The 144,179-nt window shown below is 39.2% G+C and overlaps 2 protein-coding genes across 7 annotated transcripts; one reads left to right on the forward strand and one right to left on the reverse strand.

Annotated features, from left to right (window-relative positions):
- The first annotated feature begins 453 nt into the window (after positions 1 to 453).
- NCAPG (non-SMC condensin I complex subunit G) lies at positions 454 to 28,899 on the forward strand. 2 transcript variants are annotated; one of them, XM_088131571.1, is made up of 22 exons: positions 454 to 492; positions 1,772 to 1,881; positions 2,629 to 2,832; positions 3,690 to 3,918; positions 4,984 to 5,129; positions 7,757 to 7,841; positions 9,188 to 9,380; positions 10,468 to 10,608; positions 11,092 to 11,229; positions 12,512 to 12,635; positions 13,471 to 13,560; positions 15,322 to 15,501; positions 16,062 to 16,172; positions 16,851 to 16,970; positions 18,690 to 18,914; positions 20,176 to 20,357; positions 21,108 to 21,273; positions 21,417 to 21,578; positions 24,024 to 24,192; positions 25,698 to 25,778; positions 27,297 to 27,369; positions 28,646 to 28,899. In XM_088131571.1, the coding sequence occupies exons 2-22, from the start codon at positions 1,774 to 1,776 to the stop codon at positions 28,761 to 28,763; spliced, it is 3,045 nt and encodes a 1,014-aa protein (XP_087987697.1). In that variant the 5' UTR covers positions 454 to 492; positions 1,772 to 1,773; the 3' UTR covers positions 28,764 to 28,899. The 2 variants fall into 2 exon arrangements, with proteins under 2 accessions (XP_087987697.1, XP_087987696.1); XM_088131570.1 differs by having other exon boundaries at positions 454 to 476.
- LCORL (ligand dependent nuclear receptor corepressor like) lies at positions 28,724 to 109,704 on the reverse strand. 5 transcript variants are annotated; one of them, XM_088131565.1, is made up of 9 exons: positions 109,558 to 109,704; positions 108,464 to 108,562; positions 76,098 to 76,163; positions 65,683 to 65,762; positions 65,368 to 65,497; positions 63,388 to 63,642; positions 58,976 to 59,063; positions 45,012 to 49,705; positions 28,724 to 34,862 (listed from the first exon to the last, which is right to left on the reverse strand). In XM_088131565.1, the coding sequence occupies exons 1-9, from the start codon at positions 109,676 to 109,678 to the stop codon at positions 34,738 to 34,740; spliced, it is 5,658 nt and encodes a 1,885-aa protein (XP_087987691.1). In that variant the 5' UTR covers positions 109,679 to 109,704; the 3' UTR covers positions 28,724 to 34,737. The 5 variants fall into 5 exon arrangements, with proteins under 5 accessions (XP_087987691.1, XP_087987692.1, XP_025021657.1 ...); XM_088131566.1 differs by lacking the exon at positions 108,464 to 108,562; XM_088131568.1 differs by lacking the exons at positions 28,724 to 34,862; positions 45,012 to 49,705 and adding an exon at positions 53,170 to 57,756.
- Between the last annotated feature and the right edge of the window lie 34,475 nt (positions 109,705 to 144,179).

Consider the following 144,179-nt stretch of genomic DNA (forward strand, 5'->3'; position numbering starts at 1 on the left):
GGCATTTTCTTCCATTAAGAAAAAAGAAAAAAAAGCATATTTGCGGCTGAAGCCTCGCTCGACGAAGCCTTGCAAATTCTTCTTAGAAAACGGCAGCCGGGTGCGCGCATCGTGGCAAGTCCACCTATGTATGGCTGGTTCGGCTCAGTGGTCCCGCTCCCAGCCCGGCCAGTAGTTCGCTCGGGCGGATGTTTCCAGCCCAGACCCGCTGGCCTTGCCGTAATAGCAGAAGAAGGAGAAGGAATTTTAGCGGTGCTATAAGAATAAAACATTTTTAGCCACGCATTCCTGCCGTGGGCGGGCGGGCGAGCACGCGGGCGCTCCCTTGCAAAAGCCGCGGAACCGCTGGCCGCAGCTTCGCCGCCCGGCCCCCTCCAGCCTCTCGCGAGACTCTCCGCCCGGTCGGGAGCGCGCAAAATTTGAAGGCGGCCGCGAGAGCGCGAGGAGGAAGCGCAGCTGCCGCGGGAGCGCAAACGGTGCGCGTTGGGGCAGGTGAGGCGGGCGGCATTCGGGGCTTGCAGGCACTGCTGCTTGGCGGAGCGGAGGGGCGGCCGCTGCAGGAGCCGGGCGGACTCCGGGCAAGGCGCCTGCCCCTTTCGGCCACCGCTGGCCGGGGGGAAGCGTTGGCGGGCTGCGTCCTCCTCCCCGGGGACTGGCTCGGTTTCGCGCTAGTCAGGAGGGGGGCCTCCGCGTGGCCTCCTTTCCTGCTTCCCCTTCCGGTCGGGTCTGCCCGCTTTGGTGTGCGCTGAGCAGCCCGAGGTCTGCCTGAGCGATCCGGAGGGAGGGGGCGTTGGGAAGAGCCGGCGGCAGCATTTCCAGCCGCTGCCCAAACGCCCCTCCCTTTAGGATGTTGGGGGAAGCGCTCTGCTGCCCCTGGTAGGATCGGGACCGCGTTTAGACCCAAACTTTGCTGCTTTTTCGGCCCACCCGCCCCGACTAAATACGAGCCAGTTCTGTTCAGTTTCACTGTACTGCATATCTTGGCAGAAATGGGGTCGTCTTGCCTGTTTTCTTGGGGATCCCTCATTCATGCAGTCACTTCCCCCTTTACAGCTTTCAGTGCCGAGATGCAGGGAAAACAGTGCATTCAATCCCTGTAATTAATACATGCCTGGAATAGAAAAGGGCCCCCCCAGTGAAGGAAGTCAAGTGGGGCGGGAGAGACCATCTAAGAGACAAGGCTGTGCATTGCTTTGGGTTTGGTTCCAAGAAGGTCCTTTAAAGCAGCAGCATCTTTTCCTGGGGTCATGTGGCCACCCTCGGAAAGCAGTTCTGTGGTCCTGGGAGGAGATGCCAACACCCACACCCTCTAAAACACCTCCTTGGAATTAAATCTGATGTGCTTTATAGCCTCTAAGTCCTTAGTAAAGGTATTTTCCTACCTGGGTGACCACAGATGTGGTCTTTGTTTTGAATGAAGGGAAGCTGACGAGGGGTGTGGACTGTCTGAGATGGTTTTCTGAAGGCTGCAACCTCCCTAGTTATGGGTTAATCTGGCTACTGGTAATTTAGCTGTCATGATGAACCATGGCTTATCAGAGAAATCAGCGACAGTGGGCTGAGAAGGCAAGACTTGGAAATAATGTTTTCCACATTTGAGTCACCTCAGGTCATAGTGTCTTCCAAGGGTTCACATTAAGGAATACACTGAACAAAGAAAACTTGCAAAAAATGAAACACCAAGTTCAGCTGGGCACGGCAGAAGCAAGAAACTAGTTGATTGAATATGACAACCATTCCTTGTTTTCTGCATTTTTCCTTCTCGTTGCAGCTATGAAAGAGGAAAAGTTATTTGGTATTAGGAAGGCCTTTGAGGAAGCTCAGAAACCTCACCAAAATCATGCAAAATTGGTGACATCTTTAAAGCATACATATAATGAGGTAAGTATTATTTGTTCTTTATCATTCCTTTTTACGGGACTTCCCACACTGGTTTGCAAAAGTCATCGTATAACCATTCTTTTACCTGTTAGACTTCAGATGTGAAAAGCAAGAAGGCTTTAAGAAAGCATGGAAAAACAGGGGGACAAAAATGGAAAAGAGGAGGAGAATGTAGAGATTGAAAACAAAGAGGTTAAGACCCTCTGGGACTTCCATTTAGCCCATAATAAGCCAGACTTAACTGTAGTTCCAAAGAAACAAATATGGATATTTGACATTGCAGTAGCTAGAGAGGTCCATCAATGAGAAAAAACTAGAAAAAAAATAGAGAAATATAAAAGCCTCCAAACTGAGATTGAGCAAATGTGGAAAAAGAAAGTGCCAGTAGTAGATGGTCTCCTTCTAAAGTTGTGTGAGTACTCTGTGGTCCTCCAGTACGTGTTGAACTAACTTCCAACGTTCCTCATAATGATCTATGTTCCCTGGGATTAGCAGAGTTGTGTTCAGCAGTGTTGGCAAGGCTGCACGTTCCCTGTTGATATTCGGTAACTCCTTGGCAGTACATGTAGGAGTGGCTGGTATAAAAGCCAGTTTAAGGAGAGATGGTGGTGAGAAAAGCATTTTGAATGGGAAGAGTCAGCAAGAATGTCTGCAAATGTCTTGACTGAATTCTTTGGAGTTTTACCTTTTGTTCAATGTATATTGTGCCTTTTCTCCAAGAGCTTATGGTGTAACTTTTACTTCTAGTTGCAGGATAAGAACAGCTTTCATGAAGAGTTTGTCCATTATCTTAAGTATGCCCTGGTAATCTACAAACGAGAACCTGCAGTAGAACAAGTGATAAATTTTGTGGCCAAGTTTCTGGCTTCATTTTATAATTCAGAGAAAGAGGATGCTGAAGAAGAAATGGAGGATCCCTTTCTGAATTATCTGATCACCTTTCTCCTCGAGGTACCGTAACTGTAAAGTAATAATAAATAATTGGTGCTACATAGATAAAACCTTTCATTAAAATATGTATCCGACCCCATCTGAAACTGCAGAAATAAGCTATTCATGGCCCAAGACATATTAGTCTAGTTCAACTTCATTGGTTTAGTCTATTGACCATATCAAGTATAAAGGAAATAAGATAAAATAAAATAAATGCCATTGTAATCATACAAGTAAGAATTAATAAAAATATAAATATAACTAAAACTATGATACAAGTTCATGTCAAGCCATCACCCCTGCAGTCAACCCCAATCTGATCTAAATAATCTGCTCTCTCTATAACTGCCTTTGATATATTTTATTTTATTAATTCTTACTTGTATGATTACAATGGCATTTATTTTATTTTATCTTATTTCCTTTATATTTGATATGGTCAATAGACTAAATCAATAAAGTTGAACTGAACAATGCAAAGAAGTTGATTCATTTCTCTCAGAGATAATGGTCTTTTCTTAAGCTAGAGTTTCTGAAATACATTTGTATAGGAGATTCATTTGTATAGGATGTTTGTGTGTGGTGCTTAAATCTGTGGCTTCCACAGATTCATGCCACAAATGAAAATTGCTGTCAGAAGTCACCGTGCGCAGTATTTCTGGGCTGGGCTGGATTTTCTGGGTTTCAGAAAGGGGGAAATGAATGAATATAGTGGTTCAGGATCTTTTGTCACTGTAAACAAAATAGTAAATTCTGTACTTCAGGTGATTTTGTGTGGGTCAGAGCTTTTATATAGATCCTTGATACCTATAACTTCATGTGTATAACCACAATAATGGTGAATGCTGAAGAATCTCTCTTTGTCTTTCTTTAAGTCCCACCATGCTAACAGCAACGCAGTTAGATTTCGGGTGTGCCAACTTATTAATAAACTTTTGGGAAGTCTGCCAGAGGACGCGCAGATCGGAGATGAACAGTTTGATCAGATTAACAGTGCAATGCAGCTCAGAGCAACAGATAAAGTACCAAATGTGAGAATCCAAGCCGTGTTGGCGTTGTCCAGGCTTCAGGATCCCAAGGATGACCAGTGTCCGGTTGTTAATGGTACATTCTTGGCTAATTCATGTGGTTTGTGCAACTTTTCTTATTTCTGCTGCTCTTCAAAAAATGAGCTGCACTATTTTAACTTTATTTGGTATTTAATATGGCAGGAACTCATGAAACTCATGTTTTTAATTTTTGGCTGTCAGGCTTCAGTGTTAACATATAGAACTTACACTGGAGAAATGTAAACAGAAGGAAGGGTAGAAACTGTCTGATGTCAAAAAGGCACTGTAATTTACTTTTCATGTAGTTATCTCTTTCGAGTGAAAACTAGCTTTGAAGATGGGAACCAGAACCAGCTTGGCAAGGTTTGGATTGCATGGTTTAGCAGCTGATATTATTAGTCATAGTTAACTCGGGAGATGAAGGCTTGGGAGCTTGGTGGACTGGCACTGTGAATTCATCATCTATAAGAACTAAGTGTTGCAATAGTGTCCTTAAATTTTCTTTTTTTCTTCTTTTCATGTTGAAAGAGATGCCCACTTGGGCAGGGTTTCTCAGCCTTGGCAACTTTACGATGTGTGGACTTCAACTCCCAGAATTCCCCAGCCAGCATATTGAAGTCCACACGTCTTAAAGTTGCCAAGGTTGAGAAGCCCTGCCCTAGAGCAAATTTATGTTAAAAAATATCCAACAGATTTTGTGGACAAGGTCTTAAGTTTTAAAAAAACTGAGGATAAAATGTATATTCAGTTCCTCTTACTTTTGGTATGACTTTCCTATGAAAGGTTTTTGGCTTGTAATGAAAGAGCTTAGCTAATAACAAATCAAGTTCCAACAGTAGTTCATAGTGAGCTTTTCCTGTGAGGTTCATCCAATTTTACACAACAGTCATGAGCAAAGTGCAAAGTGTTTATTCATAGCAATCCTGTAAAGTGTAGAGCACAGGGCTTTCCTCCCGAGATGCTTAGATAGCTCCTGGTGAGCTTCAGCTGGCTGGGTCTCTCAGCTCGTGAGCCTGAATATTTTGGAGAAATTCTGCATCTAAGCTTCTCTGCATTCTATTTTATTTATGTTGATATTCCGATCACTAACAAACTTGCTATAAAACTTTTTTCTTCCCAGTTTACAACAGTTTAATTGAGACTGACTCCAGCTCAGAAGTAAGGCGTGCTGTCTTGTCCTGCATTGGTCCATCAGTTAAAACTCTGTCCAAAATTATTGGTCGTACCATGGATGTAAAGGATACAGTCAGGAAATTAGCATACCAGGTAAATGAATATCTGGTAATGTCACTTGCTATTCATTCTCCGTGTTAAAATTACACAGTCTGTTGGAGAATTTAGCTGGTAGAGGCACATGTCTTCATGGATGGATTACACTCTAAAAGAAAATATTTTAAATTTGACAGATATGTTGTTTTTATCTGTCAGTATCTGTGGAAATACAGTGGGGCAAAAAAGTATTTAGTCAGCCACCAATTGTGCAAGTTCTCCCACTTAAAAAGATGAGAGAGGCCTGTAATTTTCATCATAGGTATACCTCAACTATGAGAGACAAAATGAGAAAAAAAAAATCCAGAAAATCACATTGTCTGATTTTGAAAGAATTTATTTGCAAATCATGGTGGAAAATAAGTATTTGGTCACCTACAAACAAGCAAGATGTCTGGCTCTCACAGACCTGTAACTACTTCTTTAAGAGGCTCCTCTGTCCTCCACTCGTTACCTGTAGTAATGGCACCTGTTTGACCTTGTTATCAGTATAAAAAACACCTGTCCACAACCTCAAACAGTCACACTCCAAACTCTACTATGGTCAAGACCAAAGAGCTGTCGAAGGACACAAGAAACAAAATTGTAGACCTGCACCAGGCTGGGAAGACTGAATCTGCAATAGGCAAGCAGCTTGGTGTGAAGAAATCAACTGTGGGAGCAATAATTAGAAAATGGAAGACATATAAGACCACTGATAATCTCCCTCGATCTGGGGCTCCATGCAAGATCTCACCCCGTGGGGTCAAAATGATCACAAGAACGGTGAGCAAAAATCCCAGAACCACACGGGGGGACCTAGTGAATGACCTGCAGAGAGCTGGGACCAAAGTAACAAAGGCTACCAGCGTACCACACTACGCTGCCAGGGACTCAAATCCTGGAGTGCCAGATGTGTCCCCCTGCTTAAGCCAGTACATGTCTGGGCCTGTCTGAAGTTTGCTAGAGAGCATTTGGATGATCCAGAAGAGGATTGGGAGAATGTCATATGGTCAGATGAAACCAAAGTAGAATGTTTTGGTCTAAATTCAACTCGTTGTGTTTGGAGGAGAGAGAATGCTGAGTTGCATCCAAAGAACACCATACCTACTGTGAAGCATGGGGGTGGAAACATCATGCTTTGGGGCTGTTTTTCTGCAAAGGGACCAGGACGACTGATCCGTGTAAAGGAAAGAATGAATGGGGCCATGTATCGTGAGATTTTGAGTGAACACCTCCTTCCATCAGCAAGGGCATTGAAGATGAAATGTGGCTGGGTCTTTCAGCATGACAATGATCCCAAACACACCGCCCGGGCAACGAAGGAGTGGCTTCGTAAGAAGCATTTCAAGGTCCTGGAGTGGCCTAGCCAGTCTCCAGATCTCAACCCCATGGAAAACCTTTGGAGGGAATTGAAAGTCCGTGTTGCCCAGTGACAGCCCCAAAACATCACTGCTCTAGAGGAGATCTGCATGGAGGAATGGGCCAAAATACCAGCAACAGTGTGTGAAAACCTTGTGAAGACTTACAGAAAACGTTTGACCTCTGTCATTGCCAACAAAGGATATATAACAAAGTATTGAGATGAACTTTTGATATTGACCAAATACTTATTTTCCACCATGATTTGCAAATAAATTCTTTAAAAATCAGACAATGTGATTTTCTGGATTTTTTCCCCCATTTTGTCTCTCATAGTTGAGGTATACCTATGATGAAAATTACAGGCCTCTCTCATCTTTTTAAGTGGGAGAACTTGCACAGTTGGTGGCTGACTAAATACTTTTTTGCCCCACTGTAGCTGATCAGGCCAGCTGCAGTGAAGTGCTGAAAATCTTTGGTTCTGCTTGGAGATCTTTCTTTGAAATGGCCCCAAAATAGATGGGCAGGCGACACCATTTTTGTACTGTTTCTATGGATGTGAATGCATTAGTATTATCTTTGGCTAGTAAGTTAATTTCAAATTGTTGAGAATTTAGAGGAGAAGTTGAATATTGGCTATGTCAGATACTATGTTTCATCCATTATGGTTTTGTTTGGCATTCTGGGTTCTAGGTTCATCAAAAACAGAAATATTAGAGTGTCCTTTTTTATTGTTTAATATGATTGTCAACTGCCAGACAGTTATTGTAGGAACTAACAAAACATCTGCATCAAAATATCTATTCAAAGGAACAGTCCCATCAGCCAAGTAGGCTGAAATTGGGACTGCTCACAAATCTTCATCCCTGGACTTGGATTTATGCACTGGTTAAAAAGATTCTCGGTGGACAGAAAGTGAGTGTCCCCTTTTGAAATTCTTAAGGGTTTACTTTTAGGGCACCATAAGATTTCATGATTTCCTTTTTTTTAATGGCAGGATACGATCAAGCAGATATCGTCTTAAGTTGCATCTAGTAGTTTTCAGCCACTGTACTGGGATGTCAGATTCTTTTTCTGAAGGAACTTAAACCTCTTATTCTGCAGCTCACTGCTGATTATTGCAGAATGTCTAATTCTGTAGTTGTGTTAGCTTTGCGATTTGTTGCTTTACAGTTTCAGAGGCGCATTGCAAATTGTGTTGATTGCCCTTCCATGTATTTTGCTTTATATGCTATTAATACATGTTATTCAAATGCTAAACTACGTGAAAACATTTTTTAAAGGTGCTGGCAGAAAAAGTTCATGTCAAAGCTTTGACAATAGCCCAGAGAGTAAAACTTTTGCAGCAAGGACTTAATGACAGATCAGGTAAAGTGTTTTTATTTTAATTTAAATGTTTTAAAACAGTTTCTTTTTCTTTTTTCCGGTACTAATGACATACCTGATGTGCATCTAGGTAGTGGTGGGAGGCAGAGTGGAATCGAACTTAGAGTAAGTGCCGCTGAAACCAATGGGATGTTCTTAGGATTAATAATAATCAAATCAAGTAATTTTATTACAGCCAGAAGGCCAGAAAAGGATTAATAGAAGTTCCTGATGATAAATTATATACAGCTGTCATATTGATGACAGGGTAATCTCTTCTGTGAGAATCTTAATTCCCACCTAGGCTTAATTTTACTCTCTCATCTGAGAAGGTGAAGAAAGAATGTAGATCAGTGTTTCTCAACCTTGGCAACTTTAAGCTATGTGGACTTCAACTCCCAGAATTCCACAGTCAGCACAGTGGCTGGGGAATTCTGGGAGTTGAAGTCTACACAGCTTAAAGTTGCCAAGGTTGAGAAACACCAGTGTAGGTGAATGTAGGAGCCTTTAAGGCAGGAGAAACGTGAACTTAGCCTTGGGCAACAGGAAAGCATAAGAGTCAACATAACCCCACCTTGATTCTGTTGGGTATAAGGAGGCAAAGAGAAACATCCTCAGGCTTTAAAGATTCTGTTATTTGCCCTGCAACAATAAAGTAGAATTCCTTATAGTATCTGTTTCCTGACTGGCAGGCAGTTACCCAGATAGATTTACCAGCTATTTGCCAAGGTGGAAACTTTGCTTGGGCCAAGGGCAGCCTTGGTCTTTGAGAAGCAAGACTGGGAGATACATTCCTCCTCCCCAGAGTGTGATTCCATGACAAGCATCCATCTGTCGGCCATCCGCCTCCTGCTCTTTGACCCCACCATGCTGGTGCAGAAAAGGCCACAAAGGAAGAGAAGGCAGATGGGCAGGATGGGAAGAAGGTGAGGTGGGTGGCGGTGGGGTGGCATGGACTGGGCAGGAGGTGAGCTGAAAGGGACCAGGAGAGATTGAAAGGAGGTTCAGAAGAGCCCATTTCACATTGGGGGGGGGGGATTTGCATTTGAAAGCCAGACCCTTGGTGAAATTTTGCTGTAGTTGACTCCAAATGTCTTGCACTTGGCTATTAAATGTTATATTACGTATTTCATTTGATCAGGCGGCCTTTAATGATAGATAGCATAGGTAGGATTCTGGACCCTGCATTACAAAGTACTTGAACAGAATATTTTAGGGAGGGATGGGTGCGTGGGTGGGTGGGTAGGTAGATTACACACACACACACACACGTATACATGCATATATATTTACATGTACAGTCTGTCTGTCTATCTGATTTGGAATTCCTCTCTCTCTCTCTTTAATAGAATGTGTGAAGGAAGTGGTACGGAAACAGCTTCTACAAGCTTGGTTACATCTGACTGAAGGAAACGTCTTAGAACTGCTTCATCACCTGGATGTGGAGAGTTGCCCAGAAGTGGGCGGTCCAGCCCTTGATGCCATGTTCTCGCTGTCTCCACTCCATAACCTGATTAAAAACTTTTCAGAACTTGATGACAGGTAAGTGTAATACAACTCTGTCTGTTTTCACCTGGGACAGAGAAATCCGCATTCTCTAGCAGGAACTTAAGCTAAAGAGTTCTCTGCATCTAAAATTTAATTTCATGATAATTCAGTTGGGTTTGGTGGCTGTTTGTTTTTAATGCACACATCGTTTCCTGCTCATGTTCTTCCTGGAACTTGTGCAGCTGCTGCGTTTTGAGTCTTTCTGTGCTGATTCTTGTCTTTTAAAAATTGTAAACAAAATTCTCCCAGAACATTACCAAAATGCTATAAGGCCTTCTCCTTGTAGTGGCATGTTCAGACAACATTCTAACAAACATAAGTTAAGGTTTAAGCATGTTGTATGAATCAACCAATTGTGGCATGGTTATTAAAAAAAAAAAAAGTTAAGCTCATGACACCTGTATATCAAGGACTGGGGAAATTGGAGAACATTCTTCTAAATTTATACACTGTGTCATCTTTTACTCTTATTTTTTCTATTTTATTGATTGTTAGTGCAATTCTTGTACTGGGAAGGCATTCATTCATTCATTCATTTAGAAATCAAGTTTATGGGCCAACATCTCACACAATTTTTAGTTGTTTCATTTTAAACATCCTGTGGATGTTTTAACTTTTTTGCTATGTAATCATATCATATATATGTATATTACATATATATGTTACATATATATATATTACATGTATATTACATATACATATATATATGAATACACACATACACACAGATATATATAATATACACATATATATTAATTATATAAACCATCAAAGTTTGCTAGATTATGGTGGGATATAAAAACAAACACAATAAATAAAATAGGCAAATATTAAAGAACAGAAACTTACTTTCTTCAGTTTTTCATCAACAGTATACTCACATGACATTTTTTAAAGGTAAAAAGCAAAGCATACAGTGGTATGTTTCAGTGACTCATTTTCATGCAGAGTGTTTGGTTTTCATAGGAATATTAGCTTGCAGTGATTGCTTTCTGAAATTTCCCTGGTTTGTAAGTAACACAAGAAAAGGGTTTGTTTTTATGATGGAAACTTGATGGGTGCCCATGTTCTTCTTTTGAAGGAAAACCATTCCAATAGAAAAATTGACTGCAGAGGGTGCCTTATATTGGAAAACTCTTTGCGAGCACTTGAAGTCCAAAGAAGAAGAATTCTTAGAACGTGTCTTGCCGGAGCCTGCTATTTATGCAGATTATCTGTTGAGGTAAATTAATGCAATTAATTTAAAAAAATTACAGTATTGGTTCAATACACCCTCTGCTTTATCTCTTGCAGTTATCATTCTTATTAGTGTTGATTTTAAGGTTCTCTGATATCATTTCGGAATCAACAGTTAAACTGGTTTTTAGAAGATCCGTTAGTAATGAATGGGCAGGGGGGATACTGCAGAATAATGAAGGGGGTTAAAGCAGATTGGATGAGTTGCATAGTCAGGTTCACAGTACCATGCTGGGTAGAGGAGAAGCTCTTTCAGATGTCTCGTGATTTTGGACAGTTTATCTAGAATTTTCTAAATGTCCAGCCATTGACAAAGGTCAGGAGAAGATCAGCCTGGCATTGCTGTCTGTAGGCGGTGTGTTCAGTTGTAATTTGTAAGGGCTTGGAATTACTACAGCAGCCTGGGGTTGGCAGGGAGATAAGGCTGAGAATAATCTTTTGACAGAATAATCATTTTCTTATCCTTAAGCTACTTTCAAAGCATTCAGTTTTGCACCGAGGAAGAGGAAGATCTGGCCTGCATTGAACAATTGATGACCAAGGAATTTATAGGTCAGCAGCTGATTCTAATGATTGGCTGCATGGATGTCACTGAAGAAGGAGGAAGGTGAGGCTCAGTGTGTGGGGGGGAAAGTGATTTGTTTTTTGCTGTACTGTCACTCTTTCATGCAATTAGTTGTGAGGGGTAAGGTTTTATTTATTTATTTATTTATTTTGCAAGATACATTTTATATTTAAAATGCTTATATAAAGGATCAGGTTCACTTGGAGGGTTGTTATCTGATGATATCCCTTTGAGCAAACCAAATTAACATATTAATGTTGATTCAAATGTCTTCCCCTCATAGTTTTATTGAGCCAAAGGGGAATAGTCCTTCATACAGTCACGTGATGTAAATATTTTAGAGTAGAAAAGAACTTAGTGGTTGTGTTACTTTCAAGAATGGAGCAGAATCAGTGGGAAAGAGCAGGAATGAATCTGGCTTGTGAGATATCCATAGCTGGTCTGAAGACAGAGTCTCACTCCACCAGAGGATGAGGAGAGATCCCGGATTCCCTGCCTCATCCATAATGGAGCGCCTGTCTCCGTGCATGAAGAGTTGTTGCTTTCTTCACGTAAGGAGAAAGTGCTTTAGGTCATCACAATGCAAGCCGCGTCCCTGACTTCCCTACTTGTGTTCATTGTCAGGACGCAAGTATGAAAGGGTGGGGTTCATGTGATGGCATCACAGCTCATACATTGTCATTTTTTTCATTGGGTTTGTTATTATTGAAGCCCATTCCCTGTCCTTGGGAGGGGAAACAGGCAGAATCCAGCCTTGTTCAGTTCAGTTCCTCCCCTCAGAGAATCATCAGATGATGAGGGAAGGGATCACCCAGAGAAAAAGGGTTCAAAAATATAAATGGGGTATTGGATAAGAGATCATCAAGAGAAGCAGCTGAGATTTAAGACTGTCCAGTTGAACACCTAGGCTGGGCTTTTGTAGCCCAGCTACAGAACATGTTTTAGACACTTTCTCTCTTCACCCTAAAATGTTTCCCCTTTCCCAGAATTACAGGGAGTGGGAGGTGGGGCAGGGAGTGGAGGTAGAGATCACTCTGTAGCCAAATGAGTTTTCTTTGATTCAGTCTGAGCTTGCCTCTTACATCTTAAAGGGAGAAAAGTTTTCTTGGGTGCAGCTCTTGTTTTGCTACATTCCTAGCAGAGAAGAAACTCCGATCTCCAATTTGGGATGTGAAGGTGTGTTGATTGGGAGGGGAGACAGTGATGCCCATATATCAAAAATACAGGCACCATCCCCACCCCCAAATAATGAATCCTTAGACTTTAAGCTCAAATAATGTGAGTATTGTTGTTTCATAAATGTTTTTCATTTTTCTTGATGAAGGAAGAGAATGCTGAGTGTCCTACAAGAAATCCTTATGATTCCAACCATGTCAGCGTCCCTTGTACCCTATCTTATGGAAAAGTTGCTCTGTCTTCTCAAGGATGATGACAGAAGAATCCAGATGGTATGTCCTTCCAATTGCAACTTCAAAAGTTTCACTTTAAGAAAGTTATGAAACGCTTTATGGAGGCATTCCGAGCAATTGCGTTAGCCAAATGTGACTGTTTTGAATCCACTTCTCCTTTGTAAACAACTTGCATTTTTTCAGATATTAAAAAGAAACAGTTGAATAGAGTTGTCCTTGATATTAATATATTTGGGAAGGTTCATTTAGTTATATTTAATAAAGCACTTTTCAAGAGCTTGGCCAGTGTGCAACTGTCAACTTGATCTTTCTACAACTTTGGCAAACATCTTCACCACAACGTATTTGGTCGTCCCCCCAACAGATGAGAGACACAACTGCTGCCTTTCCAACACCGTGGGAAGATGTTTGGATTATTTGATAGCTGAAAGGGGCTTCGAGACCCATTTCCAGGCAGTCAGAAACCAGCAGGCTGATATTCCTGATTTGGAAGTCAAGCCGGATGGACTTGACCACCCTGCTTGTTCTTCCTCATTGGAAAGTCAGAATGGGAGAGGATTTGGGGGCACTGCCATCTAAAGAGGTCCAGCAAGGCCTTAGGATGCTCAACATAACTTTTATTAAAGCAGGCTCCTTGCAAGTAACAGGGATGCTGTTTTCCCCAAAGCACCAGTGATGAGATGGCTTCACCTGAAGTTTTGTGGCTGCGTAAAGTTTGGGGGAGATTTTTTTTTTAAAAAAAATTCTGATGTGAGTGTCTCCAAAAGGAGCTCCAGAAATGTGTGGTGTTGTTGGTGATTTAGCTTTACAACAAGGATAGAATGGGTTTGCCAGACTTGTTTCAATTTCAGGTTGATGCTTTTTGCATTCTCAGGTTGCTGAAATAATTTCAGAGGTACGGGAAGCCATTGTGACGGAAGACAAGCAGCGAGATGCGAGTGAGATAAGAAAACAAGAGCTTAAGGTATGGAGAGATTCTGCCCCTTCTTTTAGCAGTTCATTTTTTTTTTAAAAAATGAAATGACTGTAACTGGATTATTGTCTTAATCAGTTTTTCCTGCAGCTCCTAAAGAGTCTGAATGCTATCATTTCCCAAGAATGCAGAGAATTAAATTAATAGGAACAGGGAGGAGGTGAATTTTCAGTTTCTTGGTTTATGACGTTTTTATAAATCTTGATATAGATAGCAATTGATTTTGTTTTCCTTTGGTGTACGCAAGTTCAAGTAGGAAACAGAAGGAAAAAAAAGCAGAATGATGGACAGGTATGCCCAAGAGACCTCCTTGGTTGGGAGCACCTTCTAGCTTGTTTGGTTGGTCCCCCAGCTGTCCTTCCTTGGGCAAGAAGAGCCTTGGCTACTGTTGTGCACACCCTGGTAACCTCACGCTTGGGCCAATGCGACCAATCCCTCGCTGAGCTACCCTTGCACTTGGTCTGAAAAGGGCAGCCAGTCCAGAACATGGGGGCCAGGTTGCAGGGTGGGTCACCTGGCTGTGGATGTGGTCCCCTCCATTGAAGTAATACATGGCTGCCCATTAACTGAGCCAAATCCAAGGTTGGAGGGGCTTTTGCATAGGGACCCTTATATTGAATAAGATGTCACTATCTGTCTTTCAGTAAGGGGGACGCGGTGGCGCAGCGGCTTAATGACGCTGAAAGTTGCTGGCCAGAAATGGTCGACGCTTCAGCGGTTCGGGTCCAGCCTTCGCGTTAGCAGGGTGAGCTCCTGTTTCCTCCCCAGTTCCTGTAAACCCAACAGTTTGAAAACTCACATGAGTAGATAAATGGGAACTCTCACTCCGGTGGGAGGAAAAATGCTGGCAGCGCCTTGCAAAAAAGGAGTCGGGAGCAGTTGCCGGTAAGTGTGAAAAACCACGCTCGCCCGAAAAGGGTGCGAAGCAATGGAAACCCCGCCTCCTGCGCTCGCCAGCTGGGCTCTGCTCTAGGAAGGAGGCTCTGGCAAACCACTTCTGAAACAATTGCCTTGAAAACTGCAAGGACTCGTCCAAGCAGTCACTGCAGAGTTGGTAACAACTGAGCGCAGATTAAAAAAAAAAAAACCTGTCTTTCATGGTTTTAGAAATGGTGTGCTCAACTGTTGTGTTCTTGTCCCCTGAAGTGATTACTCTCAGTGCCTTTTTTGTATTACATGAGGACCTGTCTCTTTACCCAGGTCTTTGCTCAGAGACTGTATGATGAATAGTTTTCATGTCTGCTTTAGTTTCTTTTTTCTCCCTTTTTATATTCTTTTAAAACACCTTTATTATATGTTTTATTATGTTTTACTTTATTTTTATTGTGTACTTTATATCACAAACTATTTCAAGATGCTGTTTTCATTGAGAGAAGCATAAAGATAGATGAAACAATTATACCAGTCATGGTATTTTTAATGTTTGTGTTGCATAGGCTTCGCACCAGTGGAGGTTACTGATTCCAAATTCTGATGAGGTGGCAGAACTTATCCTACTTGGTTGATCTCAGAAACGGACAAGGGTCTTGCCCTTTTAATATGGGAATGGGAGACCAGAAAATCCCAGGGTTATGGACGAGATTGGGGAGACAAGATTGAGTAGACTGAGGAGACAAAAAATATCTTTTGCAAACAGGCAATGATGAAATCCCTTGCTGCTGTCAAAGCTCAACCTGAGGTGCTTGCTTTTTTTTAGAGACCCATAATATAATACCCAATATCACTGTGCCATAATATCTGTTTTCTTTCAAGCTGGCGGAAATAAAAGTGAAACTCATGGAAGCAAAGGATGCTCTGGAGAAGTGTGTGGCTGTGCAAGACTTCAGCCATGCCTCTGTGTTGAAGGAGAGGATCATAGAGCTGGAAGGTGTAAAAAGCAGCCTGTTGAAAGAGGCGGAGGAATCTGAAACCAAGGAGATATGCGTGGAAAAGGTTTTATGTTTTACACCTGCTCTGTTCTTTTCAGTGATTTTATATTTACATGTGAGGAACTGTGTATGTGATTTGTTTGAAATGGCTTTTTACAACAGGAAGAGAAACTTGAAGATCTTGCTATGACCTCATCCAGAGGTGCTAGTGTTCCCTGTTAAAAAAAAGAAAATGATCCACAATATCTACCTACCTACCAACCATTGTTCAGGCCTTCTACACATGGGTTGTTTCTCATGTAGAAGGGCTAGAAAAAAATCCAACTGCTGCGTCATTGCAGGATAAAACTAGGCATGAAATATGGGAACTAGAGTGATTGTTGCTAGAGGGAGAGGTTGGTGTTTTGGAACAATGTGCAACCAGAAAAGGTCTCAAGATGGCCCACTGATTGAAGAGAGCATCTTTCTTCAGCTGGATTCTCTGATAAATGAAGGGTCAATTTTTGCTTGATTTCATGTAGACTGAATGTTGCTCACTGCTTTGTTCTCGGTTACTGGAAAGCAGCTTGGGTGTTTTTGGGGGCAGAAATCCTGAACTAAGCTATGATGTTTTTGTTTTAAAAGAGTGATCCAGAAACACTTCTGAAGTGCTTGATGATGTGCAATGAACTTCTGAAGAAGATCTCGCTTTCCAAAGGATTAGGACCCACATTGGATGGAATAATTGAATCCCTGGTATGTGGCATTATAAGGTTGATACGTATCACAATATAGAAGATGTATACTGAGTAGGAGTGTGTGTGTGGTCCCAAATATTATTTTCTATTTTGGGTAGCTATCCTTGTTTCTGCATTCTGTTTCTGAACTTATATCCATGCAAGGCAGCTAAAAATGGCTTCGTGTGAACTGAAGAGGATTTGTAGACACCTCACTCAGCTTTTCTACTTCAGTCCTCCAATGGATTGCTAGGCACCCATTTACTGAGGACAGAATCAGTTTTAGTTATATGGCAGTTCCTGGCAACTTGACTTGGAATCTCCCATCCTTGTTTCTACCGAAGGAGGAGATCAGATTTTATATCTGTTACAAATTTACTATTTTTACATTTATGAAGTTAGAACTTGTTCTTTTCTTATAGGCCATCCAAGCAGATCTGAACAAGTCATCCATCTACTCAACTACCTGCTTGAGCCTTTGTTAAAATCAGTTCAAACTTTCTTGTTTGCAGGAGCATCCTTGGGGGATGTCAAAGAAGTCAAGATGGCAGTTGGCCCTTCATCCTGACTTTTTAAACACCCCCTGTGGAAACCCTTGTTTGTTTGGCTACCAAGATGAGCTTCTTATCTCAGCAAGCAGCTATGAATTTCTCTGCTGATAAATATGTCTTACTATGTTTGTTCTTTGTTCTTCTAGATAATTCCAGGAATTACTAATATCCATCCCGCTGTACGAAACATGGCGGTGCTGTGCTTGGGTTGCTGTGGCCTGCAGAGCAAGGAGTTTGCGAGTCAGCACCTCACCTTGCTGTTGCAAGTAAATAGGTTTCATCTCTCATGAAATGTCTAATAGACTTTGGGAACCCAGAGGAGGTAGCAAGACAGTTAAGGGAGGAAATTGGGCTGTTGCAGAAGATATTCTTGAGTCCAGAGGAGTGGGGAAATGTGAGAAAGAGACCCAGAGTAACTCCACTTCACCTTCAGTAGGTATAAATTGTGCAGGATAATTGATTTGGTAGGCTTTCAAGTTTAATGTCAGATCCTGCAAGGCTGGCCAACTCAGAAAACATGAAGCACTTAAATTTCTGAAAGATTTTTATTGCTAGTAGAGTATAATGTAACAGAACCTTGAAAACCTATCAGAGTAATTCTCCAGATCAACTTATACCTACCATAATTAAGGGGGAGTTACTCCAAGTGTCTTTTTTATGCTTCCTCCCTCCTTGGGCTGAGATGTCTCTGTTGCAGGTAGATGGGAGCCACTACCTTGGCCCACTGGAATTTGGGAGAAGGACCAGTGGTGCTTTCTACCATGCTAAGGGGGAGCTGCAGAGAAATAGCCAGCTTGGAGAAAACGTTTGCCTGTTATAATTGTCCAGAAGTTCTGTGTAATAGTCATGCTGGGAACTACAACTGGGGAGTGGAACTTCTGACTTTGACCCTTCTAAGTGAAAAAAGGAAGCAAACCTAGATCTCTTGGTCCAAGAAAAATTTCGACACCAAAATGCTCTCATTCCATATTGCTGCAAATAGCTGTGGTCTTCATTTCCTATCTTCTCACGTTGCCTGAATGTTTCACATTCTGTTTAAAATAATTCCAGTTCAGCAATACTCATAATTTTCAATTGTAATATCGGTATCTATACAAGGCCTGGTATTCTGAATGTTGGACTTGAAAATGGGCATCTCTTCCCATTGTCCTATATCTATGTTCTTCTGGAGGGTATAGATGTAATGGTATGTGAGAAAGACCTTGAGAAATGGGGCAAAGAGATGCTGCCTAGGGAACAGTCAGATAAGAGGGGGCATAGCCTGCAGCTGCATAATGGATGGAGAAAGACACTCAGGAGGGACCCTCCCTAACTTCTCAGGCTGTGAAGGAGATGGCGGGAGATTTGTGCTTTCAGACTTGTGAGATTCTGTTAATGTAGCCTTACAATAAAGTAGAATGAGCTCATGTGGTCATGCTTCTTGTCTGGTCTACCTGGGAGGACTGACAGTAGGATAGGGCAGAGTAGTTTCCCAGGGTTGTTTGAGGCCTCAGAGACATTAGCAGAAGAGGATGGGTGGGAAGCCACTGAAAAAGATGAGGGTGGTGGCGGTTAAGGATTATGGTAAGACTCTCCAATTTCTACCCTGAAAAACCCCTCCATTTGTTGGCAGTATGACCAAATGTTGACAGCCTAATTCTGGGCCATTATGGAGGGGTATGGGTGGATATCAGGGGAGAGATGGAAGCTCCTTGCATTCTGGAAGTCTCCTGCTTCACTTTCTTCCCTTGTTTTTTACATTTCACTGGACATTGGCTATTTTGTTTCTGTCTTTAAGTGATGCAGTCTTGACTGCATGTCTGAAGGAACAGATAGGTTTTGATAAGGCCATTCATCAAGTTCAGATTTATAGCCCAGTTTGGAACTGCTTTAAAGAGACCAAGAACAGGCGAGGGTCAAAATGGGTTTCTTTATGGCTCAACCAATGAATTCTAGTTTAAATTATATGGATTCATAGGTCCTGTTTGTCTTCTAATCCTATCCAGATATTGCAAATTGATGAAATGAAGGTAAAATTGAGTGCTTTGAAGGCAGTCTTTGACCAACTACTGATATTTGGAATAGAACCATTCAAAGACAGAAAAGGGAAAGATGTTCAAACTGAAAATGAAGAAAATGAAAATAAAAGTGAGATAGCTAAGGAGACAGAAGAAGAAACAGCTACTACTCACAACCTTCTTCAACTTCTTTCTGGGTTTCTAGATAGTGAGGTAAGACTGAAACCAGCAAATATGGATGTAAATTTTAACTTCATGTTTGGAAGAACATAATGAGAAGGTTTGGACATAATATTTCCCTGACAGGTACTAGTAATATGTCACAAAAGAAATACATGAAAAGGCAAAAAAAGATAACGTAATGTCAGTTAGACCTCACCCATCCAAAGAAAGACATGTTTGAAATAGTTAGGAGAAAGATTTTTTTTTTCTTTAGATTTACAGCTGCTTCTTTTTGAAGCTAAGGATACTATGATAATTTTTGTTTTTAATCCCTTTTCTTGTAAAGTAATCATTGCAGATGAGCAAAGCCAAGAGTTTTTTTGGAAGGAAAGGTACCATGTCTATGTTTGGAACACACTTTCAGAGATGAAAAGGAGCAGTGTAACAAATACTGTAATCCAATGAGATAGTGTCCATCTATTTTAAACTTGAACTATAGGATAAATGTGATAGGGAGTCATAATTCCCAGGATAATGCTGATTTTTTTAATTGGATAGCATCTTGATAGGATGTTCACCTATTAAGTTTTGAGTGGAGATTTGAAATTAATAGATTTATACTTAGTATAACCAAGTGTGGATCCATCTCAGAGCATTTTATTGTAGCTTTTGTGGAATTTTCACATGTATGCTTTTATGATTTATATCCTGTCTTTTGACCCAGAGAGCACTCAAATGGTTTAACAATAACAGATAAAATATGAACAGTTAAAATGTTGTGGTAAAAATTAAAACTGCTAAGAAAGCTAACTCAAGTTGAAAAGGTCTGACTGAAGAGAGAAAATCTCAATTACTTTCCTAAAAGTGGAAAGCAAGAGGAGTTTCCAGAATTGGACAATATAAGTTCATATTAAAAAGTTCCAACCACTCGGTCTTTTTCATTCTACTCATCTTGCAGAGAGAGCCAGTTTGGTGTAATAGTTAAGGCATCAGGCTACTGGGAGACCATGAGTTCTAGTTTCTCCTTAGGCACAAAGCCAGCTGGATGACCTTGGGCCAGTCCCTCTCTCTCAGCCCTAGGAAGGAGGTAAGGGCAAGCCACTTCCAAAACCTTGCCAAGAAAGTTGCCGGAACTAGTCCACGTAATCTTCAGGATCAAATCAAAGGCATGCATGAATGAATGAATGAATGAATGAATGAATGAATGAATGAATGAGTGAATTGCAGAGTGAAACTCAGTAGGGTGGATGTGGACGCTCCAGTTTCCTCTAGAATAAATGCTGGAATACGCTTATATAAATCTCTTTTCCAGTTTTCAGAACTCAGAACTGCAGCTGCCGAGGGCCTGGCGAAGCTCATATTTTCTGGCCGGCTAATCAGCACTAAACTTCTTTCTCGGTTGGTTTTGTTGTGGTATAATCCGGTGACGGAAGAGGATACACGTCTCCGACATGCCTTGGGAGTCTTTTTCCCTTTATTTGCATATTCAAAAAGGTATAGTTCTTTACATATGTATGTAAAGTATGTATGTAGGGGTGTGTGTGTGTATTTCACTTTTTCTATATTCTAAATAGCTCAAAGTGAACTTAATTGAAAAAAAGAAAAATATTGTGACGTTTTCTTATTTGAATAATAACAGCTGCTTAACAATGTGACTTGCTATCTGTCTCCTTAAAAATAACCTTTGTTGAATTATTTCCTGGTGTATGGACATAAGATTTCAGTCTTATCTTCCAGAAACCTTTAGAGGTTGTGGCACATGAGTAGCTTACTGGGGTTAGTTTGTATTATTAGATATCTGTTTATTTGGTAAATGACCATAAACTATAGAAAAGGGGAGAAAAACCCACAGTGAGATTTACATTAATTACAAGATGTAAACAACTTACAAGATCCCAAAAATCAACATAATATATAAGTCAAACTTGGCTAGGAGTGAAAGGTTATGACATGTATTGGATTGGGGGAAGGAACAAAGCAGTCAAGAGCTGGGAAGGAGAAACGAATACAAAAGAAGCTGGGCTCTTGGTCGGGCAAAGATCTTCTTTGGCTGTTACTCGAATATGTTGTTGCTGTTTGCTGCCATTTGCATCTGATGTCATTTTCACAGGAGACCTTATTCTTTCCTGTGGGGTTCGGATTGATTCCTCTTGTTGTGTTAGTTTGAGAATTGAGGTAGTTGGGTGCATTTGATTTTGTGTTGTGTTGCATTAAGGCCTCACCTTCTACATTTTAAAAATCCAGAACTAATCAGGAGTACTTTGAAGAAGCTTTTCTTCCAACGTTGCAAATATTATTTAATGCTCCAGCATCATCACCATTGTCAGAAGTTGATGTAGCTAATGTTGCTGAACTTCTGGTGGATCTGACAAGGCCCAGCGGATTGAGTCAACGTCCTCAGAATTACCAGGTAGAGTGAATTGTATGTGAGAAGGCTGTTTTGTTTGGAAGCCCACCAAATCTGGGATAAGGCCACCTGCTCCTTGCAGTAATGCTTTTGATGAAATTTTTAGTTAGACAATTTTTAGTTAGACATTGTAATGACTGTTTCAGGGTTTGACTGTTCACGATAATTTAGCACTGAAAATATGCAATGAAATTTTGATGGATCCAAGCGCGCCAGATGTCCGGATCTACGCAAAAGCTCTGTGTTCCTTAGAACTCAGTAAGGACTTCACAAAAGACCTCATGGATTTACTTGAGGATATCCTTGAGGTAAGCCATAGCCTAATTATACATGCATATATGTATATGTATATTTATATTTATGAGATGATTGTTTTTCCTTAAAGTAATTTCAGTATTCAGATCTTGGAAGGATTTGTTTCAGAGGAACAATTTTTAAATGTTAGCCAGATAGAAAGCTGGAACCCACAGTCACTGGGTTCCCTGCAAAATTTTGGAGACATGTCTTTAAGTATCAGAGAATGTGAGAAGAAATTATATTTGCCCTCTGAAATTTAACATCTCCATTCTCCAAAAACCTGAGTTTGCAAAAGAGTGTCCTTCCTTGGCAACCAATTCTGAGGAAAAAAGCATCAAGAAGATAAGAAAACCCACTTAAGCTTGAAATCAGGAGTTTTCAAACATTGTGGTGCCACGAGCCTGTAAAATAATAAATGAATTTGCTTGAAGCCCACTCCACTCAATGAATAAAATTTATCAATATGCTGGATGCCACACTGGAAGTCACCAGCCAAAGCACCCTAGGAAATTTAAAATGATCTCTCCTCCCAGCAAAAATGTTGATGGTGAAAGAAAAAAAATGTGCAGCCTCCGCCTTCCACATCTTGTTAGCCTAAGTTGCCAGCTCCAGCTTCCCAAAAACTCTGCGTGTCACACTTAGAGAATCCACAGCCCACCCTCCAGAAAAAGTTGGAAGTCCTCTCTGCCCTCAGGAGCTTGAGTAGCTTAAGTGACAAAATGGAGAGTTTCACAAGCAGCTGAGCTGGAAGGAAGTCAGCTTCACGGTTCATCAGGGATGCCTACACAAGAGCAGTTGAGGAAGCAGCAAACTGTTAACAGGAGTGGGCAGAAGGGTGCCCAGGTACAAAAATGTAGAATACTTTAATCAAGGCCAAGCTGGAAGGCACAGAAACAATACTAGCACCCGCAGGAATAAGAAGAATGCAAATATAAAGTCAAATAATATATCAATAAGAGTAAGTATTGATAATTAGATGGGAATGATGGGTCAAAAACCTAGTGCAGATGTATTTACTCATTTTCTATAGGATGCATCCACAATCTTTATGCAGACTTAGGCAGACATCTTCCTTTATCCTCCCCCCTCCCAGTCCCCCTCCCGTGGTTCTAAACGTTGGGGGGAATAGGGGAAAACACTCCAATGTCAGCCCTTTTTCTTTTTAGCCTGGTTCTTAAGAACTTGCTGTCTTGCAGCAGGGTCCACTTTGACTTTTTTGACACCCCCCCCCATCCTTATGGGCACCTGTGCTGTCTTGTTAGACTTTTGTGTTGTTATCCTCCTCCTCCATTTGGGGAATTCGTCGGGATGAGCGGAGGAGAAATTACTATAGGAGAGAAAATCGGAGTTCCAACCGCTTTGTTGAGAATGCTTCTTGTGCTCAGGTTTGCCCCGTGCCAGTCCTTTGGGTGCCATCGGAATGTGCCCATCAAAGTAACATGGGTACAGCAGCTTGGGAGCTGTCCTTGGACTTAACAGAGTTGCCAAGCCTGCCAACCTTTTCTGAGTGATGTTGAGAAGGAGACAGAAACCACAGGTGCTGGAGTCTTGGCACCATCTGTATGGGCCGAAAGGGTGGCTGCTGGCCAAGAGCTGAAGAAGGACGAAGTCTTGCAGCCCTCCCCACCCCTGGCAGTTGGTACTCTCAGTTTGAGAAGGCCAAAAGCCAGAGAATCACATGAAAAGCCTGGAAACCTTCAACGGGGAATTACATACTTGTTTCTTAACAGCCTTCTACTGTAGTTCATTGATTCCAAGAATTAGTTTTGAGTGACTTCTGTAGTTTTCAAATATTTATAAAACGAGCACATTAATTATTTGCTGTTACGTACTATTTCCCTCCAGTAGTAATGTATGGCTGTGATCCAGTAGTAATGTATGGCTGTGAGAGCTGGACCATAAAGAAGGCAGAGCGCCGAAGAATTGATGCCTTTGAACTGTGGTGCTGGAGAAGACTCTTGAGAGTCCCCTGGACTGCTAGGAGGTCAAACCAGTCAATCTTAAAGGAAATCAACCCTGATTGCGCATTGGAAGGATCGATAATGAAGCTCAAGCTCAGATACTTTGGTCACCTAATGCGAAGAGAGATCTCTTTGGAGAAGACCCTGATGCTGGGAAAGATTGAAGGCAAAAGGAGAAGAGGACGGCAGAGGATGAGATGGTTCGATAGCATCACTGAAGCAATGAGCATGAAACTGAGCAAACTCAGGGAGGCAGCGAAGGACAGGAAAGCCTGGCGCAATATGGTTCATGGGGTCACGAAGAGTCGGACACGACTTAACGACTGAACAACAACTATTCCTAGCGACACATTATTTAGGTTTCTATTTCTTGATGAACTTCATAACCCCAACGTTGATTTCCAGCACCAACGCATGTCTAGGATCAGACAAAGGTATGCTGCATACACTTTTAAAACTTCATCTAAGCTCATCTTTACTCCTCTATTATTACAGAAAGTGAAAGATAAAATATGTTTAAAAATGGTTGAAAAAGTGAAGAACAACTTAAGCAAGGGAGACCGTGTCGGTGGACATGTTTCTAAAGAAAGGGACCTCGTGGAAGTAACAGAAAACAATTCTGGCTGCAACAAACCATCCAGTTCCACTTACCAGAACGAGGAAGGTAATGCAGAGAACACATCGTACTACATTTTTTGAATTCTTTAGGGAAGAGTCTAGATAGTTCGCACAATATCTTTTTTTTTTTTTGTACTTTCTCCTTTTATATGGTTGTATTATTATAAAACCCAAGTAGCACATTATATTGTTGCACTGTTTGGGTACAGTGGTATTTCTACAGTGTTGATTGGAGATTATTAACACTGATGTTTAGATAACTTAAAACTTGAAAGATAAAGAAAAAAAAAGTTTCTGTCCATATTAGCTATGATTCCTAAAATGTTGATAAGCATAACGTTGCTTAAATTTTGCATCTAAAGCTGAACATGCCATTCATGAACAATGGCAAAATACATTAAATTATTTGTTACATGAAAAAGGTTTCTGTCTTAAGCTCTGCTGTATTTTTACTTGTTTACACATACTAAAAAAGAGAAAAAAAGAAAAATAATAACAGTTAAAAAAAGCTACAAATCAAATACCTTTTTAGGTTCACACAATATCAAACAGCTAAGGCATGTGTTTGGTTTGTATATCCAGGACCTTTTGGGCTTTTTAAAACTTTGTGTGACCCAGAACAGTGTTTGATCTAAATTGAACTGAACTTTTAAAAAAGAGAGGAAAGTGCTGATTCAGCATCCATTTCACTTTTGCTTTATATTTATTTCCTTACTGTGTTTTTTGTTGCTTGTTATGTTGAGTTACTAATCCATTAGAGATGGTATTAGCTTTAAAATCTCTAACATAGGTTTACATTATGACTTTTCTTTTTTGGGGGATGGAGTAGGTAAGAGATTCTTGTGTTATGTTTGTACTACAGTGATGGAGGAATTGCTCAATTTTTGCCTAATGTCCTTAAAGTGTGAAATGCATGGATGAGTTTCATGTTGGCATTAGTATGTTGGCCTTAATGTTGGGACTGGACAATGTGCAAGTCCTGGTCCAGGTGTGTTTCCCCTCTCTCTCCTTTTTACTGGTTCTTTGAGGCCCCTCCATTGCTGGACACAGCACTGTTAAGCCCTTTTGAAGTGTTGGGGGGACATTTTCACTCAAGAAATGATACAGGATCATTGAGTCATATGTTGCTGGGGGAATAGGTTGTATAAGTGGAGCTGGAACAGATTCATTTGTTCGTATATTTGTATCCCCCTCCACCAATCACCCTGGGTGAACACACAGTGATGAGCTCAGAGTGGGGATGTTCTGAAGTTGCTGACTAGGAATGTGGCTGCTATTCCATTAATTAAAAAAAGAACTTGTGCAGACTGCAAATGTTACATTTCTCTTGAGCTTTAGAAGAGGTACTCTGAATAGCTTCAAATGACTAACTTAGCCTTCAGTGGGACCCTTGCCTGCAGAAGCTAGTGGAAGGGGTACCAGAGAACTTCCTTGTGTTTGCATTCCCAAAATTAGGAACTGTGTTCCTCAGTATAATTTGCGTGAGAGGTTCTGATTTGAGTAACAACGTAGGCATCAACGTTGTCTTTGATGGTGTGTTGTCCTAAATAGGTAATAAAGAAATCACTCCTACTGAAGAGACAGAGAACACACCTCTAAAGCCAAGATCTACAAGAAGCAGAGCAGCAAAAGGTAACGATTCTCTGAAGCAAATATATCTTTTGTTTGTGAAGCTTTATCATGAGTTCTTGCTTGGCTAAAGTATGTGAGTGCATGCCCTTGTATGTGCGTGCATGCATGATCTGAACTGAAAACATGGAAACTCACTTGGGGCCACTTTGACTTCACTGAAGTGGCTTGTGTTGTACTGGCTCTCTTTTCAAGTGCAGTGGCCTGCGTTTTATTGTAAGGAGGGCTCTTGACTCAGAGTTTCTACTTTGTTCCAGGAAGAAACAACAGCTGGAAGATGTGAGGAACTGCTAGAAAGAACGGATAAATTGTGTTTTCTCAAAAGCAATTAAGTTAGGGAGCTAGTTGGCTCCCTTTGTTGCTTCCACTTTCTTTGAAAAAAATTGAGGTTCAAGGGGTGAAGTCTTTAGAGGGAAAGATGTGGAGGAGACAAATTTTTGGCCCATTTTTATGGGATTTTATTCAACACAAACTACTTAATGCACCTATTTTTCATCTTTATTTTTAAAAATAAAAAAAATGTCACCAAAATTCATTGACAAACCTTGGGAGATTTGTTAGGCACAGGTTGCTCACTTCTACACTAAATTCATGAAAGTAATTGAATTGGCCTATGCCAAGTTTTAGTGGAAATACAGTAATGTAGTGAAACAAGAAGTTCAGGATGTAAATGGAGGAGGTCCAGCAATGCATATGATATTGCTAATAACTGCTAGGACAGATTGCTAGGACAATTTCATTTCTGTAGTAGGGACCCCAGGATTAGAAAGGAAAGAAAGTCCACTTAAAAAGCTGTAGATTATTTCATTGCATGCTGTATTGCACTGCAAAAGTGCAAATTAACCTAGAACGTTACATTCAGAAACCTCCATACTTTGATCGAGGCAGAGAAATGATTTTGTGTGTGTTCTGCATTAAGAATTCTGGCCCATGAAATGGGATTTATAGCCTACCCTTCTTTACATATGGCATATGGAGAAAAAATGGGCTTCTTGCAGAAAACCTTTTCTCTTATTTTGTCTGTTTTTCCTTCATGTTGTCCAATACCTCATTCCGTTCTTGTAATGTTCATTTTCTGGGCACGGGCATACCCATACCCACATACCTACCTTTCTATGACACCCTTAGTTATCTTAACGGTCAGATACATCTCCAGGAACAGCCTACAAATACTCAAAATATGGGGATAAGTATGATTATTTTTAGATCTAAATTCAGATGGGATCAACCCCTTATTGGACGAGAGACATCTGTGTACATCTGCTAACTCTGGACATTTAGGAGATTCACTGGGGGAAGAGGAAGCTGTAATGTTAGGGTATATCTGAAAGGATTGAGCTAAACATCCTTGCAACATCATTGAGTCAGGTGGAACGCCCAAGAACTCTTCGAGGGAATAGCAAGAAGTTCTACAATTTCAGGGCAGCTTTGCTCATGTAATCTTTCCATAGAACACCTCTAGGGAAATTATAGGTTCATGGTTTTAAACATTGAGATATGTGTGTTGTGTGTCCCTTTTAGGTCTGAGAAAAGGAGGGGTGCAGACTGAGCACAGAAGAGGAAGTTCTAGAAATGCAGTGTCTGAAAGTGGAAGGTAATTTCCTTATCTTAGTTCCTGCTGTTACAATTAGACACATGCTTTTAATTTTCTTCTTTGAGATTAAAAAATGACATTTGGCTATTCAGTACCACAGTCTTCAGTGCTAAACTGGCTGATCATTTGCCCATAAGTATACATACAGTACATATATCTGTATATTTGAATGACAGCAAATTGAGTTGGGTTAATTTACTGAATATTAGGTAGCATCAAATAGGGCTGATTATTTGGATATTGTTTCTTCCCCAGTGCCACCTGGATGCATTTCTAAATTTGATTACCTATTGATGGCCTGCTCCTTTGGCTGCAATTACCCATGGAAAAAAAGATTGTGCAGGGGGGAAGCAGGGCAGGGGACAGCATGGGGCTTTAGTTTATCTGTGGTGAAGGAGGCTTGTAGAAGAGACTCACTGGCAGCGGGACCACTCTGTGGACCTGCTGTCTCATTTCATCCCTCTGAGAGTGACATGGGTACCTTGCAGGCTGGCGTCCAAAGCAGCTGAAGGAGTGGGGGCAGGAGTGGGAATTGAGGAAGAGGAGGTGGTGGTGGTGGCACCTTATCATGGAGGGAAAGTAGAAGCAAGTGCTCTGTTGAAAATTGAGAAGAATAGTGGGAAGGCCTGGAGAAGGGTACTTTCCACCCTATTTTGAGATTCCCAATTTTTTTGAGGAAGCACTAGCTCCCAGAAACATACTCAGGGAACTGTCGCATTGTTTTACTGTTTTAAAGGATTGTCAGAAAATGTCAATACGTTTATAAAAATGTGACTAAAGAGAAATGTAGTTGTAAAATTGTATGTATGGTTTTGAGCTAATTAGGGAAGATAAAGGCTTGGGCATTGCTTGAACAAACTGATTTACTTAACCAGTTAAGCTTTAATCTTAAGAGAAATCCTAAGAGAAATCCAATATAAGTTGGACCCTCATTAAACTAGAGTTGGATACCATCAAAATCAAAGTAACTGCTCTTAGACCTGGTCCTTAATTAATCAATAAACTGACCAAAGGCATCCACAGAAAGACTAATCTGTACCTAATAAGCAAGTTGTCTAATGTTATTTACTGGAAAAACAATGAAAGGCATGTCCAACTAGATAGAACTTACTCCTATAAACAAATTTATGACTCAGTTGCCCATGTATGTATTTTTTTAATAAAATGAACTCAGGGGAGCTGTCCTAACAAGCTAAATGACAAAGGGGGGCTTCTAACTTGAAAAGAGCCGTGTGTGTCCTATTGAAGCCATCACATCTCAAATGTCTCTCTTTAGCGGCAGAGAAATTCAGCAACCCATTTCCCTGGCACATTCGAGACCATCTCGCCGAACCAAAACAGCAGCTCTTGCAAAAACCAGAATGGATCTCTCCAAGCTTCTAGACAAAGAATAGGTTAACCAAATCTGAAATTTGCTTTCTGTACCGCATAAAAAAGGTAAAATCTTTGCAATGTGATACATTTCATAGATGCCTCTTTGCTGTTCCTTTTAAAAAAGTATTATGCAACAAGGATGTTTGAGAATTAAATTGAATATTTTTAAGCTGAGAACATGAGTATTCATTATGGCTCTTCACACCTGACAGGCCTTGCTTCTCTTAATAGCACCTCAGAACTAAAACATGTCCTAAAATGTCTGTAGTGACAGTAGTCACAAACTCTTGCAGCATCCCTTACGTTTCCATCTATGAAATGTAAACCACTTGGGCTGTTAGAATATGGCCTACCTGCTATGAGATGTTCCTAGGTGTCTCTTCCACATGAACCACATTTGTGGATCATGTGCACCAGGAGAAATTGGGTCACCCACTGCACTTAATACAAAGGCGGTGCATGAGAATTACCCCATTTCCTTAATCAGGCATACTTCATTAATCATTTTATTTTGCATCAGCAGAACTCCATCATGAATCAAATATACCCACATCTACCTTCAGTTGTAAACTTAAATTCATCTATCAAAGAAAATGGGAACTTAAGTCACTACACAAGTCTCTTCCCAATGGAAAGTCCAAGTTGGGATGAATTCCAGTTAGTGTTCAGCTGGATTTTTTTTCTTCCACTGCCATTTTGATATCTTTCATAATACTTTGGCAACAGGTATGTGTGTGTATGAATGACTGAATGCAGATACCAGATGGCTTATTTTTAAAACAAACTGGACAACTGGAGCATTATATACACACAGATTCAGAAAAGAAAAGAAAGCAGTAGATAGATTACAACCATTTTAATCTGAGTGTAGTGTAACTTCCCACACAATGTCACCCCCGCTACCCAATATTTAATAAAATGTTGATAAAGTGAAGGCTGGTTAAGTGACTCAAAAGGGTCTCTCTCCTTTACAATCAGTGGCCTTTCAGCATTAAAAAAAAAAAAAAAAGAGACATTTCATACAATAAATGAAAATTATGATTTAGAAAGCATAGCATACATTCTGATCATTATAATCTGAAAGATTTTACAAACCCTTTGCATTTTTATACAGCTCTGCACCAAGGTAAACTATTCAATTTATGAATAACTTTTACACATCACATTACATAAATATATTAACATCTGTGCGCAAAATTAAACTAGAGAGAATATATAATTAGCGGCAAAAAGATGGAAAAATTACAACGTATTGTTAAAAAGATAGCATCTGCTTCATATAGGACTTAGAGTGAAGATATTTTTGTATTTACATGCAAAGATTACAGCCAATGAACAATATTCATGGTTTATTAGGGAACTACAACTCTAGCATGTTATTTCATGATCAAAATGCTTATTTAGCAGAAAAAAATCCACATAATGTACAAAACAATAGTGCAAGAAGAGCTTCAAACAACTGTTCTCTTCGTTTTTGAGCTTTTGGTTAAAAACTATACATCTGACCAAAGATGCTGCTGTGAAACTTAGCTTCTACTCCACAGGTAGATTTAAGGCACATAATCATTTTCAAAGGTTGGTTGGTTCTTTGTGTCAAATATGTTCCAGTTTTCAGATTTTCATTTTTAGAAACAGACCAGGGCCAGGAATTTTATTTATGTATTTTGTAAGACACAGTAGATACATCGTTCCGACTGCTATTGTACTGTTAAGAATATTAAAAATGCCATTGGCTTATACAAATGTTATCCTTGTTGGAACGTAGTCCTATTAGAGTAAATAATACCAGTACACAGATCCCACTTAATTATATTAGAAATATTTTCCGATTGAAAAAAAAGGTGGCCTCTTCCTATACCTATTGAAACAGCAGTAATGATTTTCCTTAAATTTTTAATTCTCCTGAAGCAGAAAAAGTTGAAGCTTGAGATGTCTAGAGAGAATGCTACAGTCAATCCCTGATACAGGAATGTTCTTTGATGAGCTAAATGTTGATTCCTGTATTTTCAGTAAACTTAGATGCTTGTCTCTAAAGTAACTCAACAATATCTAAACTGTGGGATTTTTATTACATATTCAAATAGTTACCATGCTTACATGTTGCCTTTCTTGTATGATGGTACTCAGGCTGGGATGTAATGCATGCCATCAAGATGTCTTTTAGTTTCAACAAGATAAATGCACTGTGTGCCTTCCAATAAAGGCTTTGGCCTTACGTATATAATAATGGGTGTGAATTTCTACACAAGTTCAGATTCTCAAACCTCTTGTAAGGTGCACAAGACAGGGATGAGGTTTACATCAAGGCACAGATTTGCGTGTCTGTAACCCTCCTCCAGCAAACTGGACAATTCACTGGAGCTAGGGAACCACAAATGAGTGTTCTCATGATGCTATTTCCCAGCCTCTCCTCCCCTGCTCCCCAAATGCTCCAAAATATTCCAAGTGCACAAGGGTGGGATAATTAAGTTGGACAAAAGCAATCTGAGATCTGCGTTTCACTTGACAAAGGGAGCCTCTTTCTAGTGCAGCTTTATAGGTAAGAGAAAGAAATAAGGAAGCCAGCTTAATGGTTCTTGGGGTCCAATCGATCTGCTTTGTTTAGCATAATTATTAAATAACCTAACATATTTTGTTTTTAGGATTTTTAACTTTAAAACCTGACTTGAGTTGCTCAGTTTTACAATTCTATTGATTATATATACCACACCAATGACCATTCTCAAGGTATGTCTGGGCTTTTGTGGGAGAGGGCATATGGGCAGGAAATGGGGTTTTGCCAATCTTTAGGGTGCCTCACCTATAAATAGATTGACTATCTATAGTTAAATTGTTCAAATGCCAATTCAGGGATATCAGATACTATGCCTATACAATTATAAAACTGAAGCCCACGATAGAAGATTTAGCAAACCAAAGAAATAGAGAAAATAATATGTTACATTGACCACTGTGTAATAAGTTTCCTCCTTATGAGGAATCATCAGACATACATAGCCAGATCTTATTCAGTGGGGTTCAAACCCTCTACAGGGGACTGAACTCATGGGCGTTGGCACTTCAGACAATTATATGCGGTGCATTGGCCTTTGGAGTTATCCAGGGCCTGGCACCCAGCAGGGTGACAGGAAGGGGTATATAACTTTATCAGAGTAATTTATTTAGTATATGGTAGAGGGTTTGAACCCTATATAACCTGCTATAATTGGGCTCCATATGTCTGATGATACCCAATGAGGAGGAAACTGGTCATGTACCACCTCCTGGTAATGTAGCACACAATGTAACACACAGGATGTGGACTGTAAAAATAGATACCCCCCCCCCGCTCCAAGAGAGGGGTGGTGGAAGTCATGCAAAACCTCGCCCACAGAGACATTACGTAATGTAACACTTGTATACCTCTTTTTTGGCAAGCCTAAGGGAAGGTAGACTATATATACCATTCTGATAGCTCAAAACAAAATGAACAAGTAATCACTTAGAACCACTCTGCGTCTTTCTGGAGTCTATTTTTGTATTATGTAGGCTAAGCCTAACTTCCTCCTGCCTGAAAAGATGTACTGCTAAAGCTTAGAGACTACCTGGCTCTGATTAAAAGGGGGAAAATGGTCTCTTCTAAAGGGATAACCCATATGCACCAATAACACACAGAAGAGCCTCCATTCAGGGAGCCGTGCAGGTGGTGCTCATCAAACACTCCATCAATTTCCCTGCTGTGAAAAAGGGGCGCAATCTAACTTCTCAAGATGATGAGCGCAAATTGCCCTCTTGCCATCTTTTGGGCTGAAAAAAGAAGAGCTGAACTCTTTTGCAGGTTTGTGTTATGTACTCAAGTGCCACCTTGTCAAGGAATTGATAGTTTAGACCAGTGTTTCCCAACCTTGGCAACTGGGTGGACTTCAACTCCCAGCAAGGCTGAGTGGGGAATTCTGGGAGTTGAAATCCACTCATCTTAAAGTTGCCAAGGTTGAGAAACACTGGTTTAGACAGATAATATAAGGGCCTTTTTTTCACTGTAACAGGTTGCAATGGGAAGTAGGAATAACCTTGAGGAACACGAGGAAGAGCCACAACCAAGACAATGGTCAGATAAAAGAAATCTGAGTCCAGGCTAGAAATGTAACTTGAGAAAGCATCTCAGACATGACCCTCCCTAGTTTTCATAAAGATAAAGGGAGGGAAGGGGGAAGCGCATTCAGACTTGCAAGACTCTGTTAACTGCAACTTTATAATAAAAGTAGTATTAGTATTCATAACTCTGGTTTCCTAGTCTGGTTTACCTTGAAAGGCTGACATCAGCATACGGTGCAAAGGTTTTACATAGCTCCTGGAACAGAGACTGTAGAAACAATCACAATGGGATCGCCTGCCTTGCAGTTATACTTTTCCCAAATGCTATACAATCCATCTGTTCCTCTTACACTGAATCAGTGCAAAGTGTTAGAAGTCTGGCACTTTTACGAACTGATTTAAAACGTACTTTGAAAATGAATTTATGAACACAGAATAATTTGCCTCCTATGGTTAGATTGGCCATGAACTTAAAAAAAATGACTCCGTTTCTCAAGCAAAGCTAAACACAAAGCTAGATTGCATTGCTCTAGTACTAAAGAAACATTATCCAAGTAAAATACACGTGCATTAGCCTCTCGTTGCTCCAGTCTTTCTGATGTGTCCGTGCAGATATCTCAGGTGAGAAGAGTAAGACGTCTGCAAAGTACACCACCAGTGAAGCTCTATATGATTGTCTTGCCCTCTGATGGCAGTCTGGCAGGTCTGTCTCTGGAGAGAGGCCAACGGGTAGCTTTCATCCTCCACAGAGGCATACCCCTTTTCCCCTTGTGCCAAAATAACGTTTTCTAAAGCTAAGGTCTTTGAGATTTGTGCAATCCACCAAAGGGTACCACTTAACCAAGATAAAGTACAAAATATGACAAGCAACTGGATGTAGAGGCAGATTTCTTACTAGAAATATCATTGATAAACCATACAAGTTTCAGTCAATAAACATTATCAGCCTTGGTACAACTAGGACAAAATAATTTAAGAAACATCTAGTGCCCCCTGATCGTATCTTATACTTTGTGGAGCCCTGATGTAACAAGACAAATCTGGGAATAGAAGCAGGCTGTCACTAACAAACCAAGAGAAAGGTAGCATGATGTTAATTTGAACTCAACTGAATTTCATGGCTTGAACCCTAGGCTGGAGAAACCTCATCCATAACTTTGCTAAATGTTTCTCGAGGGTGTCTCATATTAATTTTCTCTTTTGTTCAGAACGCGAATGCCTGTCCCGCACTTGGTACTTCATTGTTCCTGTAAGCCTATTCCAGATGAAGTACAGGGCCTCCAGGACAAATTGCCAATTGCACTGCCCACCAGAGGGGCGGTCTTCAGGAAACTCTGCAGATTAAAAGGCTATTTTTAGCATATAATGGAAAAATAGGGCTACACCCAGGTTTCTGAAGTTGCCCTATCAGATATATTCTGCTAGGTGGGCACCTAGCAGAATATATCTGCTAGGTGGGCACCTAGCAGAAAATTAATTAAGAATCTTAAGATGCGCATCCTAATAGGCATGCAAGTTGTCACAAAGAAAGAGGTAAAAGAAGTTCCACTGTAGTATTATTCACTGGGGGGGTGGGGGTAACATTTGGAAGCCAATGTGCAGCCATATGGTTAGAACGGTTAGCATTCTTAAGATACTTGGACAAGCATGTCTCCAAGGAGTCAGTCCTTAGATCCTTCGCATAATAAACATGGACACCATCCTACAGGACAGCTTCTCACTAACTTGTGCATAAACAGAAGTAGCTCTTAGCCCATCTTGCAACAACTTCCATTCAATTAAACGCAGCCTCCAGAAAGGAGTTTGAGTGTCTAGCTCTTCAAAGCAGTTTTGTTTAGTTAGTACAGCAATGACTTGCTCAGTTTTACAATCATTCACAGTATTGCATGCTTCTCTGGGATGATGACAGATGAATTCATTTTAACAATTCATGGGATTTACTTGAGAGCTTCCATGGAGAGGCAATTGGAATGGGATCATGGAGTATTCAACAGCTCTGCTAGCAAGTCCACCCAGCAAAGGCAGCCCAACGGGTTTAAGAGGACCTAAAAGAAAGGAAGAAGCCATGACCATCTATCTGCAGTCTCTACCCATTACAAATCGGGCAGGAAAAAGTTGAGATGATACAAACAAGTTTAACTGGGAATAATACATTTATAACTTCTGTCCAATGCTGTTTTTTTCTTTTAAGAAATGTAGGTCACCTTTCAGCAGAGTTCCAGCCTTTCTGAGTCGAGATTTTAATCAGAAATTTAAGCATGTTCTTTTACTTCTCCCATCGATATCAGTGGCACAGCACCTAAACTTGTCTAGACAGTGGCCATAACTCACTTTTCTCAGTGGCAATATTTATAAAGCTGTAAGACAATGCCAAGAGTATTGTCACCTATTTATCAACTAAGGTACGTGCATAATTAGTACAATTCATCTTAAATCACACTGAATTGAAATAAAAAGCCTAAATAAGTTGCTTTGTGCTCCGAGTGAACAATGTTGTGGGTGAGGTATGTAAAAGAAAAGGGAACTGTAGAGGGTAAATAATGCAGCCTTTTCATTTCCATTACAGATCCCAGCTTCTCAAAGGTCAGACATGCAAGCAAACATTTCTTTGTAGCCACTCAGCATGTTTTTCCCCATGTTTTTCTACATGTGGTTGAGGAGCTTTTTATAGATAGTGATGACAATTGGTGCTCTGCTCTACAGGTTAGCTTTCTTTGCATAAATGAAAAAGAAAAAGTGAAAAAGTAATTAGGTGGGAAAGAGAATTGCTTAGGCATCAAGCAAGTTAGATTGCCTACACAATGACATAATGAATGTTACTAATAAGGTATCTCTTGAAGATATATCATGAGGCATGATTTCTCCCCCCCCCTTTTTAAGAAATTACATTATCAGAGGGAGAAGTATCACAATAAGGGTGCAGCCATGCCCTGAGTAGTATATACAATCAGTGATAAAGTGAGTGGAATGGTGGGTCCCATTGACAGATGTCTCTGGATTTCTGTACTCAATTTCCTGGAGGCTGACAATTACCCAATATGAATCGGGGTATACTGATCAGTATCAGATTTTCATAGTTTGCTTTTTCTGCAAAAGACCTGAACACCAACTAGATTACACTAATATCCAGGAAATGAACATCTAGAAGCTCACCTCAAATGCTGATAAGCTTCAGTCCTAAATACAACTATCTAGACTAAATCCTACTGAACTCAATGAAACCTGGATTAAACTCAATACTGAAACAGGACTGAGCTGTAATCCAATATTAACAGTTCCCTTAATACTTATGTAGTCAGCACAGTCCCATGCACAAAGCGAGAAGGAGAAAATCTCAGAACAGGCCACTGAGACTGTTCCACAGTCATGAGTGCAGCAGGGGCAGGGCAGGAGGAGAAGGTGGGAAGGAAAATGAGATGGTATCCTGGAGGGAGAGATAATAAGGAGTATCTTAGAATAAAGTTTTTGTTGCTGGCTGTCATAGTAACTACAGGACTTCAGTTCATACACCCTGATTATTCTGCAAAATCCACACATTTATGAAGTATTCAGTTACAGGAAAACTTCATTTTCCAATATTCTTCAGACCTTCATTTCCATTCACCAAGTAAGGTTTTAATTTTACAGAGAACTTGCCAGTATAAAAAAAACCTTATATTCCAGTTGCTCTTTTATATGCCTCAAAAGTAGTCTTACGGGGCAAAAAGTATTCTAATCAACATGGCATTGTTTCAATACCTCCCTCCCCCCACATCAAAATCTTAATACATCCAATCTCCATATGGAAATGTGCGGCAACACCAACAGGAATGCAAGCACCGTTAATTTTGAAGAAACCATTTAGAAAACGGCATAAGAAAAATCTTATGAGATTTCTTTTACCATTTTCATTGTTTATAAAAAAAGGTCTATTATCTCCCTTCTAATTTAAAACAGAAAAATGTAAAAAGGAAAAATGCAAAAAGAAGAAAAAAAGTTAAAAAAGAAAGATACAAAGTACCAAACAAATTTATATTGTGACAATAGACCTAAAAAAATAATTCAGGAATGCCGATTAGGCTTAGAACCTGTAAACTGAGATTGCTGATTTCCAGCCCCTTTCACTCATGCTCTGACTCATTTTGGGTGAAGGGAAACAAGAGATTGTTTTCCAACCCTTTTAACCACACGTAATATGGAGCTAGATGGATGCTGGCCTGATCCAGCATCTCTTGCTATAGTCTTGCTACAACAGCTACCACACTGCCCCTTGCTCTTGATTTGTGCTAGTTTCTCTCCCCACCTTCATTTAACCACCTCCATGCAGAAGAGTATTGACTCTACTATACTATAGTTTGTAAGAAAGTGAACCTTGCCAGTCAATATAAGCTCATGTACAATCAGTTCCATGTGTATCTGGATTAGAATTTTGGAAAGCCCAAATAGAGCAAATGGATGCAACCAGCTAAAAGAATCAAGATATTAACTTTGCCTCTAGGTTCGCTAGGAGCAATTATTCTGACAAAACCCACTGATCAGAATAGGGTAATGCCATTTACAGAAGTGAAGATACACTTTAGACTGCCACAGCAGTGGCTGAATGATGCTGCGGGGATGCTATAAATCCCCCATGATGCTATGAAGTAGAAATGGGGAGATACCCCCCCTCCCATGGCATCTTAATGCAAAGGCCAGGATTAGTGCAAAAAAGAACTTTGGAATTTATTTGTGCCATTAGGTCTTGGCAGGAAATCCAAACAAATGATTTGTGATTTTATGTTTGCTTTTTCCCTGTAAATGTGGCCCTGCCTGGCAGAAAGAAGAACCAGCAGGGACTGCACTAAATCAACATGTCTAATTCCTCTTAGCAGACTGCATCATTTCATAGGCCTTATTCAAAGCAAATGAATGACCAGTTCAAATATCATTAGTACTGCCAGCTTTGTCTTCATAGGTCTAGAAGGAGAGGAAAGCAGAGGATATTATCTGCCTGAGACTCTTCCAGTGGGTTCTATGCCTTCTCTAGTTCCAGTCAGAAATTTCCAGAGTTTTGTATTTTTTAGTGAAAGTTTGGCCCCCTGTACATATACTGGTGCAGCTCTCACCAATATCCTTACAGTTTCACACTTGTTAGCATGTGTGGAATTTGACAGGAGCCACTGGACCACAGAACACTAAAGTGGGTACAAGGGTGGGTTCCTTGAATTTCACTTAAATAATTCAATGACATAGAAGTAACCAGTTCTTTACTGCCAACTCGGTCATTAATGAATATGGATGATCATCTAGCCACTTACCTGGAGTAGGATCAGTTCTCATAAAGCTGGAAGAGATGGTAGCTCTCACAAAGGAAATGACCCATTAAGCCTGCAAATCAAGCCTACTGTGGCAGATAAAATGGAAAGCTAAAACCCTGGACAAAAAAGATACATCAGGGCACAAAATCAATTTGTCTCTATATGTAGTCAAGGGGAGGCAAGGGGCTGCTTGTAATGCACAGAACTCCCCCACTCACCTGAAAGATAATCTTTTATGATACCCATGGAAGAGAAGATGTGGCCAGAAACTCAAATGGGGGAGTCATCAACTTAGAAATGACCAAGAGGTTCCATGTTAGTACCAGCAAAGAACATGAAGGGTACAAATGCAATAGTTAATTTTAATCCCTGGGTTGAAGGTAAGATGCATATGAGTTGTCAGACTGAGAGCTATGACAAGGTTAGTCCCCATTACTTCAGTGTAGGAAAAAGATTAGAATGCGGTCAATTAGAGGATTGAGGCTCCAGGAACAAACCCAATAAAGCGTGTCACAATTCAGAAAATGTTCTGAAGAGAAGTGGCATTGCTGGAAGAGAAATGGGCCATATGAAGAAGGCCCTATAGTATCTGATCACCCTTTGCTTCAACTGAGATCATTTAGACTGATATTGAACACAAATATGGGAGATGAGGCCTGTAGAAGTCCACTGGACCTCCCACAGATGTCCTAAAATATTTTTGTTTCCTAATAGGTGAACAGCAACATACTCTTATTCCATGATTGAAGGATCAGCTGCTATACTGAGGCCAATTTTGTACTACCCTCTTTGTTGACTGGGTACTACAGTTTGGAAGCAAAGTATACCTTTCAAACATGCAAACATCTTGAAAACCTCAAGGAGCTTGAGTGTGTTGACATGACTGCTACAAGAACTTGCCCCAAGTCAGAATGAGGGAAGAACTCCTTGCCCAACATGGAGACTTTTTGGAAGCTTGTATAAATGAAGCCATTTCAGCAATGACAGCTTGATCCTAGGGTGGCCAGAAAGCAGAGGCCTTCCCCTTTTTGAGTTCAATGAGAGAGAGATACTATAGGTATATTAGACATATGTGAAAATGGACATAAAGTGTAGCAGTGCAGGGGTTTGATTGTGGCTGCATGACTCTGGTGCTGATGACCAGTTCTGTGAGACTCTGAAGATAGCGAGCTCTCGGTAAAGAGAGGAAGGCCTTGCCCTTAGCTGCGATGAAAATGACCCCAAGGAATGGTTTTTACTAGAGAGGGATTGTCATGATTTTTCAAAGTTAATGTGGAGGGGTTGGACTCATTCAATTGCTGACAAATGGACCAGGCAGATGAGTCTGATCAAGATGGAAAGGGGCTGGGTCAGGACTGATTTGAGTACTGAAAAGCACAGAACTTTTGCTCTAGTGTAGCAAAAGGACACTGTGCAAGGACACGCCTGCAAAAATAGAGCAGCTCCCAAACAACTGTGAAAGCCTGCAGAAAGTTGTGGCAGGTTTGACAATTTAAAAAAAAAAAGGTCTTTTGTATGTGCTGCTCCATTTGAAAGCATCTCTTTTAAACAATTCAGACAACCCGAGTGTTAGTGGAGCCATATCCTTGACGCTGAGTCCCAGTGACTGGAAGATGTTTGAAATGGATCTGGTGAGGTAGCCAAGAGATTCTCTGGGAGTTTGGAACATAGCAGGGAAGGGGCATGGGCAGACAACAGCACTGCAGGCCTCAGAATTGATTGCTTTTAAGACCTGCTTCCAAAACCTGATTTTTAGGTAACCAGTTCTGGAAAGAATCCACCATATCCCCCCATCCAAGGCAAGAGTAAGAGAAACTATGTCTGCTGGAAGGGAGAAGTTTGCTCCATAGAGGAAGAGGGCTTCAAGGCCATAAAGCCAAGGTCAAGTGAGAAACTCAATACTGCTGTGGAGCTCACCGCTTTGGAGAACACCAAAAGGAGGTCTACCACAGCATTGGTTGAAGAAAAATGGAGGGTATTGAGGGGCATGATGCATGCAGGTCAATGCTCCCACCAAATCTCAAAACCCTGGAAGGTTCTGACTGGAACTCTGTGTGAGGGCCAAACCCCTTTGATTATTTGCAGAAACCCTCAACGAAGAGCCAGTTTGGTTTAGCAGTGAAGGCACCAGGCTAGAAACTAGGAGATGGTGAGTTCTAGTCCCACCTTAGGCATGAAAGCCGGCTTGGTGACTTTGGGCCAGTCCCTCTCTCTCAGCCCAACTCACCTCACAAGGTGGTTGTTGTGGGGTAAATAGGAGGAGGAAGGAACATTAGGTATGTTTGCCACCTTGAATTATTTATAAAAATCATAAAGGCAGGATAAAAAATCTAAAAAACCAACCAACCAACCAACCCTGGGTCCAGTTACAGTCTGTACACAAAAAGGATTTCACTGATTAACAGCTTAGTGCTTCATTCACATCTTCCATGGCATAAAAATAGATATTCACTACATTTACTAGGGGCATCTGGGATTTAAAAAAAAAAAAGTCAAAATGGGAACCGCAACCCACTCTTAAAGAGCAAGGCTTCAATTGCATGGTGTGGCTCTCATTTTGATTTTTTTGACCCCCTTCCCTACAGATACCCCTGAAGTACCCTGGTTTTATGTTGACTTCCAGTGAACCAGAGCTACTGTTTTAATTCCTAAAAAGCAAGTTTGTTGAGAAACAAAAGGTATTATACAGTTATTTCCCATGAATGCGTGCCTTTTGTAAATTTTCATAATTTTTAAATAATTCACAAAACCAACTGTTGCTGAATATTACAATTAAGTATTTTGTATTTCATTTCATATTCAGGAACATGCTTAGAACCATTTTTCATCTTCTCTTACAGCTGCAAAAAATTAACCAGTATTTAATTTTAGATATCTGAAGTTTTTAAAAAAATCTTTCAGTCCTCGGTTCTGTAAAATACCTAACTATTTTAGACCTGAATGGATATCTCCAACTTTTTTTTAAAAAAAGTCTGACAGTATCTGAAAATCTCTCCCATCCCTTTGCAAATGATGAAACAGAATGAGATGGAAAAAGAAATACAGACTAACACAAATGTTGTGTGTTTGTGCACCAACGTGTGAGGGACTCTGTTGCTGGCACAAGTACTGTTTGGATCAGCAGAAAAGCTGATATTAGGCAGAAGCATCTTTGCCACTCTTCCTGAGTGTACAAAGGTGTAAATTTGTTTTCATACTTTGTACTTCTTCTTTCAAAGGATTTATCATGACTGTCTATTGTTTGGATAATCCATCACCAAAGGTTCTTGAAGAAACAAGAGAGGACAACTACTGGTTGTAGCAAACAAGCAGAAAGGAAAAGAACACCGTTGGATAGTTTTTCATAATGGAGAGATTGAAGAAGCAAAGTTTCCCCAGGCTCTACTTTTGGTTTTATGCTTTTTAAACAAACTTGGGATGAGCAATAAGTTTGCCACACTATTTTGACAATAATTCAAAGTGATAAAAACAGATGAAGAGTTCCAGAAAATCACTTCAAACTGGATGAATAAGCATTGAAATGGAAATGGGGGGTGGGGACTAATCTCCTGGCAAACTTCAGTGGACATTCTCATGGAGCTTTCTTGCCTTTTTCTGGGATGTGTTTTGGATTTCCCAGGTGATATCTTATCCAAGAGCCAATCAAGTCAATAAGCCATGGACTACTGATCACACATTACTTCTAGAATAAGCACTAGCCGTTATACTTCTAAATAACAGTTGCTGAAGAACAAGAAGGGTCTATTGCTCTCCTGGAGACATCTGGGCTGGAAGCTTTGGAGCAAGACATTGGAGTAGATGGGCCTAACATAGCAGTGCTATTTTAAGTAAACTTCCATGGCAGTTTAATAAACATTGACAGAAAAGCTTGATATCAGAAGGACTAATTTAGACTCAGTAGGAGAAACTAAGTAAGAAGAACTGATCATGGTGTCTTATAGAACTACTTAGCTGTATGTCCATAACCACAGGACAGTCGTTCTTTTTCAGAAACACAGAATGTTTAGGGTTGCAATCAGTACGCTGTGAATTCATTACAACTTATTCCCCAATGAAAATCCTGACCCAGGAGCACTGATGAATCATACTCTGAGCATACAGTTAAATTCTTGTGCTTCTCTGAGAAACATAGGGGGTAGCTGAGCAGAGAGCAGCAGCAAGACATCAAGACCGGGCTGCTGGAAGAACCAGGAAGTGCAAGTGACATCATAGAAGACATGCTGAAAGAGCTCATGAAGCCGAGAATTGGAGAGGGTGCTGGAGAAGTTAAGTCTAATTGGACTTGTCACCAGCGATTTTGGGCCACTTAGCTGCCATTTTTAATTTCCAAGGGAATTTGGAAAAATTGTATTGGAGTGGGGAGACTATAACTCCTGTTGGTCTCTTCTTGAAGATGAGCACTATAATGGCTCACAAAATGAAAATTTGGTCTATAATGGTAATGGGGAACTTCTCAAAAAGAATGCTCTAAGGAACAAGATCATTCTGTCCTTCATGGAACCTCTGTCTGCAACCAAACTTGTTCTTCAAATTACAAGTTGTACAGATGTTTAGAGAGGGAAGGACAAACATAAGCACCAGGGAGCCAATGCTGAAAGTGGGCCCTCTTGTGCCTGGTTCAAGACCCATTTTTCTTCTGCAGGACAGGAGAGGCTGTTCCCTTTGAGAGCACATTCAAGCTGGTGTCTCTCCTTTCACACCTTTTCCCAGTGAGAAAGGTACAGGGATGCTGAATGTGAAGTTGGCTGGGATCCAGAGATTCCCTCTTCCTGTTATACATAGGTAGCTAGGAGCCCGCTTCATTGAACTTAGTGGAGCTTGCTTATGAATTCCCAAGGACATCTTATTTATTTAAGATGAAATGATGTTCTAGGTTGCTAACAATCATAAAAAAGGGCTCATGCCTGTGGTCTTTAACCTCTGGAAGTAAAAACATGTGAAAAGCAGAAGTATTTCTGAGGAATAATTGCCTGTGCTTTGAAATACTACAAAGGAGTAGTACATACTCCTACAAGGGAGAGGAAACACTCTGCTGGAAATACTGACTGAAAATTGGGTAACAGGGTTCCAATATTGCAATGTCTGAAGTGTTTTATTTGGACCACATAAGACGGTAGGTTCATGCAATTACTTAGACTTCTGACTGAAGAATCCATTATACCGACTGCCCTGAAGTGGGGTATTTCCTTGTGATTGTTGGAAGAGGAAAGTGGACTCTAATTATGTAGCTACAACTGATACAACCACAGCTTTGGAAAAAAATGAATGTAGGGTTGAAATGTCATCTTGGTTTTAGAACTATCCACTGAGTGTTCGTATATTTTCTGTAAATGCGTATGTACAGGAAACTGTGAACAACAGAGAAAATGATAACATAACAAAAATCTGAAATAAAATAATGAAAAACTATGAAAAAGTTATCAGTTTTTTTTTTTTGTCTGAAAGATGCATGACTACTTATTGTACTACAGGATTGCGCAGTGCCTAGAACTCAAGTCTCCCAAAGCTGCAAGGTTGGAACTTCTAGGAGGGCAAATCTGAAGCACTGCCGAGCCTTACTGTATTATACAACCTTTCTGCCTGTTTTTAACAGAGGTGCTTTCTTTGTCTAAAAACACAAAAGCCAGGTCACCCCTGTCTCTCCCTTCCTTTTGAAGTTCATAGTCAGCAGCATAGCAGTTACATGGGCCTCTGCCGGTCTCTTGACCCCCCAATTCCCTGAAGTGGGGGAAGAGGCTGGGCAGTGGGACCAAGACAGAGCTGGAATCCTGTTGATACTTCAGGGATTTCAACGAAAGAGGCACCATCTCTGGGTGGCAATCTAACAATCCTAGCCTTGAAAAAAATACAGACAGTCATGAGAGAGCTCTTTGTACACATTAGAAATAAATACATGGCTATCTCGTGTCATGACAGAGGATCCTGAGTTGGGTTTGAATGTAAGGTGGTTGAAGGACAGTCCAAATTGAAATACCCATCTCCTTCTCTAACAACCCTACTACTGCTACTGTTCCAAAAAGAAAAAGAAAAGGCAATCAACTGCATACAGCATTTGTTGCCTTCCACCTCTGGAGGCAAAAGCAACATGATGTTTTGCACTGTTGTTTTAAATTGTTTTATTTAACAGCATCATTAAGCCAAACATGGGACAGAACGTTCTAGTTTCAATTTAATCACTTGAAGATGCAAATTTTACTACAAAACATCTTGCCCCTCCCCCAGTTCAGCATAACGTAATGTTTCTGAAGTTTGCTCTCTGTATTTTTTTAATGAACTTCCCATCCCATCTACACATAATAGGCATTTTTGAAAGCCTATTATTTTCATAATAAATTCAGTCAATATGGCACTTAGCCTATTTCTCACCCTCTTTTTAAATTATAGGCCAAAAAATATTAGGAATATGCAATTCAATAACGAACATGTTTCCACTCTGTGCTATTAACATCTTTCCCTGGGTCAGCAGAATGGAGAACATAATAATATATTAATAATAATTATTAATTAAATAGTAAGTAACAAAACGTAATAATTTTTGCATAATACTGACCGCTACTGGAAGAATCAGTTGCCTCACCCCCCGTAATTGATGTGGAAAGGAGCTCTTCCCCCTCAAAGCAGCCTTGGGGGCCGAGAACCATCTGAGTGCTTTAAATTCTTCTGGCATCAAAACAGCCAGGTACCCCTGACTTTTTCTGGACTCTATTCAGAACGCGGTATTAATAAAAATGAACGGAAAATCTTTGGAAAACACAATTTAAGCTGCATGATCAGCAGTGTGAAGTTTTAAAGAACTGTTGTCCTTTTTTTTTTCCTTTAACTGTTTTCCTATATTCAGCTTTTTCTTGGATTATTTCATGTGAATGTAAAGTTAATAGAATTTCATCAAGGGATGAGAGGGAGATGAAAGAAACTTACCCAGGTGGTATTTTGAGTAACAGTTTGATATTTGGCCAGTGCTGCATAACCGCTTCTTATTCCTCTTCCTTCTATTCAGCTCAGGGAACTTGCACTGCATCTTCCTCCGCTTGTTCATTTTTTTAGGGGTTTCCGTAGGGCTGTCCTCAAAAGCGACGCGTTTGCTTGACTTCTTATGGTCTTGCTCCATGCGCAGCCCTTTGAGCAAGCTGGAGTGCCTGGTTCTGTTAGAAGCTCCTCTGTTCCTTTCACCCCTATCTGTCATGCTCTGCAGAGCAGAGGGGGACCTCAAAGAACCACATTTTTTTTCCGGGCAGTAGCTGTGGCTGGTACGATGATCCAGAGACTCTGGACTACAGATGGCAAGGTTCTTATTAAAAGCATGCTGTTCATCCACGGGATTAATTTTCTTCAAAAATATTCGGCAATCCTTAAAAGTTTGCCCTCTCCATGCGCCTTCGTTAAATTCATCAGGGCTGTGCACTTTTCCAATATTTTGCTGATTGCCGTATGTGGATTTAGTACTTGGCCTACAAATCGAGATTGAGTCACACTTTGTGCTGAGGTCAGACAATTGTGCATTTTGTTGAAGAAATGCACCTCTGATTTCATTTCCAGTTGCTGAAGCGATTCTGTAAGATTCCAACAAAGTTGTAGGTGGTTGAGTTTCTACTGGGCCATTCTCAAGGCTTGTACGTATTTTATTGTTAAGTTTCCTACTTGCGTTAGTCAAACACTGACTTTGGCAGAAGAATCGCAAGTTTCTCTTTTTTGATTTCCAGTCAGCTGTTCCATGATTGTACAGTTTTTTTACTTGTCGCCATCGATCATGTTGCAAGTTTTCAAATTTGGTTCTTAATTTAGTTAAGGTGAAGCTATGCTTCCTGCTTAAGACTTGAGATCTGACTATTTTATGTAGAAGCTGCAACTTTCCTGTTGACTTTGAAGGTGTGGACAGTGCAAATTTTTTAAAGTGCTTTCTCAAAGGACTAGTATTACAATCATATTGTCTTGTTCCCATTTTAAGCTGCCTTGTACTAATTACTTCAAAAGGATTACGTGCATTTGCTTTTCTGACTAGTGATAGTGATTGTGTTTCTGTTGTTTGCATAAACCATGCACACAGTTCATCTATATTGCATTTCTTCTGGAAAAGCATTTTTATAGGTGAATTTTCCAGTTCCAAAATGCAAGAGTCCAAAGGATTTGATACTTTAATTCTACCGTCCTGTTCAATATGGCGTGCTCCGTCATACAGACATTTCTCATATTCTTCTCCATTCACATGCAACCAGGTCTTAGTTATCTGGTCATATCTACTGTTTAGTTCTTTTAACAAAGAATCATTAGAAATGGAAGGATCCCACCACCTAAGGGAATTGGATGAAATTATGGGATCCAATGTCATTTCACCAATGGATCTGGGTTTACTATTCTCAGAACTATTTTTTGCATTGTCAGGACTTAGATTTATTGAGGTATGTTTGGGTGGCGTATTTGAATGCTTTATTTTGTGATCTTTACCATTTCTCAAGCACAGTTTACATGGTTTTTGTAAAAAGGCACGTTTACAAGAAAATGAGCTAGAAGATGCTAATGAATGTAAAAAAGGCAGTGATGGTCTTCTAAAAGAGTGTCTCAAATGAGTTTCAGACTTTTTTGAAGCAATGATAATCTTGGGTGAAAAATTCCCTGCTTCATCATTCCAAAGGCTTTTAAAATCATCTCTTCTATTGCATTGCTTAGCATCCTTTGTAGGTGACTCATTTCTTCCTGACACAGCGTCTTGTTCTAAGGGAGGAAGGCAGCTGTTGATACACACTTTTCTTTCCTGAGATGAAATCTGATTAACAGTCACTGATATGCCAGATATTTTTACTTTTGCTGGCCTACCAGGTTTTCTAATTATATTTAAAGGCTTCTGGTTTGGTCTGATATTGCTGCAATGGGATGGTAGCACAGGGCTGCTTTCTAGTGGTCTAACATACTCATAGCCAGATGCAGAGGTCTTTTCTGTTGTAGAATATTGCATACTTTTAGTTTTTGGCAAATTGTTCCTGGCATCTGAGCTCTGTATCATTTGATCAGGGTCACGTACAACACTGCAGTAGCTGTGAGGTCCTGGTATAGTTTTAACTATATTTAGGCTACCTTCTGAAACACACCTCTTAGTCCTTCGTGACCTTCCAAATACGACTGTCACTGTAATATTTTTGTAAATGTTACCCTCCTCTAAGCATTCCGTGTTAGAGTTGGCATTTTTCACAGCACTAATGGAGTCCCTCCTATCACTACCATTTTCAGCCACATCAACTTTTGGTTTGGGAGGTCGTCCAATTGGTCGCTTAATTTGTTTCACAACCTGAGGACCAATTTTTTTGGGTCTCCCAGGTTTTCTTTTCAGGGAGGATCCACTGCTGCCTTGTTCCACAGGGTCTTCCTTAGGCTTAGGATTGGTTTCAGCGGCAACTGTTGTAGGAAAACCAGTTCCCACTTCATTTTTATCTCTATTTCCATTACAACTGCATTCATCAATAGAAGCTTTTTCATCAGAATCCTTTGCCTCCAACTGTTTTGTGAACAGCTTGTTTGTTTTCTCCTGAAGAGAATAAAGATCAATGTTTAATTTGGATGAATCATTTACAGAGGTTAGTGTGTACTTGATTCCTTCACTGCTATTAATCTCAGAAAGGAACATAAGTTTTATAGGACTAGTGTAATTCAGTGTTGATGAATTATCCCCCAAATGAGAATTTCCCCGTGACTCCTCCTTATTCAAAGTCAACATGTTTGAATCTAAAGTTGAGGGTTTCAAAAGTCTTTCATATTCTTCATAAGATACATTTTCTTTTTTTGGCACACATTCATTTTTGTTACTATTTCTACATGGTAAATGACTCTGTGATAACACATATTGTCCCTTACTTCCAGTTTCACTCATGCTAATAAGAAGGCCACTTTTAGATTTATTGTTGGCATCAGACTTTTGAAGGTCTTTCACTTTGCCCAATATTTTATAGCCATTACACATGGGCTTTGCGGACTTTTGAGCCATATTTATTGTATCTTCCAAACGCTCTACAACAACATGTAGATTGGTTTTCTGCATAATCTTATTTATATTTTCATTGCTAGCCTGAAAATCTTTGAGCATTTTATCCCTTTCCATGCTAGCAGTAGATTTTGATTTTGTGTTTTTTTTTAATAAAAAATTGTTTGTTACATACAAAGAGCACCACCTAGGAGAGAAAACATTATGCCTGGTCCTCTCCAGGCCTCTATCATTATCTCTTTTCACACCAACTGGATCCACATGTAGTTCAATTCCACAGTTTCCGTGTGTTTTAGTCAAAATGGTTTGAGATGTTGTAGAGCCGTTTGCTGAAAATGCCACAAAATCAGAATTGATTTCTGAACTGATGAGAGGTAGTTCTATCATTTCTTCTTGACATAGTGGCAAAAGCTTTGACTTAGGAGAAAATGGCCCCTCTTTATTTTCATTACTTTGCAAATCAAGCTCTTTTAATGTAGTATAATTGTGATTCTTTGTATGTTTTTTAACTTTTCTCTGTGAATTTGCCTTTTTTCTTAAGAATGTTTCATCAAGGCTAGCCAACTCTCTTTTGATTTGCAAAGACTGTCGTCTAAATAGAGATGAATTGGGAGAACTATGCATTGCAAACAAAGTTTCTTGTCGTTTACGAAATCTTGTTTGGATAATTTTACTTTCCATTTCCTTATCATGTTGGTCCAGTAATTCCGTAAAATTATAATCATTTGCCTTAGCATCATGTAAAAGAGATGTAATGAAGCTCCGAAATTTAGTATCAGCTTCTGTTCTCCCATCACTCTTAGGTAACTTTGCAAGTATTTCTGTATCAGTAGTTTCTATTGATTTCAATTTCTCATTGATTCGATCCATTAAATTCTGAAATGCATCAGCATTTTCAACTTTTTCAAGCTTATCAGAAATTATAAGGCTATTTTCTTGATTCACACTTAGAATGCCTTCCTGCAGGTTACTGGGCACTTCTGCAACATATGTTTGATCTTTCTGTTTGTGTACAGAACTTTTTTCAGCAGGAAAGAGAGAGGGAGGCTGGTTACAATTTTTTTCAAGTCTGTTATCTAAAGCTATAGAACCTTCAGCCAATTCCTTCGGAGAATTGTACCCATCAGCTTCCACAGGAGACAATGGAGGTGGTGAAGGGCTGCGACCTCGGCTTCCTTTGTTAACCTTTTGCTCTCTTGAAAAGAGGTACGTATACAACTCGGCTCTGGTAGAATGGATCTTACACAGTTGTAATTGCTTGGGACAGCACCCATGAAGATTGCAAAACAGAGAATTTCCTTTGTTCACCACTGTGTTAACATACCCAGGGGCCACTGAGTGACATGTCAAGCAATCCTTATTTGGTCTTACATTTTGTAAACAGCACCTTTTCATCAGCACGTTGTCATCACAACTGAAGCCTGGAACATGCACCTCATCTTCCTCTCTCTCAGAATATTTAGGGTAAGGCAGTTGGCTACTGCAACCTGAATAACATGATTCTTGGATGAAAAATTTCAACATGGCTAAAATCTGATGCCAATGATACGAGCATAATGAAGCCAACACCTTGTTTAGAGTAGAGTTTCCTCTTTCCAATTTAGTTGTTTCCTCTAGTTTTGCACCAGCAGCTGTACTTGAACTGAAAACAAAAAGCAGATCAAAACAAAAAGTAAATTACAATTAAATATGGAACATATGATAAAAACTAATGAAAATATGGTATCATTCAAAGCTCATTAAAAAAATGTTACACTTCCACTCAAATTTTGTAAATGCATTGTAAAGAAAAAGAAAAAAAACTTAACAAAAAAGTTTAGCAAGATGGATTTCTGTGTAATGCATTCAAGAGCATCCTCTGTTTACTACTTCAATAGTAACTATGGAAATAAAACTTTTTAAAACTCTGCAAACTATTTATATAATAAAGAGATTATGATTGTGATCCTAATCATATTTTAATCATACGCAAATTATACTGAAAGTAACAGGGATTCAGATTGCTTCTTACATGGCAAATCTCTTATAAAAATACTACTTTAAAATAAGAAATCCCCTGTACCCTAAAAGTACATTTTGAGCTAGACAAATACATAGCAGAGAGATGACAGCATATGTATCAGACACAATTTTGTACTTAAGTGTCATATTTATGGAGACTGACAGTTTGTTGAGTAGTCCCTTATATTTAATAATGAAATTAGGATTAGAAAAGAGTCCATGTATAGAGTAAACGCCATTTTGAAGCTTTTCTATGAAAGGTACAATGGAATAAAAAGCATATCCTTTTATTCCTGAGTTTATTTTAGAGGATAACTATACAATTAAGCAAATTAATGTATTTCTTTTACTAAATTAATGAAAATTAAATGTGCTTAATGTGATCTGTCTCTTGTCTAGTCTTTCTAAATCTGCTTAAAATACAGACCCAAGAGCTGTCCTCTACTAACTTTAAAAATTGGTTTGAAACAATCAATTGAAACCACTAAGCCATCTTAGAGAATCATTTTCTTTTTAACTCTATGCCACAGATTTATTCTTCCTGTCCCTCTTTACTTGTGTATAACTGGAATTTAACCCAAGTGGGCTTCCCAGGAACTTGAAGGACAAGGTTAACAAACTATAATATATAACGTATTTATTGGCACAGCTGCCATCTGAAAGCCAATATAATACTTGGTCAATAAAATAGAGGTCTGTATATATTTTCGTTTACAAGAAAACTATACACACATAGTGATTTACATATTTATACACACACACACACATACACATATACTATGTGTATATGTGTATCTCCCTTTAAAAGTAAATCAGGGCATAGTTAAATATAACTAAGATTTCACCTACAACACCTACTGCTTGAAATATTCCAACTACAAAGTATTAAAAGTTGTTACTACTTACCAAGTCATTAATTCAAACTGAAAAGTTAATTGTTCATAGCAAAAAGTAAATATTGACTTAAGAACAAAAATTGCACAATGCAACCTCAAATATTAATGCCTATCAATACTCTTAAATGTAGTAATACATAATTCTGTTTCAGAAAAGTAATGTATTTCAAACAGATCACCAAACTCTGAACATGACACACTATTCTTACTATAGTATTAATCTTCTAGATTTAGTAATTACAGCTCTAATTTCATCAGATACAAGGGGAGGAGGGCGTTGACCCAATATACACACATATTCTTTTATATCATGTAACACAAGTATTAGCTTCCTCTCACAAATTGCACAGCACAGCCCTACACTTCAGAATAACTCCATCCCCAGCTTTCTTTCCATTAGCCCAGCAATAAAGTGAAATAAATATGCTCCAAAATTACAACCACATAATAGTAATAGATCAGGGATCCAAAGTTAAAGAAATGACTGTTGTGATTTGTGCCTTTCTGAAAAAGCCAATTAACATGCAGGCAATTAAAGACCCAACACCGACACTAGGTCTCTGGAAATCCATGTAAAGTCTGATTTAATATCTGTTATTTCAAGCTAAGGTATCTCGGGCTTCTATCCATGAGGCTGATGAGCCACTGCTAATCTGACGACACAACAGGCATTTACATGGTTTAATGATGTGATCCTTCAAAGGGCAACTTCATCTACACAGTAAGTTTCTTTGCAATGGAAATACTGACCATAAAGAGTCCTGCAAAGTGGGCTTAGAGAAACAATTTGGTAAAAACCCTGCAGGCAAAAATTACAAATCTTGCTATTATCTCTGCACGTATAGTTACCGTGTTCACAGTATGCGGGGATTTTGGTATGGAAGGTGACCTTTATCTCTCTTCAGTAACACAAGTAACCCTAACCCTTCACAATCTTTATTAAGATTTACTTGCTACAATAGGTACTACTACTACTATTTTGATGCTTAATTGCACTGGGTAGGTTATCAGGAAAGGCAGTGAAGTTACCCTGTCCAACCTCCCTCATAGCCACCAGTGCTAAGACTTAACACCAAGATAAAGGATTGAGAGAATCAGTGCACCGTGACTTATTTTTGGTATTTCCAACCTCTTCCCACTTCTCTTTCATACTTGCCTCCCTGTTATCTTTTAATGGATTTGCTTCTCCCCAGGCTCTGAAATTAGGAATAGGGCCAGTTGTGGGGAATCTCAATTAAGAGAGAAAATTTCTCAAAGAAAGAAGGAATTGAAACTCCCATTTGTTGTTTGTTCCCTAAAAATATTACCTCTCCTCATGCATTGTAATTATCTTGGCAAATAACTTATCAAATTATTAGCAAAAATAGGTTCTTGTTCTTCTCTTACACATTCCATTTATATAGCATTAGCTCATGCTGCCTGAAACCAGGTTATTCTGAAATAATATATTTGCAAGGTAATCTTGGTTTCAGGATATACTCAATAAAATCCAGACAGTGAATCAAATTAGATTTGCTTGAGGAAAAAGCATACAGTTAAATTATGTATGTAGCTTTCCTACATCCATATGCCTAAAATTATTTTGATTTTTTCCCTTCTGTTTCTAAAAATCAGGAGTACACAGGAAAGGCACATTCCATATTATTTGGGTCCCAAAAGGTAAGGATTGATTTTGAAAAAGTGCATCTACTCAGTGAAAAAGATTGTGGAAAGAAAAGCAAATAATGATACACTCTGGACAAAAAATGCATAATGCATAAATGGAAATGCTGAGCCTTTTGCCAAAATGTCCTTAAGGTTCTTTTATATAAAACTGAACCTCAGTGCACTCTTAGCAGACATGCATATACTGTAGTACATATGTACCAAGAGTTCAAATTTTGTAATCTTTTCCTTTTCTACATGATAGTGAAAAATTATAAAGGTATTAAATGGAATCAGTGTTTATTAATATATTTTCTACAATTAAATACAATTCTGAAGTCCTGGAAACTGAGGTTCATTTGAACTGTGCAGTCTGCAAATGAGAATTGATGGAACATAATTTATTTATAATGCTACAATCCCTTAAACCTAACAACCCATGGGCACAATCCATTAAGTCTCCCTGCACAAAGAAATGTGTGGATGTGCAAAGGAGTAGCACTTCAACTATTAAGTATCTCTCCTGGTATCAAATATATCAAATATTTCAGTCTACGCTCTCATTTTACCAATAAAATTATGCCCATAGAGTAAATCAAATAAGCCAACTTGAAGTATTTTTCTTTTACTGAATGACCAATCAATCACACATCAGTGTTGTAAATTTATGTGCAAAAGCATTGAAGTGCTTTACTAAAAATTACAACATAGAAACACATTAACAAATTCATACAATCAGATCTGGAAATATAACAACACAAAGAGGAAACAGAATTACAGTACATGTACAACACAAGACAAATACATGGAATTCATTAGAAAATATTGTAATAAATAATTCATGAATTATAGTGCAATTGATTTATGCATAAATAGAACTAATTGCCTAGATATCAGTTATTAACAAAATCTGTCAAAAATCAAGGCAGCCACAGAGTTTTACTAAATTACTGCAACAATGGAAATACTGCAATTTAAAACAAAAACAAAACACAAATACAGGTATTTGTACTGTAAACAACTAAAAAAAAATCAGTCTCACTAAAGTTATTATACAATTTAATTTAATATAAAATAGTCATTAGCTACCAGAAATGGTTTAAACAATTTACTGAGCAGTAGTTCTAAAAACAGAGGCACTGTTTTTTTTTTCTTTTTTTAATATAAAATACTTGAGAAACATTCAAATAAGTAGAAAGCAAGTAGGGCTTGCTTTCACCTTCATTTAAAAGTCTACTGAAATATGAATTTTCAGAAACTTGTCAATTTCTAAGTAGCGACTGGTAACTGAATTTGAAAAGTACTTCAAAATTATAATTTAAATAGCCTTTTAAATGGATACATTGGGGCGGATGTGGGGGGAGTTAATGTATTTCCCTGCCTTTCCTCAGTTGTATAATCAAAGGTTCAGCCTATTCATTAGAAATAATTAACGTTTCTTTTTAAAACTTACAGGTTGAACATTATCTACAAACTATCAAAAAATATTTTAATATACTATTTCCGGCCAAAAATAAATACAAGTACGAAAATGCTGAAAATTAATTATAATATTACATACAAAACTACCACCGTTAAAGTCAATAGCAAAATGATCCCTGATTTTATGAATCCTGTTACTTTTTGGTCAGGCCACCATTTAAATGATATTAAGAGTACTGCAATTTGCCTTTGATATAGACATGGATTTAATATTGTCTGAAACATTAAAAAAAGACTGGGAACAAACAGGTCCCACTCTTGAATGGGTGCATTCTCCCACCCTACCTGCTCACCCTATTCTCATCTCATAACCTTCAGGAAGAGGTCTGGGGGGAAGTACGAGTTGCAACAGGAAGTTGGATGGAAAAGCTTTGTATCCCAAGTCCACATATGAAGCAATGAACTACAGGTCCTAGCAGTCCTCCAAGTAAAACCTGAAATCTTGTTTTCTACTGGGGAAATATATAATTAATGAATAATCTTAATCCTGATGAAAATATGGCTTAGTTCTTTAAAATTAAGGATGACCTCGATGAATGATAATCTCATCTGTGGTACAACTTTTTATTTTTCAAGGACTTGTTTCCCATGTAGCTGAGCTGAAGAAGATTCAGCACAGATCATCTAAATAGTTGATGAACTGATTCCATGGTTGCATTTCTTTCATTCTGTAAGTAACCCCAATTTATTAGGGGCCAAATCTCTTCCTAGTCTATTCTGAAATTACCAACTAAGTTGAATGACATGCTTCAAAAAGTATCAAATGTGAATGTAGATGGTACAATTCACAGTATCTAAATAATGAACTCTTATACTAAGTGTAGGTTAAATATATTCAGTCATCCATATATGGGAAAAAGATAACACTTTTGGAAATCTTAACCTTCCCCATAGAAATCTAGTTTTTTCAATGAAAAATGGATGTCTTCATTCATATGTAGATATGGTTGGAAAGGACACCAAAGGTATGTAGTATATAAAATCAAATGAGTATGATCCTTCTAGTGAGCAATTGCTCACACACAGTGAAATTGCTGTAGAGCTCCAGAGAAATGTATTGCTCCCTTTCCTGCCTAACTAAAGATGCACTGAAGCCTATGATCAATCAGTCAATCAGTCAACTTAGGAACTGCAAGAATGTTTGTCTGACTTTCTTCCCACTCCTTTGGATCAAGTTAACACAAACGCCAGAACTTATATAACTTGAATGAGGAGTGCAGTTGCCCAGAAATACAAGAAGTGCATGCAAACTTCTGAATCCCCTTGAAGCTGGGAGGTCCATGAGCACATCTTCTAGGAGAGCACATTTGTTTATGAACCCTACTGGATTTCTCTGTGAGAAGGATCATTCCCAATTATGAGTTATCTGAAGATCATTTAAAAACTGTAATATAAAGAACTGTCCTCTGAGTTTCTATGAAAAGTTTTTTTTTAATATATATATATATATATCTCTAAAATGAAATGCCCAGCTTCCAAATAGTAAATATACAAAGAATTTCTAGTACTGAAAGTTCAAAACAGTTTCACTGTTTTTTTATCGGCAATTCTTTCAAGACCCTGAACTGCAGATTTGGTTATTAGCAAAATGATGATGTATCGGCCCACCAAAATGAAAACCTGATATTCATTTTGATAAACTGAAAAAGGTTTGAAATGTCACAGCAGCAAAGACATTACTGTTATAGTGAGGTTTTTCAGTAGGAGTGTTAAACAATCCTTAAATAAATGTAAGTAGTCATAAAACCAACTAACTACCAGCACACTTAAATCAAAAACAACCATTCTCAAGCTCATTCTGTGCACATTATGAAACATGCTCTAATATGCATTCCAACTTTCTTCTTCAACCCTTACAAGTTAGCTTATTTTCCATACTAAAGGGAAACCATGTTATGTATGCCTTTAGTATTCCATCTCGTTTAATAGTTATTCTATAGCTACAACTAAATTTGTCAGTTTTTACAAGCATATATTCTGTAAACACCAATTTCTTGCTAAACCAACAATAAAATTTTAACAACCCAGTTTTATTCTTAACACACGCTTTTAAAAATGAAATATTTACTTTATATCCAATGTTAGGCTCTGATGTACTTTCTTTTCCATTGTCTAGATTTAACTAATACTTCATATCAGTTTCCACAGTAAGAAACTATTAACTGTCCTCTTCCCTTGATTTGCTTATTTTCAGTTACGAGCAGCTTCTGAAAATATTTTGAGAGGATAAATGTCCTAAAAGCACGAATCATGTCTTTCCTTAATAAGATGGATTACTGAATGGCAAGGGTCAATCTTCATCAGTAAAAGTAATATTTCACATGACAAATAGATGTTGTTCCCAACATTTTATGCTAATGACGACTAAATAAAACCTGAATCTTTTTCACTTATTTGTACAAGGATTATATTAAATACAAACTATCACAATTGTGATCAATTCTATCATTTTGTCCACAGTGAAAACCCTGAATAAAATTATTCTTCAAAAAGGCATGTATGTGGTTTCTGAACTGTAAAATGTCATTTCTTCTAAGTGAACATTTGTTTCTCCCACGTATATGCTTACACACATTGTGCACACACATGTGCGCGCACACATACACACACACACACACACACAGTTTCTAACGAATTAAACTACATAGGCTTGCTGCTGTTTTTGCAGGTGCCAGTCCCTGAATCTGTGATATTGAACAGCCCAGTGTCTGGTAATCGGAGCTTCTTCTTCGGAGGTGTCTTCAGAGTTCCAGATCTCTCTTTAACTTTGTATTCTAAAGTGCTGTGAGGTACCCCATAGATTCCTTGTGCTTTGGAAACGCTCATCTTTCCACTCATTACCATTGCGATAGCTTCCTCCATTATTTCATGATCATATTGCCGGTAGCGACCACGTTTTTTCCTTGGCTGCTTATTATCCTTACGGTCTAAGCCGTCTTCTGTGGATTCGGAGGTGCCATCAACAATGCCATTCTTAGTATTAAGACACAAAGGAGAGAGGTCCCCATGCAGAAAATAGGTGTCCAAACTTGAGGGAGTTACAGATGCAGAACATTCCACTTTGCTCTGTTTGGGGAATATAGTTTTCAATTTTTGAAGAGCTGATCCTTCTAAGACTGATGAGGTTTTGGAAACGTGGTACATGACATCCAGAAGTCCAGCATTCTCATGCTGCTTGGGAACAGCACTGATCCTTAGCTGAGGAATTTTTAATTGTACAGCTGGAGCTGACATTTCATATTGTACACTTTCATTTTTTTCTTTAAACTGAGTGACCATTCTTTGCAAAGTTAATTGGTGGAGGTAATTGGAAGCTGTTGGGAATCTTAATTCTGAGGTTTCAAGTAGACTAAGTTTATTTTTTTCTGTGCGCTCTGCTTGAGCTTTTGCCCACAAGGCTACTTTTTGCAGCACGGCACAAGTCTCTGGACTGTCCTTGTAAGAACAGGTGTCCTTGAAATCTCGAGTTTTGTTTTTAAAGAGCGCAGGGTTTCCTGCTGGTAAGGCTTCTAAGTGGAGAAGTAAAGTTTTTTGAGGTATGCCATAAAGGATGCCTGCTTTATTAATGTCCAGTGCTCCGGACTGAACGTCTTTCAAGGCTTTTGAGAGCAAACCATCTGCAAACTCAGCACTTCTTTCCACAAAGTCCTCTCTGTGTCTGTGGAGTCTCCTGGATGGATGGAATGAAACGATGGTGAACTGATGCATGAGAGACTCTCACACAGCTATGGAAGGGAAGGGTCCACTCCTTTATTATACTCCTTGCTTAGGTAACATCACTGCTTCTGACACTTTTAAGGCTTTGAGTTGTGGTAGCTACTGATTACCATAGCAAAAGTTAGAGTTCTGGTAGGACCATGTGAGAAAATGATAGCCCAGCTTCTAGAACAGCCCTTCCAAGAACTTTAAATCTGTTTTCAATTCCCTTCTGACAGATGCTTGCAGAGTAACACTTAAAACTTCTCTTTTCACAATCTAACATCCATTGACTGTCCCCATCCTAAAGGAGTTTTGTTAGTAGAAACGTGACGTTACCGCTAAACAAGTAATAAAAGAGTCAACCCCCTTATAGAAACGTTGTTTATAACTATTAAAAAAAAAACCTTAAAACATCCAAGTAGGTCTTTTTAATGCAATTAAAGTCCTAAATACTATTTCTAATTTCTAGTAAAGTTAGAAGTGTGTGTGACTAGTAGGGGGAGAAAGGAAGAGGGAGAGACAGATACGGAATGCAAGCAGTTTTTTCTGGGTTTTTTTTTTTTTTTTTGCAAAGGAATAATTCTGTTGCACAAATGATAAGTGACTGTTATGACTGGAAAGATGCCAGAATTATAACATATGTTACTTCAATGTAATTTCAGTAAATATTTATTACAGCAGTACATTAACCATTCAAAAATGGTATCTCAGCAGCATGACACCACATACCATAGTAAAATCAAAATGCAAGAGCTCTCTCATTTTAGGGTGCACTAAAATTATAGTTGCTTTAACTTTTTTCTAACTGTCAAAATCTACTAAAATGTAAAATATTTTTCTTTTTCCAATGGGAAAGGTTTAAACTCATATCAAATAGTTTCTCTTTTATTACTTAATTTCCTAATTACACTATGTACATAAGCATTTTATTTTATTTTTAGGAACATGAACTAAAGTTTGGTGATTGTTCTGATAACTTTTCTTTAACAGAAAAAAGTGAAAAACACAAAATGAATTATATGAGTTATACACAAACACACAATTATGAGTGAAACCCTGGCATAAGCAAGGAAGAAGAGTGTGTCAACATACATTTTACACAAGTCGATTACAAAAGAAACCTTCACTTTTATGTCTTACTTCCACTTACTCCCCTTAAAATAAAGCAGAGTAATGCTGGTCATGCTTACCCAGACAATGAATTTTCAGAACACGACCCATCATACTGTGACTGTTCCAAGCTTGTTTTCTTTGTAGAGAGATCTAGCACTCCATCCCCTATTATAAAAATGGGGCATGTAAGATTAAAAAACATACTCATACTATTATCAACAACAAAATGACATAGGGCAACTATTAAGACACTCCCATGCTATGCATCAATTTTCATGCCTTGTACTATGCAGCTCATGGATGATGCCAGCACTATTATTACAAGCACTCACTATTTTTTCATTTCAACTGGTCTGTGAATTCTGCAGGTGCCTGGTATTAATGCTATAACATCAATTTCAGAGCTGAAAATATTGGTCCTTTTGACTTTTTTGTTCTTGCTGGTAGCAAGAGAGCACTTAAAAACTAAATAAATCAATGATATACAGCAGAATGACATTGTAGAGTCTGAATTACATCAGACTAGAACATGATTTTGCCATTTCTGAATACTTCCCTGTATTTAAAAACTTTTGGACCAGGAAACGTCAATTCCAGGATTTAAAAGAGTCACTTTTTGTTGAGATAGGCAGCTATATAAATGTGAGTGAGTGATAGATAAGAGTAGTTCTGCTTGTGGGAATATTCCAACGGCTCATGTCGAATGCCAAATCTTAGAACAAAAGCACTGGGAGATATAACTATAATTAGATACCTTTAACAACCAGCATTACACAGTGATAACTCAGATTAAGCAACAGGCACACAATCAAAAATGGCTCCCTCCTATTATAGGACCTATTATAGGATTATATACACTGATGCAGATATCTTTTTTTAAAAAAATCCCATAGCTGAGAATTGTAAATATTTCTCATTTTTCAAAGTGGCTCTTTGGTGATCAAGATGATGCCTTAATTTCAAAAAGATTCATTCAATCAGAAAATTAAAAAAAATTATCTCCCTAAAATGTCAGGTATTAATAATGAATTAGAATCTTTGATCAGGTCACAGTATGGTAAGTTTCCGTTATTGTTAATTTCTGGTATTACCAAAAGACAATTCAAGGAAAAAATTCTATTCTATTTGAGGTAACTATATGGAACAAATTCTTACAATAACATATAATTGATTTCTGTAATATAGCAGAAATGAGGATTTTCTATACAAAAGATTTCACCTTCTTCTTTGATGGAAATGAACATTGCCTGTAAAGAGAACTTTGTTTCTATGTTTCATATTCTTTTCTGACAACTAGGACTCAGAAGGAAAATTTAATAGTGTGTTCATATGTGCATATGGTCCAAAACAATTTAACACTATAAATCATCTAAGCCATTCTTTGCATAATTTCAATTAAATAAGATGTACAATTTAAATAATTCCAATTAATATGCAATTAAATAATCAAATCACAACATTGAATCTAGTTGACAGTATTCTACAACTTATTTTACATATGATTACGCATGCAAGCCTATTTTGATTATGAGTCTCACCTTTGATCACAATTAAAAAACAAAACAAAACTAAAAATAGGATTCAAACCCATCTAATATGAAAGATGTACCATATAAGATGTTTGGATTCAAGGGTAGTTCTGGGTTGTAAAATGTGGCTTGTTCCTCAACTTCTCCCATCCATACTCCCTACTGAACATTTTCAACATTTTTAGTTTGTGAGACTACATTAAGATGTGAAGCTGCATATTTTTCTGCATGCTTTTCTATATTCAAAGAATGCATGTATTTTATCTTCTCTTCCAAATATACTGCTAAGAAAACTTAACAGAAAAAATTCAAACACAGTAAGAAATTGCAAATGCATATACGAAATCCTAAAAGCAGCCACAGGTATAAAATGGTGGTGATAAGTTTAGAATTTGGGCAGGCACAAATGGAAACAGCTGAATTAAAAGGTATTCTGATACCTAGGTGTGAAATTTGTTAAAAGGTTAGAGCAGTACTAATTTGAACTCAAATACAATTAGGGATTTAAAAAGTTAATCCCACATTAATAAAAAGTGCAGGATTTTAAAAGGGAAATGTATTAGGATTGGGGAAAACCTTTGGCAGGCATCAGAAATCTTGGCTATTTGATAGTAACACCGTTACTGGCACATATAGTTCCCAAACAATAAATCCGTACATGCCTTTATTTTCCAAACTACTTTGTTTAGGGCTGAATGAAAACAAGGGACACGTACATTTTTATAACTCCAAATCACATTTTGATGCATTTTTTAAAATTCCCAGATAGCATAAAAGAATTGGACAGCATTTAGGGAAACTATATTCCCTCCTAAAAGTGGATCAGCAGAGAGATTGCCAACCCAGGAAGGAGCCATCTTTAGGGTGTCGCTTTCGAATTCCAAGAAACTCAATCTCCATAGTTCTAAAGCCTGCCAAGCATTAAGTTGCCCATCTGAGGAGCCAAAAAAAGGAGGATGAGCAAGAACTCCTTTGATGACCAGCAGGCAAGAAGGCTGCAGTTTGCTGGAATGTTTGTTCTCCTGGTCTCTGTTTTAAACAAATGAGGAAAGGTGTTCAGTGCTCAGGCAGGAAATCCTCTTGGCAACAATACACATCTACTGATATCAGCAAGATGGAGTAGTTTGATTGGAACACACTTCCTAAGGTAAAGCTGACTCATCAGAACAAGGTGGAATGGTCATTTCTGCTGATGGTCAGGTTGCACTGAAAAGCTCTGTAGTTTTACACCAAAGCACTTAAAGGAAAAAGAGAAAAAAACAAAAACAAAAACCAGCAGTGTTAAGTGAATAAACAGATTCATTACATGGAATTCAATCATAACATTTCATAGTTTGAAAGAAAAACAATTAAAGAAAACTTTCCATTTTAAATAATATTCTTTGCTTTTCATATAGAAAAGAAATGTATACATAAAATGAAGTTTTCTAGCTACCCTTGAGGTGCAAGTAACCTGATTTAATAAGCAGAGATAGTCTGTCTCCTCTAACAATGTTTTCAAAAGATACTTGATAGGAACAAGTGAGGAACAAGTTGTAGTAGCCTCTACCAAAGCATTCTGCTCATGTTCAATCTTTCAATGCTTTCAACTCACAAGAGACTTATCTGGAATTAAGGGCAGCTACAATATCATAATAGTCTTATTTTAGCAGATATTTGAATGTCAAACAATGAATCTCAAAGGATTTGAAACTGCATGCTGTCATATTCCAAATTCCATTCAATTCTGAGTTATCTTGCCAGAAAATATAAGCATCCCATAAATGATCTATAAAGGTTTTTTAGCACCTGAAAGTCCTGTGGTCAAAATCTTTATGGGTCATGAATTCAGATGATGACAGACTGCAATAAGACTGAGCAGAGATACAGGCTGCAGATTCTTATAACACTCTATCTAAAAGTATGACTAACATAGTGGCCACATTTTCTTCCATCTTCTTTCTCTGGATTTTTTATCATCTTGCCAAAAGAAGAGTTCCTGGAAAGGTGGATGCTTGCAACTACTTTGTGAATCATGGGTGAGAAATCATTTGTTGACAGCCCATTTAGCAGTAGCACTGTAGCTCAGTCTTGTAATCTGCCACTTGCCTCTAGTTGTTGGCAACTGTCCATGAGCAGACACCTAAATGATTCTCACTGCTTGCCAGAAGAGGATCTAGGGAGCCAAGCAGCTGAATGCATGATTTCAGAGAAGCAAATCAGGACTGGTCATACAACATTTCCCTTTTATCTTAAAAATAATCTGCCATTCGAGGCAGCAATTGCAGAATCTGATACAATAGGCTATGGGACACTCTCTACAGCTGCTTTGCTGGGATTATGTATCCAGAGGAGTTCACAACAGGGAGCTGGACCTACGGCTATGCACAGGAGCAAAAGCCTAAATATCTAGTTCCCTTGTCATGAGAAGAGACTTATGACAGAAAAAAGATCTATTCTACCAACCAGAAGTGCAGGAGAACCCTTCATTTCCCAGCAACTCTATGCAATAAAATGCTGCCATTGTTCCTGAAGGTAGCAGATACTCTAGCATTCCATTTCTGCACTGATGTCAGGGAGAGGATATGCAGCAAATGAAAGAACTGATGAAGAAATGAAAGACTCCCTACAGAGGCAATTGCCTCTGCAGGAACTGGTTCCAAAATGGTAACAACTGTGTTTAACAGAGATTTCACTGCTTCAGCAATTACTGCAAAGATATGGAAACAATCCATCCCATCCCTAGAGTCACCAATCATTTCAGATTCAGTCAGCAAAGCAAAAGAACGCATACACTAAATTCATATCCATACATTCACGGACAGAGTAACCATGGTTGTAAAACATACACTCTATGATCGCTAGGTTTTCAAAATAGACATTCTAAGAGCAAGTTATCAGCAGTAACAAAATTTTCAACACTGTTTTCAGATATAACATTCATTTTCAACAATATCAAATGAACAACTCAAAATGATTACCTTGCTGAGCATCCTGCTCTTGTGTTCGATTCACAGTGAGGTCTAGAGGGCTATCTTGTTCTTCCTGAAGTGGATTTTCGGTTTGGTTCATTTGGATATCTTTACGTATCAGACTCATTTCATATGATGAACCGTTTCGATTCTCTTGCAGTTTACTATTTTTTGAAATATATTCAATTGCAAATTGACGGATCATCTTTTTCATTAATTCCTGAGCAACTAGGGGAATGTTAGGATCACAGTTCTGAGGAAGATCTGTGGGAAGAAAAGAGCATCATTCACATACATATTAGAATAAATGCCTACATACCTTTAATTAAGTTTATCCTGTAGCAGGTATCTTATAATACTCTTATTTTTACAAAGTGCAAATTTTGCTCTAATAGATCTCACATTTAATATAACACTTGTCCCTGAGTAGCAGTTGAGAGCGGGGGAGACATAGCTCCCTTTTGCCCCTGAAGACTTTCTTGGTGCTCACCAAGCTCCACATCCAGCTTCAGAACGAGTATTTAAAGATTTCCAAGAATGCCTTAAAAGAGTAAAACAGAGGGGAGATACTGCCTGGTTTTTTGCTGGGAAAGATGCTCACTTACCCAGACAAACAACAAAGGAAAGGTAGAATAGTAGAAAGGATTCTGAGGCCATTAGCAAATATTAGGGAGCAACTTCATAGTTTTTTTTCTGGTGAGGGTGCATTCTATGCATACCACCCAGTGTATGGCTCTCAAAAATCCTAATTAAGTTCACTGGATGGCTATATTTTTTCTACTCTTCTACCAAAGTATTATGCAAAATATAATAAAAAAACAAATCAGCTGACATCATAACAAAATGTAAAAATTACATGGAACTGGTAGCTATACAATATAAACTAACCCCAGTTTTGAAATGTAAAATTCTTGGACAAATAAATAGTTTTTTGTTTTCTTGTTCTAAAAAGAATATAATGTTACACCTTCAAACCTCCAAGGGGAGAAAGTACTAGCATTTGAGTCTGAGATGTTTCTTATGCAGAAATCAATATAGAAAATGTAGAAATCAATATAGAAAAAATATTACGTCTAATCTGTGAGTAAAAGCCCTACAAATATTCTATGGCCTTTTCCTAACTATTTATACAGATTTGGTTCTATCTTTTTACCCCATAATGTCATGCTATGGGATTAATTCCAAAAGCATTTATGTAAAAAACAAAACCACAACAAGAACCCACTAACCAGCCCACTGCTAACAGAGTACAGTATAAAGAAACTTACATCCTCCTTTGAGTGTCTATGTCGGTAAATCACCTTTATGTTTTTTTTAACATGCATGCTTGCAGAAGAAAACTGTCAAGTTCAAAATATAGCATTTTGAGATCCAGCTAATCTAACATTGCTTCACTTACAACTCAAGCTCAATCAAAGGACACTGCATCTCAAAGTTAAAAGAGAAACAAGTTCATATCCAGAACCAGGTTTGCAGACAGAATCCTAATTCCATACCCCTCACCTCCAAACACTGTCCACCGCCCAAAAAATGAGTATTTTTCTTTGTGGGCTGATCTGAAACAACTGCCTTTAGAGCTGGACATATGCTTCCTGCAAGTCTTCTGTGAGGTAGGGACACAGACGTCTTGTGTGTTCTCCTTCACTGCACTCTAAAATACTACCCATGTGCAGCACAAGAGCATGGAAGCTGTACAATATTGTACTAAACTAGTGCTTAGCTTAAATTACTTGAAATCTTACAAGATTTTAAGAAATTAGAAAATAAACCAGCTTTTTCCCCTTAAAAAAAATCAATTTCCTCATCAACTAAATACATATAAAGAGCTCAATTAGAGAAAAGCGATTTCAACTGCAAAATAACTTACAGAAATTAAGCTAGAGCTAGAGAACAAAGCAGAATAAAAAGTCAGAAAAACAAAGGTGAGACTTATGTAGAATTTCTGCCTGAGCACTATATATCACAATAGCAACTGAAGTCAAGCATTACCTTCCTTGCGAAAGAGTGCATTTAGGTAATTCTCTGCTTGGCACTCAATTTTATCAGTGTTGGACTGGCCCTGAGATGACAGCTCCTCCGTAGGCGTTGACTGCAAAGAACCAAGAACTGCTGTAGGATCCTAAAATGTATAAAGAAACCCCACTGATCTAAGTAAAAGCAAATCTTAAAAGAGGTGAGCAAGAAAAAAATCCCATTATATAACTACATATTTATCAAATGTTTTATATAGCACAACAGTTTAAATAAACTTGGAAAACTTAGAGAAAATGTGTGACTTCAAGAGTTAAAAGAACATATACTTACACTGACTATTTCTTTATGCAAATTACAAAAGGAACATTTTTCATCCATAGACCAGTCAGTCACTTCTTCTGGTTCACAGTCTGGGGTTGGGGGGCAGGGGAGGAGAGAGGAAGAGAGAAATTAAATATAAATTCAACACCTAAACTGTAAGCACAACTTTGAATTTGCTCCTCTGCCAAACATGAGCCAAATTCTAGGCCAAACAGGAGATGTTTTAGATCCTCTGACTAGGTATCTGGATGCTATAAGATTCTGGATTAACCTAGTTCTGCTCAGAACATCTAGTCAAGAAAACAGTAAGACTTTCACATGTAGGAAGAGAAGCCATGGGTCAAAACTGAGCATATACTTCACATGCTGTCTTAGATTCAAACCTGGCATCTTAAGATGGTGAGTGGAAAGACACCAGTCTAAAAATCTGAATGTTAACTAATGGTGTCATTCAAATACAAGGCCAATTTATCTTCATAAGACAGTGAGCAGACTAGCCCATATGATAAAACACCACACAGCAAGAGAACCTAAGAGTTGTTATTCTATTTATGACAGGTAACAACTCTACTATTATTCAAAGTAAATTATGCCTTCAATGTGGCAAAAGACAGTACAATTACAAGTGGTGCTAAAGCAAATGCAAAAAACTCTGTACACCCTTCTTACAGTTACAGTAAATTGAGTTATTTTACTTTTTCTGGCTTGGTAAAGAATAGTCTCCTTTCATTGCCATTAAGATCTTCTTTCCTTCTCCAATCCCAGTAGGTAGGACTTGGGACTTTCCAATTCTCTTAGATTGGGTGGCTGGTGTGGGTCTTCCGGGCTGTGTGGCCGTGTTCTTGAAGTTTTGTTTCCTAACGTTTTGCCAGCACCTGTGACCGGCATCTTCAGAGTGCAGGAGCACAGAAAGGAGCAGTTCTCTCTGTGCCCAGAACTGCTCCTGTCTGTGCTCCTGCACTCTGAAGATGCCGGTCACAGGTGCTGGCGAAACGTTAGGAAACAAAACTTCAAGAACACGGCCACACAGCCCGGAAGACCCACACCAGCCATCGTATGCCGGCCGTGAAAGCCTTCGACAATCTCTTAGATTACTTTTTCTATAAATGTCCTTCTTGGTGGACTCCACACATATGTTGCTTGAAAAATAACTGTGTTGACAGAAGCTATCTAGCTATTTGATTCCTGAAAATGTATAATAGTCTGCCTCACTGACTTTGCATAATGCTCTGGTATTCTATTACAAATCCCTCCATATACTACTAACTTATTTAAGGTTTGTTTTTTTAAACAGTGTCAGAAATGCAGAAATGCAGCTGTAATTTCTGCAAAAGTGTTCCCAGGGTCCCAGATTAACTTTTTCTAGACAAGAATGAACATTTATTTATTGAATTGAATTGAACTGAATTGAATTGGCTGCCCATCTCAAGTACATGACTCTGAGGGGCTAAAAATTAAATCATACAATTTTATCATACAAGGACATGGCAATGCATTCCTGAGAATGTTCTATGCAAAAGAGTCCAGCCACACCCAATAGTACGTCACTGATTCCATGGAGTTTGGGTGTATGATCCACTGTGGCTCAAATTTTAGGGTGCACAAATCCACTTCTAAACTTATTTTTATGTACAGGTAGTCCCCAGGTTAAGAATGCCTGGTTTAAAGATGACCCATAGTTAAGAATGGAGCCTACTGTAGCAAAATTTGAGTTAAATACACAACATTTCAAGTTAAATACACAATGGTTCAAGTTCATTGCACAATACTACTTATATAGTATTATATAATAATACTGTTCCAACTTACATACAAATTCAACTTAAGGACAAACCTTGGGAACAGAACTCATTCTTAAATTGGGGACTACCTGTACAGAGAATATATTTAGCATGGGATTACAAGTTTAAAAAGTGTGTTCATCCCAACAAATTAGAGCTGCTTCTTGTAATTTAATTTATCTTTTCATTGATAATATTTTTGGCTTAGGCTAACTAACTTTACACTGCCTTTATTATTTTTGTATATTGCCATCTCCAAAGATTCCTAGTGGTTAACAGTGCCAACATCAAAAGCTCCACAAGACAAATGCCTATGACCGATAAATACTATTAATATTAATCCCCTACTCCTTTAACTCAAATTTAGTACTTCATAAAGGTGCTCCACTGAAGGTTCAAAAGGAAATTTCAGTGTGGTCCCAAACTTAATGTGAGATGCATCCATTCCGCTGTCACAGGCAGCAACCCCTCTTTGCACTTGGAAGAGTAGAATATGCCTCTAACATGGGCTGAGTACAGCTACTTTCAAGAATTTTTCCAGTTATTTTTAAAGCATTTAAGCATATGGCATATTACTGTAACCTTATGATAGGAAATGCTGAATTGCGCATGACATCTTTTTCTTTTGTTTGTTCAGAACCAACTGCCATGTTCTTGAATTATGAGGAAAAGAAAACCTTCCTATCTCACATCCTCCAAGTCTTCCCCTGTAATCTCTTGTTTCTTCCCTGCACTGAGCAGAGGGCTCGATTCAATCACCCCCTTCCAAATTTATGTTTTTAGGATTCTAGTTGCTTTTATTTTCCATTCATGCTATAACTCTGGTAAGATCCTTTAAAATATCTAAGCTGAAGAATCACTACTTCAGACATAACTGCTGAACCATTCTTATAACCATGTTATAAGAATGAGCCAGAGTCACAGATTTGAACAGTCAACTAGCATAGTCACAAAAGCCTCAGCTTCTATGAGAGAACAACTGTAGGTTGAAGGAATGTTCAAACATTAAACTGTGTTTGATTTTAATTACAACTGTTGAAACAAGCAACTTCGTAAATTATGGCTTGAATTCAGGTTGATCAGGTTCTGATGGCAGAACAAGCTGGGGTCATCTAACCCTCTCTCAGCTAAACCTATCTCACAAGGTTGCTACTGTGAGAAAAACAGGTAAAGGAGTTCTCTGTATGCCATCTGGAGTTCCTGAATTAAAGGTAGGATATAAATGGAAAAAATTAATAAAAACTAAAGTAGAAGTTTCAAAACTCCTAAATGTTGGAGTGATGGAGCACATGGGCACAAGACCAACTACAAGTTATGCTGGCAACACAAATAGCTTATTATTAACCCACTGAATTTAATTGGGTTTCTTCTCATTGCAGTATTTCTAACATGCATACTGAACACAAACTCATTACAGCTTGTTCCAGTAACTATTAATTTATTTTTTAAAAAACAAAACAGATACAGTAGCTAAGCTTAACAGAAATCTAAGGTAATGCAGTATCATACTAGGAAATCTCACATATGTCTATTAGTATGGGCTTAATTATAAAAATATAAATCATCATAAATTAGTTCTGATGGAATCTATATGATATCTTTGCTATTCTAAGTATTTACAGTGTTAAGTATTATTATGCCAAATTTTCAACTAATCATAATCCAGCAAAAGTGAAAATCTCAAAATCTCATCAACTTCAATGACAAGACATACTTGTAGTTTTCCAACACAAATCAGCTGAAATAACTGTTTCAATTGTGATACACACACACAAACACTGAAGTTACATGTTGAGTAAATGTGTGTGTGCGATTAAGCAAATTAGCTATGTTTTTACAGTTTTATTTTAAATTATGTCAGTGCAGTTTAATTAAAACAGATAAGAAGAAGTAAACAAAATAGTAGTTAACGACAATTTTAAGCATTTACCAGACAGTAAATGTTCTAAAAATGGTGAACAGTTTTTGCTGGATGTTTAAAAGACAGCAAATTTGGTGCTAAATATATTTTTTGTGCATAAAGCATTCTGTAAGTTTGTTGAAGAAATCTTCTTCCTTACAAATGTAAACCTCATTTTCAATGAAATTTACGTAATACTGAAAATTAGCATGCAAGCAAGTGTCTTTTTTCCCCCCAAGAAACTCAAAGCACCCTTTTCTTTTATATCTTCATAACAGAAGCAAGCAAAAAGTTAAGATCTCTCAGGGAGTTAGACTGGGATTCAAACTCTGATCTCTCACATTTGACTCAAAACTAATCTCTATGTTATATCAGCTGTTCTTTGAACTCATCCAAACTGAAAATTTATTCTACATATTTATCTGGAAGTAGGCTTCATTGAACTTAACAGGACTGAATAGACATATGGAAGATTACACTGTCAAATTGCTTTTTCCTACTTTCTACGGAGACTTTAAAAATGAAACCTGAATTTTAAAATGCTGCTTGTTAACACAATGATTTCAGAAGATCACACTTAAAAGAAACAATAAAGTCTGTGACTTAAATTACTCTTCCAAACTTCTAAAGAGTTTGTGCTCTTTTTTTTTTTTTTTGAGCTTCATGACTTTATGGCAAACATGTGATTTAAAAAGAGTACTTCTGGCTCTCTCTCTTGAGCAGAATTTTGCATCCTAGTCTCTACCACTACAGACTTCAAATCGATCATATGTCTAAATTTTGCATGTGAAGGATTCCTTTTCTTTTTTACTTTTTTCAACTTTATTTTTATTTTCAATGTGTTTCTGTTTGCAATTCTGGTCAGTGACTATAATAAAAATTCTACTACTTTTTTTTAGGATAATATTTTATTGTTTAAGTGTGATCCCACTTTTCTGAATTTATATGAAAGTTCAATTACAAACCCAGACAAGAGTCTTCAATTTTAATTGACCATGTCAAACACTGAGTCTCTCTTCAATAGATAGGCCTCCATCTATTTATTTACTCATCAAATTTCTAGGCCTCCTGACACCAGAACAACTCTGGGCAGCTTCACAACTAAAAATAGATAGAAAACAATATAATATAAGAACAGAACAGGAGTCAACCACATGGAACAAATTTAAAAGAGCATCCACACCATCCTCCAGCTTAAAGGGGCCCAACCATACATTAACCCAAGGCCTGGGGGATGAGCCAGAATTTTAAGGTTAATTTAAAGGTGGGTAGGGTGGGGACCATACAACAGGGAAATCCTGTTACAGAGGGCAGGTGCAGCAATAGGGAAGGCTCGGTTCCTGGGTCCAGATAGGTGGCAGTGTTTAATTAACAGGACCCAAAGCAAGCCAACTCAGTTGGATTATATGGGATGGGCAAACACTATGGGAGACAGATGGTCACTGTGATAACTAGGCCTTATGCTATATTTATGATTTTAAATGTAATCACAAGCACTCTAAATTGCACCTGGAAGCTTATTGATAACTAATACAGCTGATGCAGCATAGGTATTACATGGGCAGGTTTGCCCATCACTACTCATGCCATTCATTTTGCACCACCTGTAGCTTCTGAGTGGTTTTTAAGAGCAACCTCATGTAGAGTTTATTTTAACAGTATACTTGCAAGGTGACCAAAGATGTCTGGAAGGAGGGCCTCTCTGTCCAGGAATGGGCACAACTGGCACACAAGCTGATCCTCTGCCACCTACTCCTTGAGCTGGAGCTTAGAGTCAGCCCAGATTACACCAGTCCGAAGTGGGGTAGTCCAACCCTATTCAGGACCAGAAGAAGATCCATGGAACCAAGTGATCCAAGAACCCATTCTGTTTTGTTAGGGTTGAGTTGAGCCATTTTCTCCTTATCTAAACCATGACAGCTTCCAGGCACTGGGACAAGATAGAATCACTTAGCTCCCAGGGGTCAAGATATGCAAACAAGTATCATCAGCACCAAGTGTGGCCACTTGTAGATATTAAATAAGAGGGATAAAAATATTGAGTGGCTTTGGACTTGGCTCCTTTCCCCCCACCAATACTGACTGGGACTGGCTGCAGAGAAAGGAGGAAAATCACCATTATCTCCCACCTCCACTTCTGCAGTTGGTCCAGAACGTCCAGATAATCTGTTTCTTCCTGGGCCCTCTGTAATTGCAATCCAACCATCTCCTCAACAACTTTCCTCCCAAAAGGGAGGTTGGAGACTGCATGAATATCATCTAGCACTCTGGAGAAGGGGATGTGCTACTGCCTCTTCAAGGCCAGCAGAATCACTTCTTCTCTTAAGGACGTAAACACCATTACACAAACCCAACTGCATGTTATCTCCCAGACAGCTTTTGTCAACCAGGAAGGACAGGGATCTAATAAAGAGGTGGCCAGCTGAGTAGGGCCAAGGATCCTGTTTACTTCTTCAGGAGTAACAGGATCAAACTCTTCCCCATTAACCAAGTGAGGCAGCACCTCTGTCACCTTGATTGGACCAACCCAGTGAGAGTCCAACTCCAATGAATCTGAGCAATTTTATCTGTTTAGATGCTTAGAAAATTATTCCCAGTCCCATACAGATGGTCCTGGAACCACTCCTTCTCCAACAAGGAATGTGTCACCCAAAAAAGGGCTGCTGGATGGCAGATGCAGAAAGAGTGGAGAATTAACTAAATTTTGCTGCTCATATCCATGATATAATCTCTAATATAGGCTCTTACACATGCTTGGTCAGATTCACTCTTTGTCTTCTTCCAACACAGCTCAAGGCATCTCTTCTGATGTTTTATCTCCTGGAGTTCTTCAAAAAACTAAGGAGCCTCCTGGGATTGACTTACAGCAAGCAGCCACATAGGAGCAATCTGATCCATCACGTTTGCTAATGGAAATCCAGACTGACCAGCCAAGGAAGTACAGGAGAAGTTGTCAGTACTAGTCTCAGGTACCCTGAGAGCTTTTAAGCAAGCTCACCAGTCCCTTTTCTCACTGAATCTATCCAGTGGAAATATGGCCTGGTGAAGACTACCCAAAGAATGCCTGTGTTCTCTGACTGCTTCTATTCTAGGGCCAGGCAATGGTAGATTTCCCTGTCTGACTCTATTCCCAAGGTCTTGATGGTTTGCCATGTTCACTAGATGCCACTTCCATTATCTGTGGCAAATAACTTTTTCAAAGCTTCCGTAAATCATACCATAAAGGCACAGACAGATCATTAAGTCTATTACCACAAAAACACAGTAACCTAAATAAGAACAAATACAATATTTTACTCTGATATACAAAGATTCTTCTTCTTCTGCAAATCCTGGGATTGCTCCAAGCCTGCTAAAACTTCTCTTTTGAGAACAACAATGCTGTTTTGGCTACTTAAGGACTGATGCACAGAGAATCCAAATATACTAAGAGACCAATCAAAATTGACAGATTTCTTGATTTTTAATAACTAGTACCCAAATGGGTCAGAAAATCAGTGACATAGATCTAGACAATTTCCTTCAACTCAAAGTCTCTGGAATAAAGATGCTACAACATTTTGCCATGTATTAGAATGGAATATAATTAGTTCTGGGATTTGTGGTAATGGAGTTTGAAAGACTTTTATAAAACATTAATGGAACTGTTCTCCCACTCCTACCTACTTGCCTGTTGCAAGTAACATGGAAAGGTAAAACTCAAGTACACAACTAGTTAGCCTCATAGCTCCAAATATTCTGCCCACATTTTCAGGTACTGCAAATCAGGGACCATCTAGCTTATATGACAAACAGTTCTCACAGATAATCCAAAAATATTGTTGGTGCCATTTCCAATTAAGACCATATATGTGTGTCTAACTGGTCACAGCAAATTACAAAGGATCCTTTATCTCTACCTGAGGCTCATGATGCAATGGGCCCATTGTGATTCCACTTACGCTGAAAGACTGCATGGCAAATAGTAATGGTACACAAAAGAAGATGATTTGAAATAGAATCTAGTTCCCTCCATTCATAATCATCACAAGTTTTTCTCTAGTGTTATTCCACTCATTATTATTGCCATTATATCAAACTCTCCTGAACCTGGGCTCCAATGAGGCTCAGAGATGATCTTGTCAATAGTTCAGCCATTTCCTCATCACAGAGGTCAATGAAAACTTAGTAACATGAGAACTGTCTAAATAAGCAATTGGCAATGTTGGCCGTTCAGGTGTTGAACTCCAGTTCCCATTCAGCCCTAGTCAATGTGTTAAGCTGTGAAGGTAAGTAAGTAAGTAAGTAAATAAGTAGAATTACATGTCCGCAGGAACATACATTGCTTACCACTGCACAGCAGTCATCAGTTAACTAATCTGACCCCAGGTCCCATATTCATATAGAGTAAAAAAAATCCTGGTAAACCTAAAAGCTTCAGGAATTATTTGTCTATGATAAAAGAACTATCACAGTTACCCCATCTATAGATCACTGGTATCCCTCATAAAGTTACCAAGGAAGCCATGAAATCCTGAGGCATGTTTAACCATTGGCTTTTAATATTCTCTAAAATCACATGTCTGCACTACTTCAAGAGCACCTATACCTATTTTGGTGAGAAGATTCTTAGACTGTAGAAGAAGACATATGCCACTAGAACCACTGTCCTGACACTCATCACTCAAAATCAGGTGATTGCTGGTAGGGTACTTGAGATATTCTGTACTAACTGCAACATAAACAAAAAACAAAACAAAAGCACACCCTAGCACTACAGCCCCCACCGCCGCATAGCACCTTGAGCAGCAATGTGTCATTGGTCCCTTCTTTGGTGATTTACCCTACTTGAATTTTAATTTTTAAGAAAATGTTTTTTTTTAAATGGTCATACTGCAAAGTAAAGCAAACCCTTCAAAGCATCTTTATTTCAAAAAATAAGGTTAGAAGCTATACAGTCCTCACTGGTAGTCTCACTACAGCCTGATGTATTAGTAAACATGCCTATTTATAAAACAAAAAGTCAAATATATTTTGCAATTGATTGAGAGTATTTTGGCAGACTAGAGAAAGGCAGGAAATCAAATAGTATGTTTTATACAGGTAGTCCTCACTTGACTGCCTCGATTAACAACTGTTCGAAATTATGACAGTGTAAAAACAAAATAGCTTCGCAACCAATACTTGCATTTATGACCATCACAGCATCCTGCAATCACATGATCGCCATTTGTGTGCTTTGCAAGTGGCTTGCAATAAGCAGTTAATGGAGAAGAAGGAAGTCATGTCAGGTGAGGTTTCGCTTAATGACCATGGTGATTTGCTTAATGACCCACAGGGAAGTAACATCATAAGTCTGTCGCGGTTGCATATTTCGTTTAGTGACTGCGGCACTTAGCATTGGAGTTGTCGGTCCCAATTGTGGTTGCTAAGTGAGGACTACCTATAATTGGTTGTGCACACATTGCAGCAGCCATTTTTGAATAGCACTTGCCCACATCACCCATTTTTTGTTTGTTTGTCTGACATTTGCTCAAAATGTCAAATATTTACACTAGCTGGGGAAACCTGCCTAACATACAAGGATTTATTTACCCAGTCTCATCTAATGAAATTTTTTGTGGTGCAAAGCAGTTTTGAACATTCGGCCAGGATGTTTCACTATTAATCAACTTAGTGTTACTTAGCACAATATTAAGTATCCAGAGGACTGCTGCTGGCAGGAAAATGGTTAAAGTGGAGAAAGTAATTCCCAACTCTAGAGTTATCACTTTTTTTTTTATCACAAATGGGCTACCTATCTGCTGCCATTATATCCGATGCTGCCTTCTAGTTTCTAAATACCCTCATCCAGACCACCCTATTTCTTTTTCTCCAAACACACCTATCTTCTGAGATACTTCAGTCTTGTATCAATAAATGAAAGCATGCCATCCAACCATGTGATCCTCCAAATTAGATCCCCAGGCAGCAAGATGCTATCAATGTCAGTTGAAGTATCATCACGTAGAATATATCTCATGGGACAGATATATTCCCAACAAACACTTCTTACTCCTTAATAGCAATTCCATGACATCTGAAGGGCAAAATAAGTGCCTCTCCTTATGCTATTGTGATCTGTACTGCCTCTTGGTATCATCTTTACCATACACCATTAATGATCAAGATGATGCTGTCTGGGAAACCTCTTTCCCCCATGGGGAAACATTTAAACATATGAACTCCTATTGAGAGTTCTGAAATTTTAGCCACCCCCAAATTTCTTTGTCTGATTCTACTGACGCTATGTAGCTAAATCAGTTGCCACTAAATAATTGTTCTTTTGTTTTCCAATGGAATGGCATTATTTTACAAAAACAAAAGAAACAAATTACATTGCAGAAAAATACATATTTAAACAATAACAAGTTGATATGAAATCATTATACTTTTCAGGTTTAATCACTTCCTACCCAATTCAATGCTATTACTATCTTTCCTTTTCTAAGATTCTTAATGAAAGGAATAAAAGTTTCAGTGTTCTAAATGCAGAAAACACTAGATTGGTTTAATTAATTCAAGGACTTCATAGATTAAAAACCTAATTGCATGTTTGCCATTTTAAACAATAACTTTAAATGAGAACAAACAGTAACCTTCAATGATAAACTGTAGACTGCTGTATTTATATTAAAATGCTCCAGCAAGATTTCTCAATGTTAAAAAAATGTTTTAAAATGACATACAATTAAGATGCTAGTTTTTAATATGTTATTATTTACCTTCAAATAAACTGAGGTCTCTTCGTAGCCTTGGTCCATAAAGCCCTTCTAAAATACTTTCAAAACCTAACAAAAACAAAAATTAAAACATTTTACCATACATCAAATAGTTTCACAAATGTAACACCTGAAAAGGTAAAATCACTACACTTAGGCATATTGTTATAGAAAAGGCAATGTTTCTGATACTGAAATTCTAGAGAAAAACTTGATTGTCTGTAGGCATTAAGATGCATTTCCCACCTCCAACACACACACACACACAGAGCCTCAACTTACAGTTGCAAATGCTATGGCTGGGAAGCTAGCGTCACACATTTTCCTCTACCATGTCGCCTTCAGATGAATGGGGATTTATGTAAAAAACGATCCCTACCATATCACTTTCCATGAAAAAAAGACACAACAGAGGATGGACCACAATTCAGAACAGATTCAACAAAAGTTTTAAGACATAAATTTTATCATGAATACACTTTATATATCAGGGCTGTGTGAGAACTGAACTATTTTTCAAAGTACTGAACATCTAGAGCTTCTGTTGCCATGAGAACACAAGGAGATACTTCCCATAGAAGAACTAGGAACAGGGTCATTTGTGAAGAATGAAGGTGACGGTGAAATCCAAAAAGGTGAGATGAACTGGAGGAGAGACTAAGCTAAAGGAGACATTAGACAGGTTTGTAGACAAGGCAGCTCAGTTGAGAGCCCGATATATAGAACAGATTGGAGTATCATGTAGGGGTGATGGTTTATATGAATCTGGATTTATGATATTAGCGATACATTATTATTTTATAGTAGTATTATATTTAGTACTATCCCATTTTATTATTATAATATTTTATTGTATCATGGATTTTATGTATTAGTTATTTGTTTCACCTTTGCTGATGTTTCTTATTCTTGTTGATATGGTTGTAAGACTAATCAATAAAGTTAAAGCAAGCACTAGTCTATTAAGTTGCACTGTGCTGTGATTTACCATTGTAATAAGGAACAATATGATTCATTAAGAACAACTTTCTATGTTAATATAAATATTATACAAAAGATTATCCTTGTCCTGATTGCATGGAATTACATGACTCATTAATAACAGCATCTTTGCAAATATTTGCGATATACAAATTTGCAATATGTGTAATATACAGATGCTGAGGGATGGGTGTAAAAATCACTGACATATAAGCCAGAAGTGCAAAACTATATGCAGCTCTTCAGCATCCTTTTTATGTCCTTCCTCCTACAAAGTATTCTAAAGTGGTTAATGTCAAAGAATTTGGCTTTTTTATAGGGTTTTCTTTGAGGGGGGAAGTTAAGAGGCAATCTGAGTACCTTCTGGTTTGCAAAGAGACAGGGTGGTATATTAGATGAGTACTAACAATCTTACCCATGGAAACCCACTGGATAACTCTGGACCAGTGACTCTTTCTCTCAGCCCAATCTACTTTACACGGCTATTGTGAGGAAAATCAAATGAATGAGTGGTCTGAATATTACCTGGGCAGGCTGGATGTAAACTAATTAAATAATGAAATTTATACTGTGTCAACCCAGCTATTGTAGTTTATCCAACAAGCTTCTATTAACAAACCATGACATTTTGTATTTGCTAACAGAAGTCCTGAATAATTCCTACAGATTCCAATGACAATAATAAAAAAGACTTACAGTAAAGGTGTAGATTTAAGATCTAAGAATACCTTACAAATAAGCTCCAAAGTTTTTATAAAACATTTACCTTTTAAAATAAGTTTTTACTCCTCAAAATACAACCTGAGGGAACATAAAAGCTATGTTTTTTCTAATTTCTGTTCTAAATACTCTATTCCAATAAGCTTTTTGGAACATCGCTTAATTTCAGTCAGATAGAAACTGGTATCTTAGATTCATCCTTTTAACTGTACTTCATGTAAATACGTACTGTATTCCATGGAAATACAGCCCATGTTAGAGTTCCATCTGGTGGGAATTGCACAGTCTATCTGCAAACTGCCCCCTTTCTTCTCCATGAAATTGTAATTGGACAAGATGTTAAGAGCTTTTATTTAAAATTTAAAACTAAATATGAACTCACAAAAAAATGGTGTGGGGCATTTCCATCCTCTCAGTTAGGGATGTAGCCAATCTCAGTAAGAGGAAAGGCAAGGAAAGGAGAAAAAGAATGTTTTCTTTTCCCACTTGAGATCATCATGGAGAAAATCTATCTATATGGTTGTTAGGAGTTGAAAATGACTTGATGGCACATAATCAACCAATTAATCAGACCTTTCCTAGAAACTGGGGTAGATGTTAGGCACAGGAAAAGAAAGTAACAAAATTGTATTTGTTTATTCTTACAGGATACATGATCTACATTTTATTATTTTTATGCATTTCTAGGGTTGCCAAATCTGGACTGCAAGAATCTGGATGGCCACTAGATGGCACAAAGCAATACAGACTTTTTTGTCATGTAGCCCAGTTGTAGCAGCCTATGTACTTGATAATAACATCTACTGAAGTCCTACTCAGAAAATATTTATTTCTTTAGACACCAAAAACTGAAGAAAGTGTCAGATTCATTTGATTCTCCCTTTAGTGTAATCTTATCAAATTAAAACTTATTTACTCAATGTGTTCTACATAGTGCTCCCTTCTATTTTTTCACATAGCAACAGCCCTGTGAGGGAGACTGAGCTGGGTGAGTGACTATCCCAAAGACACCGAGGAAACTGTTATGGCTGAAGGTAGACTAGGTCATGCTGCCCCAACCGCCAGTCCAACATATTAATCATACTGGCTCTCCAGAGTTCAGTTATGCTCAAAAATTCACATAATTCAATTATGTGTGAAGCGCTTTCCAGAGCACAAAAAAATACACAACTTCATAGACTATTTCAAAACAAAATGGCAAAGAAAGCAAAATAGGCTGAAATAAATACAAAGCTGGAAAAAAAAGACTGAAACTGAAATTACTGATTTTGATATTTTAGATGGACACTTATGCTTCAGAATTTGGGGCTTAAATTATTCTAGTCCTGGACCAGCTTTCAGTCTCCTCTACAGAGCTTTCCAACTAATGAGTAATTAACCAAAATAATTCTGTTTATTGCCGTTTTCTATTTTGTACAGGAAGCAGTTTCATGCTTTAGATTAGCCTTCTCCAACACGTGTTCCTCAAGCTTTTTGGACTACAACTCTCATTAGTTTTGCCCTCTATGGCCAAAAGCCAACAATTGTAGACATTGTAAATGAAAATACCTAAAGGAACCAAGGTTGGAAAATCTAATCTAGCACTAGGTGGCAAAAAAGAGATAGAGAAATTTTACTCTTTGCACCATCCATGCCCTAGTTGTTTGAACTTTGGCAATTCAGATATAGTAGTTCTAAAATTCATGGCAGCCAAATTACACACTCTTTCTCTCTCTCTCTCTCTACACACACACACACTTTAAGAGATTAAGAAACAATTTATAGTTAGGCATAACTAAAGTTCTCTCTTAAGGAAGACAGAAGTTAAGTATTGGGAAAATGTGATACTGGGCATGGGAACTTTTAATTATGTGCAAATTAAGTGTTTTATCACTATATACTTTAAAAATTAATTAGCATAGAAGGATATGTTAAGTTTTTTTTTTTAAACAAGTTTACAAAGTGAGCGAAGCAAGGTATCTGGGCAGCTGACTGAGGTAAGAAAAAATAGTCATTTAGTGGAAGTTTATTTCCTCTTCTTTGGTTTCAAGCAGAAAGGTGAGCAGCTCTCTCACCACAGGTCTTGGCTTACTGGGTATGGTAGTGCTATCTACTGATCTACTGATTGAGTTCCCTTGACAGATCACTGTTGATTCTGGTTCACAGACTCAAAATTGGAAGGAGTGATTTAGGCCATCAACTCCAGTTCCTTGCTTAGTGCAAGAAAGCAAAACAAAGCATCCCTGTCTGTTGACTAGCCTCCAGTTAAAGACACATTTCTAAATAGGTTCCACTGTCAAACTTCCCTTATCAATATGAAGTTATTTGTTTAACATGTAAACTGGGATCTGTCCTCCTGTAATTTGACACCATTATCCCAAGCAACTATTTGGAGAGAACCTGGAAAAATAACTGCCTTGTCTCTTTCTGGAAGGACCAGGACTGATGACGTTCTGCTCAACTGGAGTTCTCTGCAAAAACTGATTATCTGGTCCCTGGCTGTAAAAGGAGTGCTACCCTGTAAAAGGAGTACTACCTTGGATCAGCTTAGCCTCAGCACCAATTTGAAGAGAAACTATCCCAAATGGTATCTGGCCCCATGTAAGCAGCCTAGCACATGCTGGATTTCGTCCTGTTTGATTGGAGCTAGTGTTCTGAAAAACAAAGGCGCTGAAGCACTGCAGCGGATAAAGCAGTTATGAGCAAGAAAGCACATCCTGATTCTCTTTCAAGTGCACTGGCAAGGCTGGGGCAAGGCAAAGGGCCATCTGCTATTGCTGTATTAACAACAAGCATCTTATTCTGCAGGATCCAGGTACAAATGACTGCTTCTTCAAATCAAAGTGCTAGATGTGGCTCATATAACAGATAAACGATGTGCTTGAAAACTGGCTGTCAGAGCAGACAGACTTCATTCTGGTTTTCATAGTTATGGTCAGTTAGTGGAGCCATAGTTATGAACAATGCAGCCTATCAAACACAGTTTGTTAGCATCAGCTGTACTATCCCCAAACCAACTGTGCAGGATCACCTTGGCATCTAATGACTATCATCAGCACTCTTAAAGACACGTCATAATTGCTGCAAAGTTCCATTGAAGGGGGGGGGGGGAGGAGATGGATGCTTACTCAACATCAGCCTGCCTCAACATTCAAGCACTCAGGATACCCTCACCTGTGGAGCTCCATTTATCTCCTGTTCAGATAGCTGCATGATATGGCAAGGCAACTGGACACGTATTTCCACAACACCTAGGAGACTCATGGCTGAGGCAATTCTTCCATTTGAGATATCTTCTTTTCTAGTGGAGAGACCTTTTGGCTGCTGGGGTGAACCACCTGAACCAGGAAGATAAGGCTAGAACTTCCAGTGGAAAGACCAATCTCAAATGTACCATCTAGAACCCCAGCTGTGGAATGAGATTTCTTGGATTGCATTAGGGCTTCCAATCACTTAATCACCTAGCAGTGCACTCTAAGGTTTCCAGTTACCTCACCTTCTTAACTATAGTGGGATTGAGCCACTAGGCCCCACCCACTGCCCCAATTCCATGGCTCACCCATTCCCTCTTTGGCACAACCAATCATGATATTCCTAGGCTTTGTTGAAAATGTAGCTGGTCAGCACTCTGGCTCTGAAATCAGACACACCACATCCTCATTATCTACATGGAGGCATTTTGAATAATAAACCCCTGTCCAGACAGAAGATGATTACTTGCTGCCGAATTCCTCTCTATCTACCTGGTAAGTCAGCACCCTCCCTACTATGGGCAATTTAAAAGTACAGGTAAGTAGGCTGGATATGTATTCTGCTGCTGCTTTTTCAGGGCGATAGAACATTCAGGCTGAACAGCGCGAGTGGGGCTGGTTTATCCTGAGTTCAAAGCAAACACATTTTCAACATCATGCAAGCTCCTGGTCTGTTACATGGACTTATTTTACCAGAGCGCTTTTGTTTTTTGTTTTTTTTTAAAAAATAGCTTAATTCAAGGATTGCATTATTTCACCTTTTTCTGGTTCACTAAACTAAAAACAAAACAGAATAAGAAACAGCAGTGCAAATGCCAAAAACTCAGCCCCAGTAGAAGGAATTCTTTTGAACACAAGCATTATGAAAGAACTGCCTCTTCTACTCATTGTCAAATAGACATAAACATCAAAGTATTAGGGCTCTGTATGCTTAAAAAAATATTTGGAAGAAGTGCTTCAGAACACACAGGACCATGAGCACAGCACCTTTTTCAAACAGCAATGTATTTTTTTCAGTCTCCTTCACAAGCATGAAAAAAGATGCTTCTATTATTATTATGGTTGGTTGCACAGTCAGCCAGATGTTTAGACTGGATTTGGCATTTTTATCCACCTATCGAGTCCTTTCCAAGGACATGGGATAGGCAGATGTTGTTTGATGGTCTTAAAGGTATCATCGCAGGATATAAGCTGTTCCAAGTAAAGCTGTCTCTTGCAACTGACTGAGGGTGATTTTGTCAATGCCCATGGTGTTCAAGTGGTTCTCCAGATGTTTTGAGATCGCACCTAAAGCGTCTATAACTATTGATACTATCTTTGTTTTCTTTTGCCATAATCATTCTACTTCCATTTGCAGATCTTTATGTTTTGTGATTTTCTCAGTCCTTTCTCTTCTACTCTGCTGTCTCCAGGTATTGCAATGTCCCCAGACTTTTTTGTTTTTCTCATCAACCATTATTAAGTCTGGGGTGTTGTGTGGCAGGTGCTTGTCTGTTTGAATTCTGAAGTCCCAGAGCACTTTAGCTTCTTGATTTTCTATTATTCTGTCTGATTTGTGGTCCCATCAGTTCTTGCTTGCAGGCAAATGGTATTTCTTGCAGATATTCCAATGCACCATTGTTGCTACTTCGTCATGCTGTTGTTTGTAGTCACTCTGTGCAATCTCCTTGCAGCAGCTAACTAGGTGGTCCACTGTTTCTTCAGCTTCTTTGCAGAAGTGGCATTTGCTGTCTTCTCAATTGTGGCTTTATATGCATTTGTTCTTAAGGCTTGATCTTGTGCAGCCAGAATTAGCCTCTCCATTTCTTTCTTCAACTTTCCTGTTCTTAGCCATTGCCAGGTTTTTTTGTTAACTGCTTTGCCTGCTAATTTGTGTACTGGCCATGTAAAGGGAATTGGGGGTGGGCGGCACGGTCTTGCGCTGGTTCACCTCCTTTCTCCAGGGCCGATCCCAATCGGTGGTGATAGGGAGCAAGAGGTCCCATCCTCAGCCCCTCCTTTGTGGGGTGCTGCAGGGTTCGGTTCTCTCTCCACTCCTTTTCAACATCTACATGAAACTGCTGGGCGAGATCATCCATCATCATGGGGTGAGGTATCATCAGTATGCCGATGATACGCAGCTATACATCTCCATCCCTGGTGAAGTAAGTGATGCTGTGGCCACCCTTTCGCGGTGCCTGGAGGCTGTAAGGGTCTGGATAAGGAGCAACAGGCTTCGACTGAACCCTGGTAAGACGGAGTGGCTGTGGGTTAATGGTTCCTCTGTATCCGGGATTTTGTCATCTTTGGTGCTGGATGGGGTGGCACTGCCCCAGACAGACCCAGTGCGTAATCTGGGGGTCCTCCTAGACTCACAGCTCCTGCTTGAAGAGCAGGTTGCAGCCATGGCAAGGAGGGCCTCTGCACAACTTCGGGTTGTGCATCAGTTACGCCCTTTCCTGGATCGGGATGCCCTTCGAACAGTCACTCACGTCCTTGTTATCTCCCAGATAGACTACTGCAATGTGCTCTACATGGAGCTACCCTTGAAGAGTATCTGGAAGCTACAGCTGGTCCAGAATGCAGCCATGCGGGCTATTGTTGGTGCCCCAAGGAGGGCCCATATAACGCCTCTGCTCCGCGAACTGCATTGGGTGCCAGTTTGCTTCCGGGTCCAATTCAAGGTGTTAGTTATCACCTTTAAAGCCCTACATGGCATGGGACCAGGTTATCTAAGGGACCGCCTCTCCCCTATGACTTCAACCCATCCCACCCGATCACACAGAGAGGGCATGCTTTGGACCCCCTCAGTGAAAGTACTTCGACTGGCAGGGTCCAGAAGGCAGGCCTTCTCTGCAGTAGCCCCTGCTCTTTGGATCATCCTGCCCCCGGAGATGCGATTAGCCCCACACTCCTGGCCTTCCATAAGGTTTGGAAGACCTGGTTCTGCCACCTGGCCTGGGGTGGGGTGAGAATACCTCAAGCATGGGGATGGCTAGCCCCATAGAGGCTTCGGCCTTCAGCCTCAGGTTTTCATCCCGTTGGTCTCTCCTTCTTCTTTTTAGTTACGTTTTAATTTATGGTTTTGTGTGTTTATATATTTATGTTCTAGTGTTTATTGTGAATCGCCCAGAGTTCCCCCATTGGGGGGGAGATGGGCGGTTGAAAATTTTAATAAAATAAATAAATAAATACTTTGCCTTGCCATGTCTCTTTTCTATTCTTCATTTAGTCTTTCTTATAGGCCTGTTTGGTTTCTTTGGTACTCAGTAAGCCTTCATGGTGTACTAGCTTCAGTGCATCTTCTTCACTGTCTTTCAGACATTCTTCCAATGTCCTTTTTTCTTCTTCAACTGTCTGGTGTACCTGTAACATTCCACATCCACCTATGCTCCTGCAAAAGTGAAAGGGCACAATTCACTGTCATTATTTTTCTGGTCTGAGTGGAAGAAGGGCATGATTCATTGTCGTTATTTTTCTGGCCTTCCTGTCCAGGGATTTTAGTTCAGCTTGAGTCCAGTCCACTATTTCAGCTGTATATCTAACAACTAGAATTGCCCAGGTGTTAATTGGCTTGATGGCATTTCCTCCACTGAGTTTGGATTTTAAGATCTTCACTCTTCTGATGTATTCACTTCCAACCTTCTTCTTGACCATGCTTGATGTTGTCAGCCTAAAGGATGCCCAGGTATTTGTGCTTATCTTCTTTATCCAGACTCTTGATGTTATTTCTATAGGGCATCTTGATTCCTTCAGTTTTCGCTATTTTTTCCCTGTTGATGGTAAGGGTGGCACATTTGTCCAGTCCATACTCCATTGCAATATCTTGGCTGTATATCTGCAGTGTTGAGCAATGATTCCATTTCAGATGGTGTTTTTCCATACAGCCTCAGATCGCCCATGTAAAGGAGGTGGGATAACCTGGCAGATGTTTTTGATGTTTGATAGCCATGGCTTGACTTGTTCAGTATTGTTGACAGAGGAATCAGTGCAATGGCAAACAGTAGTGGTGATAGTTAGTCTCCTTGAAAGATTCCTCTTTTGATGTTAACTTCTCTCAGTCTATTGCCATTGACCAGCAACTGTGTCTTCCACTGTGCCATTGATCTTTGCATGAAGCTTCTAATGTTTCTATTGACTCCTGTTATTTCTAGGCGCTTGATTATCCAGTCATGCGGCAGGAAGTTGAATGTCTTCTTGTAATCAGTCCAAGCTACGTTCAAGTTGGTCTTCCTTCTCTTAGAGTTTTCCAAAATCATCTTCTCAATTAGGAGCTGATCTTTTGTCCCTCTGCTGTTTGGGCGGTTTCATTTCTGCTCAGATGGAAAGAGCTTGTTTTCAACTAGGTGCTGTTCGACTGCATCAGCTACCACCCTAGTTAGCAATTTGAAAGTTGTTGGCAAGCACATAATTGGCCTGTAGTTGTCTGGTGCTGCCCCTTTTGCTGGATCTTTCATTATCAGGTAGCTTTTGCCAGATGTGAACCAATCTTCAATTTCACCTCCTTGCAGTATGTTGCTAAACTGCTTGGCAATGAGTGGGTGCAGAGCAGTCAGATGTTTCAACCAAAAACCATGCAGTTCATCTTCACCTGGCACTGACCAATTTTTGATCTTCCTTGCCCTTTTCTCTACCATTTCTGCTGTTATTACAAGTTCTTTCATTTCAGCTTCTTTTTTATTCCTATCTACCTCCTTTATCCAAGCTGCATTCTTGCTTAAGGGAGGCCTTAAACTCATAGTCTCCTGGTTTCTATGCCAGCACCTTCTCCATTACACCAAACTGGCTGTCTAATGGGTCAATGGTTTAAAGTCACAGCTGTTCTAAATGGGTGGTTCACTTGCGTCTGTGCATTCCAAAGTAACTAATAATCTTTGAAGCATGTAAAGCACTACAAAATACTGTTTTGTGGAGAAAAGAGATAGCTGGATTTCTAGATTAAATGTACTCTTCCTGCTTGCTTGCCATGGGGAATAATTTATATAACTAAAGAATTATAACCTTATTTTCCTCTTGGTTGCTCATCTGCACATCATACAGATGTAAAGCCTGTATTTAAGCAAGGGATCATTCTCCTGGATTTAGATATTGATGGATTAACTTATTTGTTTCAATATTCAGAGCTTCCCAAGGTGTTCAGCCCTCCTGGATCTATTCTAACTTGACTGGTGGTATAGCATATTCTATATCCTTAAAATGACATCACAAAAATCAAGGAAGTAGGAGACCTAATGGAAGGCCATTTAAATGCCTCTGAAATCCAGATTTGCATTTCACTGAGAGCCTTGGGGATTAGAAGATTTGAGTTTATGAGCCTTGGGAGAGTATTTCCCACTCCTTGACTGACTGCTCAGGGTACTTTTCTGCAGTGCACCCTTACTGCTACACAGGTGAGGCTGGTCCACCAGTTCACTGAACTATATACTTCAAAAGATTGAGGCCCTCTGTGATTTTCTTTTGGAAATCAAGAATGAATGTTAGGAAGACATGTGTGGAACTTAGGCTACTATACTGAGTCTGTGCAGAATGCCATCTTGCTTAGCAGCAAAGTCAGGGGGTGAGTCTTAAGACTCAATATGTGCACAGTATTTTCTTTCACTGAGATGTATTATTCTGGAGACAAGACCATTCAGTGGTCCCTCATGTGCAGTATTTCTCCAAGAGTTCCCAGAAAGGGGCAGACTGTTTTTCTTTTCATGGATCATGAACCCAAAATGATACCCTGTGTCAAATTATCCTCTGAGACTGAGGACACTTCCTATCTCCTTTTTGAACTTCACTGTTGGGTGATGATCCTCCTGCACACTCCACAAGAATTCCAAGAGTTGGTAAAGCAGGATGTTTCCTTGATTCTAATTATGGCTTGCTTTCCTACATATTTAAAAATTGAATCATTCTACTCACAAACTAACTGTAAATTCCTTCCCTTGCAGTATATTAAAACAAGTTATTATTTATGGCTATTTTTCTACCTTGCATAAAGAGGCACAGTTTAATGTCATTTTTTAAGTTTTAATATGTGACATATGGAACAATTTTTGATCCATTGTCACTTTTATTCAAATCTGCTGTTGTATGGTTCCTATGTAAACTTCTATTATTTTGGTTTTACACACACACACAGAGGTATCCTGAAAATATTTGATCCCTTTGGCTCTTTCAGCTTCCTACATGATCATTTTTTAAAAACAAAAACAACGAAAAAAGTATTTTAAAAAAAGTGTCTACAGTTAGCCTGAGGCCAACTAATTTTCACCATCTCTTTTGACACTGAGGGAAGCATTAGGATCTGGCTTTACCAGATAGCCTTTTATTTTGATACAAGCATTCCTCAATGTGATAAGACTTGATTATATATAGTTATACTGTGTGTATTGTATTTAGTATTCTTTAGAAACCTATTTACTGGATTGGAGTGTATGTCACTTAGAACCAGGCTGTGATTGAATCAGCATAAACCAAATTAAATAAATAAATAAAATGTTAGGTTGGCATTTCCAAATTCTACCTTTTTGAAATCTGAATATTTAAATGATGACGACGACGCTATCTGTTCAATTGTGTTAGATTCTCAGCAATTCTATGGACCAGCTCTCTCCACATTTTCCAATCCTGTACGTTTTTAGTTGTTTTATGCTCTGGCTGGTGCCAGCTTTGATGGTGTCTAGCCACCCTGTTCTTCGGCAGCCTCGTTTCCTTTTACCACTGACCATTCTGAGGATAACTAGGGATGCACAAAATGTTCTGTGTACAGAATAGCCAGTTTTGGGTAGTCTGCATCTGGACTGAAGGATGCGTTCCAGGCAGGTTCTGATAGGGAAGAAGCCAAGGACATGGACAGGGACTAAAAGGAGGTGTGTATTAAGCGTATGCTTAGATCTTCTTAACTGAAATAAACTGGGCATAAAATACTCAATTTTGCTACTGGAAGGACTGGCATTGTACAAAAAGAACTGAAAAATGGATAGACCTTTTCATGCCCTGTGTGCCAAACTATTAAAGACGTAATACAGTCTAGATCTGATATGTAACAAAATCCATTTTTATCAAATTTCTTTTCTTCAAACTGGTTTCAAGGTTCAGTTTAAATTTTACATCTTTAACTCTAGAGCATAAGAAAAAAATAGTGTTTGCCCTTTAAATTTTCAAATAATTATTTTAATAATTACTTTTATTCTGATCAAACTACAGGTCAACACACATCTTAAAGAGTCATACCACATTTTCTGGTTTAACATAATAGTGAACATCCCTTCCCTACTCAGAAGAGCTATGCTGTGCTTAACAATGAAGGCTTCATGAGGACAGGATGTTCAAGTGCAAGTCTTTTTTCTTCTTTTCTACAAGAACAGCCCTTTAGGAAGAGCTCAACACCTGCAGCTTTCCTACCAGGGCTTTGTGTTCTACACACAGATGGGTTACACAGCATTAGATTCCACCCACAGCTCTAAAGTATCAACAGCCATTTAAACTGTAGCAGTGAAAGAAAGACACAAATACCTTTTGACAAATATGAATCAGACATAAGACCAGGAAACAGACCATGCACATAGCTGGCACTTGCTAAAAAAAAAAGTAAATATTGGATTCCCTCCTCCCATTTTAATTATATTCTCCAAATTATTACCTTAATAAGCAATCAAAGAAAAATCTATTCAAGAATAGACATAGTTCTTGATAAACTTAACATCTGATTTTGTAATTAGCTCATCTTCCCCACATGCCTATTAAACAGGACTTCATGCACGCTAAAAGTCAAGACATTTCACAGCCTCACTTTGCCAGTATTTATTTAGAATATATAAGTATCTTCATTACAATGGTGATTTATAGCCACACTTAATAATTTTAATAAATGAAACTTTAAAATATAAGTTAAACATTCTAAGTCAGAACTCAATTGATTTAGTGCAGCAAAAGCTTTCCAATTTAAAATTTGCTGCCCCAAGAATGTAAGATTTATTCAAGATCCACCCCCTTCTGTTTTCCATTCATACATTTAAAATTTTAAGGCTGAACACCTAAAGCATCTATTTCCTCATTTGTCAAAGTTCTCATTTCATTTATCTATAGCTTGGCTTCCATGATAAAATCTTCCCAAGGAAATGGCTGGTGTGGGTCTTCCGGGTTGTGTGGCTGTGGTCTTGAAGTCTTGTTTCCTAACGTTTCGCCAGCACCTGTGACCGGCATCTTCAGAGTGCAGGAGCACAGACAGACTTTCCCAAGGAAAGTTGTAAAAGAATTAAAGAATTTAAAAACAGTATCAGACAACACAGGGTACAGTGGGGCAAAAATGTATTTAGTCAGCCACCAGTTGTGCAAGTTGTCCCACTTAAAAAGATGAGAGAGGCCTGTAATTTTCATCATAGGTATACCTCAACTATGAGAGACAAAATGAGAAAAAAAAATCCAGAAAATCACATTGTCTGATTTTGAAAGAATTTATTTGCAAATCATGGTGGTATTTGCAAATAAGTATTTGGTCACCTACAAACAAGCAAGATGTCTGGCTCTCACAGACCTGTAACTACTTCTTTAAGAGGCTCCTCTGTCCTCCACTCGTTACCTGTTGTAATGGCACCTGTTTGACCTTGTTATCAGTATAAAAGACACCTGTCCACAACCTCAAACAGTCACACTCCAAACTCCATTATGGCCAAGACCAAAGAGCTGTAGAAGGACACCAGAAACAAAATTGTAGACCTGCACCAGGCTGGGAAGACTGAATCTGCAATAGGCAAGCAGCTTGGTGTGAAGAAATCAACTGTGGGAGCAATAATTAGAAAATGGAAGACATACAAGACCACTGATAATCTCCCTTGATCTGGGGCTGCATGCAAGATCTCACCCCGTGGGGTCAAAATGATCACAAGAATGGTGAGCAAAAATCCCAGAACCACATGGGGGGACCTAGTGAATGACCTGCAGAGAGCTGGGACCAAAGTAACAAAGGCTACCATCAGTAACACACTACGCTGCCAGGGACTCAAATCCTATGCTGCCAGTGCAGTGTCCCCCTGCTTAAGCCAGTACATGTCCGGGCCTGTCTGAAGTTTGCTAGAGAGCATTTGGATGATCCAGAAGAGGATTGGGAGAATGTCATATGGTCAGATGAAACCAAAGTAGAACGTTTTAGTCTAAACTCAACTCATTGTGTTTGGAGGAGAGAGAATGTTGAGTTGCATCCAAAGAACACTATACCTACTGTGAAGCACGGGGGTGGAAACATCATGCTTTGGGGCTGTTTTTCTGCAAAGGGACCAGGACGACTGATCCGTGTAAAGGAAAGAATGAATGGGGCCATGTATCGTGAGATTTTGAGTGAACACCTCCTTCCATCAGCAAGGGCATTGAAGATGAAACGTGGCTGGGTCTTTCAGCATGACAATGATCCCAAACACATTGCCCGGGCAACGAAGGAGTGGCTTCGTAAGAAGCATTTCAAGGTCCTGGAGTGGGCTAACCAGTCTCCAGATCTCAACCCCATGGAAAACCTTTGGAGGGAATTGAAAGTCTGTGTTGCCCAGCGACAGCCCCAAAACATCACTGCTCTAGAGGAGATCTGCATGGAGGAATGGGCCAAAATACCAGCAACAGTGTGTGAAAACCTTGTGAAGACTTACAGAAAACGTTTGACCTCTGTCATTGCCAACAAAGGATATATAACAAAGTATTGAGATGAACTTTTGATATTGACCAAATACTTATTTTCCACCATGATTTGCAAATAAATTCTTTAAAAATCAGACAATGTGATTTTCTGGATTTTTTTCCCCATTTTGTCTCTCATAGTTGAGGTATACCTATGATGAAAATTACAGGCCTCTCTCATCTTTTTAAGTGGGAGAACTTGCACAATTGGTGGCTGACTAAATACTTTTTTGCCCCACTGTAGTTGCTGTACCAAAAAAGTGTCCTGACTTAAGACAAAGGAAAGAAGAACTAGCCAGTTTTTCCTGGAGAGGATGGGCTGCTGCTACCCAATAATCTGAACTAATGATAAGTCAGGGACTCCAAATCCCGTCTTCCAGCTGGGTGAAATCCCTCAGACCACCACCACCACCCCACCTTTAATTTAAAGCATTAGGAGAACACCTTCAAGGCTGACAAACAAATGGCTACAGTACTTGCCACTTTGAATCCAATTGTGTTATAGTATTTTGAGACTGGACTGCAAGTAACTAAGGCTACAATCATTCCTATCTTGTACTCAGACATCAGTTCAGAATGTTATTATACAAAGCCTTGAATGAGTATGTCTATGTGTACACATATATACAAATCTAACAAAACAAAGCATAAATTTCATGCTAATGTACTCATATCAAAGTATCTTTAACATTGGTATTAACACAAGTTAGTAAATATATCAAAAATTTCACATATAACCATTGTTTCTCAAACTGGATATTTGTTTACTGAAAACACAGAGAGTAGTAGTAAAATATTTCAGTGATTGTTTTGGGGAGGAGAACTAGCATACCAACAGAATAAAATGTAGTTTGTTCAAATACAAATATCAAATTGCAAATCAACAGAATATTCCACATGAATATCTAGAAGCAGAATGAATGAAACCCAATGTGGAGAAGTATCTCTTGAACAGAACTGGATGAGCACCAGCAAGAGTCATTTGAGAGGTTGGATTGTGGCAAGTCAGTGGACTAAGATATTTGGGGGTTAGAAACAGGGATCAAGGTTTACAGAAGAATTCTGAAGAGGGTCTGTTCCTAACTGGAAGGTTACAACACAGCTATGGAGGAAGCAAGATCACCCTTGCAAAAGAGGAGGATGAACACTAACAAAGAAGTGATGTGGAAAATTGGATGCTATGACTACTACATCTTCCTTTCTTGTTCATTTGTACTCTCATGACTAGAGAGCTATAGGAGTTAATTTGTCTGGACCTCATATTAGAAACCTCAAGACCTCCCTCTTATGGGTTAATATGGTTAATGGCTTTGCAATGCAGTAGTTAATGTTCACTACTGACTACTAGGAGGCACTATATGACCAATGTATGCCCACAAAGAGGAATTAAAGGGACAGAAGCCAGGAGACAATCCTTTGTAAAGGCCACCATACTGTAGAACAAGTACAGAACAAAAAAAATATTAAAGAATGAAACCAATCATATAGTTCTTTCTAGTAGTGAGTACTGAACATAACCATTATATGATGAAAATTATTTATCTGCCACTTAACATGAGTTTTTTACTGGACCAAGTTTACCATACTAATCTCTATAAATGTGATTTGCTTAAATTATTCCATCTGGAAAACAGGACCAATAACTTAAAGGGCATAAAAAGAAAGGAAAGGAATTCATCTGAACAGTTGAAAATGCTTGCATTCATTAGGTCAATTCAGATGTCAGGACTTTAGATAACTAAATCTCTTCCCCCCCGCCCCGAGATATATTTGGCAATAGGACCATGGTTCTTAATCAGACATATTTTACTTGCCCATAGGGAAATGTAATACATTTCCTTCCACACATACATATAAACTTGTAAATTACATATTTAGAAATCCATTTAGTTCCTAGGACATTCCTCCCTGTACCTTTGTGTGCCTTTCCAAAGGAGACTCAAAATTGAGACTAACAGTAAGTTTAAACTAGACACTCTACATTGGGTCAAGCACTGAAAAGATTCAGCTACAGAAGGCTATTCAATACAGCAACAAGACCCATTGCTTGGTTTGGATTAGTTATTTTCTAACCTGTTATAAAACAAATATCAGCATCGATGCTGTACTTTTTATATATTTACAAGTACTTCTATATCACACAGCTCAAATTACCTCTAGAGCAGTGATTCTCAACCTTTTTGAAGCCGCCACCCCCCTAAGGAGCGGAAAATTTTTCAATGCCACCCTTTGTGAAAATTTAGGGTATGGCAGGGGGAGTTACTGAATTATAAAAGGCAAAAATTTTAAGTAATTTTTTTCAGTAGACTTACACACCAAATTTATTTGATTTAACTCGATACTTTTGCCCTGGAAGGTAATTGCATTCCTTTTATTAAAATTAAAATGACTAATGCAAAAAAATAAAGATAAAGAACTAATAAGCGCACTTACCTAGCTGACTGGCCAAATAAACAATGAAAGTAAATCGAAACTGAGGGGAAAAAACAGAAATGAAGCGAACGAAAAGCAACTCAAGAAACACGGGTCAAACCAAACATTCATATTGAAAGGACGCTCAACGCACGCACTGCGATTAATCACGCGGGAAAACAGCTGACGCATGCGCTGTGCTGGTTGGGATCGGAGAAGAATCGTAGTGTCGAGTTCTTCAAGGTCAGCCTACCTAGAATACAAATTCGTCTCACCATTCTTAGAAGTGCGTGAGGGCAGCCGTCGCGTAAGTTCGTTTTATTGCTGGTACAAATGGTGTAAACCGGATAATTGATTTAATAATTTTTTGGGGGAGTTTTAAAATTAAGTTCGAATGCCAAAACATGCCCATCGCCCCTCTACCGCCCAAAACATGCCCACCACCCCCCTACCGCCCAAAACAAGTTCACCGCCCCTCAGCATCCTCCCACCACCCCCATTGAGAACCAATGCTCTAGAGGTTTACATTTAAAAAAAAATACACTCCAGATCAGTCAACCCTCCAATGCTTGTCTTAAAACACTGTGTTTACTGCCTTATGGAAGACTAGAGAAAGGGCGTCAGGCATATCTCCAGGGGTACATACATAATGGCCCCACAGTATGGTGGCCATTACAGATGATTGCCTCTAAGCCCATGTCCTTTGGATTTCACTCAAATTCCACCCAGAGGAGCCAATCTCTGTGGCTGTATCTACGAAAACCGATACAAAATATATTTTAAGAACATGGGAATATGCCAGACCCATTAGAGCAGGGGTCCCCAACCTCTGGGCCACGGACTGGTACCGGTCCGTGGCCTGTTAGGAACCGGGCCGCAGAGCAGGAGGTGAGTGGCGGGCGACGAAGCGAAAACAGCCGCATTCCATCACTTGCGTTACTGCCTGAGCTCTGCCTATCAGATCAGCGGTGGCATTAGATTCTCATAGGAGCGCGAACCCTACTGTGAACTGCGCATGCAAGGGATCTAGGTTGCACTCAGAATCCGACACTTATTTTACTCCATGTGTGGCCCATTATTTTATTTAACACTTCTGTCTGCGCCTCTTTCCCACACTGTGTGCTTGTCTCAGTCACAGTTTTGGTAAGCCCACAACCTTTTTTTTTTTTTTATCCGTTTAATCATGTCTGATACTTCAGAGACTGCCTGGACAAGTCCTGACCAGCAACCAATTCCTATCCCCGCGCAAAGCAGCGCCAGCGTTTCCTCCCACCGAAATGATAATAATAGAAATAAAGTGCACAATAAATGTAATGTGCTTGAATCATCCCGAAACCATCACCCCCCCCCCCCCGGTCCGTGGAAAAATTGTCTTCCACGAAACCAGTCCCTGGTGCCAAAAAGGTTGGGGACCGCTGCATTAGAGAAAGCCAACACTAAAGATCATAGTGAAGAACAATCCTCCCAGCACCACATTCTGGAACAATGCTTCAGTGATAATCAGAGATACATAAACCAAGTCCTCTCAAGCTCTGCTTCAGCAAGATGATGCAAAAGTATATCACAGATGAATGTCAAAGTGGTATCCAGGAAAATAAACAGGAATTCTTTTCCCACATGTCTAGCACAAGCCAAATAATCAGTGTAATATGGCAGCTGTTTAAATCCACTATGTTACCAGCATGGAGATGGCTGAATGAAGATGCCTGCCTCAACATCTGTGCCATGTAAGCATTAAACATTTAATTTCACAACTTGTCCTTGCTTAGAGCGTTCACACCCATTTTTCTTGGTATTAACCCTTTTCTTCTACAGGAGGGGTAGGCAACTTTTCCAGCAGGGGGCTGTGGCCACAGAGCTAGTTTTTTTTTCTTGTTCCAAAGGATTTGTTTTTTAAACTATGTTACACTACAATATTAGAAGAGTTACACTTGTTTCTTCTGTTCCTGCTTCCAAATGGTAAAGAATTGGGTCAATGATGTTCTACAGTAGTGCTTGCAGGCTGCAAAGAAGGAACTTTCTACTGATGTATAGTTTTGGGGGTAAGGAGGAAATGTAACCTTGGAAATCTAATTTTTTCTCTTATTAGGAAGGTTTGATTTTGCAGTTCTGATCAGATTCTTTAACTGTTGACCATACTTTTCTTCATTTTATCCTGCTAGTTTGCTCTAACAGAATTACTGAATTCAAAAAGGCCATTTATGCCACTGTGTATAACCTCTTATTCCCCACAGAAATCATATTAAGGCAAGAATTTGCTTCAATTGCTCTGATGACTGGAAGCCTATCACCTCTTGGTCCCACTGTCAAACTACCTTGAACTGTATAGAATAAAAGTTTAAAGAAACTGGGTTATACAATATCAGCATTTGATGAGATTATCTTTTCTATTAAAATCAAGCTTGATCACTCAGTGCTTAACCTCTTACACGTAGCTGTTCCCTGGAATTAAGAACTTCCAGCATCCAAACCAATTCTCTTTTATGGAGGGGAAGAGGTTATGATTCAATTTGTCTGGCAGTATGACTTGCCATTATTGAATTATATAAAATAAATCTTAAGAGATTTGTTGATCTTAATACAACAAAAATTCTACCCAACTTGCAAGGACATGACCCACAAAATATTTAAATGTTTGAATTTAAACCAAGCAAAAATAGAAGGCAACTTAAATAGTTGCCCCAAGGCATTTTGAGGAAAATGTCTAAAATCTAGTATGTATGCCATTAATTATGAAATAATTTTTGAAGTTTATATAATTTATAACCTCATTACATATTTTCAGAAAACTGATGAAGAGCACTGTTTTTCAGGAAAATTAGAAGCTTGTTCCTCATTATGATAAAATGTTAACTTTGCTCTAAACCTATACTGACTGATAACTCTGAAAGTGGATCTGTGTATAGCAAAACCTGCACAATCCAAATACAAGAGAGCACTATCAGTATATTAATCAGCATAATTATCATTATCAGTGTATAAAGAAAAACCCAAAAATTATAGAAGTAATTTTTTTTACAAAAATTACCTGTGGAGAACTAGTACTGAGCATGTTCAACATTAAAATAATGTCGAATAAATCCAAAATGCCATTTTCTAAAAACCCGATTTTGCTGCAAATCTATTTTTAGATCACAATTGAGAACTTTTTTTTTAATGAGAACATTCCCAAAATGGAGAAAGTACAATACCTAATATTTCTGTTTGAAATGATGGCAAATCATCTACCATATCTGATCATAAAACAAAGGATTCAAAGTTGAAACTGCAGATTTTGATAGTTCTTCATATTCAGAAATGATACGAATTGTTCAACATTTCATGTGGCAAAATATGTATTGTGAGACTTGGTATTCTCCTCTTTTCTGTTTGCTACATCAGAGGACAAAGACTAGAATACTTGTTTCTTTCTTTTTCAACAATACTGATGGCTTCTTCTGTTTTCAGTGTTAATGGTTTGTCTGCCTGTTGCTTTCAACAGTTAGTCATGAAGCTACTTTCAGAACCCAGTAACTCAATTTGTAACAAAAATTAAAATGGCTTTTTGAAATAAATTCACAAATAACTTTCTAAATAAATTATACTTTTCAAGTTTATAGACCACATACTTTCATAGGCAAATCAAATTATACACAATATACATCTTTATACATTTTATACCTGAAAAATACATTAAAATTACCTATTCTATATATTTCAGATTTTCCTTAAAAACACGCAAGCATAAAATGTATTTATTCTCTTCCCTTAGCCTACTGAATAAAATGTATTCTAAAGGGATTGTGAAGACCAGGATCAATTTTGAAAACATCAAGCACCACACATCAAAATGAGAAGGCTTACCACAACATCAGAAGTTATGTATGTGTGCATAGTTTCTTTTTTCCTATTATCTTTAGTTTCCTTTACTCCTTTTCTTTTCTGTATATTAAAAGTAATAAAAATGATTTTTTTTAAAGATCCATTTAGCAACTCACAGAGGAGGTGTGCTGCTATTTTAAGCCACTACATATTTTATGTCAAAAAGGAAGTTATGTTACATATATGAAATGTTACCTTAAGTATGTTCTTGGAGGGGTGTGGTCTGCTTCCAATATAAAATCCCTTTGATCCAGCTGTAGCTACATTTTAAAACATTCCAATGAAATACAAACCTAGCCTTGTGGACCCAGTGGGAATTGGTTTAGCATGGAATAGAACTAAAGCAAAGCCAACTTGTGCAGCTACACTTAATGTGAGATGCTGGACGAATATCTATGTAAATGAACATTTCTGTTGAACTGTATGAAATAAACAATGACTGAATACCAGAAATGTGAATAACTGGGTTAAGTAGCATCTTCACATTTCAGAGAATTCTCTCCATGGAGCATTCCAGTTATTATTTTTTTTAACACAGTTAAAATCTAATATTTAATACTCCACTGTGGACTCAAATCAGACATCATGGCCAACTATGCGGAATCTTCTCTTTGATTCTCATTACTATCCTGCAAATCACAGAAACAAAGGGTAGAAGACTTTGAGTTTAAAATAATGGGGAGTTGCTCTAGTATCTATACTTAATTTAGCTCAGTTTTTGCCTTGGCCTTGCCTACTTTGTTGTTCTGGCCCTGCCTGGTTCTCAGAATGCAGTCCTTGGCACACTACTCTAAGGTAAAGTGTGGTCCTTAATTTGAAAAAAGTTGAATATCCTAATTAACTACTTAACACATCTCCCAGGCTGTTGCTTCCATCAGATAATCTGTTTATTGTATTTCTTGATCAACATGTTATAGCTATTTTCACTACATCAACATAAAGTTACTGACCAGAATTTGTTCTCAGACTAGAAATATTGTCCTCTTCCAACATATTACTAATTTTATTTGAGTGGCAACTTTAGAAGTGCTGTGGGGGTATACAGGTTATCATTTTTTAAAATCTTAATTTACTGCTTACTTTCTCAAGGTCAGCCATGGTTGGTCAACCACTGCCACCTACTGTAATGGAAAGCAAAATTTTATTAAGAGTTGGTGTCAACTCCTGGCAACTTCATAGACACATCCATCCTGTTTTCTGGACAAAAATTTAGAAATAGATTTTTACTTTCCAACCTAGCCTACAGTCCTGGGATTTCTAAGAAGCAAAATCAGGTAGGTGCTCCTACTTCCTATGAAACATAATAGTCCTGGGCATACAATACGGCTCCAAAGCACCTACAAAATTGCCAGTAAAGCAATATGAAACATCAGTTTCCACAAATTCATGTGTTAGCTCAGATCTTTCAGAGCATGATGTAAGGTACTACCTTGCTGCCTACACTTCAGACCAACCTTTGAGAGGAAGGGAGGGGAGGTTTTGATAACACAGAGCCACAAGCTCTGTGCAGAACACACAATCCTTCTGGGCAGTTCTTTCAGTATTATAGGCTTTATGACAATGCAGGGGAAATGGGGAACAAAAGAAAGCTGGCAATTACATTCAGACGCGATATTAAGTTTGTCATTCTGAAACATACACCTTCTTGTAGGACACATGATCTTAAAAAGAATAGCAATATGATCTAGATGCAGCTGCCAATAACAATGTCCATCTATTTAACTATAAAAGATTATATTAGACTATGGACAAAATCTTTCAACATTGCTACCCATCATTGCTCCTTTGCAAAGCAACAAAGTACCATTTCCACTTTGCAAGCAGTTCAACTGCCCGGGCAATACTTCACTCATCTACATAACTAGCTTCCAAATGGCCTGTTTCTGTCTTTCTGGGGAGTAAGAATTTTGTCAACTGGACAGCCAGTTTGCTGTCCAAAGTGATGGACTAGGAAGATCCAGGCTCAAGTCTACCTTCATTCATAGAAACTCACTGAGTTTCCATGCAAGGCACCATGTTAATCCTATGTATGCTGGCCAAACAGTGATTGCCTGGCATGTTCAGCACACATCTCAATATTCCTCTTCCCCTCTACAGACTGGCACAGAATTGCAAAGGTATAGATGTCTAAAGACTCATTTGAGTACATTTAATCTTGAGTTGAAAAGGTAAAAGGAGAAGAGGACAGCAGAGGATGAGATGGTTAGATAGCATCACTGAAGCAATGAGCATGAGACTGAGCAAACTCAGGGAGGCAGCGAAGGACAGGAAGGCCTGGCCCGATATGGTTCATGAAGTCACGAAGAGTCGGACCCAATTAACGACCAAACAACAAAATCTTGAGTTGCAAAAGCTTTGGTTACAAATGAGAGTGTCATCTGGGAAGCTTCCTAGAGTCCTAGACAACTGGTACAGATACAGGTCAGACAGTCTGCTGGACTACCTATTGCTACAAAATATGAGAAATAATGGGAACTCAAAGCTAACTCCAGCTAAGAAAATGAAATACTGCATATGCTACCTTCTCCTTTAGCTTGATGGACACTGCACTGTCTTTGGAATTCCTTCTCTACAAAAGTTTGACTGGCATCTTTTTTTTTTTTTTGATGTAAGTTTATGATAGCCTATGATGGGTTAAAAATGTTTAAGACATAACAATTGATGAAGGACCCCAAACAACTGTTCTCTCAGTTGAACTGATGTAATACTCTTGCTTCATTTTAAACCCTTTTCTTCAGTGGGAATGGTAAGGACTGCTACAAAACGGTTGAGGCTGTGATCTTTTTTTCCTCCATATTTTAATCCTGACAGAAAGAGAATGGTTTTGAGGGCATATATTCTGACAAACGTTCTTGAAGTTTTTTAGATTCTTGCAGTAGCAAGGAAAATTCACCCTTTTCTGTTTCCCTATTAGTCACTCTCAATAGTGAACTGGACTACAAGGGCAAGTAACTTAAAGAGCTAAGACTCTAAATAAGATGTTATGGGAAAAAAAAGATTTCCCAGAGAAAGAAACCAGGTGGGCAGGGGGAACAGCAACAAGAAGAAACTTGACAAATCTTGAGAAAAGCTCCTTGTGCAAAATGATAGGCTTAGGAATGATGGAAGATTGAGTCAACAGCCCTTTGACCCCCCAAATTATCGTGGAGGATTACAGGAAGACGGGAGAATTGGACTTTGAGATATTGATATCAAAAGCATGCTCTTTCCAGGATATTCCTGAGCTATCTTGCTAACAACTTTCTTCCTCAGAAACTAAAGAAAAGAGTAAGAGAATGTTTGATTTGATCTTAATCAACAGAAAAGACTTTGAAGAAAAAGTTGAAGTACTAGAGATTTTGGGAGAAAGTGAGCAGGTACTGGTAGAATTTTTGATATTAAGGGAAACTAAAGCCAAGTGCACTCAAATGTATACCTTGCACTTAATAACATAAAAAATAAAATCTTCAAATTGAGCTTAACTGCTGGTGACTATGTGGACAAGTCAGTTTTAATAATACCTTGAACTTAATGAACTCAGAGCAATGGTAAGGAGCTTCACGATGGAAGCTGAAACTAAGTGGAACAGAAGCTCAAGATTGGTATAGTTTCTTACCAAAAGTACAATTTCAAAAAATTTCAATGGGGAAAAAGCTGATGTGGCTGAACAAAGAATGTAATGAAAATATGAAGATAAACAACATACAGGAAATAGAGAGCTAGATCCCCAATAAATTATTTAGAGAGATTCAACACACATAACGCCAGGAAAGCTTAAGAAAGAGCTAAATCTAGGAAAGAGTGCTATGAACCACAAAAATATGCTCAGAATAAAAGTTTCAGTATACCAGCTGCTCAGTGAAGATGGTAAACAGTAAATGAAGAAAACATCCTAAACAAAGGAAAAAATGGTAACTTCCTTGGTAGATTGTCAGAATTGTGTGGATATAATTTAACCTGATTTCTGCAAAGCATTTCACTAAGTGCCCCCTAAGGTGGTTTAAGAGTATTCATCAGTAATTTTTTATTTAACTGGAATGAACTACCAAGTGTGGTGCCACAGAGTGTGGCCCTAGGCTCAGCGTTCTTCAACATCATTGACTTATCAGGTTCGCAAATGGCACAAAACTGATGTATATTGGTGGGAACATGTTCTAAAAGAAAAATGTTCAGAAGGATTTTTATGGCTGAAAAATAATAGCAAACTTATTTTAGGAAAGAGAAATCAAATGCATGAATATAAAGACACTTACTTTAATAGCAGTACACATGAAAAAGATCTTCAGAGCATTGCTGACCACATACGAAACATGAGCCATGACTACCAAAAAGGCTAGCGCAATGTTAGAAAGGAAGTCATGAATTATTTTTTGCTGTTTTCAAGCAATGGTTAAATACCAACAGCTGGGGCAGTTTGAATTTGGATTCCTGCACTGAGAGAGCTTGATGGCCTGGATAACTCTTGCCAACTTTATGACTGAAAAATCATAGGGGTTCTGACCCCTCTCAATTGCCTCTTTTACCATGTTTGAGCCTATGAGGAAAGAAGAATCTATATTTCCCAAGCCTCTTGGCATCCATCAATAGGCAGATGTGTTCACTTACCCATATGCAAATACAACAGGTAGGAAGACAGGGAGCATAAATAAGATCAAGAGGGAGAACAGAAGTGGAGAACACAAAGGAGTCTTACCTTCACCTTCACTTATTTAACTACAATTTTGGAAGATGCCACTGAATCTCTAGAAAAGTGCTTTTAAATATTGGTCATCAAGCTGGACTCCAAGTAATCAGTATATTTCTATTAGTGCCAAAGTATTCAGGAAAGGCAGCCTAGAGAGCAATATTATAGCCTGTTTATCATTTATATTCTCTCCTAAGAGGAAGACAAATTAAATGACAACCTACCAAAAAAAAAAAAAAGTAAACTGAGGTATTTGGTTTCTGTTGTAAAATACTGTGGTTTTATATGTCTCAATGTGAAACCACATAATAAATAAAATTCTGCCAATGCCAGCATTTTAAACTTTTGAAAACTAGAATCAGGATCTGAAAAATGAAACTTCTAATGTTCAAAATGTTTTTAATCTATCCTCACCCATAACACAAACACAAAATTTCTATATAAGGAATTTGCTAAGATTATATATTACCTAGTTAAAATGATACTGCACTTTTGTTTATTCCAAATATAATTTTATACTTATATTTATACATTTAAGCTGTATCTTTCAGAATAAACCTTTGACAAAACATTGAAGCATTTATTTTTATTAATTTTAATTATTTTGATTTTATTGGTGGTGTGTAATTTGTGGCAATAAGTGCTGTAAATCTTTAAACTGATTGTTTGAACTTTGCATAAAGATATTAGATTAAATGTTGATGTCAGATGGCAAAAAAATTTTTTTAAAAAACGATTGTGTCCATTACGTTCCTAGAGAACACCCGTTTGAAATCTGAAAACTGACTGTAGCTTAAGGTTCATTTTTCCATATTCAGTTCCAAAAAACCAGCAGAATTAGAAACATCACAGATCTGTTCATGTTTTCAAATCTTCTTTTACTTTTCTAAGAGAAGAAATACCATCTCCATTTTGTAGTGTTCATAAAATAGAATATCAGCTCAAGAATTCCAAAATATAGCTCAAGGTATCCTTCCCTGCAAGAATTAATCAAAGTGATGTAATTCTTAACTTCTCTTTAATTAAATACACCTCTATGTCATACAGTGTGTTTGTGTGTGTGTGTGTGTGTATATACATCCCCCACACACGCAGAGTCATGTGAAAAAGTAAATACACCCCATTTTTACTTTTTCAACATACAGATGTTAGATCTTCATTTCAACAATATTGATAAAGGGAATATAACAAATATCACGCACCATTTACACTTTATAATCATTGTGTAATTTAAATACAGGCACTCCTCGTTTAACAACCATTTGCTCAGCAACTGTTCAAAGTTATGGTAGTACTGAACAAATGGTAGTTATGCCCAGTCCCTGAGGTTATACCTGTTGCAGCCTCCCCACAGTCATGTGATCAAATTTAGGCACTTGGCAGCCTGGCTGCAGTTACAACCACAGGGGCACTTCAACTCCCCCCCACCTATCTCCCCCCTCGTCTCTGTCCTTTTGGCCACCCTGTGCTCCGCTGGCCCTGCTGCCCCCAGCTGACCTTCACTGTCTTCTTCCACTTGCTGATGAGGCATGCCTGGACTGGCCCTTCGTGAGGCAGCTGATGGCTAGGCCAGGCCTTCTTCCCAAGGCCATGTACAACCTTGCCCAAATTGCCTGCAGCCTTCTCATGATGCTTTCAAATTGGACAAGGCTGCAGGCAATTTGGACAAGGGTGTGTGCGGCCTCGGGAAGAATGCCTGGCCAGGCCAGACGTGCCTCTTCAGCAGCGAGAGGAAGACGGCTGGGGGTGGCAGGGCCAGCGCAGCACAGGGCAGCAGAGTGCAAGGCAGCCAAAAGGACAGAGATGGGGAGGGAGATAGGTTGCTGGGGGGAGTTCAAGAGAAGGCAGTACCTTACCTTACCTTGGGGAGGAAGTGAGCCAGGAATGGCTTGGATTGGGGTGGATCCTTGCCTAACAACTGATGGGATTCAGTTAACAACGTCAACCAGAACTGCCAGGGTTGCTGTTGCTAAGAGATGTGGTCATGTGACATTGCCCTTTACGACTGCATTGCTTAGTGATGGAAATTCTGGTCCCAATTTCTGTTGTAACCCAAGGACTACCTGTAAACATAAATGCAAATTCTGCATGTGGAAAAAGCAAGTACACCCCTACATTTTTCACTACCTCCAATAACGAAAATCAGAATCAGGTGCATCAGATCAGGTGTAAAGGATTTCAACATTGTTAAAGAGGATCTGGGAGGAACCTGTCTAATTTAAACTTCAGACATTTAGTTTGATTTGCTTTGTCCTTGAAGTGTGTGGTATCACTATACCTAGATCAAGAGAGCTCTATGCGATATTCAGAAATAAGGTTATACAGACAGTCCTCTACTTACAAACAGGTTACATTCCAAGAGGCTGTCGTAAGTCCGTTTTGTTCGTAAATCCAACCAAGTAAAAAAAAAACAGGAGGCAGGACAGCAGTATGGGCAGAGGAGCACTGTCTTCTGCTGCCAATGTGGGGAGCAATAGCCCACAGACAGTGGAGAGCGCAGTGGGATAAGCCAGTGGGGTGTGGCGCTCTGTCACTGGGCGAGGCAGGAGAGGCAGCAGTGGCTCCCAGGGCAAAGATGGCGGCTGTGCAAGAGGCGCTGTTCAGGGTGACAGTGGAACTGGAGGCTGCAGCTCACACTGGAAAGTGCTGACCCTTTGCAAGGCCTTGCAGGAGGAAGGCTGAAGATCACAGCCTCCCAATGTGCAACAAGTTAGGGTTAGGGAACACCCACTGCACATTGGCAGCACCTTGCAAAGGGCCAACAGTTTCCAAGGCAAGCTGCAGAGCGCATGCTGTGCTTCCAGGAAGCCCTTGCTATCCTGAACAGCACCTCCTGTACAGCTGCCACATTCACCCTGGGAGCCACCACCACCTCTCCTGCCTCGCCCAGCAACAGAGCACGCTGCGCCCCACCAGCTCATCCCACTGTGTTCTCCACAATCCACTGGCTATCGCTCCTCGCATTGGCAGCAGAAGACAGAGCTCCTCTGCACACATCACTGCCCTGCCTCCTCCTCTTTTTGGAATTGGAGTTCTGAACAGCTTTGTTCATATCGGCAAAGTTTGTAACTTGAAAGTTCATAAGCAGAGGGCTGTCTGTAGATGCCTATAAGTCTGGGAAGGGATTTAAAAAGATCCCCAAACAACTGGACATCAATCATTCCACTGTCTGAAAGATCATCTATAAGTGGAGATTTCAAAGAACTGCCAACTTGCCCAGGCGAGGCCATCCCAGCAAATTCAGCCCAAGGGGAGAATGCAAGATGCTGAAAGAAGTCTCTCAGAACCCCAGAATTTCATTATATGACCTACAGGTAGCTCTCGCCACTACTGATGTCAAAGTGCACGAGTCTACCATCAGAAATAAGCTGTACAAGTTAGATTTGAATGGGAGGTGTGCCAGGAGGAAGTCTTTGCTGTTCAGAAAGAACATAAGGGCAAGACTAAAGTTTGCTCATGAACACCTAGGCAAAGACTAGGACTTCTGAAACAATGTGCTCTGGACAGACAAGCAAAGATATAGCTATTTGGCCATAATACCAGAAGACATGTTTGGTGAAAACCAAAGACAGCATTTCACCAAAAGAACCTGATACCAACTGCAAAACATGATGATAGAACTGTTATGACTTGGGGTTGCTTTGCTGCATCAGGGCCTGGGCAGCTCATCATCACAGAATCCACTATAAACTCTTCATTGTACTGGAGGATCCTTGAGAATGTGAGACCATCTGTCAGAAGACTGAAGCACAACCAAAAGTGGACTTTGCTACATGACAATGACTCTAAACCAGGCTTTCCCAAACTGTGAGGTGCCTCCCTTGGGGAGGGGTAGATAAGAATCCAGGGGAGGTGTGAAGAACCTTTTAGTTACATTGTTACTATAAATCCACCTTTTCCAAAGTTTCATTATATTGTTTTCATTGTTCATTTGTGTTCATTTTGGTGTTTGGATTTTTAGGGGAGGTGCGCATGTTAAGATTACACTAAATCTTACAGGGAGGTGTGATGGCAAAAAAATTAGAAACCTGCCCTAAACATTCCAGTAAATCTACTAACGAATGGCAGAAAAGAAAAGAAAAGAAAAGAAAAGAAAAGAAAAGAAAAGAAAAGAAAAGAAAAGAAAAGAAAAGAAAAGAAATGGAGGGTTCTGGAACGGCCAAGTCAAAGCCTGGATCTAAATCCCACTGAGATGTTGCAGGGTGATTTGAAACAGGCTGTGCATGCAAGAAACCCCTCAAACATCATACAGCTGAAAACTTCTGCATGGAGGAAAAAATACTGATATGTCCACATACGTTAAGAAAGAAAAAACTACAGTGGGCGTACTTATTTTTTCACATGAGTGCATTATATAGTGTCTTTGAGTCAGTTTGACTTTTGACAACTTACATGGACAAATCCATGCAGCCTTCTCGGCAGCATCTTTGGAAGTGGTTTGCCCTTGCCTCCTTCCTAGAGCTGAGAGAGTGACTTGCCCAAAGTTACTCAGCTGGCTTTGTGCCTAAGTCAGGACTAGAACTCATGGTCTCCTAGGCTGTAGCCTGGTACTGGCATTCAATTAAACCAAATAGAATATATATTTTTGTCAAAGTGAAGTAATGTCAGTTATTACAAGACACCAAATATGATAGGAGCTCCAATTTTTTCTATAAAATTGCAATGTTTTACTTTAGTCAAATGGCACTTCCTTCTAATATTTCAATTTTCCAACTTCTGAAGTTGCACAGCCTTAAAACTTAGCAGAAAAGCATTAAGGTAAGTGCAGTGTTTCAAGATTCCAAATATAGTAACAAATCATCTGTGCCTCTACCTCCATTATTTATCGAATGTAAGTTCAACTTAATAATAGCATCTCTCTATCTAAAAGCAAAAGTGTTCACAAGCTGCCAGCATACCACTCTAGTAATTTTAAAGAAATGTAATTGTTTATTATAGCCTGAGTATTTGTTAAAGATATGCAAAAATACATCTCCAAATAAATGTAAGGAATTGACAACCACAGTCATTATGCCCAAAGACAGATAAAAGCAAGTAACATAATATAACAGATTTAATAAGTGTTTGGAGAACAAGTAGAATGAAATGAAACCATAGTTCTCAATATTCATTTTGTTGTCTTATTCACAATCTCTTCAATCACAATTTCAAACACTTTAGACAGATTACTAAGGGATACATAATGTGTAGCTTTAACAGAAATCAAGGTTTCCAGACCAAAGAGGGAAAGAAGAGGGGTTAGATGAGAAACAGAGTGCAGAACAACAAACCACCTCAGTAGGAAAGAAGGACAAAAAGCAACAGATACTGATGCAAAGGATATAAGAAGATGAGAAATAGGACTGTAAGACAGTTTATACACAGGAAATAAGATGAGGCATTAAGGAACAGGCATCCTGAGCTATTTGAAACTGAGAGGGGGTTAAAAAAAAAAAGTAATGAAGAAAGGGGGAGAAAAGCAACTGAGAAGGGACAATTAATGAAATTAGTATAAAACAGAATAGATAGGGAGAAATTCACTTTACATTTTAATATGAATTTAACTAATTTGCATCCTGTCAAAAGTGCAAACTAAAATCACATACAGACAATAACCAACACAAAGATGTGAATGAATTTTGGAGGATTTTTACTGTCAATAAGAAAATGGAATGAAATAATGTTACAGGAAGAAAAACAAAAACTGAGTGAAATCAAATTTGACTGATTCATGCATTTCTAATTAAGTGCCACTCAAAGAGATATAAGGAGTCCTGTCACAATAAGAGCTATTGGAATTTCAAGATGAATTAGTCTCATCATGTGCACCACCATCAATTATTTGTGTAAGTTGCCAAAGTGATATACTAGCTGTACATTCCTTCATGGAATTCTTTGTTCCTATTTTTAGCAATATCAAGGTATTATTGTTACCAAGAAAACGGCATGAGCAAGTCCATGTAGTCAACAGGAGTCAAGCTTAACAAGATGACTTTATGTTTTGAACTCTAATTTTTCAAAAAGCTTTAGTAGCCTCCTTTACTAAGTAGACTAGTTGCCCCCAAAAGATACTTCTATCACAGGCTATGAATCATTTGCTGCAAAACCAAGATTTACTGGGCACACAGAGAGTACCCATTTACTTAATCAATCAACATCATGGTAGGGACCAGCAAGTATTCTAAATACACTCTAAAATATATTCCAAATCTTCTGTTGACATGTGAGCACCCTTTGGAAGGCAATTTGAAGTACAACTTTTTCCAAAATTTGTGAAGTCCGTAGTAGAGTACACACAGTGAATTATTTATATTCATACAACATCTCACTTGTGAAAGGGATATGACATCTCATTCATAAAGTGTTCTATAAACAAGTGGTATTTTTCAACTCTCTTTTTTGCTTGTAAGCTAAGAATAGTATGCCTTTGCTAAGGTTGAAATAAAAATGTCAGATGTACAGAAATCAAGTAAAATTTGCATCCTGGACAGAATGGGCTCTAATGCAAAGTCTGTACTTTCACCTTTAACAACATATTGTGCAAGGGATAAAAATCTTCAGAAGCAAATTGGAGAATGAAAATTCCTCCTTTCTTTTCCCCGTAGTCTTTCTTTCACAAAAAGACTACCGGACAGGCAAATGTTAAAGAGATATTGGAATTCTTAGGCATATATGTAACTCCACTCAGAAACTGCACAATGTGCAAAAAAAGGACTACTGTATACTTAAGTCAGCTTGAATTACGCACCCTAAATAAGGATTCTCAATTCTCTACCCCATGCCCACCCTAATGCTATTTTAACATCTCCCAACATTCTATCAAGCTAACATGCTTCTTCTCAGCTGCAAAAATAATTTACTACTATGACTGATTTTAAAAGAGCATTATTTACCGAGCAGTGAGTCCATTTGTAATGCCATTCCTGATGCCCTCCATAGCCAGATATAGAGAAGAAGGTCAGGTCTCTTAAAACCATACAAAATTGTCTTTTCTGGAAACGGGGAAGGGCAAACAAAGTGCTGAATAATGATGCTCTCTGGAAGCACAGCAGGCTCTAATGTGCAGCTGGGCATGATTACATTCCACAATTAAATAAGCCTAAGGATGCACGCAAGCCCAGGGGAGCGTTTGGACGAAAATACAGCCCCCAGGCCATACGCGTGCGGACGCCTCCATTGTCTTTCCTGCACGTGAAAAGTCTGCATGTGGGAAAAGCCGGGGGCAATGCGAGCAGGCTTCACGGCAAGCAATTCAGGCCGAGCCTGCAGGAGAAAAAGTTCTCCCCGGACCCGGAACTTTGCAAAGTGAGGGCTGCTTTTCCTCCCTCTCATCACGGCAAGGCTCTTCGGTTGGCAGCCGCTCTCTTTACCTGCTCTGGAGCACGGGGGCTGGAAGGGGAGCGATCCACGCCCGCGTGTCGCCTGCGCGGGAGAACCTCTCGACCAGACCAGGCTCCTTCTTACCTACGCGGCTCGCCCCCCACCCAGCCCTCCGCGGGGGCGAGGCAGGAACCCACGAGGAAGCCCCCCATCCGCCCGAGAGGGGGAAGACGCACGCAGACACGGAGAGCAAGCCGGGCCAGGAGCCCCGCCGCCGCCGCCCGCTTCCAGGCCGGAAAGTTTTGGAGGCGGCGGGGAGGGAGGCGCAAGAGCCCCGCCGGACGCGGGCGGGCGGTGAGGAGCGAGAACGGCCGTTGTTATGGTGACGGCGAGGAGGGGAGGGAGGGGAACTTCAAATCCCAACCGTCAACGCACGAGCGGCTTCCCTTCTTAAAGGGGCCGGCGCACCCTCGTCCGGCCGCCCGGGACAAAAGGGACGGCGCCCCAACGGAGGCGGCCGAGCGAGGCGCCGGGGCTCGGGGACGGCGGCGAGGCCGCCTGCCTTCCTCGGCCCGGTTCGCGGAGGGTGACCGCGGCGGCGGGGGCCCGGCCCCATGCTCGGCCCGCGTCCGCCCTCCCGCGCCGGGGTCAGCCCAGCCTTCCTTACCCACACAGTGCATGAGCCGGTGCCGCCAGGAGTCGAGCTCGCGGCGGACGCCCCGGCGCTCCGCCGTGCAGCGGGGGCTCCGGCACTGCGAGGCGCCCGGAGCGGGAGCCGCGGCGGCCATTCCGTTTGTTCCCTTTTCCAACTGCCGCTGACCTCACGCCCGCTCATTTGCATGCGGGAGCGCGCCCGCCCCCCGCAGGCCACGCCCACGCCCCGCCCGCCCCGCCTCGGCGCGCGCGCACTCGCCCGCCCGAGCAGGGGGGCGCCGCCGCGGCCGCCGCTGCCGCTGATGCGGCTGATGCTGCGGCTCGTGCAGCGCCGGCGAGCGGGAGCCTCCCCGGGCAGGACGCGCGCTGAAGGGTGCAGATAGGAGACTCCGCGGAAGGTTGATTCTCCTTGATTCGCTGATGGGCCACCGAGTCAGGGCCGACGCTCCCTGCCCTGTGGCAGCAGCCTCTGCAGCGTGACCTCTCACCCGCCCGGTCCTTTCAACCCGTCGCCGCTGTGCCGAAGCCCGTGCACCTGGCTGCCGCGGGTCATCTTCCCTTTCTTCTGCCTTTCCCAGAATGTGGGCTTCTTCTTCAACCCTAGCCTGGTCCTTCAGGTCTTCCAAGGGTGCCCCCATCGCCCCTGGAACAGAGTCCATCCCCCTCACTGCTGGTCTCTTTCCTCCCACCTTTCCCAGCATGATGGACTTCTCCAGACAGCTAGGTCTTCACGTTGATTGATTATGTGCCATCAATCCAGTGTCACTTCTTACCGACCACATAGATAGATTTCCTCCAATACGATCTGTCGCTAACCTGGTCCTTCAGGTCTTCCAACGGTGCCCCCATCGCCCCTGTAACTGAGTCCATCCCCCTTGCTGCTGGTGGTCATCTTCTCATTGCTTCCACCTTTCCCAGAACATAAGCTTCTCGAGAGAGCTAAGTCTTTGCATAATGGGCCTAAAAGTAGGATAATTTGAGCCTGGTCACTTGTTTGATGAGATGAAATATTAGAAAAAAAAATCAGTCCCTACCAGAAGATGCATTGGGTGAAGTTAACCAAGAAGCCAGAGGGAATGGGAGGGATGGATTCAAGCAGGGGCTGCTTCCAGCAATAGGGCTGGTGGCTTTGACATGAAAACTCTCCTCTTGTTTGCATCCTTTTGTTTTCTCCCCAAAAAGAGATGGTGGGGAGGCTGTTCCCTAAGGTTGGAGCCCCCAGCAACAAGAATAGCCTCCAATCCCTTCCCACCACAAAGCTCAGTTGAAGTAGGGCAGGCAGACTCCACTTAGAAGGGGTGGTCTTGGAGGGACAGACTTTCAATTGCACTTGGAAACTTCTTGGTAACCCTTGCAGTGCCCACAGAACCAGGTTCACTCAACTGAAGTGGCTCCCACCCACCAGCAAGCTGGGCTGCCACATTCTGCAGCAGTTGGATTTTCTGGGTAGTCTTCAAAGGCAGCCTTTACTGTAGAATAGCAAGGACAAGTAAAGTCAGTCATAGGGATATGTAGGCATTGATACCTTCTCGCTACACAAAATTCTAGCTTCAGGAGATTCTTGTTTTAAACAGTATTGGGACTCATCCTCACCATCCTGTAAATGGGATTAATGGGCCCTAGTTACTGGTTTTATAGGTTGAGTCCGTATGACATTATCTTTGTCGCATCCCTAGATGATAGCAGGGCAGTTAAGGTTGACTTGAACTATTCCAGTTTGTGTTTCTGCTATGGACTTGAACTATTCTGCTTGTGTTTCTTGCATGATTCTTCATTGATGTGAATGATGATAACATTGGGGGCAGGGATCTGTCCAGCTCCTATTGGTTACTTCAGGATGCTACAAGGACACCTTCTCCCCTCCATTTTCTGGGTGCTGCCCTCCTTAGCCATTGTGAATTGTGCTGCAGAAGAGACCAGACATTAGGCTTCTGTCTTCCATAATGCCTGGCAGATGCTTTCCAAAACACTCCTACTTCACCCTTTGCCTCTATTCTGTGTTTGTTAACCTGCCTGGCATGGAAAAGGGGAGTGGAATGAATCTGGAAGGTGCTTTAGGTCATAGACAAACGGCCATGTCAACACGCATTCCTCCAGACCTTGAGTCAGCAGAAAGGTATAGTGACATAAATTGTGCTGTCCCAGTAGTCGAGTTGTAATCTGTCTCACAAAGGAGACCAGCAAGCAGTACTCTTCTTATAGCTTTGACACAGGACTACATAAGGATAGTGGTTAGTGAATTGTCTGGTTCCATTTCCTATCCTACTGTTACTTGTGGGCAGGAAAACCAGCCACCACATGCTCTTCTTTACATATGGTAGGACAGCTGTTCATAGGTAAACTTTTCTGATTCCAAAGTTAGCTATGAATGTGGTTGCAATTTTACTGAAGGAACTGCTCCATGATTTGATGATTCTCTGGACTCATTGGTCTGCTTAGGATCAGGTAGAACCATGGCTAGGGAAACCTGGTGCACCATTTGTGCCCATACTGAACCAGGATCCATTTCAGACAGTAACTCATATCCTTATTACCACACAATTAAACCTCTGCAATACACTCTACATGAAGCTGTCCTTGAAGACAACTCAGAAACTGCATTTGACTCTGCTGGCGAGGGTAAGCTGCTTTAGTAGTGTAACACTGGTGCTACGGTCATTGTATTGGTTCCCAGTAGGATTCCAGATCCAATTCAAAATGCTGTTTTTAACCTATAAGGCTGTATATGGCTTAGCTGCAGAGTACCTTCCAGTTTTGAGCTAGAATCTTCCCATCCCATCTCATTCTGATGAGCATTTGGGCAGAAGTCATCATCCTGAGCTGCCTTTGGGGAATTTGTTGATTTTAACTGGTCATATATTATTTGTTTCAGATGTTACGTCCGTGTGTTGATTGTATGGGTTTTTACAAGTTATTTTGTAAACCTCTTGAAGCCATCAAAATTAAATGGCATACAAGCTATTGTATTAAGTTAGTAATTAAGCATAAGTAAGAAACAATGATTGCTCTTATTATTAAAGACTCATAAGGCCAACCTCCAACCTTGTACAGGGACTCAGATATTAGCCTCTTCTTTAACTAGGTCAATAGATAAAAATAAGAGGCTATGAGCATGCCTGTTTCAAAATAATAATAGCATCTATGAGAACTACTTCTTAGTAAAGAGACATTGAATTGAGATGTCAGAATAACCTATGGTAGAATTGCTCATAAAAAGAGAAACTGCATTGCAGCTGGCCAGGTACATTTTACAGGCTTACACATTTTATTTTGGTTGAAGAGGGGAAAAGAAAGAATCAGGTTACCTTTAAGTGGAGATCTCATGCAACAGTTACATCATTATGTTGTGAGATTTAGCTTCCTATAACCAGATATTTTCTGGTGCACCTGTACCTTTGAAACATGCACTTGTTTTTGCACCTGCTCGATCTTAATATTCTCATATGGTGTAAAGTAATCCCGATTTTTTTTAATTGTCCTGTTCAGTTTCTACTGTGGGCTTCTGCATATATCTATCTGTCTGTCTGTCTGTCTGTCTGTCTGTCTGTCTATCTATCTATCTATCTATCTATCTATCTATCTATCTATCTATCTATCTATTAATGCTTTAATTTATTCTCAAGTGGAAATCATATATAAGTGGATCAGACATTTTTAACATGATCACCCCCAAATCTTTTGAATAATCTCCAAGTCTTTCATAAACTGTTCTGGAAACAAATATACTGAAAGGCAGGATGTTAATATATTAAAGAAACAATACATTTATCTTTGTGAGACAGGAATTTTTAATGTTTGGTATGCTGCTAGCCCCCCGATTCTTCGAAATCAAGCACCAATTCTTTCTAATATTTTAATAGTTGTAATATTTAGATACATCACAATGAGAAGCTTTTTTCAGGCAAGGGCCACATCACCTTGTAGAATGTATCATGGGGTAAGAAGTAAAAATGGATACACTAGAAATATAGCCCTATCTACTTTTTTAATGACCCTACCCCCCATAAATATTAATTGTAACACACTTGGAAATCGCCACCTACTGAAAGCTGGAGTTGCAAAAAATACCTTAGAGAGGTCCGTCTGTCAATCCATCCATCTTCCTATGTGTGTATATTAGAACTAGTGCAGACCTCATGTGACAATTACATCATTTTATCTCCTATAACTAGGTATTTTGTGGTGCATGGGGTCTGGAGGTTGGTTGAGTCCTTCAGCAAGATTCTGTGTTTTCTTATGGTTGAGTTGGGCTTGTCCTCAAGCCCCATAATTTCATTATTAATTGTGGTTGTTTTTGTTTGGTTTTTAACCTTATGTTTGTCATCCAGAGTTGCAGTTGTGACATGGGTGGCTATATAAATTGACATAATAAATAATGAGGCAACACTTTGGATTTGAGTGCAAAAGATACTTTAGAACACGAGGATAAACATGGCTTCTTGTACATCTCTTGAAAGCAGCTGTGTTCTTGGTATCACATGCAACTACAAAGGGAAACTGTGTAACCCTGGGAAAAAATGCAGCTCCCTTAAGATGTTTAGTCTATACTGTGCTTGCTTTCCTGTCAGCCTGAACCAGTTTTTCTTAATTATTTTCAAAATGTAGCACATCCCTTGTACACTTATCAGCTATGCAGGGTAGCTAGTTATTTTTTATATATACCCTTAGCATTGATTAAATGTTTTACACTGTTGAGAGCACTTCCCATTGGTTTTGTTAGTCACCACTGCAGCAATAAAGTAGGTTAGTATTGCTGCCCTATAGGGTAAATCTCCTTTAAAGCCAAGTTAATATTTTGGGGACATCTGGCTTTTTATCATTATATTTCTCATTATATTCATTATCTTTTATCATTATAATTCTAATAGATGTATCTATTAATCCAAGAACTACAGAATTGTAAGTCAGTAGAAAAGCTGATATAAGATCAGGTGTAGACCCTATCCTAGATGGGGAGTACTCCTCTTGTTAGAACAGCTTTGTAACTTTGTGTTGCTCCTGGATCTGGATCTAGAGTTGTTTCTGTTATTTGGGACCAGGATAATTGAAGGGCCACTTTATTCTGTACTTTGATTCATGTCCTGCGCTCTGTAATAGAATGAAGCTGGTAAACGCTGCTTGCCGTTCTGTCATGGAATTTCCAGTCATAGAAGCTGTGCCTGCAGGTGATCCACTGGGTCTGGGAAAATAGTTGGGAGTGAAACAGGTAAGATGTTCACCACAGAATCTATCATGGCAGGGAATGTTGGGGGAGAGGAAGTTGGAATGGGCTAAGGACTGGCAGGAAAAGAGCTGTGATTGGAGTTACATAGCTGGAGAAGATAATAGCTAGCAAACCAAGTAGGATATAGGCAGTTTTGGCTGATGAAGAACCTCATGTTCCAGGGTGGACTGAGACCACCAAAGAAGTTCTCTGGGTCAATCCTGAAGATCACCAGAGATGGATGAGGACCAGACTTTGAAGGAATATGTTTATCCTGTTCAGAGAGGGAGATCCTGATCTGAAGATCAAAATTGTACTAGCTATGAGAGATTGCCACCTAAATTTTATCTGAAGCCCTTATTAACTCTAAGGGGTAACTTATAGCTGTCTGCAAAATAATAACTTAGGTACAGTGATTTCAGAAGAAGCATTCTTTTAGAGTCTGGGAAATAGTTAATTGCTGAAGAATAGAGCAGTAAGAGTGTTTTACTGTTTTTACTGCATTATAACCATTTTAAGATAGTTTTGCCGAAACAGGATAGTGGGGTCTGAAGATCTGTTCATTTATTCACTTTAGCTGCATGACGGTTACAGAGCTCTCTAGCTGTAAAAGTGAAACTTGGGGAAACCAAAGTCTTATATCTTGCAATGTTAGGAATAAAGACAAAATTTAAGCTGCTTTACAAGACAGTTCTTGTATGCTGTGTTTTGTCTCTTCAGTCCTGAGAACCCCCTTCCCCCGTGGGACAGTCTTCACAGATTTTGTGGAATTACTGCCCAAAATAAAGCTGGAGGAAGTGCCTCAGAATAAAGCCATCTCCAGCAGTTAATAATGAGAGTAGAAATCCTTGCATTTCTTGCCCCAGACAGAACCGTCTGAACTCTATTCCACTGCCACTGAAGGCTTTTAGTATGCACGCACTAAGGTGTGGACCCCTTCAGAGCAATGTTTGCTCACGGCAGCACTCCCAGCAGACGTGTCTACTGTGTATGGATGTGCAGTTGCATACGAAACAGGTATGCTGAACATCCTTTGGGAAGATGTCCCCACCTCAATACTTTGAGGAGTGGCATTTGTCTCACAATGCTGCTGGTTTCCTTTGATTCCACAGTAGTGAGTCCTACCTTAGCTTGAAGCAAGGATATATTTTCAAAGAAGCCACTAGAATTTCCTTCTTTAAAATGCTGGTCTGTCAAATCCAAGAATAGATCTGGTTATACCTCTAAGAGGAGTGACAGCCCTTATCAAATCAAATCTTTATTTCTGTCATAGACCAGCATAGAGCCCTCATCATTATGTTTTCATGCCATAACCCTGCATCTTTCTCCCCAAGATGGCCATATAACAGTAAGGAGAGAAAGTCTTCTGAATGTGCACGTATGTGTATATATATTCCAACTATCTTTTACCCCCTTGGAAATGTGTTTCAGGCTCCTAATAAAGGTATATTAGAATTGAATGGACAGTATTGTAGGCCTGAAGGTCCAGCCTCACATATAAGTAAGTTAAGTATTGTTCACATATAAGCACATTTCATAGTTTATATGTTTAACAAATCAATGCCCCTACTACCGTCCTCCCCCCACCCCATTTTCAGCATTTTTCACAGAATCATGGAGTTGGAACAGGTCATTGAGTCCAACCCCCTCCTTAGTGCAGGAATCTATCTGAAAGCCTCCCCCCAGCAGAAGACTGTCCAACCTCTCTTGAACACATCTATTGAACGGGAGCCCAGCAATTCCTTTGGGTAATGTAACAGGTTCCACTGTCACATCACTCTTACCATTAGGAAGTTTCTCCTAACATCCCACCTGAACCTACTTTCTGGAAATTTGAGTCTGTGTGCTGCACTCTGGGATCTCTCTTCTTGAGTGTGAGGCTGGACCTTCAGGCCTACAATACTGTCCATTCAATTCTAATATATCTTTATTAGGAGGCTGAAACTCAAGTATATTGAATTTTATTTATTTATTTATTTTTATTTGAAACATATACATAGCCGCCCATCTTATATCGAAATGTGGGCAGCTCCCAACTCACAATGAAAACAACATCAATAATAAAACAACATAATACATACATACATCTATTAAAACCTCAAACATTAAAAACCTGACACCAAAGTTAAGCTTCCACATGCAGTCCATCATTAAATCCTCTCATCCACCTCACCTTATCCCAGCACTTGGGGGGAAAGCCAGGTCTTCAATGCTTTTCAGAAGGCTAAGAGGGTAGAAGCCTGCTGAACTTCAAGGGGAAGGGTCTTTCATAGGGCAGGGGCTGCCATGGAAAATGCACACTTCGTAATTCCCATAAGATGGCAATGTTTAAGGGAAGGGACGGTGGTGCCCACCCTATCTTATCTGGTAGGATGGAAAGGTGTCCTTAGAGAGAGGCGGTCCTGCATATTTTACAGATTCTTCTAGTACTAGAGGAGAATGGAAATGGCCTCCAATATTAATTCATGTGTCTTTATGTTATATAGTGGCAGAGAATGTCAAAAAGGTGACAAAATCTATCATTGGTTCACAAATCATACCATTTACAAGGAGAACGGGAAATTTCAGACCATCTTGTCACTAGAATACTATTAGTTATCCCAGTAAAGGTTGACATTTACTAAGCCAGGGGGGCTCATTTCCAGATTCAAGCAAATATTCAGGGGTAGCATTTCTTGGTAGGTCTCTGATCATTATTTAATGCCTCTGATAAAGGACAGATACACCAGTGTGTGTTTCTTTGTATGTATGAAGAGTGACCTCTTCATATATGGAACTCTTTAAACCAAGACAATAATTACTTATTAATTATAAGTAATAATTAAAAAAAAACTGTTTGGGGGGAGGGAAATCCAATTCTCCTCTTCTTTTGGGAAAACCATGAACTTCATTATGGCCTCTGTTAAGGAACTGTAATAGTAAGTGGATCTCCAGTGAAAAAGGAAGTTCGTGGAGCTCGCAACCAATGATCTGGTATTAAGGCAAGGTGTAAGGTGTTCTTGCAAACTTTGGGAGAGGTGGTGTGCATTGTATGCTGTAAGAGGCCTTGAAGGGTGCTTCATTTGGACTTAAGCTTGGCTTGTGACTTCAGGGCTGTTCTGCCAAGTGGAATGGAGCTGATGCAGCTCTCTGTTGCATCCCTGCAAACTGGCTTCTGCATGTGAGAAAAGACCACTTTTCCACGAAGTGAGGTAACTGGTGGGCAATTAGCCTCACCTTGACAGGGTCTAAGAGGATCCTGAAGGTGTACCACGTTAACTACTTGTCATGGCTTCTTGGTGCACGGGACTTCACTAAATAGAGTGTGCCCTTAGCATAACAAGATGCCTGGTGGCCAAATGTGACTGCTTTACACAGCCCCAATACATATAGATGGTGCTGTATCAAGCCAAGGAGGATTCCTCCATGGCTGTGGAGGGATATCTGAGTAGCCCTGGCTAGGAGGAGAAGATAGACCAGGAACCTGCTCACTCCTTTGCTGTTTTCGGAGAGTTTATTGTACATAAGCAATCCATAATAGCTGCTCAATAGTTTTGACAGCTTTTGAGAAATAACTGCATATAACTGCAACAGGTGAAGTATGAGAAGAGGTACCTCTATATCAGTCACGTGCACATTCAGTCAGTCATTCACCTAGGTAGATATCTGAGTCTGGCTAGGCAAGAATATAGTCTTCTGCTGGATTGGAATGAAAGTAAGAATTGTCAACATTTTACCAAGTATGTTATTATTCTTGATCGCCTGCCTGCCTGCCTGCCTGCCTTCCCGCCTTCCCACCTTCCTGCCTTCCCAATGTCTTCAGGGAAACTTGAACAAATTTGAGGATCTCCAGACATTTCTATGCACATCCATACATGTCTACAGTCCCATCTAGACACCATTCCAGTTGCTCCTTTAAGTGACAAAGACCAAGATGGGTCACAATCTTATGTTGAATTCAACATCACCAAATCGGCCTCTTCACCTGTATTTTAATTTTAATGTTATTTCTTTGTCCTTTGAATATAGCAACTACAGTACCTGCTCGGACCACTTCCATCATGTTCTCAAAGCTTTTACCTTTGGTAGCATAGCTTGAATAGGAACTATTCCCAGCCAGAGAGGGAGAGAGAGAGAGAAAAGAAAGCACATGGAATTTTTAAAAAATCCAAATCAAAAATAAACCCAGTAATCAAAAATTACACAAAGGCCAAAAGGAGAAAAAATATAGTTTGGGAATAGATAAGGAAGGATACAGAATATTAAATATTCATATGCAATATTTCTGTCCCAAATGACATTTGTATAGACAGATTTAGCCAAGAAAACAAACCAATGGGTCTTTGAACAAATCAATCCAGAGTTCTCACTTGAGGCACAAATGACCAGGCTCAAATTATTGTACTTCAGACACATTATGTGAAGACCCAGCTCTCTGGAAAAGGCTCTAATGCTGGGAAAAGTAGAAGGAAAGAGAAGAAGAAGATGACCAGCAGCAAAGGGGATGAACTCAATGGTGATGAATGCACCATTGGGAGACATGAAAGACCAAGTTAGGGACAGATTGTCATGGAGAAAATTGATCTTTGTGTGTAATGGTATGTGAGAATGACCTTGAGAGACAGGAGGAAGAGCCACAAACTGGACAACCAGCATGTAAAAGATATCTCAATTCACAGAAGAAAAGGAGTCATGGGAAGCATTTCAGGAGGGACCCTCCCTTGTTTTCCAGAGAGTAAAAGGAGAGGAGGGGAGAATTACTTTCAGACTTGCAAGATTCTGTTAATATAACCTTACAGTAAAGATATTGCTAGTATTCATTGTTGTGCTTCTAGTCTGGACCACCTTGAAAGGCTAACAATATGGTTGCTAAGAGTTGACACGGACTTGATGGCACATAATCAATCAATACCCAGAAATTATCTATTAGAATTTTTAAATTCACGTTTAGTGTATTTAGTGTATAACAAAAACATAGTTATATAACATTGTTATAGCAAAACTATTGAAAGAGTTCTTTCCTTTGCATTTAATTTTTCAACTCATTTTCAACACTTGTAAATACTGTTGAGCCAGAGAAAAACATAGTTCAGTTTTCTAGTTCTTTGCAGTAGTAAAACTGACAACTAATTCCAGACACTGAACTCATTTCTTGTATTGTACCATTTTATACATCCTGAGGGAAATGGACAAAAATCTAAACTAACTAATTATTAAATATTGTTTTGTAATTATTCCAATTTCCTCAAAAGCTTTCAACAAAAATGAGGAGGTAAAAGATCATTACCGCCGGAGGTAGTAATATGTACTCATCTGATTATAACCCCTTCAACAGAATCTACAAAAACTTTAGGATTTTCTTAATTGAATTTTAAAGGAATACAATAACATCTATGAAATATTTTACAATCAGTCCTTGATGACTTGCCAAAATAGCTTTAAAAGGATTTTATGCCATGAAGTTCTAAACTAATTTATCAGTTCAGATTAAACATCCTCTTCTTATACCTTTTAATATTTTTCAAGAGAGCCTTTTGGTTTTGATACAAGAGTTTTGAATAATATTGAAGAATTGGACTTGAGTTGGGGTGGCCTTATAAATCAAAATTATAAACAAACATTCATTTTAAATTATGTCAATTTGTCAAATATTCTTAATTTTCTTCTTGTAAAGTTCTCATGATTTTAAGAAGAAATGATTACACTTGTCTTGCTTGGAACCAGATTGGAACCTGTGACCATTTGTGCTCCAAAATATGTTCAGTGTAGGTTTCCCATCAATCAACTCTTTTTTAATTCTATAATAACTTCTATCTTTACATTCTTTGAGCTCAGTATCTATGAAAGTTGAATGAAAAGTAATACCTCCAATAAATTGCCAACAGATGCCAGTTCTGACATGATAGAAGCTCTGATATGTTCTTTAGCATACTGTATTTCTTTCACTTCAGTTGGTGGGAAGTTGCTATGAGAAAAGGTTGTGTTGCTATGCTTGAGAAATGGAAACCTGCAGTGAATATTCATCAGTGTCTTTTGGGACAACATGCTGTCATTGAATTCTTAGTGGTCTAAAGAGTTCCTCCAATTGAAATTTGCTGCTTTTGGCACCATGAGGTAGACCAGACCAGGAAATCAACTCTACAGGAGGGCTAAAACTACTTTTATTGAGATTGGTAATGCTATGTGATGCTATGCTAAGCTATGCTATGCTATGCTATGCTATGCTAATTGGCTATAATAACAGAATCTTGCAATGCTGATTGTACTGTATCTCCTCCTCCTTCTTATACTCCAGTGAATTAAGGACATGTCTTCCTGAGCCACTTCTAAATCTTATCTCACTGTTCTGGAATTTAAAAAATGTTTCAGCCCCTTTTGCCTAGATAACGGGTCCTGCATATTTCTGTCATGATCATCTTCCTGACTCTTTACAGCCACTGAATGCAGGTTGTTTATGGTAATGACTACGTTGATGCCAGTACTGTGCATTGCTGGGCCAGAAAATGTAAAGATTTTCTGTATGAACAAGAACAAAGTGGATGACTTGTGACAGGAGCTAATCAGGGTAAAGGATGACAAAGTGATTAAGGGCAGTCAGTGGAACACTCAAAAGATAATTGTGTCAACTTGGCATTTCACAGGAATGCGTGGGTCACATTATTGATGTTCTTCAAAATTGGTAGGTTTGTGCAAGATGGGTTCCTCACATGCTGACAGCAGACATGAAAGCTTGAAAAGTTGAAATATGCCAGCAGCTGATACGGCACAAGAATAAAGGTGAAGAATTTCTTCACAGCACTGTGACAGCTGACAAAACATGGGCTCATCATTATGACCAAGAAAGTAGCATCAGTCCATGGAATATCATCACAAAGCAGAGTTTGGAAGCACAAGAAGGAAATTTTGCTGTGACATGACAATGCTAGGACTCATACCTCATGACCTACCCAAGAGGCAATTGTGAAGTTGGATCTCACCATCTTATCCCATCTGCCATATGGCCCAGACCTGATGCCCTGTGACTTCTACTTTTCCCCCAAACTGAAAGAATAGCTTCGTGGGCACCTGTTTGACTCTAAGAGGTGAAATGGATTATCAGGACCTGCTTGAAGAGACAAAATGTGGAGTTCTTTCATGACAGCTTTTGGAAGCTTGTCCATCGTTGGCAGAAATGAATAATGGTGATTATGGGGAGAAATAAATACAGATAACAAAAGAGCTAATTTCAAGGATTATTTTCTTGTTTCATTTATTAAGAAATCCCTATTTAAACTAAAGTTTTGGAGGTTGGAGGCATCACTTTTCATTCAACCCTTGTATATGTGTAAACTTTGGATGATGGAGGAATGGGAAGACGGGAAGTATTAGACATCAAAATTGGTTTCCTCCTTTCCCAAATTTCTAAGGTAAGTTTTAAATATGGATTTGTGTCAGTAGATACTAATTACTTCATATCAGAAAGAAATGTTCTAGTTTAACAGACTGAAAATCTAGCAGCAACTCAACCTGTTGGTCTGTTAGTAAGGTCTGCTATCTTTTGTTCTTTATTGTTTGTTATATTTTAATGTTTTCCATATCATGTAAGCCACCAAGAGAAATTAGATTGCCTGGATATAAATGTAATTAATCATTAAATCAATAAATAAAGTTGTATCTAATGAATATCTTTTAAGCTCTGAATAGCTTGGGTCAACTGCTTTAATTGAAAAACTTAAAATAATGTTTCAGTTTTAATATACTACCATCCTACTTTTGCTTATATTGTATAGTAAGTGCAATGTACTTTTTCTTTAAAAAAATATTTATTTATTTAAAATAAAGGTATAGTTTCAAAAGAAATATCAGTGAGTGGGCAAGGAAAATTGCTGAAGTTATACCATTAATGCTCAATATAACATTAATAAAAGACAAATCATTTCAAAGTACATTGAGTTGTTTTTTATGATATTATATATTTCTTTATCAAAAAATATCAATATTTGAGCTTAGTGCCAGAATCTCTAGTATATTATTATTTATAAATAATAAAAAAGAGGAAAAAGAACTAAAGAACTAAAATAGTATAGAAAACTATTTAATCTCTGAATTCCCCCTTCTTTGTACTCCAGCTGATTTACAATATTATTTTAATGTAAACTTTAGAAACCATACTCTAAGTACAGTATTTGTATTTGCCTTTCTGCATGATTTATTGTGAGCTATTCTTGCTTAAATTTAGTTAAATTTACTAAATTTATAGTTAGTTTTGCCATTGCTGTGTATTCTCCAAGTTTAGGTTCTGGTCAAATATCTTTGGTACTATTCTTTTTTCCGATGTTTTGCAAACTTTGCCCTTCCAGCTGTGAGCATGTATCTTAATAAATTATGGTATTTGTTTATGGATATGTTCTGGAATTATACCTAATAAAAAGAATTGTGCTTTCATTTTGAATTTGATTTTTAAGATTAGTGCAATCCTATTTTTTATAATCATATATATAAAAAAAGAATTGTTCATATAAGAAAGCAATCGAAATGGACATTTTAATTGTAGCTCTTTTACAACCAGTAATAAAGGCGTTGCCATGACCTTGGTTATTTTTTTAATCTTTCAACATAATTATGTTTCTTTAACTGGAGCCCACTCTACATAATAATTATTGCACTCCTAAGTATCTGAATCTTCCTGGGCTAAAATGAAGTCCAGTAGATTCTTGAAGGCATTTTTATGACTCTTTAGCAATATTGATATTTTTCAAAAGCTGACTTCAATCCTGTTATTATATGACATGTATTTAATTCAAATTGCAAATTACTCCTCTTCTGAAGAAAATAAGCTTATCTGCAAACAGATTCATTACCTGCTATCCTGGTTTCCTGTTAAGATGCTGAGCAGTCTTATTCCACCAAATATTCTGTGCTGAAACTTCTACAATGAGATTAAAATTGTAGAAAGGGATGGGGCACACTTGTTTATTTGAAGGAACATGGCTGCAGCTCCCTTGAAGCTGATTATGACTTACGCTGGCAAATATAATTGATTGATGATAACAATAAAATTATGTCTGAGTCCCCTTTCCAGTAACAAACTTTGCATTCTACTCTATTAAATGCTTCGGAGGTGTGGAGAGACAGCAAGGCGTGTGTAGAATTTGTGTGCAATTAGCGTAACGTATTATATTAAGTACTTTTCTAATTGAATCAGCTATATTGCTTATAGGGACAAATTCAGATTGGGGGATTTATAATTACTTATAAAGTTATGTAGCCAATTTGCCAGTGAAACAATGACTTTTTTTAAAATAGCATCATAGGCCTTTATGATGTATCTCATTGTAGAGATAACATGGCTTGGTATTAATGCTTTTTTTAAAAAACAAAAACTTTGTAAGCCATTCTTACACAAAGTTTTACTTTTTTTTTTTTTTTTTACATATATCTGTTTGTTTATTAATGCAATTACTCTATCTGCCCAGTCTCGTGGCTCTGAATTATAGCTCTGCCCCTTTGGGATCTCTTGGAATCCTCCTGCCCTTTTGCCAAATCAGTCTGAAGGGTATGGTAAAAAAAGTCAAGATGTGATTTTAAGATTTAAGATTAAAAAAAAATAAGTGGAATTTTGATCACACCATTGTCAACGTCCTCTTGACTCTTTTGAACCAGGGTAGAAGTTCTCAGAGAAAAATTATAGAGAAATTATGAGATTTTAGAAATTATGAGAAATTTAGAAATTATGAAATTAGAGAGAGAGATTCTCACTGGTTGTCCACTGAAGGACCATGTCCTCCTCCAGCTTTCCGGGGGCTTTTATACAATCTCCGTTGCAGCTTTAAAGGGCTTTGTAAAACATGTTGAGGTCCTCCATGGGAGCGTGATTGTAGAAGAGGGAGTAGAGGACAAGAGTGAGCCTAGAGGAAAAGCACATGTTCTCTCTCTGTTCCGCAGTTCCCAGATTCATTCCTTTGCTGCTGCTCTGAAGCCTGAACTTCACAGAATCTTCCCAGACTCTCAATGCGTGTAGAGAGTAAGGAAGATGACCTTGAAGGAGACATGCAAAAACCCTAATTCACTGCAGTATAAGAGGGAGGAGAAGGTGCAGCACAGCCAGACTTGCAAGTGCTGTTATTAGAGCCCATCTCAATAAAAGAAGTTTTAGCCTTCCTTGCAGAGTTGATTTCCTGGTTTGGTCAACCGAGTGGGGATGACAGAATGGAATGGTTTGATAGGAATATTTACTGTATGCTAGGGTGAAGCCACTTTAAACAGCTGATTGTCCTTTGACAATATGAGATTGCAGGGTGTTCTTCTGCCCTCTGTCCAGCCTTTCTTTTCCTTGACTTAGCCATGGCTTAATGGAGACCTTTTGCACGTTTCTCAAGTGTGATGCTAACTGGTAGTTGGTTGTTGACCTCATTGGCACACTTGCTGTGGGAAACTTTAGCTGTTACCTCCTACACTGATGATACCTGTGAGGAAAATAAGTTTTCAGATGAATGGGATCTGAAATGTATGTATGTATGCATGCATAAATAAATAAATAAATGCATCTCTTTTGTTTGCAGGTGTGTCTCTCACTATTCTTTTAGTGGGGTCCCTTGCAGTATGTATTGTTTATATAATAAACACTGCAGTGAGCCTTGATTATTTGCTTTGGGTTCTTCGTTTTGATTCCACAAACTCTTCTCTTCTGCCAGCTGGTGGAGGATTGTTTTTTTTTTTTTTGTAGGGACACATATATAAACCACATTTACCATTCAAAAGAGACAATAAAAAAGCTAAGAAGGAAACAAAAAGACAGAACACATCCTCTCCAGCAATCAACACCCAGATAAGCAGGGATTAACAAAAGACAAACAATCAAGCGGAAAACAATACCCTAATCAAGGAACTGCCAAGGAGAAAACACACGCCCACCAAAACTGGCAGGGCAAGCTACTGTATATAAAAGGGAGCAAACCCCACACTCACTCACACCAATGATGTTACCTAGTCAGGTAATGAAATGTCTGCAAGGAAACAATCAAGCTCGAGAGCACCAAGGACTCCACTTTGATCACAGCTGATTAATGATACTTTAAAAATGTTTGTGATCCAACTTTCTCAAGGTTTTGCCTAAGAAGAAAACATTTTCATTTTATGTAATATGGACATATATGTGGCTTTCAAGAAAATTTCAGTGTTTGATCCAACAGATACAGATAATGAGATCCAATATTTTTTGCTTGCTCATTAATTTTTTTGGCAAAGATATTAATATATTTATGTATTGCATTGATATCCCACCTTTTCATGGAGATCTCGAGGTGGCTGAAATAGGGCAGAGGGTCACACCTGCCCACCCCCATTTTATCCTCACAAGAACAACTCTGCCTGTGATGTATGGTGCACTGAAACCAAGTGACTGATGCCATACTCTGATCAACTGCAGACTTGAACCTGGGTCCCTGCCTAACACCATAGTATGCTGGCTTTCATTTTATGATTAAATGTAGTTTCTTTTGATACAACGTGTTCAGAAAATCCACAACATCTCTTCATTCAGTCTATTGAACAGGGAGACACTGGAACCCTTTCCTCATTTGTCCTTAAAAAGGAGATGGATTCCAGTGCAAAGATTCAGGATGGGAGCAGAGCAGAAAGGTTCAGTGATGGACAGTAGAAGAGCTTGAAATCATGTCCTCTCCTTTGCCCACAACTACCACAGAACCAAACATTTAAACATGAGTAAGTTGGGGTTCCTCCATCCCTAAATTCCTCCTGCCCCCCCCCCCATTCAAATCTTCAGCATGTCATTCAAGAAAATGGAGCAAAATGCTTGGGTTGTGTTTAAACATCTCATATGATCAACACACACTTGCATGTGCACGCATACACAGAGTAATTTAAGATGTCAGTTTATGTTACACACTGGAGAAGTGTCTTTGCTCTGGAGAACTTTAAGATAAACAGTTTACCCAGGGCCTGAATTTAGATTATAAATTCTCATAAACAAACCCTAATATAGGTAAACCATGGGCAAATTAATGTTCTCCAGTACTTACAAGGCAGAGGTAGGAATAACTGAGATAATACATGTGAAGAGATTTGAATGCACGTCTGGTTATACAGTAGTAGAGAGAGAAGAGAGCATTTGGATAACGCAGCAAGCTCGCAGCTTACTGCAAAGCTAGTCCTCAAGTGATGCAGTTGAAAACTATTCATCTTGTCAAAATGCAGTGGGGGTTTTTTGGCAACAAGGATACAAAATCTAGCATCGATCAGCTGAGAGAACTGTACTGTAGAATAGCAGAAGGATTTGGCACTGTCCTCTTAGAAATCTTAGTGTTTTCAGCCAAGAGGAGGCAACCCCAGAAAAATAAAATATGTGTTGTGACTACTATTGTGAGCTTAAGGGCAAGTAGGGTGCTTAGCAGTTCTAAGAACCAGTTAACAACAGAGCCCCAGTTTGGCCGTCTATTAGCTGTTTAGAAGGCAGGCTGAATTAATTAGAGCCGATGAAGGAGTTGGCAGATGATAAACAGAAGACTTGGTTGGAAGGAAAACAACTCTTGACGAGGAGAAACTGAAACTGCTGTCAATGGTAAGATGCCAGTGGGAAGTAGCATGGTTTGGTGACAAGTCATGTCCCACCCCAATGAGCTGGGCCAGAGTCCTGAGGAGGCAGCACAGAACAGCTGGTAGAGTAATTGCGACATGGAGTGGAAAACTAAATCGTTCAGAGTACAGTACTCCTATGGAAGTAGATTGTTCTGCTATAAATGCTTGTTTTGAGCACTTCCTCACAACCACTGTTTTCATGCCCTAAAGCCTTCTTTGATCCTCAAACTTAGTCTTGCAAAAGAGTGTCGCTGTTCCCACTCTGCCACTTTTTTTTTTTTTTTTGATGACACAAGCAAGTAAAAAATATACCATTGCTGCCGTGTGTAGTTCCCCACCACGAGGCAACGGAGGGGCTTAGGCAGGTTGTCAGTGCTAACAGTCTAGGGGGTCCTCACCAAAGTCTCCAAGAACTCTAACTTCCAGTGACGTCTGTGGGGTTTGCAAGATGGTAGGCATGGTGTTTCAACCAACGTCCCATCTCTTTGGTACATATGGTACATACAAAAGGGGCGACACTTTGATCTCTCAACACCATACCCTCCATCTTGCAAATTTTGACACATCCCACTGTGGACACCCATGCTGGGATCTCTTCTAATTTGACATGTTGGGTAGTTGAGCTGGAAAAAAAGAATTTGGTCTGGGTGCTTGATAGGAATGTGGGAACACAAGGCTCCATGCAATGGCGCTCTTTACATATAAACCAAACTGGCAATTACATTAAAAGGATGCCAGTGGACTTTGGAGTTGGACTTTGGTTAGGGACTGTGTGGACTGGCCCATTTCCAACTGGGATCTGCTTTCTCCAACATTGTAGAGGGTTTGTAAGTATAACTAAGGAAGCAAGGACCAGTTTAATGCTGTGCTTCATTTTGTTGCCAATAATTTGATGATGTTTGAATCTATCAGTTTCTGTTTGTACTTCCACCACCACCAAGGTTTATCCAGGGTAAACAGAATTTATTATCCCACAAATCTATAGCCTGCACCCTTGTTCTCTGAGTCCTGGAGCTTCAGAATGATGGAGAAAGAGTGTGATAGGTAACCCAGCCAGAAAGCGTCACACAATTAAGTGCAATGAAATAACCAAGCTGGGCAGAGCTTTAGAAAGATTACTTAAAATCAAGATGGAGCTTGATTTTAATTCACTGCCTCTCCTGGGTACTTCATTCTGCTTAATGGTCAAACTCATCCTGGCTTGCCTGAGGGACAAGCTCTTTTGGATTTCTCTCTTTCTAGACTGTTTCCATTCCACTGGGGCTTATTAAATTCTTCTCTGCAGGGTTAAGACTTGATGGCCAAGTTGTTTTTCTTTTTCTCCCTGATTCTGTTTTTCTTCTACAATGAACTGGCAGAAAGCTCCAGAACGTAGGAGGAGAAATGCTTGCAAGGTCTGACTTACAATCAGTGGTGGTGGTGATTGTGATGATGGAGGAGGAGGAGGAGGAGGAGGAGGAGGAATGTTTCTAGATAAGCCAAGGAAGACCTGTTCTCCCTTCTAATGGACACTACTATTCCAGAAACAAAGAATAAACTCCAACCTTCTCACCCATTATATCATATGGAGAAAAACCTGCCTTTTTTCTAAGCCACAAGAAGATGGTTTGAGAAGTAAAAGACTTTGAGCCATGAGAAAAACAAGGGAACTTCTTTTGAAAAAAAGAAAAAAAAACCACGTCTATACAAGAAAGTGGGGCAATAGTAACAAATATTCTTGTTCGGACAATTGTACAATAAATAACAATATTGAACACAAATATTTAACATAGCTTTTTAAACTATTTGCATTTCTCCTTAAGATCACCTCTGTATTCATAACCCCCCCACACACACTCCCATTTTTTAAAAAATTTTCGTTCAGTTCCTTTTGATTTGTTATTGTTTAGCTTTCTAATTCTTCTTTAAGTGTTTGTCTTTTCATTTTGCAAAATACATTAAGATAAATTCAATAATAATAGCAACAAATAATATGAAATGAAGAATGATAATCCACTTCTAATAACACCAAGTATTTTAGAGGTATAATTTGACCTATAATAAAATTTGTAAACATTTCACATTTCATTTGTGCTTTTGTGTCAAAAATAATTTTACTTCTAAAGGACAGCTGTAGATTACTAATGACTCAAATACAATTTGGCTGTTTTCATGAAGTGCTCTGTGGGATGTCAGAATATTTAATTCAGGATGTTAAAAACATCCTCAAATGTCACAATAATTATATCACAGCAGGCAATTAAAACACAAGAAAATGCCAACTGACTAAGAGGGCTCCTTGTTATTTAGAAAACTCATGAAAGGCTGACACCTAAAAGAAGAAAATATAAATTATAACTACGAATTCCTGTGCACACACTCACTTTAGTAGAAAATATAGCCTAAAATTAAGCAAAACGTTTATTGAATCAAGGCATTTAATTCTTGAATAAAACAAATTGCTACATGACCCCACACGGCTGAATAAAGTTTAGGTAGCAACACACAGGGTTTACAGAGCAATAAGATGTACTTATGTATAATATAGGAAAAAAACAGTGAATTAGAGCTAAAATGAGACAATAGGAGTTATATAAACCCAACAAGTGATTACTTATTTCATTAAATAATTTAACTTTGAGATACATCTTGAGTGCACATTGGTATACTTTATCTTCCTCAGAGTTGGGGAGATGTGAATGTTGGGTTGCAGAGTTCTCTAGAGATCCCAGCTTGCACAGAATGGCATGAGCACGCTTTGGGTAAACTGGGTTTTGATTGCCTCTGTGCTGATCAGTATTGTTTTTACCATTAGCAAGGAATGCTGCATATGGTACAGGAAGCTCTGATGCTGGTAACTTGGTGTTCACATTCTTTATCTTACTAAAAACCCTCCATTGACCAAAGTTACGATAGGTAGTGGAGATCCATGGTCCCATCTGTGACAACCATGGGATGTGGGAGGTTGTAACTGGAACATAAAAAGAGTAAATGGTAGAAAGCATGAATTAATGAATGAGACCAAATAATGAAAAATGAATATGCTGAACTTCTGTGGAATAGAGTTGTTTACTACAAGTAGGGAAGTGAAGGTGCAGGTTTAATGATGAATGAAAGGGCTAAAATGTATGCCAGAAAGTTTGAATTGGTGTATCTATGTCATTATGGTCCAAAGGAAAATTGAAATCCATAGGTTGGTGATAGTTGCATATTATGGTTCAGTGAATGGTGATAATGGAAGAACTAGGGAATGAGTTTTGAGAAAAACTGCAACATTTTGAATGGGTGAGATCCAAGGGAAAAAAAAATTCTGCTTGATGACATGAATGACTAGGTGAGAAGATGAGAGAATACAGAAAAAGTGATTGGACCAAATGGAAGATCCAAGAATGAAAGAGAACAGTGAGTGTTTGGTAAGCATCCCCTATACCAGTGTTTCTTGACCTTAGCAACATGAAGATGTGTGGACTTCAGCTCCCAGAATTCCCCATGCTGGTTGGGGAATTCTGGGAGTTGAAGTCCACACACCTTCATGTTACCAAGGTTGAGAAACCCTGCCCTATACAAAAGGAAAGGTAAGCAAGTGTGAATGCAAAAACTGAAGGGGGATTTGTTTGTTTAGTATGCTTTGGGGTTTTATGCAAAGTAGGGAGAATGAAGACAGTTTTTTTATCTTCAACAGCTCATTGAGATATCTATGAATGTGCCTAGGACATTTGGATCAACCTTGCTTATGTAGGGAGGTGAATTAGGTATTCAGAAGATAGCAATTCAGAACTGTATTCTCAAACATCTCCAGTTGGAAAAGAGTAAAGATGTCTATATTTAGGATTTTAAATAAGAGACCTAACTTTTCTTGGCTGCTATTGCAAAGGAGGCAAAATTGCCAAAGATTTAAAAGAAAAATAACTCAATCCAATTATTTTACTAATTAGCTATTCTAATAATACAGGGCTATACTACTAATAATATGACTGCAGTGATAACTACTTGTGCTTCTTTAATTAATTTTCTTTCCACTATTTTTGAAAAACTTGCATTGTACACTAGATCTTACAAATTTCTTTCCCCTGTTCTTATTTTTACTCCATATAATTTAATAGAAATATTATGGAAATGGAAATATTGAAACTCTAGTCTTCTTTTTCTTCTTCTTTTAATGAGGTAAGTGGAGAGACAGACAGAGAAGCTGGAAGAAAAAAATGATTGGAGAAAACAAATTAATAGGTTAAGAAATTACCAATTTATGATACCTAGGAAAAGAAAATCTCCACAGAACAAGAGTATACTCATTATGAAGCTGTTCTAAGCCATAATAGTATTAGAGCAGGCTATTTATACCTGACCTTTTAAGATTTCATTTCAACAAACAACTTGGGGGGTTTTATTACTAAATGGTTTATCATCCAATTTGTAGAGTTGAAGGTGTTTCATTATTTCTAATAAAAATGACAATATATATTTCTGATTGTCATGATCAAATAATTTATATGCATGTCTTTAATCAAGATATTTTCTCATCAATATACTTTTCCAATTCAGCACAGGAAAATCAATCAGGATGTATTACCTAATTCTTTATATATTAAATTTCTATTTTGGAAGAAGCCTATGGGTTAGAATGAACAGGGCAATCCTGACAGGTCAAAATTTGTCAGGGACAATTTACACCAACAACCTAACTGCAGTCATTTCAAGTGAATCCTAATTTTGTCCAACATAGATCCTGGATCTATTAATTAGGGGAATTGTTGTGGAAACAGGATAATTTAAGCATATTAAACTGAGAACAATCTCTTGCATGATCAATGAACTGAAAAATCATCTGACTCTACAACTGAGAGTCCATCCTATCTAGAAGAAATGAAGGCAGCTTTGACTGCAGAGGAATCAGCCCAGCCAGAGTCAGAGAAACAGGAAAGGTCCTGTGGTTCTGCTGAGGAATAAAGATGCCATTGCTTCTCTGTTGTGCTGGCTGGTCTGTGGTGCCCTTGTGTGGTGTGGCCCCAAGTCTTGACTGCATGATGTCAGTAACACAGGGCAAAGCACATGAGTCTGGAATCAGTATACTGTATTATGATGACTTGTGTGGAAGTGTAAAGGGGGGTCTGTTCATCATATTTGCCCCAGTGGCTCTAAATGCTATGGGGGGCTCTAAAGAACCATCCCATTTATGATCATAGAGAGAGAAGAAGGCATGGGTTAAAAAGAATCCTGCCACACCCAAGGAGGAAAACAGAGAAATCATGATTCCTCTTCTTCCAAACTTCTTTTGTGCAATTTTTTTCAGGGGTGCTTCTCTTGCATGTTCAGTCTCGCTATTAATTTTATTAAACAGTGACTGTAGTTCCATTTCTCACTTCTCTCAAGAAACATTTAAAAGTACAACCCACCCACAACAATACACCACAATACAACTTTATTGTTTCAACCATTGATCTACATAGCAAAAAATTACAATAATTATACTTTCAATAAATACTTTCTTTGACATGAATTTCAAGCACTGAATTAAAAATTATGCATTAGAAGTTTATTTAAGGAAATAATAACCCAAGCTGTTAAAAATACATGCAACTCTATTTCTCATGAAAATGAACTTGTTCTTCAGCTGCACCTCCTGCAAAACCCACACCATTCATCAATACTGCTAGCTGTGCAATACTGTGACATGACCATCAAGACTCCATTTCTCAACAGTCAGGCCAATGAGGTTTTGATCTCAAAAGGCGATTTAAAAAAATCTGAATGTGCTGCGTTAAAAAAAGGAACAATATAAAAGGCCCTTTGTCAGCTCTGGCTTAAATTTTTCATTACCAAACTTTTTAGCAACTGGAAATATTCTACTGAAAACCCATAAGAAATGAATGTTTGTGACAAGTTTGGAAAATGAAGAAAGATGGGAGAAAGCGTCAGCTTCCATTTGCTCTGTTATACAAACGTTAGGACCTGAGAAGTTAGAAATGTCATCACCTCAGCCCAGTAATTAAAGACAATGAATGATGTGGCAATCTGTTGGAATGAAATCAGCTTCAGCTCTTATAAATTGATTGGAAGGGCCTCCTGGTTTACGTAGAAGTTAGCACAGCCATTTATTCTGAGAAAAATCCATGTAATACATACATGTATTCTCTGCATAGGTTTAAGATGCTGTGATAGAAGTGAAATTTGATGACCACCATTAGTGCTAAAATTGCAGTGAAATGCCACATTCTTAATAAAATGTGCATGAATAAAGGGATGCTTAGTTCATAAAATGCACAGATTAAACAATTGATCTACTTTTGTTCTTGAAATGTGCCAGGAAGAGTAAGAATGCTAGCAGTCTACTTTTATATATTTAGTCCAAATGCAATAGTTTCAAAAAGGTGCTCTTTATCAACCCACTGTCCAAATTGGCCTCCAATTTTATTTTTCTTGGATGTGAAATGGTTGTATGTTTTGCAGAGATGGCAAAATGCACTTTAGTCTCAGAGAGAGAAAAAAACATAATTGTGTTGACAGTGCACCAAACAGCAGGAATGATCATGCATCTAGAGTCAATTCCTTATCTGCTTGTATACATGGATTATATTCCACTGCATGAATGCTGTTGTAAATCCTAAAAATTACAATGGCTCAATTTATCAGTATGCTTTTAAAAATATTGTATGTACAATCAGGGTTTTCTTTAAACTCCAAGTGGCTGAAAGCTATCTTCCTAGAATCACTATCTATCTATATTAGTTTCCAGAAAAGTAGCCATGTTACATTCTTTCCTAGAGCCCAGCCCATTTCATCTTGAGAAATGTGTATTTGACATAGCTGTTGTAGTGGTGGGAGAGGACACAGAGAATCAGGAATAGATGGATAGGCATCTTTCTATAGATGACAACTTGTAGTATTCGTCTAACAATGCTTAATTGGGTTAAGTAGAGGAGAAGGAGGCTACGCATGTTGGGTGAATATCATAACCCAAGGTTAAAGAGGTTAGATTTAATCCCAAACAGCCCCAGGCCACAGCAGTGCCCAATCAGAAGTGTCCTGAGATGGAAAGGAGGGTTAACAGAGAACTAGCCTTCTCTTCTGGCTGCCCTAGGCAAGAGGCTAGAGTGACCACACAAAATGGGCTGCTCTAGTTATTCCAACTCTTCTTAGCTTCTCATTCCTACCCACCAGCTCCCAAGTCATGTGAAGCAGGCAGAAAGGGGGGCAAGGATAGGTAAGTCTCTTCTCATACAGTCTGAGATGTTCTAATCCTGCTTGTACCACCTTAGTGTTTTAAAAATATGTATTTCCTAAACTGCAACGAACAGTGGCCCAAAGTGAATGTCACCAAGCTCCCAGTCCATGTTCTGCTAAAATGACTGTTCCTTGCTGAGGGAGTCATCCTGGTCTTCATTGGTCATCTACTGCCAGTGCACCAGGCTATGTTCTTACTTCAGAATAGTAGCAACACTGGACCATATCAAGTATACAAACACATGGTGTTCAGTCTCAATGAATTTTAGCTCCGAAAACGGGTCCTTGTAATGTCGTTCTTTCAAGGATGTATCTGGAGCTCTACGATCCAGCTGCAACAGAAATAAAAAAAAGGGCATGGGTGGGAGACAATATGGTGCCAGCTTCTCAGAACAATAAATTTTGGAATAATCAGTGTCAACATGACACAGTCAACCATTATTTTTATAAAAATGGGGGATCTGGCAAAACTGATTACAGAAAGTAGAATAGGCACAGAAGAGATTGGTGAGCAAAGCACCCTGTAGATTTCTCAGTGGGAAATCTTCACATCAACCCAATGCCTTGAAAGGGTACAGTTATAGTACTTGTAAGAAATGCACACTCGGACAGTCAAGTGGAGCTGCAAGTATTGAACACACGCAGAACTCCAGGGAAAGAGTTGAGAACTCAAGTACTATTGCTAAGATTGAATTTGTTTTCCCTGCTTCCATTCCTTTCAAAATGTTAAGATGACAATTTGCTATAAAGCTAGCATTTGCAAAGATACTTAATAAAAGTCAAGGACTTTTAATAGCTTTATATTATATCTGCAGGAGCCAAGAATCTCCTCAAGCCATCACATGCCAAAATGTCCGTATTCAGATCAGTTAAAAATGTACAAATACAACTTGGCCAAACCTGCATACGGGAATACTTACGGAAGAAGAAGGAATATAGACTTTGTCTTCAGACTTTGAGGAAAACATTGATTTGATAAATTAAGGATTTAAGGAGAGAGGAGAAAAAAAATAGAAACAATTTACAGATTAAACCAAAACAGTAGTAAATAAAAAAAAAACAACTCAATTTGTTCTGAAAGTTTTTTCGACTTTTTAAACAATATTTTACTTACCGTTGGTCAACATCCTTACTTAGGAATACTGGTCAACATCCATTTCACCTTCCTGAAATCCATCCATCAGGGCTTCCGGGGGAAGGATGGTGAACTGAAGATAGCTCCATGAAAGTGGAGCCGATGACCACAGCAAAGACCAAGAAATTGGTGAATAGACTGGTTCCTTGGAACCTCTCTGGATAAGGAGAGGACTGGAGATTGCCCATATGTGCTCTGGATGGCTGCTCCTCACAAAGAGACTGCAGGACAGTGGTTTTCTGTGGGTCTGAACACCAAGAGACAACAGGATTAGCCATCGTGCTCACAACCATGGTGGAGACTTTTAAAGGACAAGAAGTTCACAAACCTCATTTTCTAATCACTTTTGGAAATTGCTCATTAACTACTTTTAAGCTATTTAGAGACCTTCAGAATTCCACGTTTAAAAACATCGAGTGAGTCTGCCTTTAATCCTGAATGAAATAAAACTTTAATTATAAGCTTAAGAATTTAAAGAATCTGAAGTAAACTGCAAAAGGCTAAATAAGATTTTGATCTTAGAAAGTTATAAGCAGACTAAGAGTCCAGGTAAAATTGGAATATTGAAACTTTTACAATAAGATTTTGGAATTAATTATAAAGTACAAACAGCTTCTCATGAGAAATAGATCCTATTTTGGTTTTTACAAGACACAACATAGATAAATAATTTTATGATTTCAAAAACTGGACACTAGAGGGGACTAAAGATTTTAGGTAGAGGAAAGATATACAGTGGTACCTCGGGATACGAACTTAATCCGTTCCGTGACTCTGGTTGCAACTCGAGTTGGTCTCAAGTCGAGGTAAAGTTTCCCATAGGGTTCAATGTAAATCCGGTTAATCCGTTCCACCCTCCGCCCGAATTTGGTCGCAACCCGAGGCAATTTCCTCTTCAGAGCCTGACTCCCGCCAAGCCTGCTCTGCATTTTCTTTGGAGCCATGCTAACATGCACACCAAAAACCTTCACAAAACACCGCAAAACACACCACGAGCCTCACCGAACATCTCCTTGCTACCGCGACCTCGGCCACAGGAAGCCGCGACTGCGTGACAGCAGGGAAAATGGCCGCGGATCCGGTTCGTAAGTAGAGGCAAGTTCATAACCCGAGGTAAAATTTTCCTGCCGAAGCTGGTCGTAACCCGAAATGTTCGTTAGTAGAGGCGTTCGTATCCCGAGGTACCACTGTATAGGCTGGCAAAATGGTTATGACAATAAAAATATTGAAGGAGGCTTTTGAAGAATGGAATCAGAAAATAGTAGCCACAATATCAACAATATCAGTAATGATGTCTGCTTCTATGGATAGACTATTTCCAAAAGATGTACAGGTAGCCCCCAGTTTAAGAACAAGTTCCATTCCCAAGGTCCGTCCTTAAGTCAAATTTGTATGTAAACTGGAACAGTATTATTGTATAATACTGTATAAGTAGTATTGTGTAATTAATTCAAAAAATTGTGTATTTAATTTGAATCATTGTGTATTTAACTCAAATTTTGCTACAATAGGCTCCATTTTTAACTATGGGTTGTCCATAAACCGGGCGTTCTTAACCATTGAAGAAATGTCAGATGTAGAACAAATTTTATCTGACAAGACTGAGATGTGGATTTACAACTGACAGGCCAAGAGAATGATTTAGAAAAGGATGTTTCACTGGATCTACAAAAGAAACTGGCAGAGGTTTTAAAATTTAAAAAGGAAATACAAATGACAAACCAAGAGAGTATCCTGGATAATTTTTTTCTACAACCAGGAGGTTTTGAAAAAAAATCTCTGATAGGGCCTGATGACTGTATAATAAAGACCCTGTTAACTGCTATATTGTTTTTAAACATGGATATGTGTGCGCATCACCAAAAATCAAGATTTTTTTTAAAAAAATAAATTGTCTTTTAACATGCATTAGCTCAGGGCAGCTTGGATGAGTATGCTCATTTATCGAGTTTGAAAAATGACAATGAAACTGCAGATAGATGTGAAAAATATTGTAAAACTGTGGGGATTGTGTGTGTGTGTGTGTGTACCTTCTCACAGCCCTTGAAATAACCACTCAGAATAATTGCAATCATTTTGAAATACTACTTCTTTCATTACAGCCCAAACATATTCTACTGCAGTGTTGTCCAAACTTGGCCACTTTAAGATGAGTGGACTTCAACTCCCAGAATTCCCCAGCCAGCCATGAATTCTGGGAGTTGAAGTCCACTCATCTTAAAGTGGCCAAGTTTGGACAACACTGTTCTACTGTATTTGGGCACTTATTACAGTATGAGGAATACATCTACCTGCAAAGTTGGGGATATCTTTATTAAATAAAATCCTTTCTCTTTCCAGCTAAGCTGAAAAAATACAAGGAAAATTATCTCTTTGCAGGGGTGTCTGCAGAGTGTAGACAAAACAATCAAGATGGTGGCCATGGCGATGTGATCCTAGCTCTGCCTGCTCTTTTATGTATGTAAAACTGCACGGTCCTGGCTGCCGTCTTGACTTTCTTGACCATCACCTGCAGACCTCCTTGCATCCCTGACTTGCAAAGTTGTCAAAATTATGATCATCATGCCAACAATGAAGTATACATGAAAATGGTAAAAATTACAACATTTGCATCAATGTCATTGTGCACAGATTGTAAATTGTTGCAAAGACCTTCTCTCTGACTTAATAAAGAATAGAGAATCACAAACACCCCCTCCTTCCAAGTGAATTGAGGTTTCAGTATACCAATCTTCTACTAAATGGCATTATTATTATTATTATTATTATTATTATTATTATTGAATTAAAAAGTAAAAATAGTACATTAAGTTATTTATATAACTCCATAACACAGTATATAAAAGTCTTATGGAAATAGCAGTCAAAAGCTGTTCAATAAATAAAAATTACTTTATCAACCATATTCACATATTATTTTTAAAAATATATATATATTTGTATGTTTGGAAAAATGGTTCAGCACTTTGTAATATTGGGGTAATTATTTAGGGCACCTTTTGAAGTGGGTCTTGATTTCTTTCAAAGGTTATGCGTCCAATCAAAATGAAAGCGCTACCTGCTGTCAGATCAAGGCAAATCTCTGTGTCACCACCAGATGGCAGCAAAGTGATGAAAGAAAGCTGGACCATTGCTGCCATCCGGTGGTGACACGGATATTTGCAGCCCAGATCCCCTACTTTGGCTATTGAAGAAAGGTTTTATCATCTGTTGCTTTTGGCTTACTTCATGTCCATTTGCTGGCTTGATATGTTTTTAGTTACACTATCAGAGAGAAGCAGTGATAAGATACATGTGAAACTCCCACTCCTTCCCCTGTGTCTGTCTGTGTAAAGTGCACTTGTATGCATTTTCAATTATACACACATGACCTTCACTGGCTGAACAGACTGAGCCATTATTCACAGTGGCTTGGTCTGTAGGATCAACATGTCCTCAGACACCTCCCTTGGTGCCCCCCCAGGGTCACTATCACACTGGACTTTTTAATAACGCTTTTATACGCTTGATATGCAGCAACATCTTTGGGCAAAGATTCAACTAGGTTTATAATGAGCATCTTGAAAAGCTGGGAGATGGGTGTTTTGTGAAGGGCATGCTCACCCTGGAGATCATTTTGTGTCTCCCACAGCAGCCATTTTATGAGTGGGCCCAAGTGGGCCCTCTCAATATTTCTGATGTACCTCAAGTGGTTCTCTTGACCCTTGATTTTTTCTGGTAATCAAAAAAAAAAAAAAAGTTAGCTGGCAACTCTAATTCCTAAATTCAAATATATTTAGCCAATCTAAACATAATACCATGTTGGAAACTAGCATCAAACAGCTTGTATTCTGCAAGGTTTCCTTAACAGTGTATCTATGCGAAGTGACATGTACTTGTAGCATTTTTTTCCATAGTTTCATCTGTCAGTTTACTTATTATTCTAATTTATATAGCCTGATTCCTACAGCACTTTGCTCTGCAGCTGAAGCCTGGGTGTTCTGAGCAGAAAACCTGCCCCCTTTCACACATTACGTTGCGACAAACACAGGCTTCTCCTAAGACCCCAGTGTGAAGCATGTTTCTGTGGAACATGGAAGTACTGTCAGAAACCTGTGCTATTTAACTGGAAAACCGAGAGCTACAGTGTAAATATGGAAAAGGTACTGGCACTGGTTTAAGAACTGGAGGGTGCCACACATCTCCAGCTCGGAGGCCTACCCCCCATGCCCATAGTCCGTAGATTAACACTGATCCCTGCAAAATGAGATGTTACAGCTATGTGTTCAAACTGGAATTCCTCCAGAGCCTGATTAAAAATGAAATAGGTGGAAGGAAAGTGTTGGATACAAACCCTAAATACTTCCTATTTTTTAAAATTTATTTTAAAATCAATTTCTTCTTGAGAGGGAGAGAGAGCGAGCGAGCACACACTTGCCCTGGCAGAATGAAAGGCACTGATTTTATTTCTGAAATCTATTTTCTTTGTCCTCTAAGGTGATACAAAAATGGTACAGCAACTGCCTCCATTTCAGCCCCACAAAGAAAACAGAACAACAACAGTCATCGCCATGAAAGTCCTCCTGCTGGAAGAAGTATCTTAGTGTGCGTTTACCCATTAAACCCATTGTCCTTTAGCCCATTATCTACCCCTGAGAAGACCTGTCCTTCTAACCCATAATTACTGAGTTTATTCAAGGGTCTGTGATAAAGAACTTGGTCAATAGCTTTTGGAAATTCCAGATATACACTGTCAACTGGATCACCTCTATCTGGGTGCCTTTTCACAGCTTCTGAAAATACTGCGTCTCCCTCTGCAGAGACCTCTTCCTCTCAGTGATTTCTGTGAGGACTCCAGTAGCTTTTTCAGGCAAAGGTGATGACGACAATAAGGCCCCCACCCTCGACCACCTGTGGTCTTGACGTTAGTGTCCTGTGGATTAAGGAGAGTAGTTAGTCAGGTAGTGGAGCACAGGCAAATATTGAACATGTGAAGGGATGTAAGAGTGGTGAAAGTTTGCCCCTTTCTCAAGATGAACATGGCAGGCACACTGGCAGCAGATTACAGCACACCATGTACTAAAGAAAGGGTAATTAGAGGACATGCTGGCATACTGGGAAGGAAAAAAGAGATAACCGCCTGACTTGCAACTCCACCATGGCAGTGAGATGAACCCCTTGGCACACATGAACTGCAGCCCTCAGCAAAGCAAAAGTCAAGCATGGCCTTGAGCTGTGTTGAATATGTAACTTCCTGATGGAACTTTATTTTAGCAGCAGGCCCTACACCCGGCCTTCTATAGTAGGACTACCAGATTTGCTCTGCAAAGCTCCAGAGACCCACTAGAGTGGAATGGAGAGAGGCAGAAAGCTGGCTTTTTGCTGCCATCTAGTAGTCATACACAGCTCTGCAGCCCAGATTAGCCCAAACTGAGAGCCAGTTTGGGGTAATGGTCAATGTCATTAGGCTAGAAGCTGGCTGGTTGCCTTTGGACTGGTTGCTCTCTTGTGGCCTCACAGGGTGGCTGTTGTGGGAAAAATAGGAGGCAGGAGGCATGTACCCCCCCTTGAGTTGACCAAAAATAAAGATGGGATTAAAAATCTAATAAATAAAGTAGACAGGCTAATTTAAAGGCTATTTAATTAGCCCCCATTCAAATGTAAAATTAGCTAGCTATGCTACTGTCTTCCTCTTCATTTTTAATCTGTTTATCAAATATCTTCCTGACTCTCACCTTGCTTGATCTCCAACTCAAGAAATCTTTCTACAAACTGATTCACTGACCCTGAAGCCATACGCATTACTAGTATTTTCTTCCCATTCTTCCCAATAAGGAGATAAAAAAGTGCTTTCCATCTTTATATAGTTACCATAGTTTCTTGTTACCTTAGTAACTCTTTAGAGCATCCTCATGTTGATGTCTGTACAAAAATATGTATACAGTTCTTAAATATGAAAGGAGACCTCTTAGTCTCACCTGCCAGAAAATCTGAGAGTCAACTGCATCAAAAAGAGTGAAATGCTTGCAAAATGACACAAGAATTTCACTTCACTCAGAATTGATTTCAGAGGGGGACTTCCTTTGGAGTAGGCACACAGAGGTAGGAATTAATTTAAGCAGTTTTTCCAGCTAAAGGCTGATCAAGAATCCCCATTTTGATTGCTACGAATGTCTGCTGAAGGCTGATACATCCAAGAATTATTGGTCCGTTTATTACAACTAATCTGATTAACAATAAATTTGTGTAGGGTGATAGTTGTTCTTCTATTCCATATAGTGACAGAGAAGCTGGATTGGAGCAGTTTTTCCAGACGGGGCCCCAGACCAGGGAAGAATCTCAAGGATGCTTATAAACCCAACCACAACCTATCCCAAGTAGTTCTTTATCATTTATACTTCTGCTGACATGCCCAACTCTCACTTCCCTATAGTAAAATGGGCAGAAGCTTTCTCTCATATACAGCCATGTTGCTTCACAGTATTCAGCAAATGTTCATTTTTTGCCACAGATCATATGCCACCCAACACCTTTCTACCAGAATTTGCAGGCCTTAACATTTCTCTACCCATTTTGCTAGCTTTAGTAAACCTTCTTCCAAAGCACAGAAACTCAGCTCCCCTGTCCATCAGTTGCCTCCACCCATATTCCCCGCTAAACCTGTAAAGCTCTAAACCTATAAATCATCCCTCTATAAATCCACAGATCTATTTAATGATGCAACACTGTGGTTGTGAAATTTGGATGCAAAAGTTCAGTGAACAGAGGTTAGAAAGTGTTTTGGAAATCAGGGGAAATTGAATCCATAAGGATGGGGTAGAAGAATTTAAACTGATGCTAGAGATTGGGAGAAATTGCAGGTTAGAAACCTCAGATGGAGTTTCTCCCAAGGATGAAGAGAGGACGTAGATGGAAACAGAAACTTTATAAAAAGAGAAAACCAGACAGGCTAAGAAAAAGGAGAGGAACAGAACAGAAGTAGAACAGAAGTAGAGCCAGCCAGATTCACTGTGATTGTAAAGAAGAGGAAAAAAGGGAATTTGTTGGAACAAGCCAAACTGAGGGTTGGGGGGGGGGCTTTCCTCCTTGCAGCAAGTGAAATGGAGAAATGATGCAGGAGAAAACAAAGAGGTGGAAGGGCTAAGAGAGGAGGAGGAGGAACTTAAGGCCATCAGGAGTTTTAGCTGGTAGAAATTAGGCCAGTAGAGTAGTTGGCAGAGTCAGTGGGGGAGGAGAAATGTCTAGAGGATGGGGGAGGAAATTGGCATTTCTTATCAAACCACCACAACTTGGTTCAAAAGTTCTGGGGAGGGTCCACTTAGGAGCCAAACTGCCTCTGCTTTAAGGCAGGGATTACAATGATATATATTTCTAAATTTGAGAAGACTCCATAAAAGACTTAAGTTCATATCCCAAAGTTTTCATGAAAAATCATTCTTGGCGAGGGACCTCCATTGCCCAGGTTCAATATTCTTGCATTAAAAGTCTTCAATAGTCACTATATTCTAGCAATCCCGCACTGTAGGTTTTAACCAGGTTTTACTCTGATGCAGCTCTTTCAATTTTGAATAAGTTGCTGCAAAGCAGCTTGACAATAGTAAAAAGTTGTACCTGTTTTATTTGGCTGTCTTGGCCAAGGACCCAAAGATCCAAAATCAAATGAGGACAAACTCCTTCTAACAATTCCCGTTTCCCATCTGCCATTCATTTCCAATCTTCTGTTTTATCCAGCATTTGACCTCCAAAACTGATAAAGGCAAAGGAATCTCAGTATCTATGTGACACAAAGCCTGCGTTATCCACCTGTTCATATTCTGACATACCCACCTTAACTGAATTGAATTGAATTGAAAAAGTGGTTCTGTAAGACATTATTCTATAGTTAGAACCAAAGTTTCAATCAAATCACGTAAACCTTTCCAACATTTCTCCACTTCTGTCAGCTTTAAAGTGTCCACTTTAGAGAATTGTGACCATTAAAATCCCTAGGGAAAAGGCTCCTATAAATCCACCATTAAGTGACTTAGCCCATCTGCACCATTGACCACCAGAAGGCACCACATGACCAGTTTCTCCTATTAGAACTCATCAAACACGGGTAGCCAGATGTTACTCTATGGGGTTCAAACTCTGTCCTGGGAATTGGACCTTATCCAGGTCCCGGTGTTCTGTGGTTGCAGGAAGGCATGTATAGAAGCTATCAACATGGTATATGTAGTCTACCTTCCCTTAATTCCTCAGAACTTATATATAATTAAGGTTCTCACTAAAACACTCAACCTTTGCAAAGAAATACCAGTCAACATACAATATGTTCAGACAAGGCTTCCTAAATATACAATTCTACATCATTTAAAATGTCCTTTAAAAAAGCAGCAGCCCCTACTCTTCACCTCTTCACTAGTATTCTGAAATCAGCGACTCCTTCAGCCAAGTCTGTAGAACACAAATCAAAGTGGGAAACATTTGCAAAGTGTTTTCTTGATCATGAGCTTCTAAGGTTAGTGCTCAACAACTCAAGGCCAATTTTTTAAGTGGCAGCTTCCTCTAATAGCTTGTAAAT

Source organism: Python bivittatus, unplaced genomic scaffold (genome assembly GCF_059951505.1).
Source record: "Python bivittatus isolate LINGU-HERP-01145 unplaced genomic scaffold, Pbiv_v1 ctg000960_np1212, whole genome shotgun sequence".
Taxonomy (NCBI): Eukaryota; Metazoa; Chordata; class Lepidosauria; order Squamata; family Pythonidae; genus Python; species Python bivittatus.

Excerpts from the sequence above, each read along its gene's own strand:
- NCAPG (XM_088131571.1), top strand. The coding sequence starts at position 1,774 with ATGAAAGAGGAAAAGTTATTTGGTATTAGGAAGGCCTTTGAGGAAGCT. Across the intron at positions 7,842-9,187 it reads AGGACTTAATGACAGATCAG|AATGTGTGAAGGAAGTGGTA; the intron begins GTAAAGTGTTTT and ends TCTCTTTAATAG. Across the intron at positions 20,358-21,107 it reads TTATTTGCATATTCAAAAAG|AACTAATCAGGAGTACTTTG; the intron begins GTATAGTTCTTT and ends TTAAAAATCCAG.
- LCORL (XM_088131565.1), bottom strand. The coding sequence starts at position 109,678 with ATGGCCGCCGCGGCTCCCGCTCCGGGCGCCTCGCAGTGCCGGAGCCCC. Across the intron at positions 65,498-65,682 it reads TGCATAAAGAAATAGTCAGT|GATCCTACAGCAGTTCTTGG; the intron begins GTAAGTATATGT and ends TATACATTTTAG. Across the intron at positions 59,064-63,387 it reads AGAGCAGGATGCTCAGCAAG|GGGATGGAGTGCTAGATCTC; the intron begins GTAATCATTTTG and ends TTTTTATAATAG.